We start from the raw sequence: 139572 nt of genomic DNA, 5'->3' as shown, positions 1-139572 counted from the left end.
AAGCCATTAATAAAACTGCTATTACAGCCAAAAGAAGGAGCACTTCCTGAGGAAGTGGGAATACACAGCATGAGAACACGCGAGTGGAGGAGGCAGGGACTTACCGGTAAAAACACCAGCTGCCTCCTGCCTCTTTGGGGGCTAACACCGACTAATCCCCTTCTGCTGCTCCCTTCCCTTTCACTAGGTCAAAACAAAGAGTTTCTGACTCTGTGCCAACATACACCCCTCTAACAAGGGCAAACACCTCCCCAAGTCATCAATCAAAAAACAGGACGGACTCAGGCTGATGCCTCATTCACACTCTTTTTGGCCAATTCTGGGTATGATCGAGGGTTTGGGGTTTTCTTGCTCTGAAATATGCCGTTATTACCTTCAAGAGCTGGGAATGCCAGCAGAAGCAGCACCATATTTCTCAAAACCCTTCTCTGATAGCAGCCTTGCAGCTTTTCAGACAAAACATGCCTGTACTCAAAAACCTAGAGCAGTTTTCAAAGTCCACCCACCTTCTCTGACCATGGCCGTAGTTTCACAAGCAGCGTCAGCAGCAACACCTAAGCCACTTGTTTTGGAGCATTATTTTTAGCCTGGGTCAGTTCCCTGCTCCATTTTACTCCTGGCCCCACAAACTGGTGGTGTGAATAAACAGGGAGGCAGGAACATGGAGCATTGCTTAAGCCCATATTGCTGCAAAGAGAAACATTTGGTAAATGTTTCCCAAAAAGCTTCTTTTGTTTGAGCAGGGAGAAGATGGGTATTCCTGAACAGCATCAGGAAAAAGGCTGGAAATTAAACCTCGTCAAGCAGACCCTGGCAGAAGTTACTGGTACCTTAACTCCCAGGGACATAAGGAAGGATGCTTCCCTTTGCTCCAGAGCGATGCAGTAAGAGTGCTCTCCCCAACATCAGTGCCAGAGCAGCCATCCTGCTTGGGATGCTTGACATGCTCCAGGCTGCTGCAAGGGTGGTACTACAGTCCACATACCAGTCTGTTTCAAGCCAGCTTCGTCCGAGGACTGCAATGCAGCTGTGCCCTTAAGGTGCATGTTACAACTTCTCCAGTGATTGCAGCAGTTTAGAGATCAAGAAATTAGGCTAGTTACTTTCACTGTGCTTGGCTTGTCTCCCCATCTTTCTCCCTTTTAGCACCTCAGAGTGGGATCAGTAGACCACCCCAGTTCAAAAACTATCAGACGCTTTTTGGTATGGTAGAACAAGGTACATCTGGGTTTTTGATGACGGAGGATCCATCAGGAGCAAAGAGGGCTTTAAGCCAGAGCAGATCCCTCGTCCAATCCACTGTACAGCTACTGATGGGGTGAGGCTGGGCAGAAATCATGTGGGTGACAACCTTCATGCTGTGGAACCAAAACATGGACGATGGAGGGGAGGGTGGTATTCAGCCAAGCAAGGCCCCCCAAGAAGTTAAGGCTGCCAAGATCCCAGAGGGAGCCTCAAATCAGAGCCCTGCTGCCTCCCTTCGCTCCACGCAGCAACAGAAACCCGCCCGTCACACTGGTAGTGGACAGGAAAGCAGCGTGTTGTGGATCCCAGAGGGGCTGCGGCTCTGCAGGAGTGCCAGCGAGGGATGCCTGCCTGCCTGTCCTGCCCACTGGGCAATGGGGCTACTGCAGACCCATGGCAAGTCTTAGACAAAAGAAACAGTAAATCTGTAACCACTGGAAATGGTTGACTCAGGAAAGTGTTAAAAGATGAGAGATTAGACACGTCGTTAGCTTACGAGGAGCCCTGTTCTCTGTAGCAGTTTACAAACACCACCGGTGCTTCAAGCCGAAAGCACCTCTCGTTTTGCAGGCAGTTGCTAGATAAGCTCAGTGCCCCATAAATCCCCAGATGAACATTGCTGAGACCATGCCCCTCAGCAGCATTACACAGCAGACTGAAACATCACTGCTTCCTCCACTTTGCTATGCCACAGTCCCACCAAGAAGCCCTCCTACACAGCTCCCGTGAACTGGCTGCCCAGAAAATTGGTTCTTCAAACATCTGTTACCTTCTCCCTGTACAAATACCAGGCTGCTGATGGACGAGGGAAGGATACAAATATTTACAGACAAGGTGGAGGTGGGAGCTCTGCCACGCATTGTGCTTGCGGGTGCTGCTGGGCAGCAAATGGAGCTGCCAGAGTGCCTGCGGCATGTGCCCGCTGCACAGACAGACCCAGCAAATCCCAGATTCAGCAGCAAAGTGTTTTTTCTTGGGCTAATTTCAAGGCATTTGGTTTAAAGCTGAGATGCTGATCTGGACACAGCTGAGGGTGGGGCAAGCAAGCCCACTAACCTGGCCAAGCAATCACATGCCCTGGTTAGATCAGCAAGGTTCTCCAGCACACCAGCCTCTCCACAGGCCAGCCAGCTCACCGCAACAGAGGCATCGGTGCTACAAAAAGTCGGCTGCCCAGCAGGAAAGGCTGGCACCATTGCAAGAGAAATGAGCAGCCACAAGAACCTTCTATCACCACCTCAACTATCACAACCCAGAACACCCTTCTTTAGATATGTCCAGTCTCTTCCTCACCCAGCAAGCCCCGCAGCTGGAATATCCCTCTGCCTTCACACAGACCAAAGACAAACCAGCCTCCCACTGCATCAAAGGAAGGAGGCAGCAGTTTCGAGGTTGGCTGGGAACTGGAACTGTGACTGTTAGGATGGTGCCTTGTGTGGCTTCAGCCCATGCAGGGTAGCTTCATTCTGCAGGTATCCCAGATTTGGGAGGCAGAATGGGCCAGACTGCACTTCCAGCAGGCAGCGTGGACATGGCTACGCTGTTCTGGAGGTAACTGAATAACACACAGACTCAGCCAAATACAGCCACAAAACACTCCCACATACCTTCGTCTTCTTTATGGCAATATAGCCCCCTGCATGCTCACTTCTCCATTTCCGGACCTAAGAACAAGCACCCTGGGGAGGGTAGACTCTCTTTCATTCCAGCTTTTGCAGGCTCGTTCATGAATTCCTCTTTGATCTGACCTTTGCAGCCATCCAAAGCATCAGGCCAGGTTCCTGGGGTTTCTCCTTTTTCCAAAGCTGGAAAGCAGGTTGTGGTAACAAGGGGAACAGCCTGCCTTTGATGCTTAACAGGGAGAATTTCACCCAGCCTTGCCTCAGCAAAGGAGCATATTCCTCCCAAATTTACAGCAAGATCCCATAGTATGGAAATACATGTATTAGAAAAAACTGTCTTACTTGCTGCGGTGTCCTCGCCACAGCTGATCACCCTCCACTTACTGCTTTTCACTCCCTAGCCTAGTGCTACGCTACAAGAAGCGCCTCACTGAAACATGCCAAGTAATTTTTCCAATTCCTGTCCTTACCAGCCCCAGGAAATCAGCCGTGATATTGTTTTCACATATCAGATTTCTGGCCTCACTCATTCACAGCAACACAAACCATATGACGAGAACACAACCTGCATAGCCCAACGGGGAGGCACAGGAGGCCTACCTGCATGGCCAGGCAGGGATACAGGCCACAGAGGAGCCCACGGGGAGGTTCAGGGCAGAGCAAAGGTTTTCTTTACCCTGTCCTCCCACCAAGCAACACAAGCTTGTCCTCCATATGGGCACCGAGAGGCTGGCACATGTACACTCCTCATCAGCAAACATGACCGTCACGGATATAGAGACGTTCACTCTATGTGCTTTGGCGGGAGGGCTTAAGACACATTATTCCAGCAGCCGGTGATTCCACCGTTGTATGCAGCGTTAGCTGTCTCTTCCTTCCATTTCCCCCCTTTCAGTCTGTACTCATTTGCTGTAGCACTGCAACTCTTCTCCTTTAAGCATCCCTGCAATTCCAGGCCAAGGGGATAAACCTGTTTTCTCTGGCCCAGCTCTGCAAAAGCCTCTCCCATAACTACCACGGAGACTGTCTGCAGGCAGCTGAAACCCTGGCAAAGCCTCCTCCTTTCTTTACCACTCAGCACATAACTGGCTACAGAGCCCTGCAGAGCGAAGAGTCCCAAAGGTTCAGAGGGCTTAAAAAGCACCCACTCCCAGGGCGATCGCTTAGAGCTGGGATCAGGACAACTCCTCTGCACAAGATGTTACGCAAACACTAGCAAAGGCCGTCGCCTGTCTCGAGTGACTTTGCAGCTGAGATTGCTGAGCAAGAAAGAGAGCTTTTTGTCAAACCAGTGCACTTGTGATGTATCCATACTATGCAGTAACATCCAGGCTGAGGTTACAGGGACAGAAAATGCCTCTTCCATAGAACTCAGCAGGCTTCAACCTGCTCCAAACCTACTGATCTGCCCAGGGCATTTCCCTCTGCACAGCCTGGGTGAAGTAGCTCAACCTTTGCCTGCACATCAGTGTGTCCACACAACACAGCACCCTCCTCGCCTCCTTGGGAAACCATCTCTCATCACTGAAAAGTCACATTACTATGCTGCTGGGGAGCACTATTACACTTCTGGCCAAATTTGTGAGGAACCAGCACCCCATGTCACGCACTGGCATGCTGCCCCCCACCACTGCACCCATCTGGGGGACAGCCACTTGGCCCCTTTTACCCTGCCTGCTTTGTTATGCCTTTTTACAGAGCTGCACGACGGCTGCTTAAACAAGTACTGTGTAATTTCAGCACAGAGTCACTCAGCAAACATCTCCTCGCAGGACTGCCTTATCTTGTGGCTTCAGTAGGCACAGGGTATGCACACACTGGCATACTGGGGCAAGGACGGCAGTGGGTGCCCTCAACCTTTCCTTCTCTCTTATGCTTTCAAAAGCATTAGTCCCTTTTCATACCTCCTGCAGTGTCCCCAAAAGTGCTCTACCTGTCCAGCCCACAGAGCAGCTGCCAGAAGACCCCAGACCCATTGCTCCAGCAGCAAGGAGGAGACAGGCTATCTGCTTTGCCTGCTCCTCAAGCCGCGCTGCAGGCCCCTTATCTGCACAAGCCACCTTACAGCAGGTTACCAAACACCAAGCAGGAATATTCAATAGCACAATGTTAACACGCGATAACACAATTCCTACATCCTTCCTGCCATGGGTGAAGCTGGGGGAGGAAAGGGGGGGAGGAAGCTGTCACCACCTCTGTCTTTCACCAAAGCAATCCATTTCTCATCAGCTATCAGTCAAGACGCCTGTCCTCCTAAGTGCCCTTTTTTTTTAGCTCCTCTGTACCAAACAGAGCCAGGTGGTTTATTTACAAAGGTTTCTCCACCAAGACACAGGGATGTTTGTCTTCCACAGAGGACTCCCTGTTTGCATTGTACCACCCACTGGTCGTGTGCACCAAGGAAGCTTTGGCAGCTGAAGGCTTGCACAAACTCACACACCACACAGCTTCTAGACTAAATTACCCTGCCTGAGGAAAAGTTTTTCAGCCAGGCATCATCTTTCTTCCTTCAGCACACATCCTCCAGCTTGAAATTTCACTCAAGCAAGCAAATATTACATGCACAGTTCCAAGGACAGCACATAAATGTTGCTTTCTCCCCTCTTCCCCAGGTCAACCCACATGCAGGATCCAGGTGCCACATTACATTTTGCACTTGGTTTAATTGAGTCCAAAGGATTTTCTGAGTCACCCTCTCCAGAGCCCCTCAAAGGGTCTGACAACGGAGGGCTCATAGGTGTGTGCATCCGCATTGCGAAAGATGGGCAGACACACACCCATCAGTCCTTTTTCGGGGGCATTGACTCCCACTGTCCTGGGGTCTAATGGGAAAGATGATTCATTCGCTCCCCTGTGAGCCATGTTCCTCAGCCTGTTCTTTTAACAAAAGGATGGCCTGGTCCCTCTAGAAAATAAAAAGACAGACTCCATACTGTGCACAGTTGCCAGAACAGTTGTCACTGACAACCAAACTGAAGATCAGCAAGACCATCTCTGTTTTCATTTGTTGCCTTTAATTCTTCCCTTTTGTTTCTCCCTTTGCACACACATAAAGGACAGGCAGGCCTTTTCTTTTTCACATTGTCTTGTTGACATCAGCGAGTGGTTTCTGTGTCACCTTGCACGTTTTACAGGCTCTAGGACTAGAAATACTGCAAGGTTTAGGCAGTCTTAAAGAAACCCAGCCAGGCCCTACAACAATGGGCCAAATGGTGCCAGCCCAGACCCAGAACACCAGCCCCAGGGTTGAAGCAGGCTTTCTGCAACAGATGGATGCAAAGCCTAAAAAAACCCAGTCTCACATCAGGGCAGAGGAACTATGTCATGTCAAGGTGAAGATATCTAACACACACACACTGTCAGCTATTGACAGGAAAATAAAGCAGCACTGAGGGTGAGACTGACTTGGGCAAATATACCTAGGGCTGGTATAGAAAGGAGGAGGTGGCACTTTGTGGTCGGTCATAAAAAGATGATGTGAGTCAGGTCACTACATGCTGACTCCAGACAGACGTCATAACCCGCCACACTCAGGGCTAGACAAACACAGCCAGAGTGCCCTATCGGTGTAAATCAGCCCTGCGTACAGGCAAGCCAACACAATGATGCCAGGTTACATCAGAAGACACTCTCCCAACATTAGAGGAAACGGTGCAAGAGGGTTGTTTGAGCTAGGATTGCATCATTCTACACTGCACAAAAGCTGGGCTGTGGAAAGTCTGGGAACAGCTGCCAGGGAAATCCTGGAGTAGCTGCAGGGAAGATCCAGGAGTTTAACCCCCACAATCACAGTGCTGGGATTTTCACGCTGTTCCTATCACAGTGGGTGCCGAAGATGCCTCAAATTCACCCACACCATCCCTATGAGCAATTCCCCAGAGGCATCCCCAGAGGTCTCACTGCCAATTTAACAGCACGCAGCATCAGGAACAACACAGCTCAGTTAAACGTAGAGGACGGACCACACCATGTTAAAAGCAGCAACGACTGGTGTACAGTGAGAAGTTGAAGAGAACAGATCCTTTCTCTCTCCAGCCAGGACAGCTCCCATAACATCATGGTCTACGTGCAGAAGCCTTGAAACAGCAAGTTCAGCTTCATGAGAGTCAGTACAAAAACCTGGCCCAGAAAACATTGGCAAGCAGAGGTTAAAGCTCACCGAGTTGGAAACGGCTCTCTGTTTCTGTTCAACACCCAACACAACTCAGGACTGCAACAGTGTGGACAGACAGGACAGCAATGGGACAGAACTAGACCTGAACTAGGTAACTGACAAGCTTGTCTCTGGAGGAAGGAAAAGTCCTGATCCAGTGGTCCATCTACAGCTGATCAATAACCACTGGTGTACATCAGTGGTGATCTGCTCATCTGGCCTCTGAAGCAGACCATAGGGAAGAAGGACAAGCACTGGTGATGGGTTAGATATTCATGCCTAGCAACATCCAAGCAGCTCAACCTTTATACAACCTGATGTTGACAGTGATGCCTCAACAAACCTGATTAACCCACCACAGGCTTGTCTGGTCTCAGCTCACAAAGGAACTGGGGCCTCTCACAGAGCCTGCAGTGGAAAGAGGGTGCCAACACGTCCTGAAAGATCTTCCTCAAATCTCACCTCTTCGCCATCTCATAAGGGTAGGCCAGCTCTAAGCATCTAGGTATTTGCAGGAACAGATGGCCAGCTGCTAGAGCTGCACACACAGCCCAAACTCATGTTCTCACCTCCAGCAATAGCAGCCAGGATACACCTCAGGCTGCCAGGTGGAGAACAGAGACCCACCACAGCAGAGATGCCTCCTGCCCTCAGAGGTCCAAGGGAAGAAAAGGCAGAGACCTTCCTCTGCAACCAGTAGAGGGAAACAGGAATAAGAGGAGCTACAGTGTTAAAAGGAGAGGCAAATAGTGTAAATTTGCTAAATATCTTACTCCCAAGCGAAAATCCCTCCTGCTTCTCACATTAATCAGGGCACTTAAAACTAGTCCTAACCAGCTGCTCCCACTTCCTTTGTCCAGCTCTTCTTCAAACGCCCAAGCAGCCCACTAAGAAACAGAGCAAATATGTGCAAAGATTTGCAGACAAAACCCGAGACCTTTGGAAAACACCCCGCAGAAGCAAGCACCCCTCTCCCAGCACAGAGGCAGCTGTGCTTTACAGTAGGACAGTTTCCAATGTTTTCCTTCTCTGTGCAGACGAGGGATTTCCTGTCCTCCATGGCAACAACCTTGCATTTACTGAAGGAGGCTGTGCCAATAATCTCCACAGCAGAATGAAAAATTTTAAAGTGGCACTGCCTGTTAGCTCAAGGCTTCAACTTGCCGATGTTTTCCACACCCATGGTCCAAAACCACTCTGCTGCCCTCCTTAAACGGTTTGTGAGTGGGGCTGCCTCCAGTGCTGCACTGCCCACACAAGGGGAGTTACTAGTTTCTCAAGCACTAGTGATGGAAATCTTTCTGAGGACGTCACCAGCCACCACCACCTCCCAGCAAGAGCTGTCTATGCACCTTCCAAAGGGCAAGCTTTTTCTAACAAGTTACAGTTCCCAGTTCAAAGGTGGTCCCCACCACGCAGACAGCCCTGTATTTAAATAGCCCAGGTCTTCCTGCTGCAGGTTTAGAAGTAATGACCACCACACTCTCCTGAAAGGAAGCACTTACTGGACCAGCGCCGGTCCAACAGTTTCAAAACACAGCTGAGCTAAGCCAAGCCTCCCCAGCAAGGTCTCCCCTCTCCACCGCCTCTTAGTCACCCTTGCACAGGCCTGCGTGCTTCTCTGCTCCAGGAACACAGATTCAGTACACTGACTTGGCAAAAAGCCCATCTTCGTTTTGGCCCATCTCCATTTTGGCCCATCTCATGCCATTTTAGCAAGTTACATCAGCTTGGCACGAGGCCACACGAACATCAGGACCAGCCCAAGGGATGCAATAGGAACAAAACAGGAGGGGAAGTGAGGCCATTCCCTTTCAGTGGCAGCAGGCTTGTGACAAAGCTACATCTATCACTGCCTCAAATTTAACTAGAAAAGTTAACTTCACTAGAACATCTCTGCTAACCTGCTCATTAACCTCTTATGCCTAAAGATGTTTTGTTTAGCAAGACCTTCAAGGAAGAGCAGTTCAAGAAAGTGCTGGAAGCCCCTGACTAAATTATACCAAGCCTGAGGTATATTTCTGGGCTGAGCCACAGGTGCAGCCTAAATCTGTGCTGTTTCACAGTCAGGCACTCTTTTTTTCTTTTTTGTCCCCCCTTTTAAAGTCCCCCAGAGAGGGAGCAGAACAAACTTGATCCAAACTCAACCAGACACAACAGAGCAAAATGTTGTTTTCAAAGCAGACAGTAAGCTAGCATTAAACAAGAACATTAAACTTTTTTTTACCCTTATTTTATACCAGAAAAATTAGACTCAGGGGTGTTTTCCCCACACAGAACAGGCTTAGGAAAGAAAATAGCAAAGCAACATTAAACACAAGAAACAGAAAGGAAATGAGAATCCCTTAACTGATAGGGAAGATTTCTACAGCCTTACCTAAAAGAAGTTAAGGTGCTGCAAGCAGTAAGTGCACAGGATCCAGCCACTGCACCCTACCCTTGAGTACCAACAAGAAGCTGAAGTGTCAGCAGAGAAGCACTCACAATGCATTTCCACCAGCCTAGGACTCCACCACCCTCTCCTGCAGAAAGTGACCTTGCAATTCCTCTGCCAAGTAAAACAGACCCACAGAAGAGAGCACTAGAAGTCATTTAAACCGACGCATTTCATTACATTGGAATGGAGGCAGAACAGTCACACTAGCAGTTACCACGTCTCTACAGAAGAGCACTAAACCGCAGCCAAGGGACAGACAAACTAAAATCACAAGGACTCATTTGACTGCTTCCAAGAGCAGCAGATCGAGACAGCAGGAGCCCTGGAGTAGAATTTCAGATCCAAGTTAAATTTCTGGCTCTGACAAAAACTTGCCATGGAACAACAGGCAAGTCACCTTTTCCACACTCTACGTGAATTCCCTTCCCTGTAAAATAGGCACCATTCTTGTTCGTCTGTTCAAGTTACAAAGCAGTCCTAGCAGGGATTATTTTTAGCATGCAAGCACGAAAACCCAGCTGAGCTGGACTCCAACCTCAGCTGGGCCTTCTCATTGGCTTTGTAATATAAAATGTAAATAAAAAGCAAGGCTGAGCCCACACCAGAGCTCAGTCACTGGACAGCATTTTGATGGCACACGAACCACAATTTTCAGAAAACAGCAAGCTGCAGGTCCAAAGCTAGAGCCAGACAACAATCTGAGGGATTAAATGGATCACTGGCGCCTGCATTCATTCACTGGTGATCAGTGAGCTGCAAATGGACAGATTTCAAATCCATTTCAGATATTCCACTGTCACCAAGCAACGATGCAGGTGTTTAGGAGCACAAGTTGAAATAACTCATAACTGCGCTCTCAGACGTATGAGCAAGTGCTAGGATAGCAGGAAAGTACTGAAAGCTACATCTAAGAATGGGAACTCTGCAGAGCTCTTTGTTTCACAGCGTAAACAAGCAGCTCCTCCCAATCTTTTGAGAGCACCTGCAAGTGCCAGCAACTATTTAATACCTGCTGAGAAAACCTTCCCAGCTCCATGTTTTGAGAAATTCACATCTGCTGCTATCAGAAGCTTATCACAAGCCTACAAAACTGCTAGATGTCAGGGCCTCAGATCAGAGCTCTCCTACATAGTGTGCAGTCAAGAAGAAACAGAATGGAATGGAGAGGAGCCGAATAAATTGGGAGTGTGTTAAAAAAAATAGTCATGATGACGCTCCAATTAAAACATCAGTAATCATGCCAAGATAAGTCAGACTGCAGCTGAATTTTTGCCCCAGTCAGGGCAGGGTGTTTAGCAGTTTCTCAAGCTTGTAAAGCCAGTCATAGCTGCAGAACCACTGTGGGAAGCACAGACTCAGTAACAACTAACAGAGCCCATGCTCACAGCTCTTCCAGGATTCCTGTATCCCAAAGGCACAGGAACCCTTCTTTGCTTGGTTTACCAGCCTCAGCACCAGCTATGTGCCTTCCTAGAACCACAAGTACTTCCATAAACCAGGGCAAACCATCTCTTTCTTGACATACATTTGACACTTGATCATTCCCTTTCTATGGCTACAAACCCGTTTTATTGCAGCACCTGGAATCACAATCTTTTGCAACAGGACACATTTATGAGCCTCTCTTATGCGACCAGGTTGGTTCCCATCTGCAGTTTTCTACTATCAGGATACTGCCAGCTCCCTACATACAATCACCACCTGTTTCACCCACCCCCAAAGACGCTCTCATTTTAGTATGCCTGACCTGCTGCAAGCACCGTATCGAGCCTGCAGCCTTTTGCATCCAGCTGTCCTACTGCTAGTCTCTTCTGGGTTTGCACTGTGATCCATATCCATTGCTCAGTGCCCATCTTAACTGTCAGCTCTGCTCCATTGGAATCAGCTGTCCAGACACCTGCAGCACCCAAGGACTTGGTTCTAGCCCACCTTGCCTGCACCATCCCAACAGTCACCATGGATTCTCTGTAAGCAGAAACGTGCTCCTGCTGTCCAAGGACCCAAATCACCTCAACGCTGTGCACACAGCTGGATCCCTCATGAACTACACTTTTGTTGGGAAGACAAAAAACATCTGCTCCTCCCCAAGATGGAAAAGAAAAAGCTAAACTCCAAACTTACCAAGTGGAGAAGGGAGCACTGTCCTACAACACCCTACACAGCCCAGCAGCTGCATGCCAGCAGAAACACCCTCCCTTGGAAGGCAGTTTCTCTATGCCATCTCCCATAACACAGGTCACAAGCACAGCACCAAGGTACAAGGGGATGCACCTCTGCTACCAGTTGTGTTAAGAGAATGTCCTTCACTCCAGGCTGGAGATGGGTATCTGCTGAGCTCCTCCTGGGAGAACCCTTAGCCCATTTCAGGCAAGGAAAGCTGGATTAGAAGAGATCTGCTATTTAAACTCTTTGCGGGAACATGTCTGGAAGAGATTGCATAGAACTAGCCTAAGCACTTGTGCTGCAGCCCAGTGGCATGCTTACCTCCAGGTAGAAGCAGCATCTGCCTTCATCAACACCACTACAGCTGGATGTCTAACAAGCCTTAGTAAACTTGACCAAACGTTAGCTTTCCTTCTGACCCCACTCAAGTGGGCAAAGAACTGACATCTGTTGTGTGCAGCTCTTCACATCAGTTACCATCACAGTGAAAAAGCTTGTGCCTGTTCTCAAAAGCAAATTTTCAAGCCATAAATCAGAGCAATGAGCTTGTAAAGGTAAACTGCTTTACAGATGTGGTCAGTGAATGTACACTAGAGTCAAATCTTGTTTGGAACATCTGTGAAACTCTGCTCTCATCCCACTCCCACAACCAGCCTTTTAAATTAAGTCTCAGCAATATTTCTAAAAGAAAACCCTTTATTTTCATATTGATGATAACTTGCCTTATCACTCTGACTTGCCTATGCTGATCATTGCTCTGCTAAGGCTTTGTTCGAGGCCCTGCTACAAGCAAAGTCAGGTTCAGTCATATTACATTAAAGACTTCTGCCGTTCCTTATGAGCAGACTGCCCACACACAGAGCTAATTTCTCTTATATATCAACGTATGTCCAACTGCCAGGTAAGAAAGTGGGGTATGTAGCAGCCTTTCCAGTACATCGTTACAACTCTGAGGGTTAATGCCGTGCAGACATTTACCAGCAGCTGTCCCAGCCTGCCACCTACTGGCCTCCAAGAACATGATCTGTGCTGTGGCTTCCAAGTCAACGCGTTTCAGACAGTAAAGCTGACTGCAATGCACTCTACCGGCACAGCTGACAAAACAGCTTCCTTCAGACCGACAGTGTCATTGGCAGAGGCTGCTTTATAGCTACTGTTTCTTGCAGGTACTGTAAATTAACTGCTATAACCACAATAACTACAACATCAGTATAAAACCATAGTTACATCCATTCAGTCATATATACATTTTTAATCTGATCAGTTTAATATTTTAATCCAAGTCAAGATACACCAAGAATTCAGAGTAGAAACATCTCATGAAAAAGCTCTAAAAGAATATCAAAAAAAGGGCACCCCATTTAGCTTCAAACACACTGTCACTGACAGTACATGAAGCCCACAACAATCTAGACTGCTTCTGGATTAGGGACACAAAGTGTTGTTTGTCCTGTCAGTACAAGCTGCAGCCTTTCTCCGGTGAAAATAAGAAAGGCCTTTGAACTGAGAAGTAGTTTAGTATAAATAGTCAGAGCTCAACTTGTTCAGATTCAGCCCAAAGGTAGTTAGGTATATAGGCTGCAAGTTCCTTGCTACCAACTCTGATTGGCAAAGACCACCCAACTACTGGAGCTAGGTTCAGAAAGACCCAGCACACAGGATGTTACCATAAAACAAGATGCTACTTATGACATAGGCAATATGTGCAAGAGGGCATGAAGCAAATCACAGCTCCTGAGAGCCCAAGCACACTAGAAGAATCTCATCCTAACACAGCTGGCACACCAGCAGAGCCTAGGATGAAGCAGCCAGAAGTGACGGCAAGAGGCACACTGTGCATTTTTAGGAAAAGCCAAAGCTTTGCCAGCATGAATTGTCCAGCTTGGAAGAGTAAACTATTGGACAAGCCTTGGGTGGCTCAGCAGCAGTATCCATTCTCAGAGCTTCTCTGGTTGAAGCTGCTTCAGGCAGCCTGCCCAGAGCATAGCCACATAGCCTACTTCAAGCATGATTAGAAGTTTAGTCACAAGAAATTAAGCAGTACTCAGACACTCATCTTACTCAGAAAGCTGCCTTTAGAAGGGTACGGCTCACTGACCTGTAGCCACATAGGCCAAATGATAGCCAACCCCTAGAAAGGTGACCCTGGGGGTTACAGGCTGAGTTGCCTCAGCTAGGGCAGTGCACACCCAGTTAGCCGTACAAAGTTTAAAGAAGTTTATCTTACAGAAGACTACCTGGGGCTATGCTGCCAGAAGCCCTGAAGTTTTAAACAGCCTCCTGCTGCTAGCAGGTGGTGTAAAGATTGACAAAATACAAAGCATTGTAAAGTAGTCCAAAGAAGTTCAAGCCATCTACACCTATCAGTGCTTTTGAAAGGCTTGGTTTCCTTTGTGCAGCATACAGGAAGTAAAAAGGTTTGAGAGCTACTGAAACAGTAACATGACCTGAAGCCCCCATATTTCATGTCAACACCCATTCCAAGAACAATCCCACTCAGTCAAATAGTTCTCTAGTGCTCTGAATGAAGAGCTCCAGGTGATGAGTAATCTGTGATAGTTCTGTGCCTGAAACTTGTTTGTCATTCCACACAAAGCCTTGCCATACAACAGCTTGTTGTATCAGACATCTTTATTATTTTCTCTATTGCCCAAGTGTACAAATACTGAATGTAGTTATAGAAATTCAAAATATATTGTAGTAGAAATCTGTCTGGGAAGTGGAATGTTAAGATATTTACTTTATAAAATTACTACACTTAAGTCACTCCCACTTGCAAGTTTTAAATATATCAGGGCTATGAGAGACAGATTACTTTATGATCTTGCAAAAAAGGAGTTCTTTTCAGAAAAGATTTTCTGCTAGATTAAGTCAGTTAACAGCAAGTTGATTTCTTACATTTGACTCATTTTGAGTTAACAGCCAACAGAATGCTAGCTCCATCCAGACAATTCATACACAATTCAGGACTCATTTATACCAAGAAAGTCAATGTATCACTATCAACATACTTAAGTATTAGTCAAACAGAATCTCAGTGATAATTTTTATTTTAAGCTAATGAAGTCAAACCAGTAAGTTGCCCCTGGCCATTGAGTGCAATTGATGCTTTTTTCACATTTTCAGAATAAGGCGCCTTAGTTCTTGAACAAGTCAATGCAGCTTTGCAGGAGAGACACATTGTTCTGGAAAGGAAAAGAATTAAAGTTTCAGATGAGTATGACCGATAATTTAAATCCTGCCTTCCACAATGAAGTAGCTTCCAAAACAGTACATCCATCCCAGAATTGTGTAGCCTGTGACAATGCTGAAGAGCTTGTACTGCAAAAATAGGCAGTAAAGCAGTAAAGCATCAAAGCCAGATCATACAGTCTGCAATCTGCCTCTTCCTGAAGGCCTGCAACCATGACTCAGTTTGTGGGAAGGAGGGGCAAGAGATAGAGTAGTAAGTTTAAGTGGGACAAACTGAGCAGTATTGTCAAGCCTTTTATGTGTCACATTCAAGCTCAGCACTGAGTAGCTACCTGGGATGAAGTCCAGGATTCTCAGAGAGGGAAAAACTAGACTTTTCTTCAAAAGAACCTGAGGATGCACAGTTACCTCTTCCTGAGCCTTTCTGCTTTGTTCTCTACACTAAATTAACAGACCCTGTAACACATGCACTTTCCTGGATTAAGCTGACAGTACATGGTGTGGTCTCTGCAGCCTACTTCAAGGCTGCTCAGTAAAGCTTGGTACAGACTGCTACAAAGCCAGTGTCCCCCTTCACTGACCAGGCAAGTGAGAACACTGGAAGCAGCAACTGCCTCTAGATGAAGGAAGGGGGTCAGACCCCACAGATGAGGCTGCCTGATAGGAAGTTAGGTGAGCTGTTGTGTACTACCTGGAAAATTGAGACTTCTCACTTGCAGTGCAACAGGCTGGTGTCCTAGAAGTGACAGGTTGAAAACAGGCTTTCTGCATGGGACAGGTAAGACTGTCTGCATCTAGTCTCTGTATGCCCCTACAGCTTTTCAATTCCTTTCCTTCCCCTCTTCTGATCTCAGCTGAAGAGCCCAGCTGCTCTATTTTACACTGCCTAGTTTTAAAGTGAATCCAGCAAATCCTTCAAGTTACACAATACTTGCTTCTCTCAAGGTATGCTGGTTAAATTCCAATAATTACACACCTTTGCATGTTTTATTTCCAGTTCTGCCATTTCAATAAGGTTTTTGCGGAATGCTGCTATTCTCTTCTGTTTGAAGCTCATCAGCTCTGTAGGGAAGAAAGAGCAAACAGAGATTAAGACAGATGTAGAAAGTGACTGAAGTTTCAGTAATGTCCCTTGTGATTCATGAGTTCTTTGTACAGCACTAGTTACAGTGTTTGACCACAAAAAGGCTCAGAGTTAGTCTTGCTGTTGCCAGCCAGAGGTGCATTCCTCACATGACACTGACATCTTGGTGAAGAAAACAGACAGCTTAGACAGAAAGGTTTTGTAGGAAGACAACTGGAATAAAACAGAACTAAGCCACTAGTGAGAAGTGAAAACACAGAACACTTGAAAACCATTAAGAACCTAAAAGGAATAGTCTGCGTACCATAAAAGCATGTTTCCTGTTTTATATTGTCCAAAGGCATCTACTAAAACCAGGATCTGAAACTGTTAGGCACTTGGCTGTACTGGGACAGGGCAAAAGCCTGTTTGCACAGTTCTAATTGAGGTAATCAGAAGCCTGAGTAGTTACCTTCGGGTGGAGGCTGAGAGCAAGAGTTCAGTCTGGAAGGCAAATACTAGAGGCTGATAATTAAGGTTGCTCTAGTACTGACATTGCTCTGCTTCAGACAGTCATTCTTAAAAATATTTAGCTGCATTAATATTAGAGGCATCTATACTGCCCTTGGGACATCCAGACTACTTGCTTCAGGAGAGTGATCAGAAGCTTTCAGTAGCTGAAGGTCAGTTGGAAACCTGGACTGTGTGAAGATCTCCCTTCAGCATAAATACAGCAATGCCTGTTTTACCTTGTTTTGCAGATTCTGAAATCTTTTCAAACTTCTGACAACAATCCTGTTGATGTGCCTCAGCCAGCCTGACGTCCTTGCTCTTTAGTCTGGCTTTATCTAGAGCTTTGTTCGAGTTTTCATAGTCAACAAGAGCCCTTGTACGTCTATACAGAAGATCCTGAAAGTAAACAGAAACAGTGCATCAAACCCTTAAGAGGACTACTTCCCAAACTGAGGTTACGACTACCTTAGCAGCAGGATGTTTCGCTTCTTTCAGCACCAGATCTGCTTCTTCCAACAAGCTACTATAACCTGCTGTGCTCTTAGCATAGCAACAGCAGCCTTTCACCAGTGCAGTGTCACACTTCCAGGACAGCCACTTGTGCCTTAGTCAAAGAAGTCCAAGGGCTACTGTAAGCATCATTTCTTCCTTTAAAGTAGCTTTATCCTTCTGTAAGTAGGCCTCTCCACTAAGGAGGAATAGCACTTTCTGAATTCCCTCAGTCTGCTTCCAGTAAGGGATACGCTATCATTTAATTCATTAGAGCTCTGACAGTTTGACTGAAGCACTATGCTAACCTAGACATGAGAAGCAGTACAGGTCTCTACACAAATTCCTTTCTCATCTAGCAGCAGTAGTCTTGATATCTAAATAGCAGTAAACCACACAGAGGGAACCTGTAGTGAATGTTCCAGGGTATGTGACATTTGAGGTACGACACCAGATGAAGAGGCCCATCAGTTATACCTAGACAACATTTCTCAGCACAGTCACCCCCATGCCAAGCCAAAAAAAAGAGTTGCTGGAAAGGCTTTTGCAGTCACATCAAATCTACCAAACCCCTCTTGGAAGTCCAGACTCCAATAACCTTCACATGTTACCACATATTCACAATAAAGTACTTTAGTGGTTGGGATTTACTTCAGGATTTTTAATTAGTCATCAGGTTGTACTGTCAAGTCATGAGTACTCAGTCAGAGGAAGGGTTAGAACACTGCTGCAGACTAACTTACAGAAATTTAGGGAGTTGTTCTTCTCTACAGGCCAAAGAAAAACTAGTCAGAGATCTTAAACACCCCTTCTGTAAGTGGGCTGGACTGTACCTAGCCAATATATAGTTTCTATATTCTGATGTGGTTTATGAGTGCCAGATTTTAGGCAAAATAAGGGTCCACCTTCCTGTCTTCTTAAAGCACAAAGAATATCATGATCAGTCATGATGGCCATAAAACTAAGCTTCAAAAAGAAAACTGTTCTCACCTTAGCAGCTTCTATATTGAGCATGTAGTATCTCAACAATTCAGAGAGCTTCAAGTCTTCATCAGATGAAACTCTACTCTCTACCTTCTGCAGAAGAGATCAGATAGTTGGTATGTGACAGACAACAGCAACATCCAGATTCAGAGATTCTTTATTCCCCACCTCAAGCTTCTCTTACCCTAAGTTTCTCAAAGAGCTCAGCAACTTTCAACAAGTACCTGGGGGGGAAAAGCATAAGTTTTAGATCCTACTTAAGTCTGATAAATGCCAGGATTGATTGGCAGAAAACAAAAAACCTGAAGGCTGGAGTTTACTCCTGCATACAGACCCAGACAAGGGCTTGAAAAGAACTCAGGTCTAGGGAAAGACCTGGACAAAAGGCTCGATGCAAGAGGTGCTGGATTCCAGCCTAACAGACTAGTACAGCTGAGCAGCTAGACACGATTTAAAGTAACAACACTGATCTCTAGAGCATAAAGGTCTTGTGGAGAATTTCCTCACTGCCACCCTCCAAGAGGTATGAACTGTCTTCTTTATTCAGCTCTATGTTCTGTTTTAACAAGGTCTTGGTAACTTGATCCAAAGTTTAGATAAGTGGAAGAATTCACCTCAGGAAAAGTGACTAGGTTTCCATAGCTTTAAAAACTCTACTATTCTGGAACTTCAAAGGTCCAGAAGATAATATAGGCCTAGTGTAAGCTGTGGTTGTATTTAACAGCACACTAGAAGACAGCTGCATAACCCCTTTCTTCCACAATCTCTGTGAGTGTATGACCTGAAAAAAACCTTAAGGAGACTTCTGCTTAGAAGAAGCTTTGATGACCAGCACAATTCAGCTGTAGGGCACAACTGGCAAAAGATCAGCTAGTTAAAACTAACAACAGCATCTGGCTCTGAAGTCTGCTGCATCAGGAGTACCAGAGGACAGAAAGTTTCAATTCCACTTGCTTGCAATTCAAGAAACTTAAACCAGCTATGACTCAATCCCCTGGGTTTTACAGAAGGAACCTGATATTCCCAGCCCCAGGATATGTTTATGAACAGTTAGCATTGCTTACTTTTTGATAACTGTAGGTTCTTCTAATGCCAGGCTGTTCAAGCAAGCTGAAGTATAAATATAGTCATCTGCAACATCTGCAAGAACAAGACAAGGTTTTCAGGCTGAAATCAGCAAGACTGCAAGGTCTTTAGAAAGGTCTTTGAAAAGATTCACTTTTATGAGATCTTGTCATCTTATCTGCTTTTGCACATGCATCCTTGATTCTGTTGCAGTAGTTTACAAGAAAAGTCTTCTCTTGCTCAAAAAAGTCTTCTACTTCCTGAAAGAGAGTGTGACCTGTTAAGTCAGTTACATTACTGCAGAATACAAGCTCTTCCCTATTTTGGGAAGAGCCAAAGAAATAACTATAGCCACCTGAACATTATGCCCATCAATCTCTTTTGAAGAATAACATTCGAGACAATATCCTGAGCAAGGGATTGACAGACCAAGCTGGTTTGCAAGTTTCTTTCTTTTTCATGATGAAATGAAGACAGACTTGACTCTCAACTACTAAATGCTGAGGGTGCTCTGAAGTTGGTACTGGACAGCCCTTAGGGCTACCAACTGTTGGAACTGTATTTGCCAGGCCTGCTGAAACACAGTAACTAAGCAGAAAGCAGTTTACAAGCTTGCTTCACATTCACACCAAACATTATATGTACTGTAATGTTTCACAACATTGTGTTTAGGACAGCAAATCTATTAGAAAGAGCTACCATGGCAACATGATAGAAAAGCTGAAGCTGAACCAGTTACAGGAGTCATTGGTATTTGATCTCATCTAGTGCAAGGAAAAAACCCATAAGTCATGTCTGTTCAGAGCTCCAAAGTAGACAAAAGCCACAAGGACAGTTACTCAAGGTGTAATTCCTACCTCGCCACCAGTATCAGGTGTTAAGGCAACTCCTGTGCATCCACCAGAAACTTTAAATATACACTTAAATTTTTAACAGCCTATGGCTTCAACGTCTTATTTCTACAGAAGTTAAAATGAATACAGGCTACTCCACCCAACTTGGGACAGCAGTAACAGGGAAGGTTAGCATTAGTAACTGAGCCTCACGCACACCAAGCCTGAAGCAGACATAATTAGTTTTCCTGAAGCAGGAAGCAAGAAACAACCAAGATTAGGTAAGTAAGAGGTAAAACAGCTATTTCACCTTGACTCCAGAGAAAAGGACTTCATCAGCACTCTTTACCACACTCTTTAAAAAGCCACCAAACATCTCTTTCGTGTTTTTCCTCCGAACACTCAGCTGCAACAGAGAGACCAAGACAGCTTTAAAGTTATCCCCAAGGGGGGAAAACATGACTATTTTGACACTTGCAGTGTAGTAACATCACTTATATCTAACATACATGACAGAGCAGGCTGATTTCCAAGCTCTCCATAATAGAAGCTGTATAAAGATGGCCCATGTACCAAATGGCTTGACTAGAAGTTGTTCAACTACTCTGTGCCAGATTTTTCCCATTGCCAGAAACAGCTCAGTTTCTCCTTATATATCTCAGATCAGCATCACGCAATTAGGTGTGACAAAACAGATATAGCACTAACTTTAATACATCTCCATTCTTCCATTTTAGGACCATGCAACACATTGCACAGGTACACTTAAACCATACTGGTTCCTAAGATAAAGACATAAGAAGTTGGGTCCTAACCATCTCAACCAGGACTAAGGAACACTGAGATTTATAGCACAAAAAGGTCTAAAGGTCAGACTTCCATCCTTTAATGATCTCACAGAAGTACTGGCAATATCTGCTTGCTGATGCTGCACGTAGATTTACATAACATTCTGACTGTGTCCAGGAAAAGTGACAGCACTCCTAACATTTTGCCTCACTCAGAAACGTGGTTAAAAAAACAAAGTGTCTTACATCCTGGTCATACTCCAGGAAAACATGAAAGTTGCGATCTTTGCTGAGCACGGGATGAGAAGAAATCCGCTGAAGGAAGATTTCATGTGATGATACAGTCTTCTTGAAGACAGCGAGGTATTCACTGAAAGGAAAGAACAGACTGAGATCCTCTCTTGTACTGCCTTCACTATACAAAGAACTGCTTTAAGTTTATCCAGTGAAAATACTCAACAGCATGCTTCTGAAATAGCTGGCTCGTGATAGGGAAGCTATTTTCAATCTCTTTAGCTAGGAGGTTTTCCAGTTTGAGAAAAATTTCTGGCAACTCCCCAGCTCCAGGATTTTAAGGATTATGCAACAGCAGACACCGTTCAAAACGGTTACACAAGATCAGTTATCACCAGGTAAGTTGCTCTCCCAGGAGGCAGCTTTTGGCAGTAGACTCATTCTACTTACGCTTCTAGCTCTTGCTTCATTTTGGCAAACTCTTCTTTTGTCATAGACACCTCTCCTTCCCCTAGCTTCTGCATCTTCTCTCTGGGACCATCAAAGTCAGGCTTTGAAGGTGCTGGAGGTATCTAGCCAAGGAATTGGTTAGTGATAGATGCTAGGAAACAAAGTTTTCCAAAATTACTTCTAGCCTTCTGTGGAAGGAGGCCTTTTTGCCTGGTCATGGCAAGCCAGCAAGGTTCTGCACACAGGAATTCTAAAGGCCTGTTGATGTCTAGGTCCCTGTCTGCCCCTCCCAGTTCTATGCTACCCCCACCCCAGGAGGGAAACCAACCAAGAGGAACAGCCTCTATAATCCACCACAGAAACAGCCATCTTCTGTAGCCCACAGGACCTCCTAAAGAATCATGATAGCAAAGAAAGGCTATATTTAATAGAGTATTTCACCATGTCACCTTCAGGCAGATATTAATACCACCACAGAGTTGGGGACTATCAGAGCATCAAGGGGGTTTTGCTGCTGTAAGCTATCTGGAAAGTTAACAGAGCTACACCACTCAAGCTGTTTGGGAATTAAGGCAAAAGGAAGCATAGGGAATAGCAGAGTCACGAAACACTAGTAACACTGGTAAAGCAGGCTTCATGCCCTTACTAGTACACACTTTAAAATCGCCATAGTCTTTTGTTTAAAATTACATTTTTAAAGGAAGTACTTACAATGAGTCCTGCATACTCTTCAGTTTCAGTGAGTGTATCATGCAGCCACACAAAGTCTTCATGCTGCCTTGTAACTGAAAACTCAGGGCTTTGAAAAGCTGGCAGCGTAGTCTGGAAAAGAAGATATAGAAGCCCTTCTGTTTTGTAAATTAGTGCTTTTAGAAACAGTTCTGTCTGTTTCCGAAGGAAGCTATTTTGCCTAGTAAGAGCCTCGCCTACTCCCTTTTAGCTGAGCTGGCACTCATTCGAGAGCCTTACTACTATTTAAAGAAAAAGCACTGTTGTGGAACAGCATTACTGCAGTTTATTTTGTGAAGTTTCACAGTAGCTGGTTTCCCCACCCCTACCACTCAGCGGGCTGGTGTCAAGCTAGATTCCTTAGCAGAGCAAATCCAGTGTATCAGCTATCTTAAGAGTGTTCAAGTCTTAGGAAATCTCAGTTTCTGCATATATATACACACACACCCCCTCAGGTCACTAAGTCGGAAACCTCCATCTAATTAGATTTCCTTCATTGACACAGCTTACTTGCATTTATGAAGACCTCCTTTTATCCCATGATCTTACCTTAGTATGTACAGTGAACTTCACTCTGTCCTTTTCGCTTAGGGCATCTGGTATATCAATTTGGAGAGAAGGATCAACATTCAGGTCTACAGATACAGACCTCAGCTGCAACAGAATTCACAGTAAAGCCTTGGTCAAGCATCAAGTAGGTTTAGTGAAGCTAGAGTCATCATCAGCTATCAACAAGAACCACATTGCACTAAAACACTGCCTGCAGGAACAGCACATACAGACAAGCATGACAGCCTTGACACTACCTGTACATGACTGTGACAAGCCTTCCCTTCCAAACACAGGAAAGGAAAAGGCTTGTTAGCTTAAAGTCTGAAGAACTGATTGTGAGAGTTCACACTAGAGGTATCTAGGAAGTCTTCTCTTGAAAGAAGCCTCCTCCTTCCCATACTTCTCCAGCTTGTTTACTTGGAGCACATGAAGCCAAAGCCTATTATACCACTTGGAAGATAGCAACAACCCCAACAGTTCTGTCTTCATTATACTGCGCCTCCACAACGTGTGACAGAACAGCTTTTAAGAGCCTAGCCTTGTGATCTGTTTCCGCATGCTTAGATCAGAGAGCAGCTTTAATCTAAGGCAAGAAGAATTAAGTGCTTTTATCTATCACAAGTAGCAAGCCATAGGCAAGAGCCTGATGCTTCCTCACCAGACCCAGATTAGTCACCACTGCCATTCTGATCTTCCAAACTACCACACACGTTCCAGTAGCTGTTCTGGCAACTCCTAAGGCTAGATTCTCTCTGGTCTTGGGGAGAAGTAGGGCACAAAACTTCTTTAGGCTCCCATAAAGTCTAAGAGCCAACTGTTTGCCAGAAACAGGACCAAAGCCCAAGAACACTGTAGCAGTATCACGGTTTAACCTTATTTTCAGGTTATCTGGCATCCTATTATTCATTGCTGCTAGAATGCACAGTTGCTGTTAAAGAAAGCCCCAATAACCTGGTACAAGAACTAGCCTCAAAGATATGAGCTTTACGAAGAGCTATTTATTGCTTGTAACTGCAAGTCTCTTCCTCTTCTAAATTCAGGTTGTGTCTTACCCTTTTTAAGCAGAGCTTTGTGTCTGGCAACATTTTAATGCTATTTGTTTCCACTCAGATCAACTCAGAAGAGGTTTCTGAGCATGCTATGTGAGGCGCCCTTTACAGGAGACCTCAGAGCCTACTAGGTTCAATAAAGACCAGACTTGCCTTCCCAGTGTTTCAGACAGGCCTTAAACAGAGCCAGCATCCTCCTTCAGGGACTTATTTCTCCATTCCAACAGCCTACACCCAGAGTATAGTTTCAACTATACTTATACTTTCTAGAGCAGTGGAATAGCCTTCTCAGTTGAAGATGCTCTAGGTTACACACCACTAACATCCTCAAGTCATAGTCTTACTGAAATTCCTAACAAGGATAGAGCTTTTTGACTCAGAGCTGACGAGGCCTTTATGCTCAGCGTGCCACCCTGTTCTGGGAAGCCAGGGAAGCAGCCAGGCTGACTCACGAGCAGTAAGATTCAGCATAGCCACTAGCCCATTTCTCCCTCTGGTTTACAGTTTGAACTTCCTTTATCAAATCATACTTCACTGCTTCTACCCAGCCACTGAAGACAAATGGCTTCAATTCCCTACATAACCTCATAAGCAAGCAAAAAAAGCATATCCAACACAATTACTAAGATTAATGCATACATCCAATTCTTACATCAAGTAGAGTCATGTACTTAGATACCATCACAGGTTAGGGAACAGACTTTTATTAGACAGTAGTCATCATGAGCTTCAGTCATCTGTATTCCAGAAGCATGCAGGAACCTTAGCCTACCACATTATGGCAGTTCTTGTGCTATGAAAACTGGCTTCTAAGAAGCCTTCCCTTCAGTAATGAAGCCTAACAAATCATTCTTATTTTCTGCATAAAGGGAGAAACTGCCATAGATCAAGGTCACAACACAGGAAGTTTGCTGAAGAGTGACTGTCAGAGCTAAGCTGAATCCCAAGGTTATCCTTCAGAGATAATTCTGAATGCCTTCCCAGGAAAGCAAGCTAAAGAACTGGGCCACAACTGACACTATTTCACCACCCTGCAGCATACTAGTGCATAGACCCCACCAGCCAGGAGCTTGCCCCTGCCACCTGCTAAGCACAAGTTTTGCACTGAAGCCCACAAGCAAAGGGTGTCAAACAGCATCTGGGCAATCCTCTCATATCACAGATAGCTTGAATGCTGCCTGAAGCTTCTGTAAAGCTGCGTAAGAACTGTTGAAAGGCTGCCCTTTATAAGGTAAAGCTTTGCTTCCAAAAGCTTTGGGAACTCCCTCCCCCCAGTCTGGCCATCTGTGTACTGCAGTCATCTACCAGATCTGGACAAGTCCCTCCGGCTGCCTGCAGAGGACACAGCTGCCAGGCCAGCATGCATTTGCCTCGATCCAGCCTGCCCCTGCCTAGACTCCCACTGATGGTTACTGCTGTCCTCTATCATCAGGCTCTCACACATAAGCAAGGGATACCCCAGTCACTGTACCCTCATCCTTCCAGCCACACTAAAAAGGCTTCAATCTGCTGCATACTAGCTGTTAGCTAGAGTTAGAAGAAGGTAGGCAAGAGATACACCTTTTTATGCTGTACAACTATGGAAAGACCCTGTATGCAGCACACTGAGCTTCCCATTCAGACTTCTGTAGGACAAAAGGCTTTTATCCCATCCTGGGTATTGCCTTGGCAACAAGCAAGGATGTTGAGCTTACAGTGTGCGCCCTGGAACACAGTTCCCAGCAGTCCCAGCACTGCTCACAGGTGAATGGATGTAGTGGGACTCCAACAGCACAGTCACTTCTCTCCGGTCACCCCATGGGACAGATTATGACATTCCCCTACAGGCATGCAATTCTGGTACTTGCCAGGAAGGCATGGACCAAACAGCACAAAGGTGCATGGTTCAGAGGTCACTGACAGGGGTTTAGGCAGAAACTGCCCCATTCAAGCACTAGAGGAAGGATAGGTAGAAGGCCACCATTCAGACACTAGTTTCACTGGAAGCACAGCTTGCTGTCTGTTGCCAACTGAATGAAACACGAGTTGGTCAGTGTTTCCCAGCCAGATAACACTCACAGCCAAACCAGTGAGATGCAGACACCAGTGTTTTGCATCCTGCTTACTTATCTCTACGGTCCAAACAGGATCAGCAGCGCTAACAATATGAACTGCTGAGTCTGGAAAGCACGATAAGCCAAAGGAAACTGCCTCCTCTCAGCTAAAGAAAAGGATTACACAAATCAGCCAGTCCTGAATTTGTGAACTTTCTTATTAAGTCTTGTGGAGAAAGTAACCCGTGATTTCGATGCTGTCCACACACCCCTCCATGCCTAGTAGTTGCCTGCACAAGAGATGGGCAGGCATCGACACAAGATGGTACTGCTTTCTCAGCTTAAAGCAGTTCACATGTCACAGGCTTTTCTCCACTGCACTAGTCCTGTAAACTGCAGAGGCAATGGGGCAGGAACACGTTAACAACAATCCACAGGAATGCTACTGCAGGCGAGCTTATTGCCCCGGCAGGGCCTTATTTATGCAGAAGCAAATGGAATCAGCAGCAGTGCTCAGCTGTGCACTCCAGAGCAGTGTACACTATACATACAGCCCAAAGTGTGACACCAGCCCAGAAACAGGACAAAAGTCAAGAACACCCCTATATACAGTGGTGGGATTCTGCCCCTCAGGACTCCATGAGGTCACTTGCTAAAAAAAAAACCCACCAAACAAAACCAAAGGACAACTTTGTACCTCTCCTACACTAAAGATCTGCTGTAGACATACATGACCCAGCCTATACTTAAAGGGCACATCACTGTTTGAAAACAGCAGAGGATTATCACCTCTGCCCTTCGGGAGTCTGGTCTTCAGTGAAGGAACTAGAGCCATGTAAAACAGAGGATCATAAAACCACTGGTTTGCTCTAGTCCAGTGAAGGTCACTATAGGCTCCTAACTCCAGGCCAGAGACCTTTAGGATTACAGTCATGCCAGCAAGGCTCATACTACAAAGAGAGCATTCACACTGTCTGACTTCAGGAGGACCAAGTGCTTTGTTTCCCTACAGAAAGTGCTAGAGCAGCATTTCTCCACTGAGCTGGAAGCAAGAAGCTCCCCTCGTTACCACAGCTCTACAGATCACTAGCCCAGTGAGCACCTAAAGCAGATGTTCCACACCAACCCTTGATCAGCACAAGCACCTGCTCCTGCAGCATTAGCAGCTCATCATTCAGGACCTTTCATTCCACCATCACTCCTGCAAGCAGGAACAAGGACCAACTTGCTTATGGTCACATGAAGGCTGTGCAGACCAAAGGAATTAAACGTTCATATCCAGGCCCCAGGCTTGTTGCTTTATCACAGCAGGCACCCAGCCCAAGGCCTTCCCAGGAAACCACTCCATCTTAGCTCTCTGGACTGTCATGCCTGGCAGCTCCTTCATATCTGGAGGCATTTCTCTGCTAGGACATCATCGCTTCTTCCCTGTACTCCAGGCAGCCGGCAAGAGAACTGAAGTTTCCCCATCCCAGTTACCAGAAACCAGTCTGTTGCCCCACAGCCCCTCAAGGGGATGTAATCCAAGCTTAGCAGCTGATAAGAAATTATTCCTTACTGCAGCACATGCCCAAAGAGGTACAGAGGATGGCGACTCCTGGGAGCAGCACAGTGGGGAAACAGCTGGGTTGGGCTGCAAACTGAAACACTCACCCAAACCCAGTACAGTGCCCCAACTTTCACCTCTCATTTCCCCTTCTCAGAAATGGCTTAGAGGCTTCTGGTGTGCAATGACTACAACAGCAGCTACATGCCATTCACTTCTAGACTCATGCCTCTTTAGCTACTTGTATTGGGATCCCCAGGGTTTCTTGAGAATTCAAGAAAAACTTCTTTCTGTTCCATAAAGATACTGTCCACCACAACAGTCTGACCTGGAAATTAGAACAAGACATCAAGCAGTGCCCTCCAGAATAACAGCTAGTCATCATTTTGACTAATGTTTCTAGGCTTTGGGACCAGAAGACTAAAAATAGATATTACGGTACCAATGAGGACACTATGATAATCACCTGATCTGGAAGCACAAGAGAAGAGACAGCAGAGAGCATTACTGTGACCAATCCAGATAGAGTTTTAAAGCACTTGCTTTTCTCTATTACTTAGAGATATTAAAAAGAATAACAAAAGAGTTGGATCATTTAAGTGCAATCCAGTGACGACCATGAGCTATCCAGGCTTCAGCTTGATAGACATAAGCTTCTGATCAGGCCTCACCCAGTGCAAACACATCTTCATACTTGCAGGCATCCAGTGCAAGGAAATGCCCTCAGCTGAAGCCTCGTAGTTCTGAGTGGCCTGAACTGCTGCTTTTAAAATTACACCCTTTGCAGTTTTAGCATCAGTTCTAGATGACTCCATGTTACTTCTGCATTCTAACAAAAGAATCTGCCAGTGCAAGCAACTGTGTACAACATCCAACTGCTAGCAAAATAAGAATCAGTATTCGTTCTCAGTCAGATTAATCCCAGTGTTTTCTACCTAGAAGGGCTTCCAGAAGGAGCAAGGAGCCCTTCCACGAGGGTCTACATGTCACAGAGCTTTCTGCTTATTGTCAGCTACCTTATAAAAAACCCAACACTCTTACTGATCACCTCCCTGCTGTCATTCAAGCAACAGCCACAAACAAGACTTCAGTAGTAATTACATCGCCACTACCCAGAATCGATTACTTTAGAGTAGTGTTTCTAATTAAGCCAGTTTAAGTGCTCTCTGGAGAGCACTAAGAGATCATGATGTTTTCTGGCAGTTTATACAGTCCTCAGTTCCAGAGGGCCTTGTTTCAACATCCAAGAGTTAATCAGCAGACTTTCAGAGTATCTGGCCAGCAGATATTAGTGGCATTAGTTGCTGGAACTACATTTCAGTCATATTCAGCACAAGCAGCTTAAGTTTCCCTTTAATCAAGATATTAAAAATATATCTGAAAGTACACTGCACACATGCAGCAGTAAAGAGCCAATACAGCAGACACAAAGCTTTGATTCTGCAGCTTTCATGAGAGACTTGCTGTTAGCTCTCTGACATTCAGCTGAAACAGTCCTGAAGTAGTCCTCCAAGTTACACATAACCAGGAAAATTGAACCCATCTTCTTGCATGAAGCCTTCACATTGCTACTTATGCTACAGAAAATGCTTTCCCAAATTTGTGACCTTGGACTGTAGAACTCCAGTGATGCAATGGTTTAATTATTTTGCTTATAACAAAGATAAAGAGGGAATAACAGCTCAATTTAGTCACATTGAAGTTGCATCCCTCACTACGTGCAGTGCTTGCCAAGTAAGCAGAAGGCAGCCTCTATAGCCAGAGCACCTGTTGCCACTGGCTGTGCAATAAGCTGGCTTGATCACTCAGCTCTCCCTCAGAGGGATCTCTGCATAAACCAAACAGTCACACCCCTTCTTACAGGAGGAAGGAGCTGTGGGAAGAGTCACTGTCAAGATTCAAGGATCCCATATTCCAAACAAAAGCCTCTCTAGCCCACCTTACTCCACCTAGCAGCACACCTCCACCCAACCCACTGCTTCCTCAGCTCAAGGGATCAAGCAACGGCTTTTGGCAGTGCAGGCCAAATCCACCCTGCTGCAGCAGGCTGCCTGCAGAGCACAGCCTATGGCTAAGCACTTTTAGCCCATATGCCATCAGTAACACAAAGCACGCCCAGCTAAAATGGAAGTTGTGCAATGGAAGCACACCTCTAAGCTACAGTCAGCATCTCCAAGAATGTTTTGCTGACCTCCTGCAGCAAGGCCAGAGCTGGTGGTAGGGAGTCTCAGCAATACAGCCTCACCATGCTCTCTTCACCTCCCATGGATTTGAAGTTGTGTCACTAGCTCAAACTGCTGGGCCAGCTTCACAGAGGCTGTGTATGTCCTTGTCAGTACATTATCCTTATCCAGTAGCTTTCCCCTTGCTAGCCGTTCATCTCCCTACTTGCTTTTGGGCCCAGCAGCCTGCAGAGGCAGTTTTCTTGCCAAGCATAAGCAAGATCTAGTAGGCCCTCGTTCTTTCCAGAGCACATAGCAGAAGTTGTCCAGCAGGGAGAACCACTGTTCAGGAGTGGTAACAGCAAGCCCCAGGCTATGACATACCATTTGTCTTCCACTGACTTCTGAGACAGAGGGGCTACAGTAATCACCCTCAGTATTTTGATCTAGAACACTTTACCTGCAGACTGCAGCCTTTAAAATAGTATCAAGCCACTGACATTAAGAAATACCAGGGTGTTTGCACATGCTTAGCTTGGCAGTCCCACTACTGCTTCACATTCTGAAGTGCCTTTTCCTCCCCATGACAGATTACACCATCTTTCCCACTGCACTTCTAATCACCCTTGTCCTACCCTCCCTTCCTCTTCCTACATATCCTGATCCTCTTCTACTTTGCCACCTCAGGGTCAGTTTTTAGTTTATATTTACCAATGATTCCTATTCAAGGTCCATACCTAATGAAGCTTCCTTTATAGGCATAGGCTTTATCTACTGGCCACACACCAGTTCCATGTTTCTGTTTCCTTACCTAAACAGGAACAGACAAGATAGGAGTATTTCTCTGCTCCCCTCTGCTGCTGGAATACCAAGACAGCACTACTACCTAGAACAACCTAGTTAATCTTTGGCCATTGAGCATTAGAGAGTAAAGCTACTCCAGCCCTCACCATGCAAATATTTACCCCTCCCCCCAATATTCCCACCTTTTAAGTTAGAGAGGGCACATAAACACTCAAAGTTACCAATTGCTGCAAGACAGTTGATATTTTACCTTCCCCTCCACCCATCAACTGCAGATCCAGCAAGCCTATAAAGACTTGCACTCAGCATTCTCAAGTGGCAGATACTTTAATACTAATAGTTTCACAGCAGCACAAAAAGGTTGAAGCACTGGCCAGTTCACAGCTCAAAGCAAATAACTAGAAAACCCTTATTCAATAAACTTTTGCTTGTCCTACCAGATCAAGATTTTTTTTGGTAAAGATTCATATGCAAGAGAAGCAGATGAAAGGAAGTTACCTTAAGTTAAAGGCAGGTGCATTTTTAGCCCTCAAGTCAGCTAATACACATCTTCCAAAAAGCTGGAGAAAACACGGACTGAAAAGACTTAAACACCCTTAACAGCTTACAAGGTAAGTCATTTTCCTGCAAGCAAGTTAAGCTTAGTCACAATACAAAACTATATTCAAATGCAACAGTACGAAAGTCAAACAGGCAGCTCACACACTGTTACAGGGCTGTCTTATCTTCTATTCAGGGCATATTGGGGGTAGTTATTAAACCAGGTAGACAAAGTAGACTAAGCCAGACAGCTTGTCCAGTATGAGAAAGTTCCAAGCACTGTCTACATACATACCCATTAATTCACAAAGTTCCTGTTTCAGCATTTAATTTGCATTTCCTCTGAGAAGTTGAGAGTCCTAACAAATCAGCAACACCCCATGCTCCTTCAAAGACAAGTCATAAGCCTCCTCGGCACTTAAAGCTTCAACACTACTACAGAGAAAGGAAAACCAAGTCAGCTACCAATGTGACAACCAAAGAAAAGAGGCATCACAGCTGAAGTGACAGCTGACAGCCTAATTAACAGAGGCCACACAACCAGGAAGGCTGGTCACAGACACACAAGGCAGCTGACCCACTGAGGAAGAGCAAGTTTAAACGCCTCCAGCACTTCATCGCTAGCGCCCAGCCACAGGTCCTGACAAAAAGGTCCAGCTCCTGCATCACCCCGGCAGGCCCAGCTCCTGCTGCTCCAAGGCCCTACTTGTCACCTTGCGCCCGCCACAAACCAGGTGCTCTGCTCACAGCCTGCGCTGCTTTATGGCAGCTGCAGAGCCCTTCCCTTCTCCTCCTTCCCACTCTGTTTCTCCCTTCTTTTCAACACCCTTTTTATCTTTATCTCGAGGCACCTCTCTCTTCAGAGGCAGGACCCCATGCTAACCCTGGGCAGCTGCATCCCGATCATCCACCCTCGGAGGACCTTGGGTGCAGGGACTGAGAAAACTATAACTTAAAAACAAAACCCTAAACCGAACAAAAATAAAAACCTGTCACTGCCCCGGTGCTGCCGGAGGGAAAAGAGAGGGCGGAGAGCTCCCTCACACCCCGCGGGGCCAGCCCGGGGCTAAGCGTGGCCCTCAGCCCAGCGGACACGGCCCAACCCCACAGCTCGCCTCAGCCGGACCCGGACCTGGACCTGGACCCGAACCGCCCTCCTCACCTTGCTCTGTGCGTCTTCCCGGAGCAGAGCCATGTCGCCGAAGCACGACCAGCCGCTCACCACCCTCCCCGTCCCCGCTGCCGCCGCCTCATATAGCCCGGGGCGGAGCCGCGGCCCCCTCACGCCGCCAGCGACACACCCCCGCCCTCCCGGCGGCCCCCGCGCGGGCCCGGCTCCCCAGGGAGGCCGCGGCGCCCGCCCCCCGCAGGGCGGCGGCCATCTTGGGTGAGGGCAGGAGACGGTAGCGTGATGTTGGTTTTATTTTTTTCCCTTTTTCCTTGCTTTTAAAGGCTTGTGTTGTTCTCTTTAGAGGCTTTCGAAGAACAAAGCGGAAAGGGAGAAGGCACGCTCCCATCACCACCGCTCTCGGGGCTCCGTCTCCAGCGCCGGGCGGAACAGAACTACAAATCCCGGGCGGCCGCGGGGCGCGCGCGCGCAGTGAGGGCACTGGCGGCGGCCCGAGCGCGCCTGCGCAGAGATGTCCGTGGCGGTGGCGGGAAGCGCGGTGCCGAGGTAATGGTCGCCCTGGGTTTCGTTCTCTGGGGCTGCTCTTCGTGAGGGGGGCTGGGGCCGGGCTGGCGGAGGCGATGGCCGCCTCGGTGGGCACCTGCAGCGCTGCGTGGCGTGGGGAGGGGAAGGGAGGGTGGGCTGGGGCTGTCCGGCCGCTGGTAGCTGTGATGCTGAGGCGAAAGGGCGCTCCCTCAGCGCCGGCCTCTCCCTCCACCACGCCTGGGTGTTAGCGAAGGGAGACCAGCAGCCTGCCCCGGCTGCTGGGCCTGCAGCTCCCTCCTCCCGTGGCCTGCCCCTGCACCCCAACCGCACGCCTGGCAAGCGTGTGCCCACCCCTGCCCCCGTGTCTGTCACCGAAGGGTGCCCATGGCGGGGCTGCCCAGGGCTGGGTGGGCATGCCCGCTGGGCAGTGGCGCAGACCGGTGTCGAGCAGGGCTTCTTGTCCAGAATGACTTGTCCCTGAGGGAGTGAGAGGGAAGCCCTGCACAAGCGTAGGCTATCTAGCACTGTCTGGGATTTTCAGGCACCTGGTACCTGTGCAGAAAGGTTGTCTGCCTGCTGGAGGGCACTTGCTGGTCATCAATATTAAGCCAGCTCTTTCACACATTGCTTTGCCGAAAACACTGTCTTTGTGTTACAACCCTATTTCCCACTAATTCCCTTCCCAGGGCTGAAACTTGTTGTCCTTTTGGTCCAGTATAGCTTTGCGGGCTTGTGCTTTAAACAGGGTTGCTAAATTTAAATCTCCTTTTTCCCCCCATGCTCTTAACTTCCCAAAAGAGTGAGGTGTATTTTTAACCTGGATAGGTTTAGGGATTTAGCTTACAAACTGGAAGGAACCAAGGAAGAGTGGTTGGGGGAGGGAGTGGGCAAGTGTTCTAAGGCCTAACAATTATATTGATGCTGTTAAAGCCCTGCATTATTAAGCTGTAACCAGTGAAAACAGAAAGTGGTCATTGCGACCAAGAAGATAGGTTACTGTTGCCTTTCTACATCAAATAGTAATACTTCTTCCCAGAGAAAAGCCTGTGATACTAACTTAAAATTATACCTTCGTCAGTGGCTTTGCTCTCCTCGAATTAGGGACACAGGGCAACAGATCTGTTTAGTGTTGCTCACTCTTATCTCTGAAGTAAATTAGTACTTTTGTTTGCTCAATAGGTGACAGTGGAGAAAAAGCTATACTGATTATTGTCTGAAACCATAGCTGAAGGAAGGTATATATAGATGTGAACATTTTCTTAAGTAGCCCTTTTTGTTTTCCTCGCTTAGGACACTCATTCCTATCCTGGAAAAACTTCCTCCGTTGTGTTAGTGCAGTTTTTGTTAGAGGTACCAAGTGAACTAGCTTAGGAAACTTAAGAGAAGTCCTCCTTTCTTGTTTGGTTTTGATTTGGTTTTTTGCCCAGGTTATTTTATTTGTGTTCAGTTCTCCAGTGTGGCCTATCATGCAATACTTGAAGCAATTCTACCACTCTTCAAACACCAACCATTTCAGAGAGAAGGGAGACACTTCCCCAGAGAGAAATACCAAGTAATTCTGCTCTTTATGTACAAGGGTGGATCCAAACCACTCCAACTCGTACATATAAGTTATTTGCACAGAAATGTCACTGTGATTTATTGAAAAACGCATGATTCTTTATTCCGCTAGACACAAGCGTTCTTTATTTCTTAGCAATCCTGTAACCTCTTTCTTTTTGTAGAACAGCACAGCAGCTGACAAACTCTCCCTTTCCTGGTGGTTCAGTTCATAGACTGCACAAACATTTCCACAGATATTACTCGAGAACAATATAGGCTGTTAATTTAAAATTCATACTGGACATTACTGAAACACTGCATCAGTGTCATAGTAAATTAGCTCTAGGGCTTGTAATATTGCATATTTTAATAGTCCCATGGTTCAAAACACTGTTCTGGTATAAATTTATTCCTTAAAAGATGGGAGGGGGGAGCAGCGGCGGCTTGCTGCAAATGAACTTTATGCTGAATGGGATATCATCTTGCTTCCTGCAGCTGACACAAGCCAGAATAAACTTTTTCTTTTGTACTCTGGCTAATATAACAAATACATAGTCACTGACCCAGCGTTTATTCTGCTCTGATTAATACACTTGGGTGAGCGTGTTAATGGTCATCAGACAACAGCCTGAGAAACTACATGCGTGGATACTATTACATTGGAATAAGAGGTGGGGATTTTCCCTGTTTTATTTTAAGTCACAGCTTCATCAGCTCTATTTAGAGGTAAACCCCAAGAGAGGAGAGATTCATTTATCTGCACTGCTTTTTATGATGATGCAATTTGCTTGTGGTATTAAAGCCTGACCTTTACATATCCCTTTGCTGCTTTTACTGTTTTTTTGTTACCTCCTGCAGCAAGCTGACACCTGTTGTAATGTGCTAACATTGTTCGTTGTTTCTTTTTCAGCAAGGGGCAGATTCTGTCAGGTAACCGATCCCATTCCAACACCGAAAAATCTATTAAAAATTGTTATAGTCTTCTGAGAAGAATGAGTTGCTGTAAATCCTGGCATAGCAGCTTTGCAGAAGTGAGCTGCTTTATGAGAGTCAAATGACAAAACATGGGGAGCTTCTTAAAAATAATTTTATTAGAACAATTTTTAGTGATAGTGAAGACATACAAAATTCACCGAGTGAAAACCCAAGGAGAACTGAAAAATTGAAATGTGTATACCTCATAAAAAATACCTCTTTATGCTGTTAGAAATTTCTAGCAAGCTGTAGAAACAGATTTTTGACATCATGTAAGAAATGAGAGGTAACATAAAATTTGGTTGCATTTCACCTCAATTTGTAAAACTTTCTCGTATGTCCATGAAATGAAGCGGGGCAGAACTTAAGTTACAGAACACAGATGGTCCAGTTTCTTGCTGCTGTGTAACCTGTCTGAAGCAGGTTGTTCTGTTTTTTGGCAGAGCTTGCATGCTTTTGTGGCAATAAAATGGTTGAAATTGTCTGGCTTATCCTTTCGTAATGCGCCTGACTGCATGTTTCTCATGTGCAGGCAGGAGAATAGTTTTGACAGCTGAGGACGCTGACAGGGTCATGTCCGTTCTTGCTGCGAATACTGGAAAATGAGAAAAGAAGTGCAACTGTACCTAGCCCAGTTCTACTGGGTAAGGAAAGCAGATTTAAATTTGCTTTGATATTAAGTATGATGTAATGATTAAGAAAGGGCAGTGACACATTCAAAGTATCTTAAATGGTAAGTTTTCCCTTGTAAGGTAGCTTGCTGTATCTCTCATCAGACTGTAAAAAGTAAGTAGCAGAATTAAGCAGTTAGTACTTTGGTTATTTTCCTCTATTACTCTTATGGACCATGAAGCTGTTTTAAAATCATTAACTATTTTGATGTTATGTGTTGTAATTTTAGGAAACCCTCACCAAAGACTGAGTGAGACCATCTGACAACAGTATGGCAAATCTGACTGTAGGGCATGTGGTACTGGGTCAGAAATGTCATTGTAAAGTTCTGATCCCACCTAATGGTGTTTTCCTCGTTCAGATTTGCTTTTGACAGGTTAGTTTTGTGGCAGGTTACATGCCATCAGGTTACAGAACAGTTAATTATTTGCCCAAGCCATACAAAGTGTGAAAATGTAAACCCAGTAAAGAAAAAAGCAGTTTATCTGCCTGCTTCTGATTAAACTTGTACAGCTGGATGGTTTTGTCCTTCACAGATGAGGAGCAATATTTACGGAACCCACGTCCAAGGTTTCAGCCCCTTATTACAAGATGCCTTGATCTAATCAGCTGCAGCCGATACAGCCCCATTTTTGCAAACTGTTCTGTGTGACAGGTGCCTGCACCCACACGTCGGTGTCACTGCAGTTCTGCAGGAGCGCAGGATCTGCCCATACAAAATAACTCCTCCTCCTCCGTTTTTGTTTTCTGTGGCGCCTACGGCTTGGGCAGTGTATGAAGTGCTCTGTAAGAAGCGTGGGGAAAGGAAAGAGTAACGTTAAAGTGTTGTCAGGAACAAAATGCTGATGTTAGCTGGCAGTGCGCGTTGCCTGTGTTCTTTGTTTGCAGTGGATGGAAGGGAACTTTGTAATGGTAAGCAGATAACTTTCAGTAGGAGAATAGGGCCTCAATTCTGCAAGTATTTAGTGTTGACTTAAATGCCACTGTTCAAGTGTTGACTTTTTACCCGTGTGCGTAAGCTTTCCTAGGACTTAGGGCTGCAGTTACGCTGCAGTTTTGAAAGCTGTGCTGTGAACTGAACTGTCTTTGTTGTATACTAGTTTTGTTGTTAAACTTCCTAAGTGTCTTAGAACACAACTATGTTTGAAACCCAGTTTAGAAAAATACTTCTATGTTTTACTCTGATCTTTAAAAGATTTATTTGAGTCTGAAGATACTTGCTGTACATCTGGTTTCTCTTTGGCTTTCCCAGTCTTGGGTCTCCCGGTTTCAGAATTCATATATTGGTGCTGTCTGCTTTCTCTTAGGTATACAAAAACATGTTTTCATACTCCACAGGTGCTCCGTCCCCACAATTGCCTTAAGTTGGGCATCCACTATAAACTTGCATGTTTTTAATACCTCACACAATGGATTTGCTTTGTTCTCTTCTGCATAGCCTTTTTTTTTTTCATTCCCCCCTCTCTCTTTTGGGGAGTTGGTGCAGGTCAGCTTTTTGTGTCTGTTTCATGACAGTTTTGATACTGGTGCTGTAAGAGCAGCCTCTGCTGCAGCTTTTGCTACTTGCAATGTCTTTGAGTTTTCCCTGTTTCAGATTTTGCAGACCAGCACCTTTCAGGATAATTTACTCTTTTCATTGCTTATTGGTTCTTATTGTATTACTTGTCTAAAGGAGTTTTGGTGGCATAAAGTGTATGAAGACACTATGACCATAGCAGTTCTTTGTTTGGCAAAGGGCAAAAATACGTTGGTGGTAGCTTTATGTCTCTGGAAATCACAAATTTCTTTTTCCACAGGGTGAAAATATGGTAACCTACAGACTGTTCCTAACAGAAGAAAGAAAACTCTAACTGCTAACAAATGGTGCTTGTCAGAATGAAATTCCTACAACTACTGTCCAGGAAACCAGGGAAACTGGGAATGCTTTTTGAAATACCTTTTTGCCAAAAGCAATTCCCGTGTATGTGTCTGGCTACCTCCACATGTCTTTATAGTAAGAAGAAAAAAGTGAACGGTTATGAACAAGTTGACCAAGAAAAATACAAGAACTTGGTCTACTCTGTTACATCTTACAAAACCAGCGCCCAAACCCCAGAGACAATATTTGAAGAAGACAATATGTTATATGGGCCACCAGATAAACACAGACCTGGAGTTAAAGCTGAAACAAAAACTCCCAAGAACTGGGTTCCTTTAATAAACCCCAACAAGAGAATACCCCTTCTCAACAGTGATTCAAACCTCCCCATGAAAATCACTTTACAAAAGACAAAAATGCCCAGCGTTACCCATATTCTTCAGCAGACTGTTTCTCCACAGCAAGCCTTTTATCTAGAAAGATGGAAGCAGAAAATGATACTGGAACTTGGAAAAGATGGTTTTGCAGAGTATACTAAAAGTAAGTCTGACCATGGTGTGATTGCAAAGTAGAAGCGATAGTCTGGATAGCTGGCTGGGGCGTGCTAGCGCCGCTGCAGTGTCTGGCCCTACAGGTCAAGTGTTTTGGAAATCCGTAAAGTTATTTCCATTTCAAGGGGTGAGAGCCTATTATGAGCACACCTGTTATCAATGAATCTAAGCTCTGATCTTTGTTCTAGGACCGCTGAAATGGATTCAGAAACACGTGGGAAACTAGAATAAGGCCGTAGACATTCTTTGCTGTACCCTGTCTGCCTCTCCCTTGTTTCTCTGTTTGCTAATATCTATTTACAAGTAGATATTTTCCAGCTGATGTTATTGAGTCTGTTTGCAGATACACAGCTACTTCGTAACAAGATAGAAATAAGCATCCTGAAGTCGTATCATCTCAAGTGTTTAAAAACCTGTGTGTCTTGCTGTTCATGTTGAAGTTTATTCAGTATATATAGCCTCTCCTATGAAATTGCCATGCATTTAGAGGTTTTAATTTCATAAAACCTGTGAAGGTGACTTCCTTCAAGCTGTAGGACTGAAGGCGACCTGGGAGAACTGGAGGACAGTAGGTAGCCTCTTGTAGCAAGGCTGATAAATACCCAAGCGCTCCTTACTTGAATTATTATGTATTTTAAAACTGAATATCCTGTGTTTATGCTTTTTGAGTTACTAAGTGCTTCATTGAATAAGGTGGCCTAACACACCTTACATAACTATTTAAAATTTGTCTGTCTTGGAATCATGTCTGAGATAAGCCCTTACTCCTAGAACTATGCCCACCCACCCATTTCAGGAGGAGATTAGTTCCATTCAAATGAACCAATACAGCAGAAGAAGCAAATGCATCGAAAGCAGCTTACAATAATATTTTTAATTCATAGAAATTCACAAATACCTTTGAATAAACAATAAATTCAAAATCATATCTTGTTTCTGAGTCATTAGCAAGACCACAAAAGTAAACATTAATATAAGAGATACTAATTTCACTGTTAACACTCAATTTATTTTTGTCTCATTCCCTTCTCCCCACATTCTCAAGCTGTCAGTACAAAACACAGGACTGGTTTAAGAGCTATGGTGTGTAATATCTAGAATACAAGTCCATTGGGTGTTATGAGTACTGTCTAAAATGTGGTGGTTTTTTCACATTTTTCTTAGATCTTTTCTTCCAAGGAGAGCTCTTTCATACAGCTTTGGAATCTATATTCCTGTCTGAAGAGGTGGCAACTAAGGAGCAGAGAGAAGATGTTGCTATTTCTGGCTACTTATCGAGCGTGCAACATGTCTTAAAAGATATCAGTGCAGTGAAAGCTCTGGAAAGTGCAGTTCAGCATGAGACTCTTCAGTATCTGGGCCTGGTAGACTGCGTGGCTAAGTATCGGTGAGGTACTGGTTCTCTAAGACGCCTGATAATGCCAGTGGTGCGTGGTGCTCTGTGGCACGTGGGAGGCTGTGTCCCAGGCTGGAGCAAGTGTGTTGGTGGGCTGTTGGGGGGGAAGCTGAACAGATGTCTAAGACCAGCAAAACGGATGAACTCACCTGGATGAACTTGATGACAGAAGTGATCTTGTTTCCTGTGGAGAATTTCTTACTGGAGCACGGTATGAGCAGGGCAGGGTTCAGTGATCTTCAGCAGTTGCCAGGAACTGCAGCAGGTATTAGTTGAGTCTTGATTTTTGAGATCTGACTACCAGTGTGGAAAAGACTTGCTTAGACGTAATAATGAGCAACATGACATCAGGGTGAAAGAGGCTGAGAGTGGTATGACTTCCTTTGCTGTCTCATCCCTTAAGTCTTACTTAAGACTAAACTTAAGTTCAAAACATTGTCCTATCTTGTTCTTTTATGCAGAGGCCAGTTGTGTGTGATTGACTGGAAAACTTCAGAGAAACCAAAGCCGTCCCTGAAGAATACTTTTGACAACCCATTACAGGTTGCAGCGTATATGGGAGCCATAAATCATGATGCCAATTATGACTTCCAGGTCAGTAGGCCTGCTACCTGCCAAGACAAGCAGCAGCGCCCACATTATTTTTATTTCTCCCCACCTTTATCACCTGCTGTCCATCTTGGAACCGTCGGTAGGATTTGTAACAAAGCAGCCCAATCTTAGATCAGGTTAAGCTGACGTGCTGTGAAATAAATCCACTACTCTTGCTACACCTGCTGCCTTTGCCTGTCAGCAGGTTTTAAGGAACTGCTCGGTGGGGCCAAGGGATGCTCAGCATCTTAGGAGGTCAGACGAACTCACAGTGACTTGGCATCTGGGCAACCCTCAGTGCTTTGTTCTGTGTGGTTTTTGCTTGTGTCAAGAGTAGGAAGGGGGAGGAGAAGTAGTAAAGCAAAAGAGCCTGCAAACAAGGAAACGAGGTGGGAGGGCTTTGTCGTATCCTGTGTTGCTATATCCCACTACCAAATGAGAGACTAAACGATTTACTTAGCATGGTTGGAAGCTGTACGGTGTTTCCTCAGAGGAAAGCAGTGTGTTGTCAATCACTTAATCAGAAGACAGTGGAATCGTGTTTTTAAAGACTCCAAACATAATTCTAGCCAGGCCTGCTTGGCCTGAAGGATTGTTATTTCAATATAAAGCATTGAAGGGAGGAAATGCAAAGCAGAAGAGAGCAGAGTGATTCATAGGCTGTGCAGAGGACTTTCTAGAATACCAGTAAACACAAGCACTTAACAGACATGGTCCTTACAAAGCGAAATATATGCAGTAGTTCTAGAATTCTGCTGTTAGCATCCTGTCCCCTGCCATTTTCTCTTCACACCAGTGGCTGTTTGGGGGTTGGATTAGATGTTTGTCGAGCATGAAAGATGACAGAACATGCCAAAGTAACCGTTTCCGTTCAGACCAATGCTGGAGAATGGCCAGGCGAATGAGAATGAGAATGACCCCAGGCAAAACCTCATCAGTCACTGGGAATTCTACCAGAATTTACAAGGTTCAAATAGACCCTATTGCTCTGATACTCAGAGTTCGAGTCCTCTGGTTTTCACCACAGTCAGTCAGAGCTTTGACCCTGACTGGGTCTTTGGAGTGTTTGAATGTCAGTCTCCAAGTATTTTGTGGTGAATTATTGCTCTTTTTTTTTTTTTTCCCCGTTTCTTACTTAAGGTACTTATATGTTAAGAAGACATTTTGCAGTGAAGTTCAGTTTTCAGAATGGCTGATTGAAGTTGCATATTAATGTTGAATTTCTGACTGCCTTCTGTTTTTAACTGTAGGTTAGTTGTGGACTCATTGTGGTTGCCTACAAGAACGGCTCCCCTGCGCATCCGCATTTCATGGATCCTGATCTGTGCTCGCGGTACTGGAATAAGTGGCTTTTGCGCCTTGAAGAGTACATGGACAGAAACTGACCCAAACCGAGCTATGCAGAGGCAAGTGGTCTGAGCACCAAGCCCAAGCAAGAATCCTTTGTTTAAATCTGCCATTGTAATGCATATTCTTTTTTGAGTAACTTTGGCTAATTTCTTTATATCAGGGGGGTTTTTTCCCCTAAGAAAACAGCTAGGAAATTTGCAATGAGGAATGTGTATTTGCTTACTTTGTAGGTGACTTAAGTGGACCAAGTGAACTTAATTAATCTCTCTTTTTCCCCACGCAGTTTATACAACCTGAGGTTGATAGGAAAGTTTCTATTATGAAGTAAAACAGCTCAATCAAATCATCCTTCTTTTGTCGTTTTTGAGGAAAAAACAGCTGCAGAACTGAGGCTTTGAAAATGAAGTCGGTGAACTAAAGCAAACGACATCTGTGTTGTCTGAGCTGAGAAATGCAAACGATAAACAAATTAATATAGCAGGCCAGGTTTCAGTCAGCTTAGTTCTTGCTCATCTCAAAGGTATCTCTTAACAGGCTTGCTACTATTGGTGGTTTTTCTTACGGCAACAACTGGAAAAACTGCGCTAAAAATTATAACCAAAGTTCTTACAAGCACCCCTTTAAAATACTAAGGCAAAGTAATCATTTAACAGAAGTGACTTAGCCAAAGAGCAGCAGAATTGTAACCATGCACTTAGAAATTTCCAGCAAGTGCTCTGAAAGGTAGGAGGTTTGACTACTAGTGGCTCCTCCTGCAGGCTTGTTAACGGGCTGTGCGTCCCACAGAGCAGAACTGTGAGAGCGTGGGCGGGCTTTGTGCCTGAGGTTGTGGGGCTCTGTGCAGGCCGAGTCTGCAAGTGCCTTGAGCTCTCCTGAGTGCTGTGGGGCTGAGCCAACAAGGAGCCTGCCCATGTGGAACGATCTCCAGTGTCAGGTTATAGTGTTCGCCAGTGCGAGTAAGTTTCTTTATAAAAGCAGACTTGTGATTGGAAGCCAGGCCTTCTGAGGAATCAAGAGCTGCTGATTGTTTCTGGGGGGAGTTGTGGGGTTTTTGGGGGGACAGGGGGGGCTGTTTACCTAAGTTTGTGAATAAATGTTCTGAAACTTTTGAAGCTTGTTTTGTAAAATCCAGTCTGTAAGACACAGCATAAGCCTTGATGATGTCAGGTGGTACCGCTCTGGGTGTTACATACCTAGAAGGCTTTTTTCCTCCTTCTCTTTCTTTTCTCTGAATTGTATGTGTGAGTTTTCATAATACCACTGCAGATTACAAATAAAATACCAACCTATAAGCTTCAAGAAAATCAGCCAGAACCACACCTAAAAAACCCAATGGGCAGTCTTGCTGCTGCTGACTTTAAACCTCTGTAGTGTTTAGTCTTCTGCTCCTGCAGAGTACTGAGCTGTGGAAACCTGTTATAGTGGTACTTGCTTATTCAAACTTGGTCTGGTGATGTTACGATGACTCTGTGCTTAATTAGATTTCTATCTAAAAAGACAAGCCATGGAGACTGAGAAACTGGGTTCAGAGATGACTAACCACGACGACGCTGTGTGAGCGCTCAGAAGTTTTACCTGTTTCACAAGTATCTTCCCACATCACAGAATTTTAGCAAGTGGGTGGTTCGATGTCACTGAACAGGGTCAATTTTCTCTGAAAGATAGCTCTGTGGATACAAAGAGGGTGGGCATAAGCAAGAGGTAAGAATGCCCTGGGCAGAAGCAGGTGATAAAACAAGCTGAATTCCCTGGGGTGGCTGGGTTTGGATAAATCAAGAGAGTGTGGAAGCGTTGGGCAATGTTTGGGTGCGATTGCCTTCATCAGTGCATCGTACAGCCATTGGATGTCTCTGAGCCATTTAGGATTTCGGCCTCATCCTGCCTCATAGTAAATAAGGGCAGGTCTGGAGCCTGGGCAGCGCAGGCACCTGTTGGCCTCACCTGTGTTCATTTGTTTAACAAAAGCCTTGTGTCTGAGGAAGGCTGCCAGCTTCACTGGCAATGTCAGTTTGTAAACCTCTCTTTAAGTCTGGGCTGAGTCTGTGCCATGGGGAAGGCAGGAGAAGGCAGACAGCCTTCAAAGACGGTAGTGGTGGCAGTTACTGGTGTCTAGCGCTTCTGAAAGTCCAGCCGCCTCGGGCGTCCCTGAGTGAGCTCTGGAACGTTTCTGTAGAGGCACAAGCTAGTGCCAGTTTTATCCCATAACAGAACTGGCAGATGGCTGTCACCAGCGTCATGCAGACTCAAACCCACTTTGTGACCAGTTTAAACTAACTTGCCAGACTGTTAAATTGACATGCCCAAGGCTCCTGCTACAGGCAGTATCTGTTCCTCTGCAGAAAAACGAGCCAGACAAACAGGGCAGTTGCTCCAGCTACAACGTCCAGCTTGTCAGAGCTTTGCTCTCCATCCAGAGTGGGTTTTCATCTGTGTACTGTTAACCTGCTGCTTTTCTCCGTTGCTGTGAACGCTTTGACTGAGATCATGTAGATGGACCACCTTGCTGTGTCTGTAGCTCCTGCGGCAGGGACGTGCTTTGGCAATGACACGGGAGGGAAATCAAGAGCAACATGTGCTACAGGAGTTGGGGGAAAAACCCCACGCGTGCACACACGTACACGCACAAAATGTGTCTCCAGCCAGATAGGGAGGGTTTCAGCCGTACCTCCGCTGCTCCTGGGTAAGGGCTGAGGTTTCAGCAGAGCTAAGCACGCAAATCCTTTGCAGTTAGGCAAACCGTAGTCACTGTGCTGAGATGGGCTGTGCTGAACAGTCCCACCTGGGAGCTGAACTCAACAGTTTCACTGGGCGGGTTACAGGGGAGTGTTGCCAGCACAATGGGCTGAACCAGCTGTTAAGTGAGCAACCTTCCATTTATACTGTTCAGTTATAAAGGCACGATCTCAAATAAACTGGGGATCAGTGCGTAAGCTTTAGCTCCTTTTCCAAAGTAAGGATCTTCTAATTTACCTCAGATGCTTTTTTTCCATGGACTTTCCATTTATTGAAGTATTCCGTGACCTTTCCCGTGACATAGGATGACAAGTTTGTTCTTTACACAGTAGCATCACTTTATTATCCTCATTTTCAAGGTCCCAAGCACCAAAAGTTGTGCTGAATAAAGTATTAATGTCATCAGAAATGCTTTAAAACCCCTAGAAGCTTTTCCCCACAAAAACCCAAGCAGATGCCTGTACAAAACTGAGGCAAATTGAGATTTTTATGATTCTTGCAGAGATGCTCAAAATATGTCATTTTAGTAGTAATGACTACGAAGGTCCTGGTTATGAGACTGTATTTTAGCTGGGTTGCTTTTCAGCTCTTGTTTCAACATACACAGAATACAGCATATCCTCCCCAAATGTACAGCTTTATTTTGAGCACGAAATGGATTTTTGGAGTGTACAAACAAAATCCATTAGTTGTTATGCATTAAAATTGATGTAAAACCTGTTTAGCAGCCGTGTCCATTAAGTTAAGAGACAGATGACTGTCATGGGCTTGGACCAGAGTGCCTGTGGTTGCTGAGGAAGTTACCACCCCACCCTGTCACTCCTCATACAGACACCCAACTGCCCAGTAAGGCTGCAGCAGCTTCCCAAGAGTCTTAAAGTGCCAGGTGGTTTCAGCAACGCGAGTTTTATGGGCACACCTCTCCCCTTGTTTTTAAAATCCCTAAATTCACACTCAGTAGGCCCTGTAGGCTGCCCTCTCGGTTATCCAGGGTCAACAGGAGCTGGAGCACGACTACAGGGGAAATCCAGAAGCAGAGGGATGTAGTACTAGTCTCTCATCAGCAGCGCTACCTCCTTCCCTTGTAGCAATCAGTCTCACTAGGAGCCTTCTAAATGGACAGGGGTTACAGGTGAGAGGCCAGATTCTTGCCTGATCCCTCGAGGCACAGAGGCAAAGTCTCCCTTTTCACTGCATTACACTGCTCTGTTGTGTTAGTGAACAGGCACTTGGTCATTAAAAAAGAAAAAAGTCCCCAAACAAACACACACACACCATAAAGTACACACAAAATTGCATTTCATCATGACAGAAAATACATATCTTCAAGTCATTAAAGTGTTTTCTTTGGGTTTCTGGGTTGATATTGATGTATGTTAAAAGGACGTGGTAATAATCCCCAAAGTGAGCGTGACAAGTCCAGGAACATCAGAGTTAAGGTTACACTTAAATCTAAACATGATAAAAGTAAGTTCACAGCTTCAAGTACCTAAAACATGACCATAAGTCTGCCCTGGAATAATGTCATTGGCTAGTAGAGAAGGTTTGGGAGGAAAAAGTTCTGCATCCTTTAAAAAAATTTCAGCTCACCTTGGATCACGCTTCGGTAAATTGTTAGTGCACTTCACAGGGAGCAGAGTTAAGAGTATTTGCGCATTTTAACTTATTTACCAATACAATGTACTCCTGTTCTTAAGACCATTTTAATTCATTTTGCATAGAACAATGTACTAGTAGCTGCTCTTACATGGCACTTTTCACCCAAACCTCTCTAAAGTAGTTCGTGTGGGAGGTAACGGTTATTGTCTCTACAAAATACACTGGGGAAAGGTGAACTTCTTTGTCAGCGGCCACTCGGAGGTATGGTAGAGCTGAAACAGAAAACAGGTTGTCTGAACGTCCGTTCAGTAAACGCTCCATCCAAGAGGTGACAGCCTCTTCCAGGCTTTCCTTTTTTTTTTTTTTTTTGGCCAGATGAAAAAGTCCAATGTTTGCATCGTGTATGGAAATATTTCTTTCAAGTTGAGGTTCTACCAACATCAAGCGAGTCCCATTAACAAAAGCATCCCTTTCATTTCAGGGATTTCTTTCAAAATTGTTTTTAAAAAAAATAATATATATATATATATATATATATGGTCCTACATGTAAACTTCTTTCCTTTAGACCACTGTAATCCACCGTGTTACTCATCTTTGTCGTCATCTTTGGAGTTCCTCTGCAGGACAGGGCTCAGTTTGTTTTGCAAAACCGCTGCAAGTTTTTTTGAGGTTTTTTTCAGGAAAGCGCTTCCGGGGTGAACATTGCTAACGTGCAGGTACAGGTCCTCCTGCGTGGGGCCTGTGTAGCCGCAGTCTTCGCACACGTACAGTTTATCTCGCCTCTGTTTGTAGGCGTATTGCTGCTGCACGCCGTGAATCTTCTTGAGGTGGGACTCCAGGGAGCAGCGCTGGGTGAAGGCTTTGTTGCAAACCTCGCATTTGTAAGGGCGAATTCCTGCAACGTTAAAGGCAGCAATTACCAATCTGATTTATGTTTCTTACAGCCCACTGAGGCACCGGCTAAGAGCAAGGCTCTGGCTTACCAGCTATTGAGCAAATACCTAGCAGCAGGGAGCTACTAGCCTGAGGAACTATCTGTCTAAATGAAACATCTTACTTTCGGGCTAAAATTTTCAGTAATGTGTTGACATATTTAGGCATAGAAAACCTAGAAACATCTTGAGAAGATGTAAGCAGACGCTGAGGATAATGGGTGCCCATCGGCGCTTTCATCCTAGAGAAGAAGCCGTTAGCAACTCTGGCAAAACTTACTCCGTTAGACCCCGGACTTTTTGAAGTCCTGCGATGAGGTCAAACGATTGGTTTCCGCTAAGCTTTCATTTTGGCTTTTATAATGAATGAAATCTTGTATCTCGGTAAGATGTTAATTTTTCTCTTTCAGTGAGAAAACCTAACGAGGCTTCAGTGAAGAGCAGCCCAACGTGAACACAGGACGATCACAGTACTCAAAGGAGTGAGAGGATTTTTGTAGAATATAGATTGGATGATTGAGATCACAAGCTCAAGTTCTAGAAGAGCAGTGCAGTAAGGTGAAAGAAAGACGTGTGTATGCTTCAGACATTAAACTGCTTTTGGGAGAGAAACTCCAGATCGTCGTTAGAATTCACACGCAAAAACGTATCTTTTACAAGCAGTGTTTTGGGTGCACTTTCCTGCTCATCTGAAGGCAAGTTAAACCTTCACAGTCCTGGGTTCCTGCTGCCGACAGTGCTCCACAGGCATGAATACACACATGAGGGGGGTAGTGCCAGGACGGCACAGCCACCTCTTCATTGCTTAGGAATCATTTAAAAATGGTATTTTACTGTGTATATTAGTTTCTTTTTAATGTTTTAAGTCTGCTTATACCATGAAACTAGACCGGGACATTTGGCTTTCACTCTCTTTGGCACCACCCTGCTGTTGCAGGGCCTGGTTACAAGCACTGCACGACAATTTCCACTGGAGCACTGACATTCAGTAAAGCACATGTAGGTGAGCACCCGTAGGTACAAAATAAAGCCCACGCTACCGCTTCCAGCCTGTTTGTCTTCTTTTTAACATTCAGATATAGTCCAGCTTTCCTGAACAGCAATCAGCTTTGACATAAAAAAGGCGATGGCTTTCAGAGATGCTGCAGCCAGCCTTCATCCCTGCCATGACCCGAGGCACCACGCAAATACAATGCATGTGAGTGTGCACTGGAGAGGAGAAAGAACGATGCCAGATTTCGTCTAGTAAATTTTGGGGACAATCTAACCATAAGATTCACATTTCCAGGGCAGTGGGTTTTCACTCCTGTCCAGAACAAAGATCCTTCTTCCCTTCCAGAGTTTCACAAAATTGGCTCCACTCCTGCATAGTGAGTTTAACCGCACCTGCTACAGCATGTATATATATATATACACACACATATATATATTTAGCTGCCGAACAGAGACCCTCTTGGATTTAGTTTCTGAATGTCAAAGAATGAGGAGACAGGTTGAAAAATCCTTTCTTTCAGAAGCACCGACTGCACTTCAGCCATACCCCAGCAGCAGCTCCCTGCTCACAGCCAGCAGCTTTCCTTTCCACATGAAAGCTTTGCAAACAAACCAAAACAGCCAAAACATTGGCTCTGGCCAATGCTTTCCCAGCGAAACGGGTGGCATTGTTTTCGTGAGCTCTCCTGCTAAGGAACACCTCCTACCTACCAACATACTTGTGTCACCTCTAGCAGTTCGCCTGGTTAATGGTGCCTAAGCCAAAAAAGGGGCATTGGCAGAGCGAGCCAAATAATTGGCAGGTAACCACAAATCTGGGAAGCTGGAACATGCCTGGGAGATGGGGTGGATGCATCTTCCGGGTGCCCTGCGGTGCAAAGTCAAAGCTTCCTGAGCAAAGCCAGCTTGGCCTGGCAGAAAGCACCTCCCTTGGTGAGGATGGGGTTGATGTATATTGAAGCCATCGCTTCCACTAAGAAAGAGAAACAAAAAGGCGGCCTTCTCCCTGCTCCAGGTTAGGACAGGCACTTCTGTGACCGGTGAGCTGGGTTTGAAGCAACCGATCCGTTTCAAAGAAACACAACCACCACTATTTGGGGTGGGCTCCGGAACCAATTTCACTGCAGAACGGCCGCAGAAAGTGCATCCCTCCAGCCCGGGGGAGCGATACGGGAGCAAGAATGAGCAGAGCAGGGAAAGGGATGATTTTTGTTTCTTCCAGTGCCATCATGGGCTTAAATCACAGCACCCTCAGTGGTGCCTGTACACCTGGTGCAGATGCAAGCAGGGAGGAGGGAACTAGCCCAGATTAAAGGCAACATCTTTAACCCCTGCCCCCAATCCAGAGGAGGAACCACTGTCAGATTTTCAACCCACTGCTCCTGATTTCCAACCGGTGCTGTGACCCCCACAGCAAGTGAGTAGAGATGGTTTAGGCCAAACTGATCTGCATGGCCGGACTTAGAGGAAAAGGGCTCCGAGAGGGTACTGGAGGACCTGGCAGCCCAAAGCAGGCAGGGATGCAGCGCACAGGGTTAGCAGAAGTCAGATATGTTGCCTGGTTTCCCTAAATAAGCTGGAGGCACAGCATGAACCACACTCTGGGTTCTCCATAAGGTGCCAAAATCGATCCATAACCCCAGCCCACGGGATGGCCAGCGGCGAAGCTTTGCAACAGCAAAAAAACCCAAGAAACTGCTGCTCATTGCCTCTAGAGGGCAAAGCATTTTCATCCACCGCCTGCCTCCGCTCACCGGTACACACTGGACTTGCAATAACATGCGGCGAGTTATCCCGAGTGGGTTATCCCAGGTGGGTTATCCTGGTCTCGCTGACCCTGGCACAGCAGCACACAGCTACATCTACATTGGATCTGGATGGCAGCTCATGCACCCGCACTGCTTCACACGGATTTCATTAGTTCTCCTCAGACTTCATGGGTCCCAGGGCTTTTACCTGTCCACACTCACGTCTTTCCTCCACTGCATCCCCGCTATTTTTTGCGGATGTTGTTGACGTGGGTTTTGCATCATTGTCTTGCCGGGTTACCCTCACCCTCTCCTCATCCTTGTCCCACCTCACCCCTTCTCCCACCTCCCGCTACCCAGAGCCGCCCGTGAGCCCTCGGGGAACGTGTTCTCACCGGTATGGGTCCGGACATGTCTTTTTAAATCAAAGGTGTCATTGAAGCCTTTTCCACAGAAGGTGCACAAGTGTCTCTTCACCTGGCTGTGACACTTGATGTGACGGTTGAGCATCCGCTGCAAGCGAAAGCCTTTCCCGCACAGCTCGCAGCTATGCACCGTAGCATCGTTACAGGTGCCAGTGGTGAACTAAGGAATGGAAGAGGACTGGGTGAATAGGGTTCGAGATGACAAAAAACAACAGAAAACAAGCAAAATAAGGAGGGATGGCTTAATATGGCATTAAAAAATTCTTAGGCTATATTCAAAATGAAAAGTGAAAGCATTCGGGAGATTCTTGCTGGGTGAAACCTTCATGCTTCCCTTGCAATCAAGTGGGTGACTTAAGGTGCATGGTTTGAGGCTGATGCAACGCTGGCCAGCTTGACTTCAGGGGTAAAACAAAGCACAGCGTGTGTAGTGGTTACCTTCCAGAGGCAGCGACAACCCTCGTCCAGCTACATCTGTAAGCACACGGGCTTAAGCTATGAGCACCTCTCTGTGGGGCACCGTGTGTCTTTGCTCCTGCACTCTACTAGTAGCCTGGATGGAGACGGGAGGTGCTCCTTGGCATGAGAAAGTCATACCCATGCGGTGCCTCTGCTAATCACGCTTCCAGCTGCTATGGGTCCCTCAAAAACCAGCTGGCGGTGAAAAAAAAGGGTAGGTTTGGTGAGATAAACCAAAGGCACATTGTGCTGACTCAGCAGAGACTGAAACAATGGCACTAATCTCCTCCCGTTGGTCTCCTTGGCTTATTAATTAATGGCAGAGTGTCATTAAGGGTTAATCTCCTCATCCCTGCTCCTAACACCAAAAATATTGTGCCAACACCATGACCTAACTTGACTAAGGGAGACACTGATGATTCAGCTCTTGAGAAGAGCATTCCTGAGAGGGAAGGCTTAATGTCTGGAAGATGCAAATACTTTGTTATTAGTTTAATTATTTACGGGGGAGTGGACGTGCACACCACTAGCCGCTCGGGACGGGGGAAAGCCAGCAAAAGTGGGTGGCACTGTGCGGATACATCCATCGGCTCTCGTGGCGCTTTTGGGGAGTTCCTGTGGCATGCTGAGAAAACCCAACTCTACCGAAACAAGGTTTCACTGCTAATAACCCAGGTTAAATTATACAAAGTAGGTTAAAGTCAAACAGCAGTGGGGCAAGCCCTTCACAAACAGAGGAATATGTTTGGGATTTCTTTTTCCTGAAGAGCCAGTTATTTGTCCTGATCCTCCCCCTTCGCTTATTACTGAAGCAATGCTACCTGAAATTGTAAAGAAAGATTTAAAAAAAAAAAAGCAGCTATGAAACCACGAGGTGTGAAACTAGAGGGGGAGCTGGCTGGGAAGTATCTGTTGGGCAACAGGTAGGATACCTCACGCGGCCACATATAACCAGGACGAAAATCTAGTGTTAATCAACAGGTTAATAACATGGTGGCTGAAAGGCTGCCGTCCCAGCAGAGACAGTGGGAATTTTTACAGCTCCATCCAGCAAAGCAGCAGCCAGGGTTTAATGAGGTGTTAACTAGCCACCGATAAACACTTCTCCTCCTTCCTAGCACTGGGGTGGCCTGACTCCACCTCTGATGAAGGGAACCCTGAATGTTCAGAGATGGACGTGGTCCTCCCACCTCATCTGCATTACCACTGGGCTTTGGGAGCTCGGTCTTGGGTTCTTGGGTACCACAAGGAGCCCGTGACCAATTTGCCTTCTCAGCCTTGGGAGGGAAATCACCGCTCTGCTCTGGTTAGCTCTGCCTGGGGGACACCCAGACAGCAAGAGCTCCTGCCCGTGCAGCAGAGAAGCTCTTCAGCAAAGTTAATGGCTTCATTTCACCCAAGCCTGTGGGTCCATCTCAAGGTGGCAATGGCCTTTCACAGCTTTGGAGGAGGATCTTTTCCTAGCTGCTATCTCGATAAGTCAAGAGGGTAGGGGGGGCAGCAGGAAGATTCACCACAGCCCCCCTTGGCGAAGGCTTGATTACAATCTAGGAGGCAGCCTTTTAAGGAGGCCCCTCGTTAAGGAACGAGATCCACCCACACACCATGGGGCATGACTCCCAGCTGCCAGGGCTGGTCCTTCCTGGCTAGGTTCTGAGCTCCTGCGGGACCCGAGCCAAGCAGGTCAGGGGCAGCATGTCCCAGGCAGGGATAAGGGAAGGCAAAGGGCAATGGAAGATTACGGTACATCGCTTACGAGGCTTGCCCTGCCACCACCATCCTCCGGCCAGCCGCTCTCAAGGGCCTCCATCACGGGCTGTGGGACGGATGCTGTCACCTCTAGCAGAGGGAGCCCCAGGGATCATTGTCACCTGGTGTCCCTGGCCGGCAGCCGGGCCCTGCCCTTGCAGTGGGGTCACCCCATCACCGGGGAAGCAGATGGCGGGGCAGCGGGCGGTTACCTTGATTTTCGACCTGACCACGGGGCGCTTGACGGCCAGGTCCAGCAGCATCCCCCCGGCCGTGCCCAAGTCGCCGGGGGCGGGCTGGGGCGTCGGGGGGTCGCTGGGCTCCGCGTCCCGGGTGCCGCTGCTCCCGCTGCTCTCCAGGCTGCAGCTGTCCTCGTAGCCCAGCAGCACGCAGCCGATCCCGCCTGCAGCGGCAGGAGGAGGAGGAGGTGGGATGCGATAAAGACGGGGACCACGGAGCCGCGGCCAGGGGAGGAGAGGCGGACGGGGGGCAGCGGGCGGGAGCCGCCGAGCCCCGGTGTTTAACCTGCGGGCGGGCCGCGGGCGGCGGGGGAGGATCCCCGGCTCACGCTGCAATCGGAAACTCAAACACGAACGGTCCCAAAGTTCAAACAAGCCCCAGCTTCGCCGCCTTCCCGTTATACCCCGGGCAAGGGCAGGAGGAGGAGGAGAAGGAGGAGGGGAGGGGGAGGCCAGGAGTACATCACACCCCCCCCCCGCCCCAGGCCCTTTCTTCTCCTCCTCCCGCCACCTTTCTCATGCAAACGAGGTTTCCCACCTTCCCGGACACACGCACACCCCCCGCCATGCCCGGGGGCTCCCCGGGGTGGGAGATGGTGCCAGGCATGGGAGCGGCATGGCTCGCCGGGGCCGGTACCCGGCACCCCCGCCGCTGGGCGGGGAGGGTCGCCTCGAGCACCCCCCCGGTTTAGCACAGCCCCCCCACACTTTTAGCACAGCCCACCCGGGCGCGCCGCCCGCCCGCCCCCTCGGGGCTCCCCCGGCCCGGCAAAGCCCCCTCCCCAACCCACTCCCTCCGCAGCCTGCGGGGACCGGGGCGAGGGCTGGGGTCTGGAGGGGACCCCCCCCTCCCTCCCGGCCGCGAGCGGTGCCGGGGGAGGGAGCCCATCGGCGCCGTACCTGGGATGTAGGTGTCGGCTCTCTCCTCGTCGGGCAGCCCATCCCAGCTGCGCACCGCCGGCTGCGGGCTCCGGCGCTTCACCAGGAAGGCTCTGGGCATGGCGAGGGCAGGGGGGCACGGTTTGGCACGGCTCGGCGCGGCGCGGCGCGGCACGGCACGGCACGGCTGGGCAGGGAGCGGAGCGGAGCGGAGCGGCTGAGCCCGCCGCCCGCCCGCAGCCCGGCGGGGCGCGGGCGCTGCGCTGCCGTCCGCGGGGAGCGGGACCGCACGCACCGGGCAGAGCCGCTGAGGCGCGGGGAGGGGAAGGGGAGGGGAGGGGAATGGGGGGGGAGGAAAGTTTCATAAGGTGGAATAGAAAAATGCACCAGGAAACTTGGGAAGGAGCATGCGTGCTGCAAACATAACGGTGTCAACAAGTCTGCTTACCTGTCCGACCGGTTGGAGCAGCTGAGCTTTGTTCCAGCCCTTCCTAAGGCATGAATGTTTGCAAAAGAATTTAACGTCTGAAAATTATAAAAAAAAAAAAAAAAAAAAAAAAAAAAAGCGCAAGCGGAGGGGAGCCCTGCCGCTGCTGCCTGCCCGCCGCCCCGCTGCCGGGGACCCCGGCGGGGCCGGACCCGCTGCCCGCCCGCCGCCGCAGCGGGATGCCGGGGGTGCTCCCCGCCCGCGGGTGCCGGTCCCGCCGCCCCCTCCCCGGGGGGGCTGCGCTGAGGGTGTCCCCCCCCACGCCCCGGGGCAGCCCGCGGAGGGGAGGGATCCCCAGGGCGCCGAGGAAGAGGCTGAGCTGTCCTCGGGGCAGCAGCGGGCAGAGAAAGTTGTTATTATTTTTCTTCATGACAAGCCTTTCTTCTGTTAAAAAAGGGCTTTATTCTGTTTCAGTCATTGATTTAAAATGAAAAACGTGTCACGGCCTCAGCCTTTTCTCCCCCCCTCTTTTTTTTTTTTTTTTTAATTTGCCTCTTGTCCTCTCCCCCTCTTCCCGAAGTGGAAATGAAACAAAAGACAAGAGGACGGGGTGGGGGGAAGGAAGCAAAAGAAACAGAAGAAAACCCACAAAACTGCACTGAAAAGCTGAGCACAGCGAAGCCCGGGCATGGCGTGTCCCCGGGTATTTAACAGCATTCAGGGGTGCATTCTCCTGCCTCACGCCTACTATTCAATTTGCTTTTTTATTAAATGCAGTGGAAACACACTTGGTGCCTTCCTCCCTGAGCACATCCTCACAGCAGAGCCAGCCCTGGGCTGGAGCGGTTGTGCAGGCTGGTGGGACTGAGCTGTTTCCCCACCTGAAGAGGCCTTTCAAACGGCATTACTCTTCTTTAAGGTTGCTGCTTTCCTCCGAAAGAGCAAAGCGCAGGCCAGGCGGTATCAATAGGAGCTTCACTTTCAGCTTCATCAAGACGAAGATTTAACTTCAGGGGTTGGATCTGGACCTTTGGGAAAGGACGTGCCTCCAAGTGTGGTGGCCAAATGAAAGAGCTCTGCTTAACACATGTCCCCAGTTACTCTTCCGGGCAAGGACCACCGGTGTGGGGCTGTTGGGGACTTTATCCAGGGGCAAACTGGTGTGAGCTCTTGCATGGGTCTGAGACCTGGGGCCATGGATTGGCTGGAGCCCCAGGGATGGAGGAGCCCCAGCCCCAGCCCCAGCCCTGCACCAGGTGCCACACCACCAGAGATGTCCTCCAGGCTGGGCATCCCAAAGCGATCCGTGTTTCCAGCCGGGAGCTGCAGCAGCCCTACCTGCCATGCCCCATTTCAGCAGGGTCTACTGAAGCGGTGCGCAGGTGCAGACATCTTCACCCCAGCAGAGGAGTTACCCACCAGCCAGCGCTTCGTCCTCCAGGAAGGCGTTTAAGCCCTGACCGCTGACCCGCAGGACAGGCCCCGGGAGCAATGGCGAGGGCTGAGGGCACCTACTCGCTCCCCCTGTTCCTGCTTGGAGTTTACAGTCTCTGCAGGTACCAGGTGAGAAGCCACCTCAGCACACCTTCGGGCAATACCTTGGCGATACCACACGTAAAACCTTCTCTTTCTTTCTTTCTTTTTAAGGCTATGTAATTTCTCTGTTATGTCTGAGATTTTGCTCCAGGACAAAATGCAGCTACATGGGTTTTAATTGATTTTTTGCAATGCTTTCAACTTGAGGTTTCTTTTATTTTAACCACTCCTTGTCTTTTAAGCCAAAAGAGGTAGCAAAGGACATTAATCGCAACACTCCTGAACGAAGAGCTTGCTGTGACTGCTTTAATGTCGTCTGGGCTTTTTCAAATCCTGCTTTGAGGTTCCCATTTAGCAAGGTCCTGGAGCACACACTTCACTTTAATTGGGTGCTCCAAGTCAGACGTGCACTTACAAGTACGGCTGAATCAGGAACTAAATTATTATTATTATTATCAGCTCTGGAGCCCCGACACTAGTGGTCAGGGCTGTGGTGTGCCCAGCACTGTCAGAGGCACAGGGTGGACAGAAAGTCCTGCAGCCTCTGGCAAGGCAAGAAGAGCTGGATGGAGAGGCACCACCTACCCGAAGCAGGGCATCTCAGCGGTGGTGGGCTGCCTTCCCCTTGCGCTACCGGCTGGAAATACAAACTGTTGACCAAGCCTTGGCGTTGCTTGTCCACAGCCCAGAAGAAAGCTGTGCTGCCTTTTTTAAAAAATAACATTCCTTGGTATTTTTTAACCCAGAGGAGCCTGGGGAGCACCCTCACAGCATGGCCCCACCAACACCATTGCGGGGAGCCACACACGGCACCACGGAGTGGCACTCTCGGGGCCACCTTCAGTGAGGCAGCCCACGGTCACGTCACCGGCCAGCCGGCGTCCTTCTCCATACGCCCACTGCAGCAATGTTGCACGTACAGCCCAAGCGCTGTAATTACTCAATAAATAACAACGCTAAAGAGATAATGGCACACAAACCTTTCTGTAGGATCTTGTTTAATTTTCAGCATTAGTTGGGTGTGGGAGAAAATACAGTACATTAAATTAACATTTTGGGTGTAAATCAAATTAAATGTACAAAATGCCCTGTAGGGTCAAAGCACAATGGGACCCACCCTTACAGATTTGACTACTAAAATGTGTTTCATTTGACTCGAACCATTTGGGAGCGAGGAGAGAGAAACTGGATCAAACAATGAATCAGCCACGTGTCGCTGTTGCAATCGCACCCCGCTCCTTCCCAAACTATCCTCGGGTGGGAGGCAGATCAATGGCCACACATGAGGGGCACAGGGGACTCGTCCGTTCTGGAGGACTCTCTCTCACTGCCAGCCTCACCTTGGTTGATATAGCACCTAGAAGGGAGTGGGGAAAGTGTGCTTGGGGGCAAGGACCTGGGTGTAGGGAGTGAGGGAAGGAGCTGGGCTTGAGAAGAGCAGAGCGAGAGATGCTCAGTAAAGGTGTAAGCAAAGGCACGTGTCCACTGCTCAGGGGATGACAACTCGGTTTTATCTGTGAACAGAGAATATTTTTGCTGTGACCCCAGCGAGCTGTGTCCTTTCTTCTTCTTGTCTGGGCTACTTTTCACCATGATCAGCACCACAGAGCTGCAGAAGCAGGTGTATGCCTGCATGGTGGAGGGACACAGCCTGGGCAGGGATGAGGGTTTGTTCACAAAGCCAGGCAGAGCTGAACACTGCCAAAAGGCCCAGTCCCTCAGCGGTGCCACAGCAATCTCTTTGAGCTGGGCCTTTAGCACAGAGTTCAGCAAAAGGACTTCCATGCTTGGCCCCTGGTGAAATCTTGCCCCCAACCATCACCCCTCCTGCACAGAAGTGGAAGGACACCAGCAGGTACACCTGCAGGGGCTGTGCTGGGGACACTCTGCTCACGAGGCTGAGAGCGCAGTCACACAGTGCCCTTTTTTGGTGATTTTTCATGATTTTGAGCCAAACTAGGCTGGATGGGGATGAGACCCTGGCTGGTACAGGAGCCTGGCAGTGCAACAGTGCAGGCTTTGGTCTCTGGCTCCCAGCAGAGCTCAGATGGGGGGATTTATGCAAGTTTACTGACCATGCAAGAGAGGCCACAGCTTCATATCCTTGGGAAGACAAACCTCGATCTTCTGGGGGCTGTGGTGTGCCTGAAACACCAGGGCTGGGACATCTGAGCTGCTGCAAGTCACCCAAACACCCGGCTGACAGCCCCACAGCTGGTGAACCCCCACACTGCTCCCAGAGGCATTTTGGGAGAAATGGGGAGGAGGTTGGGTGTCAAAATGTTATCCAGTCCTCTGCAAGAGGCACTCTGGTGTGACACCCCTTCCTTGAAACACTCCATGTTTCTCCACATGAGGTGGGATGGTGAGCATGGAGCCCGTACCAGCACCCAGGAATGGGAGCCAGGAGTCCACTGGGAGCCCTGGGCTCGCATCCCAGGCCATGTTACAGTGAGAGGGTTCACAGAAGGGAGACGCTCCCGTTGCAGCCAAGGCAAGATGAGAACAAGGGAGGGTATCTCCTCCGCAGCCTTTCCCAACCTGCTGCCTCCCTGGGTTATCCAGTGGAGGTTCAGCATGCCATGGGGTCTTCCCAGAAGGATCGCGGGGACCTCTGAGGACTGCAGTTTGAAAGCCTGCGGAAGAGCACAGAGGAAAGGTCCCCCTGCTCTAACAGAAACCCTCGCCTGGGGCACACGCTGTTTCCAGCCCCAACTTTCCTTCCACCTGGATGTCTGCCCTCGGTCTCGCAGCTCAGCATCTGCCTGTGAAGAACCGACGTGCTCTCGGGGGATGCTCCCCCCACCCCGCCCCACGCCCCATCGCACACCTGCAGCACCAGGGGTGACTCAGCTGGGTTTCAGCAGCCGCCTGCACGCACACACTGTGCGTTGCCAGAGGGGTTGCCTTTGCCTCCGAGGGCAGGTTCTCATCCAAAGTGTGGCATCTCCAGTGCCAACATTTGCGTGAATACTGGCCTGAGGTCCCCCGGAGGTGAGGGGGATGTGAGCATTGCTGGGGACAGCACAGAACACAGCTACTGCCCTGGCCACGCCTGCGCAACACCCCCCTGTGCCTCCAGCCATGGGGCCAAGCCTGACTGCCGGAAAGCTCTGCTTCCAAGCCAGATTTTGGCAGCTTCCCTGGTTAGATGAGGAACCACTTCACGGGAGCGGATGGAGCCAGGGTGGCTCTGTGCCAGCGTTATCGCAGAAGGAGAGAGCCGTGGCTCCGCAAGCTGCCCCAGTTTGGAGGGCGATCTGCTTTCCTTGGCTGAGAAGGGAAGGAGGGATGGAGAAGGTGCCAGCCAGGAGAACATGGCTCCCCAGGCTGCGGCAGAACCTGCCCTGCCTGTGCTTCCCCGCCGGGTTTCAAAGCACCCCACCAGGCTGACTCACCAGGCTCCTGTCTCCCTGCCTCCCACGGCCCCTGCCACTCCCAGCGTCTCCCTGTCTTTCTCCACCGATACCTCCGCTTCCTTCCCACTCTCCCCCGCCGGCTCGGCGCTGTCTCTCCGGCCGCCCACTCACTGCGGCTCCGCTCCCTCGGGGCACCCAGCGTCACCCCAGGTTGCCCGGCCACTCCCTGCCAAGCCTCCGAGTCCCGCTCCCTGTGGAAATGGCACCCAGCTGCCCCTGTGAAACCTCTGTGGGGTGTTGGACCTCAGCAGCATCCCCCGAGCATCCTCCTCAGTGGCACCTGCATCTGGGAGGCTTGGGGGAAGAGGCTGCCAGAGGACCCGTGCCCCCCCACATCCCCCACACAAGGTCCAGCACTGCTCTGGGAGGGCAGGGTGACCCCCTTGGAGAGGTGTCCGCTCTCACACAGCAGTCAGCAGGGCCCCGAGTTCACAGACTCTGCTGTAGGAACATGACTGAATGAGCATCTGTCTCTGGAGGCCCTTTGAAGCCCCTTCCCCAGCTTTGCCTGCACTGCCTAACTTTTTGTTGTTGCTGCAGTCCCACTGTCTGCCCAGTGTTTCCTCCCCAGGTGTGTTCCTACCAAGCCTGATACAGCAGCAGAGGCTGCAAAGGCAGTGAAATCCTAGGATTTTCCTGCAAATCAGTAGCTAAATACTACTACTCCCTCTTAATGTTCCTGCTGTGCTTAAAAATACATCACACAGACAACTTTTATTAGACACCAGCAAATCCACACGGGCTCTGATCTCCAAAAGCCACATCCACACAAGTCAGAGCCCCTCCAGCTCCTCCAGCAACCAGCCACTGGCGGTGGTCCTCCTCAGTCCCCAGGGTTTCTCTAATGTTTGCATAAGAGACATCTCTCCACACCAAACCCAACAGCGAAGAAATGGGGCAGCAGCCACTTGTCCTTTTTTGTTCAGTGGTTTGGATTGTGATTTCTCTCTGACAGGAGGTCATGGAAAGCTTTGGCCAGGTGGGTCCGGCCAGAGCGCAGGTTGATACCCATGAAGATGAGCAGCTCCCTGTCTGAGCCCAATTCCATCTCCCAAGGGAGCCCCACCTACTGCTTGAATGCAGAGGGAAGGCTACCACGGGCGGTCTGCCAAAACCCCACGTCCTGGCTTTATCCTTGACAGAGATGTTTTCCCTCCCTGCATTGCGCTCGACTCTCAGCATCATCACATCTCCATGTTCCCATCTCGCTGCCCAGCTGGTGCCTACTTCAGGAGGGTGACCCATGCGAATGGGAGGCATTGCCTCGGAAAAGACATTTTCCCTGCCAGCGGGACACGCTGCACGTCGGGGTGTGCTGCTGTCGGGATGCGCTGCTGCTGTCGGGATGCGCTGCTGCTGTCAGGACGTGCCGTACATTGGGATGTGCTGCTGTCGGGATGCACTGCACATTGGGATGCGCTGCATATGCTCACAGAGGCTGTGAATTCAAGCAAGGAGTGCGAAGCCCGGCTGCTGGGCAAGGCCAGCTGGTCCCGTTAGCGGACTGGACTGGCACCACAACCTTTTGTCGGAGGTCAGGGTGTCGACAGTCACTCAGCTCACTTGGGAAAGCTCTTCCTGAAAAGGTGGGTGTCAGCTCACGCTGGCAGAAAAAGCTGGATGAGCCACAAGTGGGGTCTGACCCACTTTTTTCAGTCCCTTCTCAGGTTCCTAAAAATAAGGAGACCACTTTCGAAACGCCTTTAAAATCTCCACTTCCCACAGCTGGCGTAGGCTGATAAGTTGCTGCACAGCCCGGGAGGCTGCGCTTCCCCCCTCCCGCAAGCCCTGCCAGCTCTGTCATCCCCCTCCAAGCTCAAACCTCGGTGGCAGAAAATCCCCTGTCCCTTCCTCAAGGACAAATGGCACCTCTGAGGCCCCCAAGGCTTCCTCATTCCTGACAGATGACAGCCGCCATAAACCCCATTGTATGCGTAGGGGCTTTAGGCATTTCTTTACCATTTCAAAAACCTCCGAGAGGGGCCGGCTGGGCAGTAGGTGCTGTCCCTGCCATCCCTCTCCTTTTGGGAGGGAATGGGAAGATTAATAGCCTGCTGGAGCAGTGACAAGGGCATAGAGGGTCAGTGATGAGCTGGAGGAAGGAATAACTCTCTCGGGTCAGGTGGTCAGGGACAGTCCCACCGCTGCCACCTCTGGCCAAGCACCCTTGCAGTGCAGCTCCCTGGGGGTTTTGGCAGCAGTAGAAAGAGAAGATGAGGTCCACTTGGACTCCTCTCAGCAATTCTCCAACAGGGAGGACTGCCAGGACAGCCTTGGCCATTGGCACCACTGACGCCAGCCCGAGCACAAGTCTGCTCCAAGCTGGGCCAGGGGATGGGTTGGGATGTCCCAACCCGTTCAAACGCTGCCAATTTAGAGATGGACCTTTCCCGCTCCCCGTCCTGGTGCCATGGGTGCACGGAGAGGGCTGGCTCCCAGCGGGCACCCAGTGCTGCTGCCGGAGAGTCCCTGCCTGTCCCGCCTGCACTAAGGTAGAGCACGTGCTCCAACACGCCCAGGATGACTTAAGCATCAGGATACGAACCCGCTGCCTACGAAATCGCCCAGGGAGCTCAGCGGTGCTGCTTCCAGCCCGGCTCCTTTCCCTACAGCTGCGGTTCGACAGCTGGGGGTGGGGGGGTGTTGGTGCCAGCTGCAACACCCGTGGGTGCCTCTGCCCCCTCCTCACCCACCCAGCTGAGGCCAAACCCAGCCCTCCTCTCCCTGCTCCCCACACGGCTGCACTGCCACAGCCCAAGAAACACTCCTCCTCCTGGGGGAGTCCCGGGAGGGTGGGAGCCGGTGAGTGCAGCACCCTGCACCCCGCATGGCTTACCCTACTTTGGGGGCTGGGGCCCCACACACCTCCCTGCCTTGTGGCAGCCCCGGTGCTGGGGCAGGGTTACTTTTGCCGTTCAAGCTGTGAGGCGACTGCTTGCAGAATTACTCCACCAACTTTTCCTATTTTTTTTTTTTTTTTTTTTTGCACGAGGGGTTTTATCTCCCGGTGCCTTTTACAATGTTTGCCAGGAGAAAAAAAACCCAACAAACCACTAAACCCCAGCCCCACGCCCATAAACGTCTCTGCCCTCAACTCCCAACAGCTCTGCCGCAATACCTGCCTCCCGCCGTCCGCGGGCAAGGGTCTGCGCGATTGCCACCAATATAATTATAAAGCGCTGGTTCACACCCGCCCCTCGCTGCCGCGCGGGTAGACTTTGGCCTCCGCCTGCATTTCAACCGCCCGGCCCTGCTCGGGGGAAGTGTGTGCAGGAGGGAGCTGGGGTGCAGCTCCCTGGGTCGGGTACTCGCTGCTGCACCCCAAAACAAAGGGCATGGACAAAGCCACGCCGTGGGAAAAGCTGGGTGAGATGCGGGTAGGGAGGTAGCATCCACATTGCCCTCCTCGCTTCCCCCATCCCAGGGATGCCAGGGAAGGAGCCCAGGGTGGCTGGGGCCACGGGGAGGCCCCTTCGCACCCTCCGGATGGGGCAAAATGAGGCCGCTGCCGGGCGAGCAGCAGAGGCGCAGCCCACACCTTAGTTTATTTACCTGGAGGTGACCTGCTGGCACGGTCACCCCCGGGGCTGGCTGGCTAACGTGTAACCACACATCGCCCGGCTATAAAACCGGCGGGGCTCACGTAGCGGCTGCCCTGGGCTTCTGCCCTCCCCGCTGGAAGGAGGAAGTGCACGAGGAAATTAAAATCAAAAGTAACTGTTCTGCAGGTTGCCCTGCAAAGGGAAAGAAAGCTTCGATGCTCCCTTGTTCGCAAGGGAGCAAAAGAAGGGGGGGTGACCCCCCCAGTTTTCTCTTTTCTCGATCATTAAAATCTCAGGACGATCAGACTTGCTTCCCTCCAGCTCCTTGGGAAGATCTGTCAGAGTCCGCAGCTTTGTCCGCATGGGAGGCGTAACAAAATTCATTCAAATTGCTGGTGAGAGCGGGTCAGAGGCTCATGGAGCCCCGTACAGATGCTGAGGGGATGAGTTAGGGTGGCTTTCACTTCATTCATGCCCATCAGAAAATGAAACTCACCTAGGCCAGGCATACCTCCACCTGCCTGGAGAGGAGGCTAAGTTGGTCATACTAAGGCATTTTTAATACATACATTTCATTAATTTAAATTATTTTTCAAGTCTCTACGCACAGAAACCCCCAGTGACCCAACATCTTAATTACAGAGGAAGGATACAAAAACTAGAACACATTTCCATTTTTCCCACTGCATTTTTCAAGGTTTTGAATACCAACACAAACTGCCCACACCCAGCAAATCCCATATAGAAACATTTACTGCGGGGCTAGGGTGGCTACACCTGGACTATGGATGCCTATGCTGCCACAACCATGTCTGCCATTGTTGGGGCGGGGAGGGGGAGGGGGGGGAACAATCCCATTTCTCAAACTGGAAAAGGCAGCATGGTGAGAAAAAAAGTGCCTACAACACAGCAGCTACGTTTTTTCACTGCTGTTACTAGCGCTGCCCTAAGAAGAAAATCAATGCTAAGAGCAGCAGGCACAGCGTGCTCCCCTCCTCGGCAGGCTCAGCTCCATATCTATCCGGCCGGCAGCGTGCAGGCACACGCACGCACACCCACCCCCACCCACTCAGAGCCCCCCTGGCCTGGGCCCAGGCATGCGAGAGAGGGTGGCTGGGGGCCAGGGGCAGCTCCCCTCACTGCGCCCGGGGAGGGCTGGGCTGGGCTTTCCCGGGCGGCAAATTCCTAACGGCAGCGTCGGCAACCTCCTCCAGCGGCTTCACGGAGCAGGTGGGAACTTGGTTCAGGTTGGGTTCTGGCTTTTTTTTGGGTCTTCTTTCCAACCGAGGTTAGCTGAGCCATTGTGTCTCAACCGAGCGCTTCAGGTGCGTGCAAACTCACCCGCGTGAGCACACACGCCTGCACGTGCATGCCCACCCGGCAGGGAGGAAGAGCTGGCTCTGCAAAGAGGGAAGGACAGCTAGCTCACCAAAACCCCTGGGAAAAAACCCTGAACGCTTTATGAAACCACACCTTTGGGATTTCTTTTATTATTATTATTTGTTTGTTTGCAGTTTGATAAGAGAGATCAGTTGCTCATGTTACACGGAAGAAATGGAGCGGGAGAGGGGCTGTGGTTCAGGCCGTGAACGTGGAAACAGGCTCAGTTCAAACTTTCTCTCCATCCCCTGCTGTATTTTGCAGGGTTTTCCTTAGGCTTTAGTGCTAGCAATGACATGCTAAGGCAGGCCACAACTGAGCTCCCTGTTTTGTGGATTCTCTGGTGGCTAATATAGGGTTGAGCTGACACTGCCACCCCTTCCCTTCATGGGATGCTCCCCTGCTTGGCATAACCACCCGTCATACAAACCTTAGCCAGAACTCTCCTATGTCCATCAAAACGGCTGGAACCAGCAAACAAACGTGGAAGTCTTACTGAGACAGGAACTGCCACACAGCCTTACCAAGGAGGCTGGCAGGCACCGTGTAAGGGCACGGAGGGGAGGGAGTGGGTGGATGAGGCACAGAGGTTGCACAAGCTTCATTTTCTTTGTAAACCGGGATAAAAATGCCCCCTAAGTGTTGACTTCAGACACGTTATCCAAGATCACCGTAGAGATCTGAGCTGTTTGCCCACAGGAAAAATGGCCTTCAGCTTTTTGCAGCCTCCTTCACTTGCGAGTCACCCCTTCCCTGACTGCTGCTCAACCCCGTCTCCACTGCTGCTACGCCCAGGCCAGCAAAGGAGGAACCAAGGCACAGGGAAGAGGGCATCAGAGAAAGGTACGGGCATCACCACCAGCCACCAGCTACTGGCACCCAAGGCATATGTTTGAGGAAACCTCACATGGAGAGCAACCAGCAGAGCCAGCAAAGAAAGAGGCCCTCCTGAGCCACGTTTCCCTCAGCCCAAGCTCACTCTCTGCCTTACTCTCTGTTTGAGAGCGTCAGCAATGCAGCCTGTCTCCTTGCAGAGCTACCATTGCTTTGCTGGTCACACCCGCCCGTCAGCCTCGGGAGATGTCCCTGCAAGGGGCCTGGGGCAGCCAAGTTGTGTTCGTTGGGGGGAACTCTGAAATTTCCTTCTCTCGTGTCCTTCCACCAACCACCAGCTAAAAAGGCTTTCCCTGGTGGTATCACTGCTGGATGCTCCTGCCTCCCTCCTCTGCCATCCCTACTTCTCTGCCTCTGCAGCATCTCACCCAACCCAGGTGGAAAACTGTCTCAGAAAAAGGAAAAATGGGCTTTTCCACATTGTTGCTCCTGGACAGGTTTTAAGCCAGACCCAGGTGCTAATCTGGCCCATGGCTGGGCTTTCCAGAAGGTTGCATCCCTGAACAAGCTTCCCCCGAGCATGGGAAGGGGGCAACCACCCAATGCAGAAGAGCAGGGCCACAGCAGGGAAGGCGAGCACTCCAGCAAGACCTAGCCCTTGGGAGGGAACGGAGGAGAGTGGGGACACATGAACTACCATGGAAGAAACTCAGGCTGTGAAAGCATAGCCTGAACTTTCCCCACCCGGGCTTTTAGCCCCTCGAGTGAATAATGCCAGGCTCAGGTAGAGGCACTCAGCTTCCAGCCGGGCCAAGCTGCACCCTTCCATGGTGCCAAGGGCGCTGCGCTGGCTCACATCCACCGTGCATCTGGCTCGACCCTGTTCTTGGCACTCCAGTGGCCTTGGACGCGTTACAGGCACTTATGCATAAGTCTTAATAACAGTAAACACACCTATGTGAGCAAAACTATTAGACTCAATTGAAATATTATCATTCCCACTAATTTTGCCTTTCATTTTAATCACTTCCATTCAGCAGACAGATGAAAAAGATTATAACAAGGAGGGATCAGCTTCACACGTTTAGTTTTCCTTTTCCACTCCAGATGGGGCTAGCGATGTGACCCCACCACCCCCCTGCAGAAACTGCTCTGTCACTCTTCTGACCTCTGCCAGGAAATACCTGAGCCTGGTTTTGAGACAGGGATTGTGGTACCTGCCGAGGTTGAGATTCCTTGTGCCCCACCATCCTGCCTGGCAGTAAGCTGTGGCAGATGCTTGGAGAAAAAAGTACAGGAAAGAGTCAAGAATAAGGCTACACCTCTCACAACAAACCCCCCACCTTCCTGTTCATTTGTGGTCTAAGGAGTTAATGAGACAAAAGCAGCATCCAGACATCAAGGGTGCTCCAGGAATTTGTAGTTCCTTTCAGAATCTGCAGGTAGGTTCAGTTCTGTAGTACCAGGGGCAACAACTTCCACAACTTGCTCGCACATGGCACGACCTTCTTTTTGCTTGGCTTAAGCTTGCGACCCACACATCCACTGGTTACCCCTGGACTGTGGGAAATGGTGAATGGTTGTTCCCTGACCTCCTTCGGGGTTTTATTGACCTCATGGTATATGCCACCTCCCCACTAGACATCCTTTTGTTTGATACAGTCACTTGTGGGGATTTTTTTGTTTCACAAATGTTTGATACAGCACTTTTCTGCACCTCTGATGTGCTCATTTGGGTAGTAACGCAGCGGATAGCAACTGCTGACAAGTTCCCTGCTTTTTGGGAGCATGGCCTGAGCCTCTATCTGCTCCACAGTAGCCAGCAGGAAGTTTGCTTTAAAGTGTTAGGGGGTGAAAGTGCCCTGAAAAGCTGAAGTCCTCCAGCTGAAGCCTGAAGCACATCTGAACATGGTGAATCAAAGTCATTCATGATACCCATCTGTTGCCCTCACACGGGAGCACTGGGAACATAAATTTTTCTCTGTCTGTAAAACACTCGGATATGCTAGCAAGGAGATGCCAGGGAAAAGCCCCCAGGGAGAGGAATAATGCTGTCTTCAGAGCACGGAAAACTACCAAACACGAGGCCTAAGGCCACACACTGAACAATGAGAAGAAACCAAACAATTGAAGATCTGCTTTCTCCAGCTGCTTGTCCTATGCAATCTGGGTTTTCTGGGCAAGGAAAGTGCAGAACTGGAGGTCTTAATGCAATAGAAACAAACATCTTTCTTGAACTCCGAAGAAATCTCCTTTTGTTTGTTTTTCAGAGCTGCAACCGCACTGGAAATGCAACCGCACGCCGGCAGGAAGCTCCAGAAAACACCCGCTCCGGAAAGGCACCAGGAGGCACCGGGCCAGCTGGCTGCCCTCCCTTCTGCGGGGGATCTCCCCAGTAGCAGTGTCAATGGGGCAAAGGCCCTTTTTTACCCGCCTACATCGGCGTTTCTGGTCAGACGGCTGCAAGCACGCAGCCACGGCAGGGGGACGGCCCTCCCGCAAGAGCTCAGCCCGCGGCGCTGGGGGGGAGCAGGCAGTAGGGGTTCGGTTAGGCGAGCGCTGGCTGCAGGACACCCTTCCCGCTGTCGTCCGACCGCAACGGAGACGAGGAGCCGCACCCCAGCCCTCAGGCGCACGGCACAAGGCCGCGGCCTGCTCCCTGCCGCAGGCCCGGAGCTGGCCCGTGAGGCGCCAGGGCACCGCAAACCCCGCCAGGGAAGCCGGGGAGCCCCGGGGGGGGACAGCTCCACGTGTGAGGGTGGCAGTGGGGGGATAGGTGGCGGGTGGGCAGGCGCTTCAGCCGCCTTCCCCTCTCCCACGGCCCCGGGGCGCGGCTGGGGCCTTCCCCACCCGCCCCGCGGGACGGGGCGTCGCTCGGCCCAGTCCCGCATCGGCGGTCCGTTGCTCTGGCCTGGCTCGACGCGCTCGGCGCTCGGCTGAGGGCGGGGCGCGCCTCCCCTTCCCCCCCTCCACCCCCCCCTCCACCTCCCGCCCGGCCCTTCCCCCCGCGGCGAGCAGGCGGCTCCGGCACGCGCCGCCCGCCCCGCCGCCAGCGGCGGCGATGTCGAGGAGCTCCCGGGCGGTGCTGGCCGTCTCCGCGCTGCTCTCCGCCGCCACCGTGGTGGCCGTGCACGTCCAGCAGCGGCGGGAGCGGGAGGTGAGTGGCCCGCCGCGGGGGGGCGGGGGGGGAGGGGGCGAGCGAGGCCCAGCCCCGCCCCTACGGCGGCCCCTGCTCCCGCGGCCGCGCCCACCGGCGGGACAGGCCCCGCCCCTGCGCCCGCGGCCCCGCCCCCTCACCTGGAGGCCTGACCCGAGGTGTCTGGCTAAAGCCCCGCCCCTCACCTGTCGGCTCGGGCCGAGGTCTCAGGGTAGAGCCCCGCCCCATTCCTGGCGCCCCGCCCCTGCCCGCGTCAAGCTCCGCCCCTTGTCCCCACACCCACCCCGGACCCCGCAGCCTCCCCACGTGTCTGCCTCCCGCCCCCCGCCCGCCGCGCCCAGCCCCTGCCAGCACCCGAAGACGGGCCTCGTCACCCCCCAGCGCCCCGCCGCCTTCTGTGACCCTGCCTGAAACCGGGGCCTCGGGCCCTCGCGTGCGCCCCGCCCGGAGCCCAGAGGCTGTGCCCTGCCTGCGCTGCCTGCCCTGCTCCGCCCCCGACGTCTCCGTCTCCGCCTCCGCGAACTGCCCCTTCCCCACCTTCCTGCCTCGGCATCTGCCCTGTCCATGCCCACGTAGCTGCACCCGCTCCCTTCTCCCGCCCTGTCAGGGGCGAGTGGCAGCCCGGAGCTCCGGGGTGAGGCACCGCGACGGGCTCGGCGGAGGCGGTTTCCTCACCCTCTGCAGCGGCCGGGCGTGCTACACTGCGGGCAGGATGTAATCCTGCACCCGCTAGGCCCAAAGGCACCTCCCTGGCAGCATTCCCAGGGCTCTCCCCTCGCCAGCCGTGCTGTCCCGCTGGGGCTTGTCCCTCTGGTGATGAGTGTGCTCTGCTTTCCCTGAGCTCCGCAAATGCCTCCCGCTGAAGGGCAAACAGTGCAGCCTGCCCCACCTTCCTTCCTCAGCAACAGCCAGGCGATAGTACAACAGGGACGTTTTCTATCCTACATTTACAAAAATCGGGTGCTTCCTGGCAGGCACCCCGTGTGCAAGAGAGCCCCACAGCCAGAAAGGTCAGGTCAGATGACGGTGAGTCCCTGTACAAAGAAATCCTGCCCAGGACTAAAGGCCGTGTGATTACAGAATGGGTATGTTGTGTGTGACAGAAGTGTGGGCAATGAGCATGCAGGTTTAGACCCTGCTGATGACCCGAATGGGTGCTGATAGGAGGGCACACATCTGATTCCCCGCCCCCCCACCTTATTTACAAAAAAACCCAGAAAATGCACACCAAAAAAAGCCTGTGTTAAATGACTGTTGTTAAAGGTCTGAAGCAGTCAGAAGTTACAGAACACTGGAGTTCAAGTTGCTAGGCCATACCCCAGCTCAGTTGCCTGTTGCATGGGTTTTATGACGCAGTCTGTAATTACAGGATTTACATTTTCTTCCCTCAAGAGATTGTCTCTGTAAGTGCTTGAGATTGATGGATCTTGGAGGATGAGACTGATCTGGGTAAGGAGAGAGGCAGGTTAATTTGCTGCAGCGGTTGGAAAGCACTGAACGGCACAGGCAGTAGCAAGAAGAGGAAGGCTGGTCTCTTGGAGTGGCAATGGGTAATGGCGCTGCATTTGCCAGAGCTGACGTACATGCTGGGTAGGTCACTTAAGCTCAGGTTTTTGTAGGTGGTTGCTAGCTAATTCAGGGTGCCTGCCTCGAGCCACCAAAGTTCTGGCAGGAATATGTGCTACATGCTCCTAAACTGCAGCTGAAATAAGTGGGAGCTGTGCTTTGTGCTGCAGGTCAACACGTGCTTGTAAAAAAATCACCCTTGGGTATTTTTGAGTCAGACACCTAAACTTAATGGATGTTTTTGACCTTAATCTTGGGCTAACATCTCTCTTTAGAATCTCATAGAGAAACTGTGAAAATAACATTTGTTCATGTTCTATAGGGGTGTCAGGCATAAAACAGTCTGCAGGTAAATGAGTAATGCCACGGTTAGAGCAAGATCTGTATATCATGAAGTAACGCCTCGAGCAACAGGCTGGGCAAGGAATGTGAAACTAAACACTGAGCACCTGCTCAGGATCCGTGCTGAGCACTGAGCAAGGCAGCGGTCCCCTGGTAGGTAGAGGCCGCATTGTAACTCACGTGCAAAACACGGGTGGGTTAAGGGCACAACTGCAAGTTCACAGTGTGCGTTCTACCAGTGCACGAAATAGGTCTCTAGTGAAAGGTGTGGTGGGCCAGCAATGGGTTGGTACACTTAATGCCCTCTGGTTGCTTCGTGTATTTCTAATGATACCAGGAAGAAAACGGGGACTTGCTGCCCTTTTTCTGTTCCTGTTGCTCTATGCTGTAGCTGTTGCTTGGTTTGCCAAAATAACATTAAATGGCTTTGGTTGTTACACCCAAGGTCGCTGCTGCAAGCCTCTGCCTGGGGAGATCCTCCATTTCCCAGATGAGACAATGGTGGGCAGCTTTCTCCCCATGGATCTGTTTTAACTTATTTTTCCACAGCTGGAAGCAACCACTGCTGATATTGGAGTCACTGCTGTCAGGCTGCCGGCAGATAGGCAGTTTTGCTGAGTGTCCTAGAGATGGAGGGGTCAAAGGATCCAGTTGGTCAGGGGCAAAACCTTTTGGGGGAGGGATCTAGTGTCTCTTCTTTGCTATCCTTCCTAACCCCCAGGCATGGGCACAGGCTGTGAACTCTGTGTAGGGATCTCATGACTTCAGAGGTGCCTGACCTGTACATATGGGGATGGGTTCGCAATCCAGTCCTCTAGAATTAGAAGTGATCTCCCAAAAGTTGAATTTGATGCTAATCTGTGTATGTTGCAGGGATGTTAGCATTCCTCAAGATGCTGCTGCTGCGGAAGTGAAGCCAAAAATGCTCAATTCTTTTTTCCCAGCAATCAGTTTAACTTGATTTTAAATTTTAAATCACTATTCAGAAGTGCTAAGGCTCAAAGCTTGTCTTTTATAAATGAAATCTGGTATTTTCTCTGTATAATTCTTCATGTTCAAGTCAGGGTAATGGCTTCAGGTTTAAGGCACCCAGTTATTTAGATAATGTAATGGAAATAAGTAATGTGGATATTCTGCAGTCCCAGTGTAGGGATTATTTCAGTTTTATTTTTATGCATATTTATAAACTTTTTACTTTTATAAATTGATATGCCAGGCACAAAGTGATTCGAGCCTGGCCACATTTGTCTAAACTGATGCAGAAGATAAGCAGGCCTAACTTCTGAGAATAGAGGAAGATGAGAAGATTAACCTTTTCATAGTTCTTTATCACTCATGATACTCAAATTATAAAGGTGTCTTTTGCAAACTGCACATTTTCAAAGTAAATTCATTCACCATCTGAAAGATTGCAGAATAGCTGTGTTTCATGAAGGAAAAAGAATTACATTCTTCATGTAATTGTTCAATTACCTTGTATCTCCTCATGTATTTTCTTTATTTTTATTAACTAACCGTAATGAAGTAATAAGTTTGTGAGCTTTGTCTTTAGCGATTACTAATTTGTAACCTGGGTTCAGTTGATGGAAGCTGATGGGAAGGAACTGGTTTGATTAGGTTAATTTCCAGAGAGAGTTTTGATTATTGGCTGACGTGTCTGTGCTTTTTCTTAACAAAATAAAATATTTCTTAAACAAAACCTTTCTATTTTAATCTTGACAGGAGAAATAATTGCCTTTGAAATGTGCAGTTACTGGCATTCTAGATGAGGAATAAAACCCTGTGAGAACTTGTCAAATAATAATCACAAACATCTAAAATGACTTCAAGGTCAGCTTTCAAAGAAATTATTTGCAGGTGCATTTTGGCATCATTCACATAGGTCAAATAAATTATTCATGGGGTTTTTTTGCCATTAGGTTAAATAATTTATTTGTGTCTCCAGTATCCAGTGGCTAACTTGGTGAAACTCTCTCATTCCTGAGTCCAAGCCGAGCACAAGTTAGTAAAGTAGGCAGGTGGATAATGCTTTTAACTGAACTTTACTTCAGTAAAGAGTCTCATTGTTAGTTGGGCTAAAACATGACTCGATCACACAGCTTGATTTAGATGTGAGGCCAGGGTTGGCTCTCCACAATAATTTTGTGAGTTTATTCATTTATAATATTTCTGTCCTCATGTATTGTATTTTCTGATAAGCTTATGACTATTGCTTTTAAATGTAGTGAGTGTCTGAATATCTAAAATCGTATTGCCTGCCCAAGGAGTTCAAGCCAAACCACCAAAGTGGATGGGGCATCCCATGTTCTCCTTTGTACTGGCACTTGTCTTTGGTTAGCCAGCTCAGGGAGTTAAATCAGTAGAGTATGACTTGCTTTGCAAAGAAAAAAAAAAAAAAAAAAAAAAAGAAAGAGAATTGTTTTCTGCTAGCTGTCTGACCCTGGGATGGGATGAGCAGTGCCGGGAGCGTGGGGCTGAAAGAACGGCAGCAGCACCAGCTTTGTTCCGTTGAGGTTGCTGGGGAACGAGATCTCAGCTGTATGTCATGTGCACAACCAAATAAATGCCTCACACGGTTCCCGTTTCCTTCCAGAGTTAGCGTCAGCCTTGCCATCTCCTCCATCCCGTGTCTGATCTCGTCACCGCTCTGCTGCCTCACTTGTCCCCAGAGGTGCACATCTGGAGTAGAGCAGCTGCTTCCCAGCTAGTCCCTCCCCTCCTTTTCCCCACCCCAATCCACATCACCAGTTTTGGTTTCACTTATTTTGTATTCCCCTGGTGAGAGGCAAAGGTTAAGTGTTTCACCTAATTATCAGAGTGAAAAAAAAAGCTTTCAGGTAGCAGAGACAGAGAGAAAAGCACATGGAAGAAACAAAAAGCAGCTGGGATTTTCTTAGGGCTTTTTACACCTCTTGGGGGGCTTACTCATCACCTTGAAAACTGCTAGTCTGTGTTGCACGTGTTATTTATAATGATCATTTTAAGTAAAAGGAATTTTTTTTTAATGAAGTGCCTTGTTTTTTCAAGAGCTTGGCATAAACAGGGTGTGGGACTTTTATCAGCCTTGCAGCAAGAGTTCACAAGGTATTTTTTTAAGAGTAAGACATGAGTAGAAAAAGCAGATGAAGACATGTGGCAGTTTTCCTTAAAATAATTTCTATTTTGCCACCAAATTCTTTCCAAGCAGAGGAGAAGTTTAGTGGAGATTAGTTCAGTTTGGTAAAGATTTAGGGCAGAGGTAGCAGGATTTTATAGATCATGTCCATCCTGCATGGCATGGGAATTATGAGTGCATAGCATTTATTTTCTGCCACTTTGTAAACCTACCCATCTGAAGTGAGTACAAGTAAAGCACTTCTTGGTGCAGTACCATTAGTGTATTGATGTCAGGTATCAGCTCCTCTAGTTTTAGATTCAAACCACGGTTAAGTGGCTGTGGCTACAGGCAGTGGCAGAGGACTTGCAAAGGCGGCGTGGTGAACAGCCCTGCAGCAGGGGTTAGAGCCTGGGTGGGGGTTAATCGCGTTCAGCGTCCATCAGGCTGTGATAAACCCTGTCTCTTGTGTTTTCAGCGGCTGCACAGTGGAGTTCTCAGGGATCTCGAGCGTCAAAGTCAGAAAAAGGAGAATATTCGCCTGCTAGAAGAGCAGATTGCTTTGACAAAGCAGCTTATGGAAGAAAGAGACAAGGCGCTAATGGAAAAAGGGTCCCAGCAGTCCTAGGCACAGTTCTGAGTCGTTAGAGGTTTGATTAAAGTCGTTTGGAGATCGTTGGTACCTAACTACTTGCAAGTGTTTCAGCAGACAGAGGTAATCTGTGAAAGACTTTTTTTCTTCCTATACCTTGTAATCCAGTCCCAAAAGCTATAGGGCAGACACAAAACATTTGCTCTGTCACCGGTGCTTTGTGGGGACTTGGCTGGCACATCCAGTGTGGATGGACTTGTCAATGTGGGGAGGAGTAGCTCCTTGTTATGCAAACACCATCTAGGATGGCTAATAACGTTCACATGAGTGGGCTGCTGAGCCGCCACGATGACGAAGCCACCAGGACCTCCACCTCAGAGGGCCTGGAGGAGGGTGAGGTGGAAGGAGAGACCCTCCTGATAGTCGAGTCTGAGGACCAGGCTTCGGTGGATTTATCGCACGACCAGAGCGGGGACTCTCTGAACAGCGACGAGGGTGACGCGTCCTGGATGGAGGAGATGTCCTACTACTGCGAGAAGTGCCAGAAATGGATTCCAGCAAGTAAGTCTGCCGGCTGTGTTGTCTCGCTTGCATTGCTGTGGTGGTTGTTTGCAAGGCGGTTACGCTGTCCTGCATACCTGTTTTACCGGGCAGCCCTTGTTTCGCTGTATCCTATCCGATGTCGGAGGAGAAAGGCTGTCTTGGCATTGCATGGAGCTCCGCAGCCTGATGCCAGTGGTGTGCGTTAGGCACTTCGATCCATGAAATGTAGGGGTGTCCAAAGCTGGCATTCCCTGTAAAGAAATGGGACTGTCTTCTTAAATTAGTAGAGAACAAGCGTATGCCTTCAAATCAAGCACATCCTCCTGAGTCTTCCTGCTGGTGTGTTTAGGGGACTTTGGCCAAGCAACTTGGCCTCTCTGCTCACTCAGATGAAGATAATGATTCTTGCTGTAAAGTTTTCTGGAGGAAAAGGGCTTTGTGATGGTGTTAGACTTGATTTTTTTTTTTTTTTTTCTGGTCAGTTTGTCGCACATTTGGAGCATATGGCTAAGCCTCAACCTTAATGGTTTCCCAGTAATGTGAATTTAAGTTAGCTTTCACAGAAGCACGTCCAGCCTGTAGCGCTAGCTTTGGGAGGCGTTTGGAGCAAACTGCAGAACTTGATCCCTCTGCTACTGCTGCCTGACATAAAATATATGCTGTTAGCCATGTAACAGATTAGACTTTACTTCCTAAATTCTGGATTATCAGAACTTATTAGATCCAAAGGCTAGATATTGCTAAGCACTGGTTGGTTTTTGTTTTGTTTTGTTTTAAACTCTTTTAAAAATTATTTGGTTGTGGGTTGGATTTTTTTTTTTTTTTTTTGCGGCTAGAAATAGGGAACTCTTCAGGTGGTACCTGCCTTGCAGATATGTCAGAGCTGCCCTTTTTGCCGTCTTAGAACTTGCCAAAAGTTACAATGTAGAAATCTCTCAAGATGTGTTAGTGAGTGTTTTGATGTTAATGTAATGGAACCAGCATTGTCCTATTAAGGTAGTATGCAGTTAAAGGGACACACTAACTTGAAATGTTCTAATGAAAAAAAAAAAGGGAGCAGAGTTAAAGATGGCATGAGATATCTTAAAGCACTTGATTTAATACCCATTTTATTTTACAAAGATGTTCCTCTCTCTCGTTGCTGCGGGAGAAATCCAAAGAGCAGAAAAAGCCAATCACAGAGCAACAGTAACTAGATACAAAAGTGCAAAGTAAACGAGCTGGAAAAGGGAAATACTGTTCTCTTTGCTAATTGTTCAGTAAGAGGGATGTAGCAGCTGTCACTTGTGAAAGCCACCAACATGCTTAGACAAATTATCACTTTTTACATTGAATTGCCATGTAGAAACTGTTCATCTACTAAGTGAGGGTTTTTTTCCCCCCATCAGACATAGGTGCAACTTTAATAGATTCTCCAATTCATTATGGAAGCAGAGCATCCACATATTAGAAATGCTTGATCTGGTGCTGTTACACAGTAAAAGAGATGTCATACTTTTAGAGGAAGACCGTTTGTGTGTGAATTTTCAGAAATGTTGTAATCTTAACTGTTTCCCTGTGCTGTGATTTTGGTTTTTAATTTTTCGTGTTTGTGTAAATTAATCCCTGGTGAGTTTAGAACTCGGCTGAGATTCATATGATGTTTTTTTTTCTCTCTGCTGCAGAAACCTAGAATTAGAGCGTATAACTTCGGATGTGTGGGGTTTTACATGTGGCTCTATCCCAGCAGATCGCTTTTGTTCATATGAACTTCTATGCAGGTTTAGCTTTACACAGCTAGGTATATGCTGAAGTGCTTTGCTGATTTGGGATCCAATGCATCAACTGCAGTAAAGAAAAAGTGTTTCCTGATTAATGCCAGGCCGTTCTTTTGGCTCTGAGTCTCAAGGAAAGAAGATCTTCCCCTGACAGGAGAAATAAATACCTTAAAGCTTCACGCCATGTCTGCTGCAGTGCATCCTGGAGGCTGCTGTCAACAGGGACCGGCAACGTTACTTTAGTAACAATTTGTGGACAGGGAAAGAGAGAGCTGCAAAGACATAGCAGCGAGTGGAAAGATGACATGGAAGAGAATGCTTGTATATTCTGATAGCCTTTGCAGTAGCATACCTTTTTTAACAGGTCAGCTTTTTTTTTTTTTTAAGTAGAGTGGGAAAACAGTTATTAATTGAAGTATATGGGTTATCCTGGGGAAGCAAAAAGGAATGAGAAACGCAGCAGAACCAAGGAAATCCTTGGCTTTGTACCTGCATTCAGATGTTAAGTAGAACGCCCCTTCTTTATGCCTGTGCTTTTCAGTTGGTCACTGCTGTCTGCTGCAACTGTGAAACGAATCTGCGCCTTCCATCGAATCTGCGCCTTCCATCGCAGCGAGTTCTGACGCTTCCTGGGAATCGTCTGGGTCTCTGGTCTAAGAAAAATGCAAAAACTACTTTTCTGCCTGATGTTGTAGGAAATCCAAATCTCCTTTGCAGCACTTTTTCCCATAAAAGGACCAAGAAACTGATTTTTGTCTATTCGTTTTAGGTCAACTTAGAGAACAGCTCAGCTACCTCAAAGGAGATAACTTTTTCAGATTTACTTGCTCCGATTGCTCAGAAGATGGGAAGGAGCAATTTGAACGGCTGAGATTAACATGGCAACAAGTAAGTAAAATGTTTGTGCCAGCAGAACAACCACAGGAGTTTCTAAAATTGTTGTTTGTTGTGTATGTGCTACCTAGAAAAGGAGGATCAGGTATAGGTAACAAAGAAACACATGCATGAACTTCAGAAATTAATTAGCTAAGGATTGCCTGCATATTAGAATTGGGCATTTGGCAGGTAAATGGAAAGATAATCATACAAACCACATTCCTTTTTTTTTTTTTTTTTTTTTTCCCTTTCCCCTTATGGTTGCTCGTGAATTCGTGGCTTCAGGCAGGTTTGGAAAAGCAAAATGAATGCAGTTTGGCTGCTAGGCATGAACAGTTTTTTGTGTATATGAGCAAATGTAAAACTAGTGAGGTGGCAACACACAAACAGAAAGCGTGCCAGCTCCCTGAACGCAAAGCTCCAACCCGGCTGCTTACTCACTAGCAACAGGCCTTGCTGGAATTTGCTATTTCAGCCACTTGCACACCTGAGCAATGAAAATAACTTGCATTATACAGCAACCACTGTATGGGCGGACTGATGCACATCATCTTGCTCTAAGCAGGAGGGGCAGGCAGGCAGTGCTGGCTGCCTCTGCACAAAATGAATTTGATCAGGCAGTAGCTGTTGCTCAGCGTTAAGTGTTTCCGCATGGTGAGCACCAGGCAGTATTTGTGAGACATCTGTTTGCATCCTTTGGGATAGTCGTGGTGTGTTGTCTCATAGCAGATCATTTAAAACATCAGTTGTAACTCCTGCAGTGCTTTCTCATGGTGCCCCATGCAGGGCTGTGCAGGGACAAAAGCTGGCAAAACAGTCTGTGGCTAGCAGACCGCAGCATTTCTGCAAGTTACAGATCTGGAGAGTGAAGGCTGCTAGCATTACACCCAGATCTCTTCAGAGTGGCGTGGGGAAGGGACAGACAAAATCAAAACAAGTCAGGAAGAAAGTTGACTAGTGAAGAGACTATCACCCTAGGCTTCCAGCAGCCAGAGCTGCTTCTGGGTAAGTGGAATTGAGGGAAGTGGTCAAATCAACTTACCTGAAGTAGGAAAAATGGGGATGCTGATTTCTGGATTTTTTTCAGAGTATGCGGCCTCAACAGATCCTTCTCTTTAGCCAGTTGAAAAAAGAATTGTGGGACACTGTCCCACCTGACTTAAAAACCACAAAATCCTAGATAAATAGTTATCAAACTAAGAGAGGTTGTGAGGCAGAAATAGGATAGAGGGGACATTAAAGCTGTCTATTTCCTCATTTTGGCATCTTCAGCAATGCATTCGAGAAACCCATGGCCCACTTTGAGGAGACCCATCTCCCCAAGAAAAACATTCTTGAAACTTCTGTGACAGTGAAGAGTAAGTCTCTATTGGAAGTAGTATCCAACTGAGACTCTGTGATTGTTGAAAGATGGTCCCAGCCCAGCTGATTTTAGTTGTATTCAGATGAATTGGGTAAATGTAATTAACAGTTCCTCACCTAGGATTTACTTACAAAGAGGTGTGATGTCTTTCAAACCTGCCCTTCAGTTTAATTATGTAATAGGTCAGACTGAATTTGGTTGTGGAGTACGTGAATGAGCTGTAAATGGATTGTGTTTAATGAAGATCACCTGGAGACAAACCTAATCCTTGCACACCCAGAGCAATTAGTAGATACATAACTTTACAGAGTTTCCAATGTGTTCAGTCTGAAATGCAAGTACCTAGAAAGACCATTGTCACTACCTTTCTGATGGATTGGATAGTGGGATTACCTGTGACCCTTTTTTTTATTAAAGACTTTTTCACTACCTCCACACTACATTCAGACCCCACTTGTGATATAATTTATTTATACAACCACTGCAAAAGCCTGTATCTCAGCATAAACCTGCAGAACTAGGCAGCTGTTAGTCCCCTGGGACAGAGAAATCTCTGGGAGAATGTACATCTAACAGTGGAATGACAAAAATGGGCAGCATGAAAGCAGGAAGAAGATGGATTGCAGAAATTGCCTATGTGATGTTGCAAAAATTAAGATATTTATGAGGAAGCAAAGATTTCTCTGTGTGTGGCAGTTCAGCAGATGAAGCAGAAAAGATTCACTTGTATCCAACACTTTCTGTTCCAGGTTGTCATGCTGGCAATGTACAATTTGTCTCTGGAAGGAACGGGCCGTCAGGGGTACTTCAGATGGAAAGAAGATATTTGTGCTTTTATTGAGAAACACTGGACTTTCTTATTAGGGAACAGGTAAAGATGTGATGTTTCCCTGAAGGTCTGGTTGGAGAGCCAAAGCAATTAAAACCTGTTGCACAGATGGACAAGAATCCTGTTTAATCTGGTGATATCTTTGTTGAGCCTCACTAGTGAGAAAATTGGGAGATTTAATACCGAGAACCTCAATGTAGGCATGAGGGGTGCTCCTGAGAAAGAATAAGCATTTCTTGGTGTGGAAAAACAAAACCAAGAATGTCACACAAAAGCAATGTAAATGCATATATTTTGATTTATTTCTTGTCTTCCTTTAGCATATGAACCTGCAACGCCTTTGAGTGTTTCTAAATCTAATGGGTAGGCTAGTCCTGATGTCACTGGGCTTTAAAGGAAAAAAAAAAAAAAAGAGGTCCAGCAAAGTACCCAGTTACTTGGCTATAAAGCTTGTATGGACCAAGTTCTTCAAAAAGGCAAATTTGGCTTCATCTTTTGGATTGTTTTGGAACTTAATAAAATAGCTTTTACATAGCAGGCATTACAAACCACTGAAATGTTTTTCAGTGTGTGTAAAGAAAGAAGCTGTAAGAGGAAGAACCCTTCTCATAAAGGGCAGCCTTCGCAGCACAGTGAGTTTTGTGCTGTATAGGCAAACAGCACATTTTTTCTGAGCACGCTGAAGCTGTCAAACTGAAGTCTCACTGTTACTGCATGTTACTGAGGCAGGAAAGAAACTGAGCGAGCCTTCCAAGTTGTAGATTTGATTGACTTTGCAGCTTCTTTTCTTCCCCAGGGATTTATCTGTTGTAAGATCTCCCTTTCTCCCTAACCAGATTTGCTCTTTGGCTTTGCTTTCATTGCTTGTCTGTGCCTCCTTGCTCTGTTCTCAGAAATGTTAGTGTTTGTCCCCTCTGGAAACCACAGGGAACCTGACAGGAAGGCAGCTGATGGCCCATTGTCCCTTGCTCAGGGAGCCATCACCTCCCAGGGTTTGCTGCTGCCTTTTGAGACCTGCCCTGGGAACTGGGCACTCCTTGCTCTGATGAAGTGATTACTGGCCTCAGACTTACTCTTTCCACTTGCCTGGACAAGCCACTGGTGGAGCAGGGACGGCTGAACCGTATGTGTAGCGGTTCCAGGCATGCAATGCTTTACTTCCTCAGCATGTTAAAGTACACCTTATTCAGACTCACTGTCACGCTCTGGACTCTGATCTGGGGCCCCTGAGTTTAATCCCTCACATTGAGGATCAGCACCCCAAAGTGTGTAATCGCAGCGCTCAGACAGCAGTGAATACCTGCTTGGCCAAGCCTAGCCTGAGTACTGAAGTTTTTGCTAGTGCAGGTGTGCAAAGGCGAGAAGGAATCCCGAGATCCTGTGCAAATACGGGTGTAGACCCTACACTGTGAGCCTGATTCTCTGGTATCCAAGGGAGCACCTCAGTTATGGGCTACAGGGGCAACTTTTTAATATTTCTTCTCATTTTTTTCCCCTAAACATCATGTTAGCCCTGTGAGCAGTTCTTAGAAGAACAAAAAGTTCTCTGATGCCCAGTAGAGTACACTGCCCTGCAGAGTGAAAGGCTTAAATGCAGCTCCCTGACTCCAAGGGGCCAAAAAGGTGCTTCAAAATAGTTCAGTGAGTGTGGCCGACTGGTTTATTGGCTAGTAGGGATCCTCCTCCCCACACTGCAGGAGAGGTTTTATGGCAGAAATCCCCAAGCAGAGATAGGGCTCCAGTATATATTGTATACATGTGTCTGTGGGACAAGCATCATACTCTGTTACCTTGCTGCTTCCTGCAGCTCTGTTGTCCTCAGGGATTTAGTTTCCAGGCCCCTAACTCTGCTTCTCTGCAGTGTCTGACAAGGCTGCAGCTATGGAGGGCAGGGTGGTCAGATCCCAACTCCCTCAAAGTAGTCAAGGCAGACATTTAAATTAAGTTTGTCTTTCCTTCTGTGTGAAGTGACACCTTTCCCTTGCTTCTCCCATCCTGTACACCCAGAGTCCTGTTTGCCCTCTTCGCTAATGGACTATGGCTCTGCAGTGTCAGATCAACACAGCTATCACGAGGATCCTGTTTCCGTTCATGTGTCGTCAGATTGTTAGCAAAGGTAGCAACGTCAGCATTTGAAAGCTGGGGGTTCCAGTGGCAGGGTAGAGCTCTCATCTGTAGGCTCAGCATATGGCAGCTCATTGACAAAATAAAAATTGTGTCTCACCATGCTGCATTTGCATGGCGTTTATGGAGCACATGTACACAGCACTTTGTGCACCAGAGCCCGCCAGTACATTGTAGCTTGCCCTTCAGAGTGGTTCTCTCTTTGAGAATGTAACAAATAGCTTTAGCCTCTTTGAGGATGGGGGTACAGGGACTAAGTCATCCCCCTGCATCAGTGCCAGTAGCACTCTGCCCTTTCCATCTTGGCAGAGGGAGGAGGCTTCAGGATGAAAGCAGAGCTGGCGAGTGGGGACCTAACGCTTGTTTTCCCCTCTCCCACCGAAGGAAAAAGACCTCAACATGGTGGAGCACAGTCGCTGGCTGTCTCTCTGTGGGGAGCCCCTTGTTTTTCCGCTCAGGGGCACAGGAATTTGGTGAACCGGGATGGTGGAAACTGGTTCATAATAAACCCCCAACAATGAAACCTGAAGGAGAGAAGCTGTCTGCGTCTGCACTAAAGGCAAAAGGTAACTCTTTCTCTGATGGTGTGTAGGTTCTTGGCTGGGCCAGAGCTGACAGAGCTGGAAGACATGAGAAAAGTTTACTTGAAGCCATGTGTTTGTGTGCATGGACAGTTTCTTTGTTTTGCTCTGCTCTAATGGTTGACGTAAGAGGACTATGGTGCATATACTGTAGTGTGTGAAGCCTGTTATATTTTATTACCTTTTTGCATTGTGCTAACTGATTTAAAAGCTTTTGGGATTTGTGCAGGTTTGGGGTTTTTTTTAGCTGAAATCTACAATTTTTCTGCTCCTCTTTAAGCTGGGGAGGGTTTTTTTTATCTTTTGTCACTAGATGCAAATGCCCTTCTGTGCAGAGGAGCAGGACTGGGGCTTTAATGAGGCTTCAGTGGTGCATTGGCTTTATGCTACATGTCCTGGAGTGAATTTCTTGTATATATTGAAAATACATCTTCTAAGATTTGTAGTCATTGTGTTTTTCTGACCGTATAGTATGTATCCAGTGACTGCAGGAGCTTAGTGTCTGTTAGAATAAGCAAACTACTTCTTTAGCAGCTTCAAAGCCACCTCTGGATCCCATTATTACCGTGGAAGGACTCAGGAAGCGTGTAAGCCGCAATCCAGTTGAATCAGCTATGGAGCTGAAGGAGAAGAGGTCTCGTACTCAGGAAGCCAAGGATATTCGGAGAGCCCAGAAGGAGGCAGCTGGCTTCCTGGACCGGAGTACTTCCTCCACTCCCGTTAAATTCACCAGTCGAGGCCGTCGTCCCGATATCGTCCTTGAGAAAGGAGAGGTGATTGACTTCTCCTCCTTGAGCTCTTCAGATCGCACTCCTCTGACAAGCCCTTCTCCTTCCCCATCTCTGGACTTCTCTGCTCCTGGCACCCCAGCCTCGCATTCAGCTACTCCCAGCCTTCTCTCAGAAGCAGATCTCATCCCAGATGTCATGCCACCACAGGCTCTGTTTCATGGTAAGAGATGCCGTGGTTTTGGTTTACCTATGAGCCACACGTAGTTGTCTAGGAAGATGCTATTAAAAAAAAAAAAAGAAACTCTCAATGAAGCTGCAGGATCTTTTCAAGGTAAGATGGAAGGTAACCGGTAATACTATGTTTGTCTTAGTTGCATATAAGCCTAAAACTAATCCAGTTGTCCATAGTTGTATCGCCAGCTTTTAAGGCCAGAAGAAACCACTGTTATCGTCTTCTGAGGGATCCTGAAAACAGTGGGTAGAAGACTTCACCTAGCAATTGCTGCACCACTCACCATAAGCATTTCACTGCATCACAGATTACACTGTTAGATAGCAACTCCAATTTTCTCTCAAATGTTTTTAAATGAGAGAAATTTTATTCTCATGGTAATGTTCCAGTAGCTTCATGAGTTTGAACATTCCAATTAACAGATGCTACATTTCAGTCAGGTTGCAAAGCAGTGATGCAGGCTGAATGCTGTTAGTTCCTTAAGAAGCCAGACCTCAATCTAATCAGTAAAGTGGAGAATAAATCACTTTTTGATGGAAGGAAGAACAGTCAGGTTCTGTAGAGGGACAAATCCTGTGCTTCTGTAACTCCTAATTGTTCCTTCAGATTAAACAGAACTTCTCCAGGGTATGCTAGCTGAAGGTATAGCTCAGCAGCTTGACCGTTTGATCCCCTGTCTTCAGGAATTTTCAACAATTTAACATTTGTCAAAGAGCACAAGCTTGCAGCTCAGGAGAGCTGTGTTTTCAGATGCCAAACTGCAAGACACCTTAGGAGCAGGATTGATTTTGTGTCCTGAGATCGGACTCCTTACAGTGTCTCCTGTCCAAAATGAGGAGGTCCAGAAGTATATAGAAAATGGAGTGTGTTGGGTAGACTCACCTTATTTATCCTTAGCAGAAAAGTCCTGTGACAACCCTTTGTGAATTGGGGCTTTGACGTTTACATTTTTTCCTGGATTATTTTGATCTGTTGAACAGATGATGAGGAGATGGAAGGAGATGGAGTCATAGACCCAGGAATAGAGTACGTGCCCCCTCCCAGTGGGACAGCTGGTGCTGGCGCTGTGATAGCCAGTAGAAAAAAAGTGAAGACAGCTGAGCAGATCAAGCAAGAGGTGGAGAGTGAAGAAGAAAAAACAGAAAGGATGGAAGGTGACAGTGGTGAAGATCCTGAAGAGTCAAATGCGTTGCTGCAGGTGAGGGGGCGAGACAAGAGGAAGCCACAGCTGGAGAAGGATGCTAAACCCAGAGCTCCCAAGCATACCTCTGTTAGCATCTATGAGGAAAAGCTGCTGCTGAAGAGACTGGAAGCCTGTCCCAATGCCATGAGCATGACCCCAGAGGCCCGGAGACTGAGACGCAAGCTGATAGTCAGGCAGGCCAAGAGGGAAAGAGGACTTCCACTCTTTGACTTGGACCAGGTTGTGAATGCTGCACTGCTCTTGGTTGATGGGATTTATGGAGCCAAAGAAGGAGGTGTTTCCAGATCCCCAGTAGGGCAAGCAACGTACAGAACTACTAGCCAGGACTTCAGGATCTTGGACAGATACCAGGTGAGTGTTTCCAAATCTAAGTGAGCTTTTGGCACTGATTATTTTAGAGCTTTTGCTGCAGACAGCAGTGTCACCTTGAGGTTATCTGACGCCCAAAGTGAAAAGGATTATGTGAATAAGACTCATTTTGACTTGGGGCTGTGTCCCCACCAATGTTTTTACAAGCCCCTTTCTTCTTGGACGTGCTCGTACAGCACAGCTGTCTATCAGTGTTGACACCACAAATGTCTATGTATTTGTACTCCAGCCCTGCCCAGACACTGATGGTGGAGGCCTGGAAGTACCCAAATAGGCGGTTGCTCTTTCATGCTATGTAGAAGGGAGATCACTTGCAGCGCTTTTCTGAGTCGTGTGTGCGGCTCATAGGTTTGGGTGCTACATCTGAGAGTGCGCAGCAGAGTCCTCTGAGGTGGGACCATTATGCTGTGGGTCCAGTGCATCCTGAAAGGCCCTTATTCTCCCTTTGTTGGTATGATTCCTCTGTGTTAAGTCATTGAGTAATCTTCCTGAAATGTGCTGCATTTTTTTTGTACATATAGACAATGCTGCCTGCCATGAAGGGATATCGACAGCAGACCACAAAGTTTCTGTATCGACTGGTAGGCTCAGAAGACCTGCTGACAGACCACAGTATTGTCAGTCCTTACACATCCCGTGTCCTGAAACCTTACATCAGGTACAGGTGGTCAGAGGTTGAATTTGCTCTGTGGGCTTGTGAACCGACAGCCCACGGAGAGGACACCTTTCTGGGGCAGTGCTCCTCACTTATCCTTGAAGTACAACCCAGTATACTGTGGTAACCCTGAAAGGACAGTGTTTCATTTAGCTGAGTAGTTAAACTGTCTTTGTGTTGGGAAGGGGAATCTCCAAGAGAGGGCAGGGCAGAGAGGGAATCACCATAGTCATTCAAGGCAAGTTGCACCTGCTTTTGGGTCAGAACCATGATTTTCTTGCTCCTGCTGTAAGGAGAGGCTGGCTTGGCATGCTGTGGATCCAGGAAGTGTCCTGGCCTCTGGCACAAGGGTGTTTCTGTTTAGCTGGGTGCTGTTTTCCCTCGTGAATGGAAGACTGTTCTTTTGTTCCAAGTTGAACATGTCAGAAAATATTTTATGGGCAGTACCCATTCAGCTGCAGTGGCAATTATTGTTGCTCACTCACTTTTTGTGTTTGCTTTTCATGTTACTGGCAGGCGTGATTATGAGACAAAGCCCCCAAAACTCAGGCTGCTAGCAGAAATCCGGGCGTATCCACACAGGAATGATCTCAAGTGGAAGGCTGAGCCAGAAGCACCCATTGATTACTGCTATGTTCGCCCTAATCACATCCCCACTATAAACTCCATGTGCCATGAATTCTTCTGGCCTGGTAAGATTCCTTCAACACTTGGTTTTCTAAGAAGGAAGTGGTTTTATTCAGAAAAAAATATTATTGGGCCAAATCTTTCTTCAGTTAGTGTTTGGCTCTGTTCTTAGAAAACCATTATCTGATGTCATAGGAATGCTGTTGAGATGGTGATATGGGTTTGGTGTCTTTGTCTTTTGGGATCATTTAGAACTGGGCAATTAGTCCCTAAGTAGCACAGCACTTAAACAAATTGGTTGTTTTGGATAACACCATTGCTGCCAATATGGGTAGTCAGTTACTGAAATTAAGCATCCAGTGAAACTTTTTGCAGAATCAGGGGCTGAAGTAAATAGTTTTATACCAGAGGTCTACTGCTCATTAGCTTCATGAGACAGTTTCTTCCTAGCAGCCTTAAGCTGGATATGTTGGAGTGAAATTTGGGAATTGCACTTAAAACTGCAAGCTTCACTGTTATATCCTTTATTTCTTCAAGCTTCAGTATTTGCAAGGTATGGGAAAGCTTGGGTATTGATTTTTATATTTCATTTCTTGAACTGTAGGCTCTTCGGGGACAGTGGCTGCCCTTTATGGGGGCAGTTATGAGGCTGTAGTCTTCAGTTCTTCTGAAATAGTAATAGTGATGTTCATCTACTGCATGGATCAGCTTTTGATCAGCAAACAACACGGCAGACTAATTTAGAAAAGCCCAGTACAAACAGTACACACCTTTATTCCAAGTAACTGTTTGCCTTATGTTTTGATTTGCAGATAGTGATTCAACAGGGTTTGCAGTTCAGCAGTGCTTATGCTGCAGTCAGGATCAGAGCTCTTTGTGCTACTCATTGTCCAAATTGTACAATTCGGGGGCGGGGGGGGGGGGGGGGGGGGGGCGGCGCGGTGAGGGGAGATACGGTGGCGTACCTTCCCTTTAACAAGCTGTTTTGGAGCTAATCAGAGACACTTGCAATCCGAACAGGGGCTGAACCCCTTTGTCATAGTCTCTCCTTTTCTGATAAAGCATTTGAAGTTCTGGCCAAGTTGGATCCCACTTTCATTAAGTTCTTCAGGACTCACCCTGTTTTATTTAACATAAGGAGCGTGGGTGTGTTCTACCCGACTGTGAACTGTTCATTAAATCAGAAAGCTGACACACCCATCAGCCTCCAAACAGGAATCAAAATCTCTTCCGTGGTGAAAATTTTCTGAGGCTGGCATTGTATGATTTATTGCACCTTGGTTCTGTTTTAGCAGGAGAGGCAAGCAAAGAGGTGATACCTCAGGAGATAAAGCATGGTGTCTTTGTGGATGGGAAGGATTTAGCTTCACAATGGGCTGGTACAACTGAGGAGGGGGGTGGGATATACAGCTGGGAGGGCATCATGAAGCTGGCACTGTTGTTAAGAGAAATAGTTGTAATTTTGCCTAAGTTTAGGCGTCCGAAGCGTGTGCACTTGGAGGTGCTGTTGTCAGTAAATGACATCTTAGATGTGTTTAGTTGCCCTCTAATAGCAATGCTCTCATTGGCTGAATTCTTAAGTTTTAGGCACTTCTCCAGGTGGGGTGAGCCCAGGCCTTAGTTCTTCTGCCTCTCCAAATCCTTCCTGTCAGAGCTCTTCTAGTTTCTCACAAGGCAGAAACAAGTTTGCAGGTAGTTACTGCAAATGAGCTGATGCGAAGCAAGATTCCCCGTTGTTGTCTCTCACGGTATCTTGCACCTTCATGCCCTAACGGGAAACATCTCCAGAGCAGACAAGTGGTAAACCATACTAAGCTAAGCATCTTCCTACAGGAATAACTGCGTGCTGAGGGGACGGCACTATTTCATAGACGCCAGTGTGCTCAGGGCGATGTAGCGTTCTTGTACAGACATGCTGTAAGGCACTTTGCAGTCAATTGCAGCCTTGAGATAATTAACGTGGCTCCCTATTGCCAATCGATTCCTCCCACGTCTTACTCCACCCAGCTTACTCTGTCTAGTCTTACTCTTACACGCAGCAAGAAAATAATTCACCCACTTATTTGTGCCTGGTGCTTTATCAAGTCTTGTGTCTCATCAAGAGTGATAAACATTACTGGAAAACATACTCTGGTATTTTGTTATCCCACGTTCCAAATATATGTGCAATTGCCAATTTGAGGCTGAAACTAACATTTATGGCACAGCTCCGCTATGTCTCGCACCTCATTTAGGGCTTGTCCACAAAAATTACCAAGCAGTCTTCTGTGCCTTGAACTGCACTGCTTGGCCCTAACATGCTGTGTGGATGCTCTTAGGCTGCAGCAGCAAAGTGATTAGGCAAGCTAACAAACTCCACTCAGAAATCACCAGCTTCAGGTGTTTCTGTCCAGCTTCTGACTCACATGAGCACCACTGCCTGAGAGGCTGCTTCACGCCCCAGATTAGGGAATTTGCATGCTAAGAGAGAATGGTTTGATAGCTTCGGTCAGGTTCACAGTGCAGCTCCACAAACAGCTGAGTATGCAGAAGAGGAAGCAGCAGGAGCTCAAGGCTAGGTGGAGAAAAGAGATAGGAACCTTAGGCAGGTAATGCTACCAAAGCTGAAGCCCAGTTTCATGTCTGCTGCATCTGGAGAGAGTTTGCAGGAAGAACAGGATGGTTCACCCAGGCTGATACACTCTAAACTGCCCCCCTTTGCTTGTCAGCAGGCAGGTCCTTGGCATTTCCCAACTGGAATAGGAATGACGTACACTGATGTGGTACTGGCCCAGCCCAGGTGAAATGAAGAAGCTAACACTTATCCATTAATGTTACTGCAGCTCTTGGGAGCCCCAGGCAAGGGGCACAAACTTACTAGGACCCAATCCAGCGAACATTTGCACATGGAAGGATCTTTATCCACACGCATATTTAGAACTGGGTCCCTAGCAGAGTCTGCTGATACAGCTCAGAATACAAACCAAGGAAAGGTTAGCTGGCTGCTGAGATCGTGTGATTGTTTTCTTTTTTCCAAACCATCCTGTTTGAGAGAACATGCTTTTTTAGTTTTAGTTTCATCCTCGAGTCATTTGGGAGGAAATCAGCTTTGTTAATTTCTCCATGCAAGAATCCCCACCAGTAAGCAGGTCTAATTTTGTCTGTGTTTTGTTGAAACATCTCTCAATATCAAAGCTTTGAAATAAAGATAAAAGGAAGGGATCAAGGCAGGGTTTCTAAAAGGCCTTAAACCCCTGAATTTCTGTGCAAGTGTGACACTTTTCTTCTGGTTTGCCATGCTTTCAACTGCTGTTTCTCTCTTTCTCCGTAGGAATTGATTTGTCAGAATGCCTGCAGTATCCAGACTTCAGCGTTGTCGTCCTCTACAAGAAAGTTATTATTGCCTTTGGCTTTATGGTGCCAGATGTGAAATACAATGAAGCTTACATCTCTTTTCTGTTAGTTCACCCTGAGTGGAGGAGAGCTGGGATTGCAACCTTCATGATTTACCATCTTATCCAGGTAATGAAAAAAATCCCATGTCTCTGCTAAAGACCTAGCTCTCCCTTCTGGTGTGCACAAATGCAAATACTAGAATGTAAGTAGTCTTGTGTTCCTCCTTTCTGTCTCTTTCACCTAGCCCTTTCTTTGCTTACAGACTTGCACAGATTGTCAGCAGCCCGTGTGAATATTATGGGAGGAAATCGCTTCAAAAGCAGAAACTAAAATGTATTTAGAAGAATAACCATATTGGTTAGGCCCTCAGAATTAGTGAGATGCTGTAGACTTAGACTGTCTTGGGATTAACTTTGTGTTCTTCAGTGGCCAATAGTTCACATAACAGTAATACTGTAAATTTGGGGTTTAAAGGAGAAAATGAGATAATACTGGGAAAGTTCAGTAAGAATCTACTACAGCATTTCTTGGCTACAGCTGGAGGTTTACTCTGTGACCAGGGCCATTGCATTACATCACTTGCTGATCTTAATCGTTCTCTTTCACTTCTAATATGCTGGTTCAGATCCAGCTGAACTGAAGATAAAGAGTAAGTGTTTGCAACCTCATTCAAATTTGTTCAAACTAGCTTGTACTGGGCTTCGTTCCACAGGGACAGTTGGGAAAATTAATCTAAGCTAACTAAAGCCCACCACTAAAGGGGTGGTATTAAAGTAGGTAAACTTCAGTAAATCTCTGAATGAATACTGTTATACAGGTGGCCCTAATTCCATTCACTTCAATTAAACTGCAGGAAAGTCAGGTTAATTTTGAGTGAGGATGCAGACAGATGGCATTTTTAGAGCCCAACTGTGCCTCTTCAGCAGGGCCCACAGTTTTACTGCTCCCTGAACTCTCTTGGCAGAGTTGCTGATGTGAAACATTCCTTAACTTGTTTTAGTCGAGATGAGCTGCACTAGCAAAAACTCGACATTGAAACTGTTTCTCCTCGTACTCATTTGGCTGAAGAGAGGTAGGGAGTGCTGGCAGAGCCTTGGGAATGGTGATCTGTCCCTTGGAAAAGCAGTTTCCACTGAGAGTAGCACTTCTGGGCCACCCGAGGCTAACTTTTCTACCTACACAGCTCTCTGCAGCGTCCACCTCTCTCTGCTCTACATGTTGACACAGGCCACTAACCAATCTACTCTATATTCAGCCCTTACATTTCCTGTGCATCTCTGTATAAAGTGCTTTTAAGTAAATTGCCTTCAACTGTAGTCTGTTGACATGGGATGTCAACGCCTAGTGAGAACAGGCACGAGCAATGAGCCAGTTTGCTGGGATCCAGCAGCTGGACTCATGTCTCTCCAGCAGAGTTGGGATGTGTTGGCAAGTCAGCTGTAGAAAATCATCACAGCTTTTTCTAGGACGTATCACCTAATCCTGCTTGCAGGTAGACTAGCATAAAATGGTCATGTTAAGGAGAGCCAGGCAGGTTTGAGACTGATTAGGCTCACTAGCAATGAGAGATCACCATTGTATGTTCAGCTCACGTTAGATTTATTATTTCATTGCTGATTATTTGTCAGTGGTAGAAAGCATTTAGTCATGTAGGAGAAGAACTGATGGTTGTGACCTGTTCCTCAGTCAACAGATTGTATGTGTTGCTTTGCAGCCTGTGTAGGCTGACACAGGGGTCTGCTCTCTGTAGCTAGAGCCTCTTTTGTACATTTTTTGGATTAAGGGTAATTCTCTGTCTCTTGGACCAGTGTGCTCAGTTTGGGGATGAATCCTTGGAAACAGCATAATCTAACAGAAAGTGTGTTGATGCAAATGGTGCCTTGGTGATGGGTTTGTTGTCAGAAGTTATCCCCTAATGCATCCAGCCCCGAGGACCAAGCTGCATGTTCCTAATGATCTCATTCCAACTTCCTGTTCCTAAAAATGGCCCTTGATTATATTTTTTTCCCTTTTCTTCCCCCTTTAAATCCCTGTGAGAGTTTTCCCTTTGAATGATCTACCTTGGAAATTTCCTAAAGGATATTTGTTACTGTTCCCACTTACAGTATGTTCAATACCATAGAATACTATTAAAAGACTAGATGAAAGCAGGAAAAAAATTATTATATCGGCATCTTTATCAGAGAGCTGTTGGTTAGAGTAATCTGGCAACTAAGGTATAAGGAATAAGGTAACTTCAGCCATGCCATTTGCTGTCTGAAGTGAATTCCCTGCCTTCTCAGGAGGCGAGTGCTGTGCCCTGAAGGGTGGGAGAGGAGCTGGGTGGGATAGACAGGAATTCCAGCATGACAGCCCAGAGGTGTGCTGGGGCTGCTCCCGCGGTCCCAGAGAGCTCAGCTCTGTTTGCTGACAGGGAGGAGCATAGCGCCTGATCCACTGGCATGTTTTATCTTTTCTTCAGGCCATTGCTAATAAGTAGAGATTGGTGCTGTACACCGAGATTATTTTTAATTAACAATTACTTAGCAATTGACAATGGAAAACTGACAAATTGTAATCCAAAACCTGTTTTCATTGTCAGAGAGTCCATGTTTCCCAGGAACAAAGGCTCAGAGGAACAGCAGCGTTCCCTTCGCCTTTCAGCTGTTGCTATGTGTGGTAACTTCTGTGTTGAGGCCTGATTTTCTCACATTTCCTGGGTAACTTGAATACCTGAACTGATGAATCTCTTCACCTCCGCATTCCCCCAGAGGCTGTCTCATTCTCTTGCTATGATTCTTTTTTTCTTTTTCCCCCCTCCCTTGGCAGACCTGCATGGGCAAAGATGTAACCCTTCACGTCTCTGCAAGCAACCCTGCTATGCTGCTCTACCAAAAATTTGGATTCAAGACTGAAGAATACATTTTGGATTTTTACGACAAATACTATCCCTTGGACAGCAAGGAGTGCAAGCATGCGTTCTTTCTCAGGCTGCGGCGCTGATCCATTGGAGCTGTCTGAGGGTCTCTGAAAAGCCCAGTCTGTCAAGCAAGGAGCTACCGCTGCTTTCAGTGGAGGACATTGGCTGCCACATGAGAGCTAGAATGCACCAATGCCTTTATCCTTGGGACTCTGAATGTCAACAGTGCTATGTTGTGTGCTGAAACTGCAATCCAAGAGGATTGATTCCTACGCTGTAAGGGGAGAGGGCTGGAAATGCCAACTGGGACATGCTGAAACCACTGGAAGACTGAAATTCTTTATGGGGAGTTTTCCTGCCACTGTTACTTTGGAGAGCCTCATTGATGCACAAACAAACAAACAAAAAAACCCAAACAAAATAATACTTCACTGCAGAGGGGCCCCAGGGATTTCAAATTTTGAAACCTGTCCAAAAAATGTCACAGTTTTTTTGTTTATGGGAAATGAACATCTAAACTTAAATCATCCACAGTGCTTCTGTGATTTGATTGCTTTGTTAGGAACCATGTCTGGAATCCATGAAGGGAAATAAGATATTGGTGCATCTAGCTGGATGCTAACTTCAGGAAAGCTCTACAGAGGCCAGAACAGCAATACTGGAACCATGTTTTAGGAATAATGAAGAGCCTGCGAACTCATGTGATCCTGAATGCAAGGCTCAGAGGAGATGTCTTTCTCCTGCTCCTTCCCTACTGCCTCCCTTTCCCCTTGTTGACCCTGTGCTCAATGTGAAGTTCTTGTAGTACGCAGTGTTTCGTGTTCGGGAACAAGATGTCAAGCGGGTTTGTAGCTAGGCGAGGTAGGACGCAACAGCTGCCAAATCAGCTCTTTGAATTTGTACAACCTGTCTGCCAGTTGTTGATGCTGCAGATCAGCCCATTGGGCACACCTCTAAGCACAGAGCCAGCCTTGCAGGCTCCAGCATCCACCTCCCCCTGCTACAGACGGTCTGGCTAGAAGAAACCCAGAACAGAAGTCAGTGGTGAAGTTTGAGATTCAGGCTGTAGTTTGTAGAAGCAATCTGTCAGCAGCTTGGAAGGAGGAAAGGGTAGAGGTGGGCCAGTCCCAGTTCTTGGAAGCATCTAGGCTGTGATTTCATGGCTTTAAGTGTAAGTAAAGAGGAGAGCAAAGAATAAATAGAAATAACCAAGAATTAAAAAAATACAAACCCCGAGCAGTTTCTCTGGCAGTGGGGTCTAGTCCTTTCACACAGTTTATCAGCTTCTCTCTCTCCCTGACTTTTATTGCAGACGAACAGTAAGCTGGCAGTTGGCTCTGCTGCCTGACCAAAGGTCAGTCTGTGCATTTTAAATATACATCACATCGACTGTGCTGTTCCTTTCACATCAAGCCCCACAGAAAACTACACAACAAATGTGACTTCTTTGTTCTTAATCCACTGTGTATAGCCGTTGGGTGCCTGGCTATAGTAGTAGTTGCCTTAATGGAGTCTTCATTTTGGTAACAGCAGAGGGAGGGACACGAATTTATGTTTTTTTGTAGCCAGTGTACATCGTCACTAAAACAAAAACGGTGTTAGTAGGAGGGAAAACCCAAGCGTTGTGTGCCCTGCCATCTGTGCACATTTCTGCCTGCTTTATGACTATGTGAAAATTTTTGATGTTACTGATGTTATGAGTAAGCTGTACTTGGAAAGAAAAAAGTATCTGTCTTTATGAATGGAATTAAAGCCCTTCCCTTGGAAAGCCTACCTGTAGTTGTACTGGTTGTTAAGCTGTCTCTCCATCATCTTACTTCATTGAAATCTAGCAAACTGAAGTCTGGCCAATAGAGGATGCAAAGCATCTCTGTGGGCAGCAGAGCAAGGCAAGAAACTCTGTATTTCTCTACTGGGTGTCCACATGGAAGTGACACACATGCAGGCCCTAGCAGGCTGTTTCCTTGCCAGCCAGCATTAGGATATAAAAGATAGTCTGAAGAAGATGACCAGTTCTGCATCATGTTCTAAGGTGGCCATGAAGATTTTGAGGAGCTTCTTGTTCTGTGCTTACTCCTCTGTGGCTTTGTCCCTCAGAGGGAGGATGCCAAGTGATGAAGGTGTTAGAATAGCCCTGGGATTCCTGCTGTGCTGAAAACCTCATTCTATCCAGGTGGTTCATTTATCCCCAGATCCTCAAAGGCAATGAAGTGATTAAATGCCTTTGAGCCTTTGCACCTCAACCATTTTGGATCTGTCTTTCTCTGGAGAAGTAGAAATACTGACATTTTCCTTCTTTAGGAAGACTGATAAGAATTAAAGACTCATTAAAGTTCACAGGGGATGGCGATCAATATTGCTGTTCTGCAGGCTCCAGAAATAAGAAATTGCTTTGCGGCTCTGCAGATCTGCCAGCGTTTATGTGGACATGGCTTGTTTCTTGCTAATTTGTCCATATTTCTTGGAAAATCAGCTAGTTAATGGCTATACTTATTATATCCCACACTCCTAGAACTGTGGGCTTAAATTTTGATCCCTTGGTGTTATTTTATGTGATTTTTGTAAACTCCCCACCCTGTTCCTTAGTGCTGCCAGTGAAAATGTAGCATGCCTTTGAATTGCTCGCATGAGATCCTTCCTTGTTGATCCTAATGGCTTTGGTGGGTGAAAGCATGGCTGACTCAAGGACTGCTTTGCTAATACTATGGGCGAAGAAGCTGTGACCCAAAATGACCTTCCTGACTTGCAAAGGGATCCCAGCAAACCTGATATGAAGGACACTGGTGAAGTCTGCAGTATCTGTGTATTATTTTTTCTTGGCAACTCAAGCTGTCTGTGTGAGCACGAAGGCACTGTTTGGTGAGCAGGAGTTCACCCCCTACTTTCAGCAAGAGTCTTCTAAGGCCAGGAAGTTGAGGCCAGCCTCCTAACAGGCACTATGTGAAGTCAGGTGTGCAATCTGATCAGGGCTGGCAGTCTGCCCCGGGGAAACACGCTGGGGTTGCCAGGGAGCTCTGCCTGCCCTCACTAGGCCAGCACCAGAATTAGGCAGCCTTTGAAGCAGCTATAAAATAGCTGCTGCAGCTCCATCTCTTTTTTTTTGGTGGCTGCACAGGGACCACTTTAGTGTCGTCTCAAGAGAACATTTCCTCCCCAAAATGTTGAATAACAAGAAGCCCAAATGGCCCGTAACAGCTCAAGGATACTGCTTGAATGGTCACACAGAGCTGGCTTTCTCTGCAACAGATGAAGCTCTTCCAAGGCACGCAGTGAAACAAACTGAGTGCTCTTAGCCCTCTATTTCCCTCCTCTTTGTGCCTTGGAGACCAGCATGATGAGTTACATTAGCTGTCGTTAAAAAACCAGCATCCACCCCGCTTAATGACATGATTACTCCATGCTTCCCTGAGCTGCGCAGTGACTGCAGTTGCTAAACGCAGCTCAGTTTAATAGAACGAAATTTTCTTGAAGAATAAAGGTGGAACCTCACCCTTCCTAATAGGGTAGCAAAGCCCAAACCTTTCCACATGCTTGTCTGAGCTTTGATACTTCACACCCAGGAAGCTGCCCACTGTGGTCAACATATCATGCCCCATGATCTACTGTAGCTGAGCTGAGTAAATACTGGAATCATTCTGCATAGTCGTCAGTAATTTTGTAGAAGTAACGCTTTGCAGTTTACTTTGAAAGAGAAGTCTCCTACCTGAGAGTCCTGATGTTGCACATGTATGTGCCAAATGCTTCTATTCAGGTTTCAGATCCAGTCTGGGGGAAGCAGCAAAAGTCTGCTTGGTCCGTTCGTTGCCACCTGGGGTGTGAGGATGTGCTTCTTTGCAAACCCACCTGCTTGTGATGATAAGCTCTTAGCAAGTGGTTGAGCTAAATCGTCTTTATCCCTTGTCTCTGACTACTTTGCTTACATCAGCTTGCTCCAGGAGGTAACCTGGTTCACAGGGTTGCTTCCCTCTAGCCCTTGTTGGTTTTTTTTCTGGAGGAGACTCTGACCAAACACTGCCTGCCACATCAGATTGTGCAGGAAACTGAGCCCCTGCCGCTGTGACAGATGAGTAGCCAGTTCTTCCCTGCAAAACCAGCTACCTCCTGCCCCTGCAGCAGCAAGCCAGAGTGCCGGTTCCGCTTCCTTCACCAGGCAGGCGGCGTTAGTCAGGCAGAGACAGTGAGTTCAGCTGCTCCAGCTGCCTGCGGGAGGGGAAGGGCAGCTCCCTGTGGCAAGAACAGACAGCCACTGCCACAGAGCAGTGGGAGCATCTCTGTGCGGGCCCTGCCTCAACAGGACCCTTCTCACTGTGCTTCTCTACCAGCTCTGTCAACACAGAAACCCACGGCAGCTTCTTATGGTTGTACATTTAAAAAAAAATAAAAAAGGTCAAACTGGCAAACTTGTCCTCCTTCCCCTTGGATTTGTGCTGGAGGCTTTAAAAAAGCATCCTTTTTCCTGCTGGCTCACACCGTATCTCTGGCTCCTCGGGATTTACAAGGGTGCTTCTTGCCTGCCCTTGCCAGCACTGCTGTGGGGGCTGTGCCCCGGCCAAAGCCGCTTCGTGTGGGGTGGCGTGCGGCGGCGGGGCTCGGCCCCCGCTTCGCAGGGAGGGAAGGGGAGCCCAGGGATGCCGAGAGCACGGCTCACACGTCAGCCGGAGGCCTAAGGCCCAGAGGGAGGTTTGGGCTGGCGTGGTTCGTCTCACGGGGGGCGAGAGCGTGCGGCTCGGGATGGTTGGGGATGGCTGACGCCGCGCCGGCCCAACGGCTCCCGTGGCGGCCCTGCCCTCACCCAGCCGCGGCACCGGCCGCCGGGGCCTTCCCGAAGCCCCCGTTCCCCAGGACCGGGAGGGCAGGGCCGGCAGCGCCCGGGACTACAGCTCCCACCCTGCCCCGCGCGGCCGCCCCGCTCCCGCCCTGCCCCGCGCGCCCAACCGCCGCTGTTTGAACCGAGCCATGGCGGCTAATGTGTGGGAGGCAGCTGCGAAGCTGGCCGAGGAATGGCGGCTCTACCTTGTCCCCACCCGCACCACCACCTTCCGCAACTGGCCCTTTACCGAGGGCTGCGCCTGCACGCCCGAGCGGGTGAGCCCGGCGGGGGAGCGGCACCTGGGGGAGCGGGGCTGGGCCCGGGGGGAGCGCGGTGGGCGCTGACGGGCCCTCCCGCCCTCCCTCTGCCCGCAGATGGCGGCGGCGGGTTTCGTGCACTATCCCAGCGAGAACGGCCCCGACGTGGCCCAGTGCTTCTTCTGCTTCAAGGAGCTGGAGGGCTGGGAGCCCGACGATGACCCGCTGTGAGTAGGAGAGGGGTTCTCCCGGCCCTCTACCCCGATCGGCGCCCGGGCGGGAGCGCAGCGCCGCGGCCGGTGGCAGCTCCGCTCCAGTTCTGGGGTGAACAGGGCTGGGCGATAGCGGTAGCGGTGGAACCGCTGCTGGCGACCGAGATGCTCGGCGGGGAAGAATGACTGCGTGTGTCTTGTTGTGAGCTGCCTCTTTTTTTTTTTTTTTTTTTTTCTTTCTTTCTTTCCCCTCTTTTCAGGGAGGAACACAAAAAACACTCTGCGGGCTGTGCTTTTATTTCCCTTAAGAAAGACCCTACTCACCTGACGCTGCAGGAATTCCTGAAGCTGGACAAGGAACGAATGAAAAACATAATTGTACGTACACATCGGTATCGTGATGTTTTTCTACGCCTCCGTGACGCTGGAAGAGTTATTTAGTTTCTAGTCTTGGGATTGTTCAGCTGACCTCTTGGTTCCTTACCACAGTGCTTCCAAAGTGGTTTGTTGCTTTCTGACTTGTGCTGGATCAGATAGCGTGACCTTTCCTGGTTCTCAGCCTTTGCCTTATGGGAGATGTAGCCCGCTTTCCCCTTGAAGCTGAACGATGCTGAATTTGGCGGTAGACAGTAATGTATTATTTTTATTCTTTGCAGAAAAAAGGAATTTCTCAGAAGGTGACGGAGGTTGAAGATGCAGCCAAGAGCGTGCGTCATGAAATAGAGAATCTGGCCTCTTAGGCTACTGTAGCCTCTCACTTGCCAGTGATGTCTGTCTTGTGTGTGTGCTTTGGTACTGCTGCTTTGACTGAATGGCTGTGTTTCTTGAGACTGCTTTCAGAATGGCCGTCTCTGTGAGAAGCAGACTGAATTGTCCTTCCCTCACCTGAGTCTGTCTGAGAAGTATCTGCGGTTTGATGCACTGCATACATAATCTTTTTCTGCAGGGATTCTCATATTCTTCCTGTTGTTTTAATTAGGAATTACTACATGTGGTTTTACCTGTTCTTTTATTTGTTTGTTTTTTTAAATACAGCTGTTTCCATTTTAGAGATGGTGGTAGCTCTGATGCAAAAATTTGTGTCTCTTGTGTGCGTTGTCAGGCTCTTCTATTTTTATACTGAATATACCAATGCTTTTGGATATTTTTGGAAATAAAACAGGGAAGGAGTTTTAAAACTCCTTCGGGGATTTAGGATTGTGGCTAATAACATCTAATTATACCAAACCTTAGGGTGCCTGGTATCCTTGTAAACTTCTATTTGTAGTTGGCTGCTGCCTAATGTTGATACTTTTATAAAAAGTTGAAAGCAAAACAGTGAAGCAATTTTACTCAGTTTTCTGGAATAGAAGAATCTGACCTTTAATGCAAGGAGCTGCACTGAATACAATTTTTACTTCTAAATGGAAAACAAGCTAATCAAAGTACAGCTTGTTGTGCTATTGTTCAAGTGTCAAACCATCTTAAGCAGTGTTCAACAGGTCTCCTTAAAATGTCCTTGTGCCTTGGAAGGTTTGTGTGGTCCCTCTCCTTGCACAACTTCGGAAAGGAAAAGAAATCTTGCAGAACAGAGCACAGTTAGTGAAGAACTGTGCTCTGAACTGCTGGGAAGGAATTGGGGAATCTCGTACAAAATAGCTGGCTGTTACGGGGCCCAAATTGATCGTACAGGGTTGTGAAGTCTGCAGACAGAACTGGACACATGCCCTTAGGTGCTCCCAAACTCAGAGAACCTCCAGCTCCACCTTGGGGAAAGGGCAGTTGCAATCACACACTGACAAGACCAACGTTCCTGGGTTTCGTAAGTTTGTCCAACGTTCCCTGTCCAAGCTTACTTGCGAACAATGAAGTAGCTTCATTATTTCCAGCTGAAACAGCCAAATCATATGCCGATTGCCCATTTGCGTTCTTCTTTTTTATACTTGCGTTGCAACTGTAAATAAAGAACAGGTTGTTTTAAGCTACTTAAATTCATTCCAAGTTACTGGAATTAGTGAAGTGGCTTGTAGGTAAATGTTGATGTGGAGTAGCTTCAGAATTTCTGGATGCCTCTTCCTGCAGGGACACAACTGAGAGGTAAGAGCACTGCACCTCGAGTGGGCTCTGGCCCTTCAGTATTGCCAACCAGATTGTGCAAGCAGATGTGGGTGCCTTGCAGCCGTGCTGGAGGCCCAGCTGCAGTACTCACCGTAACAGGGCTCGGATGCACTCCTCTCCCTCCGATCCGAGCAGGACTGCCTCATGGAGAGCAGTGTTGTTGTGCCTGCGTACGAGGAATGAGCAATGTACTTGTTACCCATGGAAGCTGCCCGGGTCCGTGGAGAAGTGGTCTAGCAAATTAAACTAAGGAAAATTAATAGGAGGATATAGAATACACTAGGAGTTGCGGTGATTTTTTTTTTTTTGGTAGGCTTTAGTGTGGTTTGTTGTATTTAAGTCGAAGTGGATGGGGGCAGGAGTTGAATAGAACAGCAGCTTTCCTAACAGAAATTATGAGAAGTCTTCAAAGCTGGCGACTGAAAGAAGGGCTGTGAATACTATTCTCTTTGCTCAGTTGCAGGTTTGTTTTTTGGAGTGTGTGTGGGTTTTTTGTGTGTGTGTTTGTTTTTTGGGGTGGTTTTTTTTTTAAATTTGGCATTGAAAGGAGCTCCTCAACTACAGATTTGTGGAGGAGGAGCAGGAAGTTAAGCCTCTCTAAAACTGGAGCACAAGTGCTTTTTTAGTAAAACTTCAAGACACCTAAGGCAGAGAATCCATGCTTACTTACAGCCCTGACTGCTGGTCAATGTCCGCACCTTTCTGCACGAGAAGGGAGATTGCTTCCATGTGCTTGTTAAGGACAGCAACTGCGAGAGCAGGTCGGCCCTCGTCACTGATGCAGTTTGGGTCAGCCCCCTAAACGCACAGGAGAGGGAAGGTGAACTGTTAAAAGCTATAAATATTCTTCAACTTCCACCTTGCTTTAATATTATGCCAATTTAAGTTTGCAAATGGGCTTCATGCTCAAGACAGAGAAATGTTCAAATTGTGTGGTATTGTTTCCTCATGCTTCTGAAAATGTTTGTCGTCCTCTAGCTCAAAGCCAGAGTAAATGTATATAACAAGAGCAGTCAAACTAGATCCCACAGTCAGGATGCAGCTTGCCACACAGTAAAAAGGTAGAGGTTATGCTTGCTTTTGCTATACAGAGGACTTGACCCTAAACTATAGAATTAATACATTTTTCTTTCTGTATGGCCTTGACAAACCCAGAGGAGAATGCCTTGCGCACCAGCCAAATAAAAATCTGGGGAGAACATACATAAATGTAAAATAGGCTGGTTTTTTCTCTAAAATACTCTCAATCTGAAGACAAGTCAGTTGTATTGCAATGATGCTGCTTCCTAAGCATACGGATGAAGTAGCATACCAGGCTGACATTCATGCAGTAGATGGTCAGAGTTGGAAAGGGAAACTTCAGCAACTTCAACTTACTTCACTGAGCAATTGTTCTACCAAGGTGATTCTTCCTTTCCCATTTGGACCCAGTTCATCCAGTAGCTGTCTGGACTCTGTCTGTGGAAACACAGAAAGCAACCAGTGACGTTTCACACAGTCAAAATGTGAGCAGGTGGGCCATGATCTGCCTTTGAATAATGGTAGAAAATGCACACCGTGGCATGAACGCAGTGTAGCTGAGCCTCAATCCATTACTCATCTTTAGGAATGTCTTTCTGAATCTGAGCAAGTGTTGGATAACGCAGGCTAGTATCTCATTTGAGGTCTTGATTCAGCAAATCTATCTGTAAATGATTAGCTTTACATCTACAGCTCACCAGGGCTGTACAAAGATCTGCTCACCACAGTAACATTAAACATGGGCACAAGGTCTTTGCTATAGGATTAAAGTCTGAAGCTTCCAGAACTCATGGAAGTATATTATATACAAAATTAATATGTTTTGCCTCACAGGAGTTTACTAAATCTTCAAGCAACAACCAACCAACAAAACCTAAAACCTTTTCCTTTTATTTCTTCCCACCCTTCCACCTCTTCCTTTCCCCTTTTGAAAGCCCAATCACTTGACGAAGCACTTTTATCTCTGGACTCATATCACAAAGCTCTGTATCTTCTTTCTCCTGTTGAGTTGGCTAACTTGTCCAAGCTTAGATTAATGTACATTTCCCTTTTGAAGCTTTCCATGCCATTACTGACAGTCTATTTAGTAGGCAGTGCTTCCAGGATATTTGGTCTCTAGTGGAAGCCAAGCCTTGCTTCTTGCATTAAAGTAGCCCTCAGTTGTGCTGCATCTCAGCTTGATGGGAAAACTGAGTTAAGTTAAACGCTCATTGCACAGATCAGATCACGTCTGGTTCACAGTCTGTGCGAACAGTAGTTCTAGCACAGCCAAGGGTATGTCCTATGGAGTCAAGCTAAGTAGTAAGGTCAAGGGAAGACAATAATGCCTCCATCTGATGTTTCCTCTGAGAAAAACCTGTAGCAAAACCAGTCTGCAACAGTCTTTAGGCCTAGTGCTGTGTCAGTGAAACAACGGGTCCAAAAATGAAAGCAACAATCTAATTAAGCTCTTGGTAGGAACAAAGTTTAGTTATTTCCAGTTCTGTAATAAAGTCAGTTACCAATGGTCAGGTTTTATATTATGTTGGACTTTTGTCCCCTTTCCTCGCCCCCTATCAGTGTAAAAGCTGTCTGTTTTTACCCTTGGATGCTCTCCTTCATATTAGTGCTGCTTTATAGGTAGTTTTTCCTGTACTGGCAGAAGATACGTACGGGGAGCTTATCTTCTTTTTCTGTAAGTGTTCTTGACTTTGTTTTCTTTATTTTGCCTCTTGAATGGAAAAGATTATGATCATCTTTGCCTACAGAAAGGGAAACAAGTGTGAATTCAAAGCAAAGTCATTATCCCAACAAGAACTTGGGGGAGAGATCTGGAAATAATTTATCCACAATAATATTTTATTTTGTGTTGAAGTCAAAGCAATATTTATCAGTTTTCTGGAAGAGAAAGTGATGAAATATTTGTTGCAGATCAGACTGGTTTTAACAAAAGGTTTACACTCAGGCAGTCTTAAAAACTTGCTATTTTGAAACAAAGATTCAATGAAATGCAGAGTTTGGGAGATTTGAGTCTTTTTTTAACTAGCTGCAGCTATTCAACAGGCTTGACTCGGATTCATGAATTGTTTTGACTAAAAGCCTTACAATTTTTCCATGCTGTTTGGTTCCCAAATACTTAAGACTAAGACTAGAGGACCTTGAGTAGATATGTATGTCCATTATTTTGAAGAGATGTAATCTACTGATGTGCAGGAGTGTTGATAAGGGAATTATGCAGCATGTGGGGACCCTTTGAGCTGTGCTACTAGACTGCCTGGAATCACAGTGACACTATTGACACTCCAAAAAAAACAGCTCCTGGTGCCGTGGCTGCCTCTTGCCAAGTCTCAGACTGGAAGCACAAAGTGGACAAAACTTATACGTGAATTGAAGCATGTCAAATTAATTTCTGAATTCTAATGCTGACTTTACAACTAGTTGATTTAATGAAAACATAAGTCCAATACGAGATGCTTAAAATGCTGTTACTGACAGCAATGGGAGATGCAAGTTAATCTGATATCAGGCTTCTATGATGGCATGACTGGCTGGGTGGACGAGGAGAACGCAGCGGATATTGTCTATCTCGACTTCAGCAAGGCTTTTGACACTGTCTCCCATCACATCCTCATAGGGAAGCTTAGGAAGTGTGGGATAAATGAGTGGACAGTGAGGTGGATTGAGAACTGGCTGAAGGACAGAGCTCAGAGGGTTGTGATCAATGGCATTGAGTCCAGCTGGAGGCCTGTAACTAGCGGTGTTCCCCAGGGGTCAGTATTGGGTCCAGTCTTATTCAATATATTCATCAGTGACCTGGATGAAGGGACAGAGCGCACCCTCAGCAAGTTTGCTGATGACACAAAACTGGGAGGAGTGGCTGACACACCAGAAGGCTGTGCTGCCATTCAGCAAGACCTGGCCAGGCTGGAGAGCTGGGCAGAGAGGAACCTAATGAGGTTCAACAAAGGCAAGTCCTGCACTTGGGGAAGAATAACCCCATGCTCCAGCACAGGCTGGGGGTCAACCTGCTGGAGAGCAGCTCTGTGGAGAAGGACCTGGGTGTCCTGGTGGGCAGCAAGTTACCCATGAGCCAGTAATGTGCCCTTGTGGCCAAGAAGGCCAATGGTGTCCTGGGGTGCATTAAGAAGAGTGTGGCCAGCAGGTCCAGGGAGGTTATCTTCCCCCTCTGCCCTGGTGAGGCCACATCTGGAGTACTGTGTCCAGTTCTGGGCTCTCCAGTTCAAGAGGGACAGGGAACTACTGGAGAGAGTCCAGCAGAGGGCTACAAAGATGATTAGGGGGCTGGAGCATCTCTCTTAATGAGGGAAGGCTCAGAGAACTGGGTCTGTTTAGCCTAAAGAAGACTGAGAGGGGACCTTATCAATGCTCATAAATATCTAAAGGGTGGGTGTCAAGAGGATGGGGCCAGGCTCTTTTCAGTGGTGCCCAGTGTCAGGACAAGATGCAACGAACACAAACTGGAGCACAGGAAGTTCCACCTGAACATGAGGAAAAAGTTCTTTGCTCTGAGGGTGGCAGAGCACTGGAACAGGCTGCCCAGGGAGGCTGTGGAGTCTCCTTCCCTGGAGACATTCAAAACCCGCCTGGATGCAGTCCTGTGCGACATGCTCCAGGTGAACCTGCTTTGGCAGAGGGGTTGGTCTAGATGATCTCCAGAGGTCCCTTCCAACTCCTAACATTCTTTGATTCTGCGACCTCTGAAAACTAGGTCTAGAATTAATGTATTTCATAATTTCTTATATTTGCCAAATGTGCCAAAGCTGAAGTCCCTGGACAGCTCAAAAGTCAAGATAATATTGACATGACTCCAATTGTAAAAGAACCTGGAAAGCATCTGAAGTTTTATCACTATAATAAAAGCACTGCTATGAGCTGTGGCTGCAGTTTACTGGCCTCTTCAACTGTCCTCTAGGGATGAAGCATTCCCATGAGTTTTTGACAGAGTCTGTAACATTGCTTAAATCTCAACTCAGCCACATTCTGAGACTTAAAGATCAACTTAAGTAGGTGCAGAATGTGCCAATACGTTAGTTTGCCTCTCTCAGTGTCTAACCTTCCAAGCACTACTTCTGTATTCTCAACCTCTGTATTTATGGTCTGTTGTAAAGACAGGGAGGAAAAAAAAAAAAAGATATCTCACCGAAACTAGTCTGAATGCCGTCTTGTCCATCTCTAACTTCTGTTACAGTATTCGGGTAATGACTGCTGAACTCTACCGGTTTATTAGTATGGATATCCTGTAGAATTATCAAATGCAGGCAGTTAATAAGATTATCTTGTAATGCTGTTATAACCTTAGTAGCACAAAACAGTGGTGCTACTATAGGCTTTTAATAGCAGTCTCAAATTAGAAGACAAATTATTATATGTAATTGAACTCTTTTGATGCAAAATAATGTGGCATTTTTTTTTAAAACCTTGTTTAGGTATTTGTTTTGATTTAGGAAAAAAATTGTCACAACCTCACTTAATGAAATGAAATTTCTCATCCAAATGAAGGTGTTTCTACCACTTGAGAGATCTGATTAACTCCTCACTTGTGAAATAACCGTGATACACATTTTCAGGCACCACATGGCAAGGTAAGCTTGTTAAGATTCTACACAAGAGATACAGTCTGAATTTTGGATCTTTGAAATGGTAGATTTTCATCTTTGAAAAGCTGGAAATGAATACATGGGTGGTTTTTGGAACATGGTAATTCTGGAGGTAGGGATTTCAAGTATGAATATGGTTAACAGGAGCTCTGGCAAACATTATTTCCAAACTATTGAAAATTACTAAGCTTGTTTCTTAAGAGCACAATTTGCAGACTGAAGAAAAGGAGGCTCTAAGATCAAGAGCTAAGGGGTGCTAGAATCATCGAAAAACATCAGCTGAAAGAAGAATGTTAATTAATAGCAAACTAATGAAATGCAAGATGATAGCAACATAACCATGAAATCTGGCTTAATCAGATGAAAATACCTGTTCAGCTAGCTCCAACAGAAAAAGAAAAAGATTCCTTTCTCTGAAGTGATGAGTTAACACCCTCTGAACAGAAGAATTTCTTGTTTAGACCTGAATTTAAAATATATCAGCATTATACTGACTGGTCTAGTGAGAGCTTTAGACCAGCTGCCTAATAACGGGCCTCATCCCCCGAACTGACCTTGTTAATAGCAAGGGCGTAATTCAATGTAATAGTGACTTCATAGTCATCCTCATAGATGGTAGCAGAATTAATCTAGAGGGAAAGAGCAGCCGTTAGCATCTCTTACAAAAAGTACACAGAAATAGTTTTAGGAATAAGCCTTGCTGATGATGTTTATTACGGAGCCAACACACAGAGTCACAGATATGCTGTTTTCCTACTTGTGATATTCTACCAACACCTCCCATCTAACTGAGAAAGGGGCAGGTGGTATTCTGAATAACTGGAAATATCAGAATAACTGAAATGCCAAATGAATACAAAAGATGTAATAATGCTACATTTCATGCAAGTTCAGTCATTCTCCACATTTTGCAGCTGCATGAAAGGCTTAGTACTCCCTGCTCCAGGAGGACTGGTTGCTGCTTTAGTTGTACCAGTCTGTAGAAGCACAGTCTGTAGTAAAACATGGGCAACTTTCTATATCAAGTCATTTAGACAGTACTGCTGGCAACATGACAATTGAAGTAATACAAAAATCAGTGCACAGGGCATTATAAAGAAGTGAAAAGAAGCTGACATGGTTATATTGCAGCTGGTTGAGAATTTTGAGATAAGGTTGATTATATTTCTAATCCACATAAAAACTGAAAAAGTAGCATTAAACCCACATAGTTGGCATGTAATTAGAATCACTTCTGTTACTTTGGGGGCAGTGATTTAAAAACAATAGGATGACAAAAGGCCAAGAAGCAGCAGGAATAGCCTTCTCTAGGCAATTTAATATTTTTCAGGCATATACCTTTGAATCCTCTAGCAAAGGCAACAAGTTGCAGTGACCTAAACTTCAGCTCCAACCAAGCAGATATCTCTTACATTTATACTTGTACTACAGCTTCTGAGCATATTGGTGGACCCAATAGGTCTCAGTGGGTACAGAAATCAGATGCAGAGTATCCGATGGAGTATTGTACCTCCCAAAAGTGTAATCTGCCAAATTACAATTGGCTTTCTGACCCCTGGTACTCAAACTTTTCAGTAGCTGTTTCGAAGTGCTAAAATTGTTTCTTTTGACTGGTGTGTCTCATCAGTCAGGACAGGCTAAGAAATGGTGAGCTTGAACTGTAACAAGGGCTATTTGTAGCCTGGGTCAGTCACTGACCCAGTCCACAGGACATTGCCAAAAGCAGTTGTGCTGGCAGCACCTAGGAAGCAGTGTGAGGGGATGCAACTCCGTAACCCAGCAGAGCTGCCAAAGAAAGCAATACAGTACTGCAGCTGAACAGCAAGGATAATTGAGCACAGAAATGGACTGCCTGGGGCAATTGTGAAATCTCCATTGTTGGTGAGTTTGAAAAGCTTCAAGACAAACATCTGTCACGAATAGTTTAGGCAGAGCTGATCCTCCCTCAGGACAGCAACCAAATCATCTCTCAGTCATACCAGCCCTAACTTCTAGGACTCTTCAGGAAGAATCTCCAGTTTCCACCTTCTTGCTATCACCCCTTTAATCATTTTAATGCAGTTTGGTGACAGCCTGAAGACTTCATCTCCAGTAAGAAAAGCAATACCCCGTTCCTGTAATACTGGTATAGTTTACACTAGAAGTAGACTATATAGCCAAAGAGAATTGCTGCTATCTGCTGGTATAATCCAGCCCAGAGCAGAGGAAATCATATAATCTAAATCCAATTTCTAGTAGGGCTTATTTAACTGACCAACTACATAGCTGTCAGCGATCTCTTCTGTTTCTTGATTGCCTGCTGTGGGACACTATAACAGCAGCTAAGCGAGGGCTTTCTCGCTTCTATCAGTTCTCTTACAGCTGTAAGCTAAGAGAGGAATAGAAACTGCCATAGGAAAGAAAGCTGAAAAAAATCTTCAGTAAAAGACTGAGCAAAAAATGGAACAAGAAAACTAGACAAATTACACACACAAACAGGTCAAGGTCTAAAGAAAAGGAAGACATTTATTTTTCCAATGTTCATCTAGCAGGAACAATAATCTTTTCATGGCACTCCATAGGAAGATACTACTCACGAACTCCTTCCTACCTTTCCCATTCGAGGTTCTCCAATCAGTGTTCTGAATTCAAGATTGTTCTGGGCATAGCTTCTAAGGTGAGCACAGACATGATCCAGCTGTTTTCTCCAGTAACCTGATCAGAGAGAGTTAAGAAAGAGAAAAATCCCTAAAATTGTGAGTAACGTTTCTTCTACTCCTGTGATGGAGGATTTAAAAGTAGTACATTTTTACTGAGACAAAAAAAAACCAAATTGAATTCTTCTTTAGAAAATTCATCTGACCAAGAAAATGAGAAACAAGTTATACTCTAAAATAAGGTGAAATACTGTCTTATCCATAGGTTATAATTCATTCTTAGGACACCTCTATTCACAACAAAACCGTATCTCCTTGGGAATCAAAACCAGCCCCATGTGAAGGAGAATCTCACACTATTCCAGATCATAAATTAAAAAAGTACAAAATTGCAACTAAGCAATTGTGCATTATTGGACTGATTTTTGGTTGATTTGAGATTATGGACAGGTAACAGTAGGCCAAATCTGAAAACTTCAGACATAGTAACACAACCTGTACAGCATTCTGGTCTGTATAAATGATGCCCCCAAAAATGCCTTTCCATTATATATGTAAGAGCATATTAAGAGCTTAAGCATTCCTGCTCTTTTGCCTGTTGAGATCTCTGGGAGAGAGTCAGCATTCCTTTATGCTGGTACAGGGCATGGAACATGAGGGGCTGAATGTGCCTGGGTTAAAACCTCATCTTAATCCATTTAGAGCTTTTGCAGCTCCTGTCCAAGTACCTCTGAAGCAATGTTCTGTTTTCATCAGAGAAAGAAACATCATTCTTAAGTGATTGTTATCGGGATCTGGCTAATTTTATTTTTGAGCATACTTATGGAAAGTACAGAGCGTGATTTTATTTTGTTGTAAATAAATTGCGTAGGCTTGGTAACCTTGTTTAACTTACAGAAGGAAGTTGCTCTGACCTTATCCTTCCCTTTGTGTTAAGTGAAGCTCAAAACAGTGAAAAGAAGCCAAGTCAGAAAAGAAGTGCTGCTCTGCCTTTTACAAGAGAAGGCAAGTGCGTGAGGATTTTTGTGCTTGGAGGACTCTTCCAAGATCAAACTGGCAGAAACTATGCAAACTGAAACAGCCTTATTTGTTAAGCAGCTTTAAAGAAATATAAAAAGAAGGATCCACAGAAAAACATAAATTGTTCCCTTCCATGGTGTCTCATGCCAAAACTAATACAAGTTGAAAACAGTAATTAAAAAAAAAAAATCTAAGCTAGACTACTACTTGGTGAGTGATCCCTCCAGAGAAGTCAGCATTATTTGCAACAAACTTGTTGATAACTAGCCTAGATCCCCAGATTTTATTTCAAAAAATCCAGATGGCCAGGAACACATTCTTGCATGTTTGATGTTTTATGATATATGAAAGGATTTTTGGCAGCACTGATGGAATACTTGAATTCATGCTGTCAATAGTTGATTACACCTATATCACACTGATTTACTGTTTGTTACAGCAGAAAAGGGGAGGCTTTTTTTGTAAAGTTTACCTCGTAAATTACTTGACTGCTGTTCAAAACAGTCTGAAAGTACAGCAAGAAAAACAAATACAGTACACATCAGAGGATTAGTGTTTTGGTACTGCTGTTATTTCCCCCTGTCCTAACTGGTTGGGTTTTGGTTGGGTTTTTTTTGCTTGTTTTTAATCTTCACAAAATAAAAGAACGTTAGTTAATGGCTGCTACAGTCAAGAAATAATAATAACACCCCACCACCACCTTATTTAATCACTTGTATTTGAAAACTTTAATATCAAATGTTTGATACTATTTGAATTGAAGAAATAATGGACATATTTGGCATATATAAACAAGATTTTCTTGGTGATAGCTTATGATCTTGTTGATACACGTAGTTTCAAGCCATGTATACAGCTTAGCATCAAGGAAAGGGAACAGCATGAAAGACCTGACTGTAACAGACATTTATTGATTTATAGAATGAAATAGTTTCCTCAGCTCTTGGCAGGGTCTCATGGAGAATACATTACCCAGTGCAACTTCAACAAAGTTACCTCTGCTAAATGGATAAAAATTAACATGGTTCAAAAGCACTTTAGAATTTCTTCCCAACCTTTCCCAGTGAAACGAGTTCTCACTCACAAGTCCAGAGTCATACTTCTGATAGAGATATATGAATGTTCAGTATTATTTTTTTTTTGTCAGCACTATTATGGGCCAATCCTTTATTACCTCTGACTAAATTAAGCTCCCTGACATGTTGAGTCAAGTGTTGTGTTTCCTACAGTCATGTCTAAGAGACAGCCACATTTCAGAGCAAGGGAGTAGGAAAACAGATTTCCCCAGTGATAATTTTAAAAATAAGAGTGCATCATCTAGATAGTTATACACAGAGTCAGAAGAGGAATTCCTGACATTCATTAGCAACTTTTTCTACCCAATAGATAAATAATTCTGATAAGGGCTTGAGGGGTTGATCCTCTGGTTATAGAAAAGAGCTAGAGATGGGAAAGTGGATCAAAAAAAGTAACTGCTCCTCCAACCCATGGTTTGATGCTGTAATGATTTAAAATTAACTCATTCTCTGGGCTGCGCAGTTGGACTGCCCTGTGAGATTAAAGACAGTTTTGCAAATTTGGCCATTTATTAGGTAACTATGGACTGTCTTCAAGGGTTTGGGATCCAGAAAGCTCAAGCTGAAATTTTCCCAGGATGGTAAAATTAAAATCTCTAAAAATTGTAAACATTTCATGTCAGGAAACAATTAAGTGATTCCACAAAGAACTAAATGACCAAACCTGTATGTGGGACTGTGAAACAAAGTTGTCTGCAGTACTGATAACAGCAATCTGTGCATGGACAGTCTCTGCAATGAGCAATGTAGATATACTGATACCTTTGGGGGGCTGGAAGGTGGGGCATGCAAGAGCTCTCAAAGTTTCTACCAACCCTATTTTTTGTAATCCTGTTAAGAATCCCTTTCTCTAGTTTAGTTTATTTTGCTTCTGAAATGTCTGTAACTTGTTCCACAACAGCACCCCAAACAAGTTCTTCACATAGACAAGCCTCATCGTATTTTTCAAGAGCTACGATCCTCTGTGTCTCAGAGTCTTGTTTAACAATACTCCCAGCAGGTGCTATCTCAATTCTAACTGAACTTCACACTGGGGGGCGTGGGGAGGGTGCTGGGAGGTGAGGTGGTTGGTCTGTGGTTTCCAATTCGAATACAGGACACCTGCCCCTGATCTTATAGGATCTGAGGAAAGCAAACTACTAGCAAATTAGTAAGGCTGCACAGGGATCAGTAACTGTAATTTTGACATTGCTGATAGGCTTTATTTCAGCTATTGATGGAGATCAGTGATTGAATTCTAAGGCACTGCATTTACAAGTGACTGGTGGGAAGACAGACTTGTAATTGTTAATCAGTGTCCTACTGATGGCACATCCCATAGACTATAAGCTTTTCAAGAAAAAGCAAGGTCATGTATTACATCTTTGTTTAGAAAACATAAAATCAGAACTTCTAACCTTTTCCAGGACTAATAGCTGTCAGGAGAGGCTTATGATCACTCATCTTTCCCAGCTTTTCTTTTTGTGAAATCAGCTCGAGCTCCTTCTTTTCCAACAGTTTGCTAGATGGGTAAAAAAGTCCAATGGTTTGGGTTCCTTTATCTTCTCTTTCTTTTAGTTCTGCCCTTGATTTGGGCAAGGAAATAGGAACAGGCTGCCAGGCAACTTGAGCTTGAAATCGTTTAGCCTGTGGGGGGTGGAAAGGAAGGAAAAGTGTAAGTAATATAATTAGATATAATTAAATGGCTTACAAGCAGAAATTATCTGGAACAGTACACAAAAGTGCAAAGGAATGAAAAAGCTAGCAGGAAGAATCATTAATAATTCTTCGTTTTAATTACCAGTCTGTAACAATGATGCAACTTATCACAAATATTCAAGCAAAAGCAAAACTCTTCATGATTGTGAGCAGAATGACACATATGCTTTTGTAGGACAAAAGCTGGCCTTGCTAAGTATCATGGCCTTTCTTAAAACACAGTTTTAAAAACTGTTACATATGTATGAAAGAATACTGTGTATCAGCAGGACACAAATAATTCACACATAATAAGATAAAAGTACTTAAAGAGCTAAGACTTTTGAAAAGCTGATTGTTTCTCACTTTGCCATTTAGAATAAGGCTGGATTAAGGCCTTTGGCTAAGGCTACTTTTCAGCAGAAAGCAGTTCTCAGAATAAACATATCCTTGCTTTTGCCTTCAGTATGCTCACAGGCCCCAAGGTTGTCTCAAAGAGGAAATGAATGGAGTTGTGCCAGTCCATACCTGCAGTGGGTGAGCCTTTTAGCTGTGTCCAAATCTGGCTTTGTAGTACTATGTGTCTTACCTCAGAAAACCCCAGCGAGTCCCCAGCATCCAGGAGACTGCCGTTCTGAGAACCCACCCTTGATGGGGGCTCTATGTAAACACCACAGGACCCACAGAAGTGAGCGTATGGATGGTTGCTTGTACCACACTTGAGACAAGTAAAGTAGGATGGAGGAGGTCCAGGCTGCAAAGTTCAGTGAAACATTTGTCACTACAGAGACACAGGATGCATGGGTGAGGAATGATAAAAGCAGTGACATGAATTAAAAGGACGCAAAGTAGCACTACCTAAAGCTATTAGATTTGAAATATTAACCAGGATACCAGATTGCTAACACACTGTGGCAGACGAAAGACAGTAAATCTTCAGATATCTCAGCACTATGCTTTCAGACAGATCTAGCACTATGGTATGTTATTTTTTTTTAACATACACTTTCAAAAATACTTATTTTCTTTGGCAAAGCCCCGTAATTACTAATCTGGTGCTCTGATACTGAACATTGACTGCAATTATTTCCAGTTCAATTCTAACACCACCCCCCCACACCTAAGCCCCCCCCCCCCCAGTACAGTAAAGGACCAGTGGTTCTGTATGCATATAGGGGAGTGTTTCAAATTTTATGTGGACTCAGCTCACAGAAAAAAAAAAATTCTCCTCAAGTGTGATCTCAGATTGAAACAGTATACCTATACAAATATACGCCAGGGGAAATTGTTTACATTGACTCTACCAAAAGCTGTACTGAGCAGTAGTTAAGTATTTGTCTTCACTGAAGTTAATGAGGCCTTCAGCCAAAGATATTGCATGCACCATCTCATCTTTGGTAATTGCCTGTATAGGTGATCACATCTCAGAGTAGATATGGGAAAACTTGCATTAGGTAAGCCTGTACTAACCTTTGATAAATAAGTTACTTTGGCAGAATACATAGCTATTGCATCTCAGCTGATTCAATGAGCTGATGCTCATTGGCCCATGGTAATTTGTTTACATCTGTAAACCCTTAAGTCACTGACTGATGTGGGGTCAGGATGTCATCTAAGCCTCCATTTTTCTTTACATAATCCTGCGTGCTCTAAGCAAGTATTTTGCTAATAATAAGCTGTGTACCAACTGACAAGAGTTTTGCAAAGAGAAGTTTGAAATTGCTGCAAGTCACAGATGAGTAAGAACAGATTTGTCCACACAAACAGTAAGAGCACGTGCCTTGGCTCCACACCAGTCACAGAAACGGGCATCACATTGGTTAACACGGTTGCATTTTGAGCACGAAATTGTCTTTCTTTGCTGGTTGTGGTAAGGTGGGGGTGTGTCTCCTCCAAACATGGGCTAAAAAACCAAAACAAACATTAGGGAGAAAATTCTTCTTATGAAGAAAGGTACACAAGCCAAATAAGGGCAATAGGAAAGCAAGCTACTTTAGTAACATATAGTAACGTTCAGCCTAAAAGAATTATTTCAACTTAGAATAAGCAACAGACTGACTTGGATTTAAGCTGTAATTTTTTAAATTACAAAAACCACAGTAAAATGTGGTGTTGATTGTTTTTTAATTAATTTTTAGCAGAGCTAGCAAAAAAATATTCCGTATCAATATTTCCTTTCATTTTACACTGAATATTTACTATGGCCCCATGTATAAGTACACTCAAAGTTAAGAGGGAGGATTCTCTGCTGATAAACTCGTATTTTCAAATCCCAAACCCAACAGCTGTTTTTCTTTGTACCTTTTTTTGTACTAGTATGGCAGGGAGAGTGTGTTCAGACAATGAGTTTTTTCTCAGTTTGGTGTTTGCTACATAAATATATTTTTGCACTCTTTTACCTCATGCAAGTTATATATTACCTCGCTTTCCTACTACAATTAACTTATATGGGTATGAAAAAGAAATGAGATATTTCAGCTAAAACTTCTAGAGTTTGAGTATAGATCCTAGTTAGGACAAATATGTCTTAAAAATGTTTTGTTAGGTTTTGCCTCAGGGCTTATGCAGTTTATTTTCTTTACAAGTCAGAAATATGGATAAGGTTGCAGAAACTGAGGAAAATTATTTAGATTACAGACACCAAAACAGCAAGTAAGCAAACATGAAATACCCGTGTTTTCATCTGTGGGCTGCATTGCAATTTTAACAATGTAATTTTGGGGGTTGTTTGGAAGATAAAATTTACAAGAGCACAAGTCTAAATATATTTTAAATTATTCAATACCCATTGATAGTAATATCAGCATTACTGATAATTATTAATTATTCATTAATTACTTTTGGTTATCACTAATTAATCACTATTATTAGTAAAAACTCTCATTACTATTAAGTAGTAAGCATTTCACTTTCTTAGCTACTACAGGTCTCCCCATTCAAGTCATATGCCTAACTACCTATGCAGCTACATATTAGTATCTACACTCAGTGAAGCAGCTAAACGTATGTTTATCTTAGGTAAGTACCGATTCATACTGAAATTCACTTTGAAATGACACCTCAGTGTCTTATCAAGACACCTTTGCCTTTACTGACAGTTTTAGAGCTCAGGATGTTGCCATTACAATTGGAAGATTTTAAGTAACAAATCATTATTCTTCTCTCATTTCTGTATTTGTCACAACCTGGAGAAATGAAATGTACCATAAGGTTTTCATACAAGACCTTTCAGAAGTGAAAGTAAAATTCTTCTAAGGGACCAAATCGTCAGGCTAAATGGGGAGTTGAAACACACAACAATTTTAGGGGGAACATTTATTGTTGCTTTTCTCACCTCTGTGCAGAGTCACAGTCAAATACAAGCATAGTAGCTGTATGCACGTAGGGGAGGCAGCAAATGGAGATAAGAAAAATAATGTAAAAGAATATTTTATTTTCACAAAATAATTGAAATCAATGAGAATGATCTTCCTGATATGTATACTCAAGTTTTCTATTGCAATTGAAAATAATCTGAACACAAACACATTAACTGGACATTTGTGACGGAGCATCTGTGGGAGTACTGGGCTTGAATATGGCTTGGGGGAGGGATTCTCTGCTTTTGTAACATAGGCACAAAGGGATATGACTTCAGTTTTCCGAAGAAAAAGAATGTTAGGCTTTGATTTGATTTGATTTGATTTAACCCTAGCGTGATTGATGCAAGAAGCCTTACCGTCTGCATTTCAGGCAGTTTGCTTTCACAAGTCACACAGTGTTTATGGTGAAGAGGATTTCCTGTGCCACACGCCTGACAAATTACTTTACCCTTTTAAATAGAGAAAGAATATATTTCACATGGTATTTGAAAACTGTGAACAACAATAAGAGGAAGAGGACTGGTTCTTACAAGTGCTGTGGTTATTCAGCCCTATACCCACTGCCCTAGTCCTGCCAGGCCATCTGTGCTAAGCACTCACAATCAAATGAGGTAAGCAGAGTAGTAAGGACATGTTTAATATAAACTTCAAATGCTTAGTAATACTAAAGCCATAAATCATAGAATCATCAAATATCTCTCTACTGAACACAAGTGCATGCATTCCTGTCATTGACACTGCTACCTCATGTGCTCTTCAGCACGCCTTCCTAGGCTTATGTGGTTTACCTTTAAAGTTTACTTCTATTCAAGGTGGTTTTAATCCTACTGACTCTTAAAGCTGTCTTAATGTAATTACATAAACCCATGTTGGATCAAAATATTTGTAATGAAGTCATCTGTTAGAAAAATGCATGGCAGGAGGTAAATTGCTATTTTGTTATATTTATTCTCAATTACCTTTATGCAGATGTTGGTTTGGGGCTGCAGCTGTGGAGCTATTGGCGACTCACATACAATGCAAGTGGGTGTATTCATTGGCACAAGATGTCTGCATTCAAGACATGGTGCCATCTGAAGAAAAAGCCACATCACAGCATGTTAAGGACCATAATGAGATCATTAAGGTTATAATGAGGTTTTCAATATTTTCCTCGTTAGAGCCTACATCATCAGCAAAGTCACTGGAAACATAGCAACTGACATCAACAGATTTAAAGGTCAAAGGCTACTGAGAAAACATGAAGACAGCTGGAAAAAAGAACGCTTTACTGACTACTAAAAATATGCCAGAAAGGTACTAAGCTAATTTTCAGTAGAATTAAAATGCTGCTATAAAATGTGCGCAGGTAGTTGAAAGTCTCCTAATCTAAAGAAGTGGTGAATATTCTCAGTCATCACTTGAAACTACAGCATTGCCCCAGACAAGATATCTTACTGATGATATAGGAAAAAAAAACCCCACATCATTGACTTGTTAGATCAGGCTATTCTCTCTTGGAAAGAGCTTAGAGAAGACAGTTACTGTATCACTGTAAAAACTAAGTACTCTTACATATGCCCACACATGCCACTGTTTAAGGTTTCAGGCATATTAGATAGATATTCTACAGCCATGACATAAGCACTAGTTACTAACTAACTAACTGCATGATTTAGCACTGGCAAGTTCTGAAGACCACAGAATCACAGAAAGGTTTGGGTTGGAAGGGACCTTAAAGACCATCTCGTTCCAACCCCCCTGCCATAGGCAGGGACACCTTCCACCAGACCAGGTTGCTCCAAGCCCCATCTAGCCTGGCCTTGAGCACCGCCAGGGAGGGGGCAGCCACAGCTTCTCTGGGCAACCTGTGCCAGTGCCTCACCACCCTCACAGTAAAGGGCTTCTTCCTAATATCTGATCTAAATCTCCCCTCTTTCAGTTTAAAACCGTTACCCCTTGTCCTATCACTACCCTCCCTGATCAAGAGTCCCTCCCCATCTTTCCTGCGGGCCCCCTTTAAGTACTGGAAGGCCACTACAAGGTCTCCCTGGAGCTTTCTCTTCTCCAGGCTGAACAACCCCAACTCTCTCAGCCTGTCCTTGTAGGGGAGATGCTCCAGCCCCCTGATCATCTTCATGGCCCTTCTCCAGACCTGCTCCAAGATGTCCACATCTTTCTTATGCTGGGGGCCCCAGCGCTGCACACAGTACTGCAGGTGCGGTCTCATGGGAGTGGAAGTGGAGAATCACTTCCCTCGACCTACTAACCTCGATGCCAAGATGCTGTGGTTGTTGTTGCAGGATGAGGAGGAATCTGAATTTAGTAATGTTTCCTGACACAAGCAAATAAAACACAGTTTACTTTTTCATTGTTATCCTTATTAAAATGTATGGCACTTGAAGCAATCTATGGTTAATTTTGCTCATCATTTAAGAATTACATTGGGTCCACTGCTAAAGGTATTGAACAAAATAGGCCAGTCAGAATTGAACTTCCCAAATGAAAGTGTGACTAATGTCAGCATTGAATGTAATTTGCTGAGGAAGTTGTTTTCTCTGATTTGTTGATTGCTATGATGTTTTGCTGACCTGCGCTCCTTCAGGAGGTGGGAAGCGATGTACTGGCACAGGTGGGATAGGAGATCCACATTCCTGACAGAAGTGAGCCAGGGGGTCAGACAGGCGAGGTGCAGAACAGCGTGCACATCTGAAAATAAGAGCAAGTTTACTGCAACTCAGCAAAACTGTCTGATCTTGTTTTGGTATTGTACTGCTGCATAACAATCAATAATCTGGAACTTGTTGTGACAGGACTTGGGCCACTGATTTCTCAGTTGTGGTTTCCAAGCTATGGTGGTCCATTAGACCGTGCCTCAGCGTTCTGAACTCTAAACAGCTTTGCAAGGTAGAAAGCTCTCTGGCTGCAATGGAGTTTCATACTTTCTTCCTCACCATGTGAGGTAAACAAGTCTCCTGACATGCCACCTATATCAGGCCTCACTGCTGCACCGTGGGGAGCTGCTCGTGTAGATCACATAACCTTTTCAGTACAGATATGCATTAGCATTCTGTGAGGCTACTTCAGTGAGCAGTTTTCACCTACAGCAGTAGGGGTTGTACTGTAATACGAAAAGACAGATTTTCCTCTGATCCTACAGGCGTTATGAAATTTTTTTTTAAAGGATGATAAGATTATTGATAACTATGTATGGGGAAATATAAATAAAACTGCATGTAAGAGAAAGAATTTTCAAAGCCCTACCTAGATCATATCTCTAGTTATGAGCCAGTGTCTGTCTTTGCTTTCCTCATTTTTATAGATCCCCACAGTATTATCAACTCAGCTGCAAAAGGCAATTGCTCAGTTACTTTCCAAGGACAAAAATGTTAAGAGGAGAAGTCACTTACCTGAGGAAATATGTTTCCCTCCTGATCCTTGATATCTGTGTGCTTGCTAAGCTTTTCCGGCTAGTCACTGCAGAAGAACTAGCCAACTAAAAGAAAGGTAATTCTTTAGCCTTAATAAGTGAATATTTGCAAAATACATATAAAAGTAGCAAAATCAGCTAAAGGTGTTATTTGAGACAAACTGCATTGAAATGCATTGCTTTAAGGAATATCTACTACACTTGATTCCCCCATTAGCTGCATTAAGGACCCACAACTTCTTCCAGTAAAAATAAATCAATTTCTTGCTATTTACTGCCAAGACAGCATTACTGAATATTAAGTTTTAAATATCAACTTGCCACCATATATCAACAATTATTTGCTAATTGCAGATTCAGTAATGTGTTAGAAAAGATTTAGTAGGTATTCAGGCATTGTTAATTTGCTCTGCCTGGTTTTGTGCTTACTGATAACTGTGTACTGCTGTGGGCATTCCTATTCCAGTGTGTCATTACCAGTAAATTTAAATTAGTACTGTATAATACAGCCAAAGGCATTAATTTCTGAGAGATTATATGAGAATGATCACAAATCTTCACACCTTAATTTTTTTAGAGCTCAGTTCTGATGACAGCCTTTTATAGCTTTCCGCAACACCCCTTTGCTTACCTGTAACCACTCTATTGGTAGTGCTGAGGTGGATTCCTCCCCATACTTTCTTGTTTCCAAATGACTGGCAAGGAGCTGTGGTCCTTGGAGGGACCTGTGAGAAGTCTTTCTTTCTGTTTCCAAGTCTAAAATTACAATCCTGTTATTCCACTGTCATTCACTTCATGCAATTAACACACATATTAACACAAATATTACATACTCACACTTTAGATTCCAAAAGTTAAGCATATGTAAAAATGTATTTGACATCCAGATTTTGGGTTCAAATAAACTGCATGGAATTACAGGAATTAAACTAGAAGAAACCTCATTCCTCTCTGAAAGATCTTACTCTTGTATTTTTTCTCTGTTTATTGTTTTCTTCCTTCCTGCATGCTAAAAAAAACCCCAGCTCCTAAGAGTAAATTAATGAGTAAACACTAATACGATTCGCTGCTCTTAAACAGTCCCATTGCCGTTACCATGGAATAACAGGCTTTATCTATAGAGAAAATCTGGGTCAAGCTTTCATTTCTGCTTTGTGTATTTAGCTTGGAATCTTACTGCAAGCAAATATCAGTAAAAGACTCTGTAAAGGATTTGCAATCCCATCAATTTAACAGCATTTTCTGGCACAAAGGGAAACATAGACTCGGCCTTGTTGTGTTGCTGAGAAATGAATGACATTTTAATATGTTTTTAACAGGTAATGTGAAATGTATGGAAGGTAATTTTTGTTCTCTATTTGCAGTGTTGAGCAATGGAAATTGGAATTCCCAGAGGATGTTCTGTCTTCTGAGATCATTTTAAAATTACCCATATTTTGCCAGTGATATAAGAGGAAAACTTTACATTATTTTCAGCTAAGACAGAAGTCTATTTCAGTTTTATGAAGTAGTATTACACCTTGAAAATCTTGGGGTGCTTCACTCCAGGCAGGCTTGATTTCCATATTCACTCCATTCTTCTTTGGTTTTGTAGTAAACATTCCACCTTCCCTCTCCTAAAAAGTAATTTAATTTTAATTCTAAATTAAACTTTTGGTTTTGCTCTAATCCTCTCTTGCTATAGTTTTTTGTTATGATTTTAAAAGTACATGGTTGAGGTATTTAGTTTTGATGCAAGCATTTGAAAACCTTAAATCATAAATACATTTTTAAAATATTTGATCTGAATTGGTCATAAAAAAACAGTGAAAATAATAATTTAAAAAAAAAGTGTCCCTTTGAAATTTTAATATTACAAAAAGGACCAAGGCAGCAAAATGGGCAACAGAGAAATAAAATATATTGAAAGGATAGTCAGTCAAGGTTTGATGTCATAAGAAATGTCATACATACAGCATTTTATATTCACACAAGGGGTTACAGTTGCTAAAAGTTACCTGTGTGGCAATATCTTTTAGGAAATTCTTGTCATCGTCTTCAAGAGAGAAAAGGATGTTTGGTTGCTTGTACTCTACCAGAAACACCTTTGTTACAACTGTACTCTCCCTGCAGTCCCTGAAAATCAATGTTCACAGAGCTATATACATGCCACAAACCCATGCGCAGCAACAAGTCAATCACTGATGAACATGGCTCATTTGCTGGAACATCTCTTCCAAGCTTGCAAATCATCATTTTGGTTGATAAATATAATCCTGGGCAATACTCTCAGGAACCACTGCTTTCGTTTGGTTTTTGGGTTTTGGTTTGGTTTGGGTTTTTTAAGTTTAAAATGTGCACGATAAGAAGTTCCCAATAAAATTTATGGATACTTTAGTCACTCAACATCTTTTACATGTAAAACTCTTGATGCTCTTGTGTCTGCTTTCTGGGGCAACTAGAGTATGCCAGTGTTGCAGAAAATAGAGGAGAGCAAGATTTTTCTTCCATTCATAATACCATATTCATTTTCCTAGTCAAGCAGCAGGTAGCACACTATTTATTTGATAAAACAACTGTCATTCTTTACTATCTATTCAATTACAGCTGAACACTGAAATTGTTGTAAAGTCCAAACCATTCATTTAGGATTTATTGTCATTCTAGAGCACCTATTTATCACACCTGAAAACGTCCTAATAAAAACATACTGGAAACAAGTGTTAATCTAGGTAGCGACATCAGAAAATACATATAGGCCTAGGTTTTACATGTTCCTGCACAGACACAAGCAAAGGCTACCTGCAGGTGCTGATAGCAGGGAACAGCAAGCACAAATTCCCAACCAGAGTGGAAGTTTCTGCTCCCTTGGAAAGAAAACATAATGCAACAGGGTAGGGACAGAGAATTCATGTGTCCTCTCTGTGTCTAAGCATGAAGGTAGTTTGGGGAAAGTCAGTGGCTGTTCAGCAAAATCCAGTTTTCTTTCTATATATATTGTATTTTTACTTTACCCTTGTGCATATAACATTGTACTTAAGCTGTGAGGTTTAGCATTCTATACTCCTTTGGGAGAAACAAAGCAAATTCCTGGGAAGACCAGCTTCTATAAATCTGCTGAATCACTGGATGACCCCAGCAAACACCATACTAGTTTCTCTGGTATTTCTGATCATCACGTTCAAAAGGATGAGCTCTAAGTATAGCATATTCTGTTAGTGTCTCACCCACAGCCTCTACAGATCACCTGTCTACATCCACAGCCCAGGAGACAGACTTCCAAAAGGTAATCCAACCACACAAACACTTGATGGGTAAAAAGCATTATGAGAAAGTGAAGTCAATGCAACCCATAAAGATCCCTTAGATTGCAAACTGGATGGGGAAACGGGCGTCTCTCATTCACGAGGTACGGAGCACTTTAAACAACATGGCTCCAAGCCGTGACTGGGATACCTGTCCGTTGCCAAAATATGACTAGAGTAAAACAGGATACTTACTTTGTAACTGCCAGTGCCTTGATCGTTATTTTCCCAACAGGTAATATGATAGGACCCTTATACTTAAAGGTGTTATGCTCTCCATAGCCAGGTTTCCTAATGAGTTCTGGTTTACTTCCATCTAAAGTGTAATAAATAGAGACCTCAGGTGTATCTGAAAGACACAGAGGAAGTAATTAGCCAAACTGTATTCACCCTGTGAAAAACAAGTTCTACACTTCAAAGTACTCACTACTGTCCTTAATTTTTCTCACATAAACAAAACAAAGTAGTTCCATAAATGGCTGAATGTTTGGGACCAAAACTGTTTCTTCCATGAAAAATTAGTTGCTCAACAAACGGAATTTCACTATAAGCAATATTTCTCTTCATATAGTAGCTGTGCAATGGTTTTGTATGGAAATATTGAACAGGTTGTCCATTCCAATGACAGAAAAGATATTTTCTCCCATGGTGAAATGTGATATTTCAAAAATTGTAAGGAAAACCTTTGGGGTGGTTCTGGCACATGATACTTTCAAGCACTGTTTCTTCAGTCAAAGTGAAATGCAACAGCTCAAGAGCTTCATCTTGGAAGTAATTAAGACTGCTAACATATATGAAATAACTCATATGTCAATAATACTTTTTGAATGCATAAAACTAAGTGCAAGTATATTGAGTGTATTAAAACATGTTGGTTAATTTTATAAGTACCTTAATTAAATGTGCACTCATAAAAATCATAATCAAATGCAAACAGAACTATAGAGGCTAAAAGATTGAAACAAACACATGAGAAAAAGTTTTACAGAGTCAAAGCTCTTACTCATACCTGATTTTATTTCTACGAGAGTGTTTGTGTCTATTTCATGTTTAGCCTTCCCAGGAAGAGGGATTCGAAGTGGTATGACCTGAGGGACTGAGACAGAGCCAGCTGTCATTCTTCTCAGCAGCAATCTTTAAAAAAAGAAAAACAAAACAGCAGACAATGTTTTTTCTAAAAAGAAGAATGCATTGAGAAACATGGTCTTCTAATATGATTTCTTGTCTCCATTTGTTTCTCTCAAAAGAAAGAACACTATATTCTTTAAATTGTTAGTTCTCATTAATATTTGCGTGATTTTCACATTGAAAAGGAGCAAGATCCTAACAACCATCGCACTTCTGACTTATTCTCTCTCCTGTTTCAGAACTGTGAACAAAGCTTGAGATGAGCACTGTTGCTTTCAGTTCACTTTGGCCTTCTTTGCTCAAATGTGATTTCCACATATTCAAGTGAACCAGCTTTAGCATCACACATCAGTGATACATGGTAGGAGCAAGTAACGGGGAAGAATCTCCACCCTAATGACAGCAGACATGGAACCAGCCTCTTGTTTCATTGTGGCCATCTGAATATATACAACATGTCCTGAAAAGGACTAAAGCAAGACAGCTATTGCTTAAGCTTATCTCAGCTATCGTATGCATTAAGGATATACCTATAAAACAGGTGCCAAACATGATTTATCATCATTTACATAGTCATTATCATGTCACACAACTCAAGAATAAAAATTGCATTTGGATACGATAGTATTTTACAATACAAATAGATGTGCTCCAGATCTTGGGAATTGATACCCAGGGCCAGGAAACATGTCTACACTAGAAGGATTTGGTTTTGTAACCAACCCTTCTATCCTCCATAAACGTCTCTTACGCTACTCATCAATGCAGACAGTAATGATTCAGCATGGGAAGTGTTCGTTAGTCCGCACTCTCACTGGGGCTGTGCTGAGGTAAGCCACAGTGCTGCCTCCAGCTGTCCATCTCCCTGGCTGGGTTTCCCGAAACAGCAATTAAGGAGCGTGGGCAGGTCTCAGTCAAACTCTCTTGGGCTGCACAGCAGCACGGGAGATGCAACGATGGGTGGATCAGATCTGTACCTGACACGAGGGAGCAGAGAGTATTTTTCCTCAAGGACCCGCCTGCTCCTGGCGCACCTGGACCCAAAGCACAGTGCCCCGTTTCAGCTTCCTGGGAGCCCATCACTGATGGGACACAACCAGTCCTGCCAGCATCCCCAGCCTGCCCGGTTCCTGCCCCAGCGTGGGCTCTGAACCTCCTTGCACTTGCCTTGCCAGGGCAGGCCCCGACCCACTCCATCCCTGCTATGCAGCCCCTGCTACCCTGCTCGGTTCTGTCCCACGGCCTTGCCCACCCCACTTGATCCCTGCTAGTGAGCCCATTTCCCACCCGACTCGACCCCAGCTCATAGCCATGCCCTTGCTCATCCCACTTGATCCCAGCCCACAGCCCTGCCCTCTATACTCGATCGCTGCTGCTGAGGCCCTTGCTTACCCCACTCAATCCCAGCCCACAGCCATGCCCTCCCCACTCGATCCCTGCTATCGAGCCCTGCCCACCCCACTCAATCCCTGCCCTCCTCACTCCATCCCTGCTATAGAGTCTCTCCCCTTCCACCCCACTCTATCTTAGCCCATAGGCGTGCCCACCCAGCTCGATCCCCGCTCGATCCGCGCTCGATCCCCGCCCTCCCGTTACCACAGACGCCGCGCGCCCGGCCGCGCCCCAGCCCCCCCTCCTTCCCTCCCTTGGCCCCGCCGGCGCGGCCGCCCATTGGTCCGCGTCCCGCTGCTAAGCAACCGACCCCATCCCCCTCCGCGGCGCGGCTCTGACGTCATCTCGCCGCGCCGGGGCCGCCGCGGTGTGGGCCGGCCGCGCCATGGCGGAGGTGAAGGTGAAGCCGGAGGTCCCCGACCCCATGGATATCGAGAACAGGTGCGGGGCGGGTGGTGCCGGGGGGCGCCCCGGTGGGAGGCGGGGGGGCTGCCGGGCGGTGAGGGCCCGGCGGCGCGGGGAGGAGGGCCGTGGAGGGCCAGGACGCGCTGGGGGGGCGTGGGGGCTGGCAGGGAGGTGAGGGAGGTGTCCTGGGGGGGTGGAGGCGGCAGGTACAGGGCGTGCCGGTGCCGTGGGCGTGTTGGTCAGGAAAGGGGTCGTGAAGGAGAGGCTCGCTGCTGTTGGGGGCACTGCGTGTTCTGTGCTGGCGCTGGGAGTGCTTAGGTGGCCCTGAGGGATGGGGTCGGGTTCCCTTCGGCTGCCCTGGTGCCTTTCCCTTCTTGGAAAAGGGAATTGTGTCTTTTCGCCGGTATTTGCATTCTCCGGTTCACTAGCAACTCCTTCCCCTCAGAACCTTTTGTATAATGAAACTGTGCAGGTAGCTCTAAATCCATGTTATTAATAATGAGAGCAACAAAAAAGTACAATGGAGCTCCGTATTCCCTGTTGTCATGAATAATAAAGGTCGTTTGTCCAGCAGTTGCAGCAGCATATTTGTCAGCACAGGGAGTAGATGCTAAGTTCCCTCAATAGATATGACCAAGAAGTAGTTCGTGGGTACTTCTCCCTGGGTTGTTCTTTTCCCTCTCTTCCATTCTGACTCTAATACTGTTTGGATTTGGTTTTGGATGCAACAGAACATGATTTTTGATTTGCTTTTCTCCTCCCCCAGGATTATTGAGCTGTGTCATCAGTTCCCTCACGGTATCACTGACCAGGTCATTCAAAATGATATGCCTCACATGGAAGCCCAGCAGCGAGCCATGGCGATCAACAGGCTGCTCTCGATGGTAGGGTGATCTCGCCTTCCTCATGTTACCTCAGCCAACACGGAGCGCCCTTTGAACACACAGTCTGCATGGTAGCAACCTGTTGGGCAGGGCTAGCAAATTAATCCCTTTGGATTTAGCAGCTTTTGCCATAGTGTACAGTTACCATCACTTACTTTTGGTTGCTATAAGCACTTACGATTGCCAAAGCCAATTAAAACAGCTCAACTTACTCTTTCCATTCTGTAATAGGAAGTTAACATGAACGTGTGTACGCACATGGATTTCGAGGTGAGGAAGCTACCACTGAGAAGTACCACCTTTGTGGTTTTGATGTGTCTAGAGCTCTTTGGTGGTCTTTTCCCTGTGTGCTACTTTGTAAAGCAGAGTGTGATACAGTGGTCTAATGCAGCCGTTGGGTGCAAGTGTAGTTGCAGTGGTTCAGCAGGTGGAAAGATGGCCGCAGGTGATAGCCACAAGGCCCATTAATGATGGGGAATGAATTAGCCAGAGGTAAAAGAATGGATGTTAGCCCATGCTCTTACCTGTGAAGGTGGTCTTTGAATCCCTCACAAAATCCCAAGGTTGTGGATTACTGTGATAATAAGCAAGTGAAACACATCTCCAGGGATTTTTTTTCTCATCTTCTGTAAATTTGTCCTGGTTTGAGCTAAAACGGAAGCAATGCTGTTCAGTGATTTTACTTTTCAGTTAAGTATCTTCTAAGTAACTGCACTTTCTGAAATCAACAGCGTGTTTTTCCAGACAGTGACTGCTTCTAGCAGTGGTAATGCTCCATGTTTGTAGTTCATACCAAGGAATGGTGTGCAGAGAGGCCCTTGCTCATACGTGTTCTTATAACGACCAAGGTCACTGCAAAATTCTGTGTCCCATATTGAGGTGCCGGAGGTGAAAAAGGGTCAGAGCAAAGTGAAAGGTCGCACCTGCAGGGAGGAGCGAGCTGGGTAGATGACCCAAAACTGACCAACAGAGTACTCCATCCCATACACATCATATCCAATATAAAGATGAGAGATCATGAGGGTTAACTTCTTCTTTGATGGCTGACATCCGAGGAGAACTGTGTCTGTTCTGCTGTCTGCGATCCCGATCTGTGCATTCCTGAATTCAGCTCCTGCATCCTGTCTGCTGCCGAGTGCAGGCTGGGACTGCCCCAGTGCCAGCCCTGCAGCGTCAGTGGCGATGTATTGTCATTTGGGGGGGGGGGGTTGGGTTCATATTGCATCTGTGTATATTTGTATATATTTTCTTATTATTTTTTCTTATTATTGTTTCATTAAAGCTGTTTTAGTTTTCTTTTCCAAACTGTAAAGTCTCTCTCCCTTATTGTCTCTCCCTTCCCCTTCTGGGGAGGGAGAGGGGTCAATTGAGAGTGTCTTGGGAGAGGGTCATTCGTTAGTGGCTGGCCCAGCCTCAACCTGTGACAAAATTTCCCACTCTCACAGGGCATTTCCCCTGACTGTACAAGGAGTCAGCCTAAGACAGGAGTGAGGATAACAGTCAGCTACTTCTGCCACACATTCAGGAACAGATATTGGCTGTTTAGTCACGTTGGTTCAGTGTGGTGTAAACTTAAGTATCAGCTAAATGTGCAAGGTCTTTAAAGATCAAGATTCCTTTTGGTCCCATAGCTAGCTGCTTCGTGAGTGTGTGAAGTCAGGAAATAAAGTAGACTGAGTGGTGCAGTCAAGAGAGTACTGTTGAAAAGAGGGGCACTTGTTTTCTCAGAAAGAGGGGTGTTGGAGTGTATCCAAACTGAGCATGGTGTAGTGGTTTGGGTGGTTTTTTTGTTTTTTTTTTTGTTTTTTAATAACCAAAACTTCTTAGCTTGGACCATATTAGGTGGCACTGGAAGTAATCTAATCTCCCTGGTTTTGGTCTTTCTGTTACAGATGTGAGCTTTATCGATACATTGGATGTGACTTTGCATGTTCAATAACTTTTGAAAGGGCTGGGCAGGTTTCAAATGAGGCTTCAAGGATAGTTAAGTCTCTATAATTTGTTTAAAATAGATACCTTGGGGAGTGTGTGGGGAGATCTAGTAAGTACTTCAAATATGGAGAGAAACTGCAGTGAGAGCTCAGCCTTAATAAGCTTCAAGTACTTCACTTGAGTTAAGCTGCAAGTACTTAATCCGTAGAAAAGCAAGGAAGGGGGTCATCTTGTGTGAGCTTCAATCAGCCCCATAATGCAAATCTGTAAGAAGCAAGGCGGTAACTGTGGGGAAAGGATTTGCTATGGATGAAAGAGTGAATGTTAGTTAATGCCGTTATACACAGTTACAGTCTCGGGCTTGCCTAATTGCTTGCCTCTTTAAAATAGGAAATAAGAATTTGCCTGGTCTAGGCACAAGTATCAAGGGCAGAACAGGTGTTTTGTGTGTGAGAGATGCTAGTACTTATCAATCCTGGCTGGCAGTTTTCCAGCGATGTCTACTTTGTGAAGTTAGAACTTTGCTACTGGGACACAGAATTGTTCAAAACTTGTGCAGCAGAGCACCCATGTGATTTCTGGGTAGCCATGCAAATGAGTGTTTTGGTGGAAAGGGATGGAAAAGTATACAAGAACTTGATGTCTCTGGTGCAATGTGAAAGTTAGGAGAAATAACAGGATGTGTAGAGATGTTGCGGGAAGGGTCGAGAACTATTTGTCATTTCTGATAGCTGATGATAAGCGGATGTTTGTCGGGGGCGAAAAAATATCCTCAAGGGTATTATTGTTTCCAGTGGTTAGACATGTTAGTTTTCCCTTTTGTTTGTGCAGTTGACATGAAATAATGTTTTGTCTTAGAAGTTTAGAAGATTCTTGCCCTGTTCTGAAACCAGCTATTTGAAGGAAAGTAACTGCATTGTGCCCATCTCTCCTAGGGGCAACTGGACCTTCTTAGGAGCAATGCAGGTCTCCTGTATAGAATCAAAGAGTCTCAAAATGCAAGGTAAGACTGCTGTTTGCTGGATAAATACCTTTGGAACACAATTCTGCAACTCATGTGCAGCATTGCTGAGAAGACACTCAGTAATACGGGTTCTGTAACGTGGATGTTACAGGACATAACTGCTTGTTTCTGGAGGGTACACTTAACTCCCCTGAGCTGATCCTGCAAACTGTTTTGGGTATAGTGGTTTCTACTGAACAGAGGGTGCCGCGGGACAGCAATTCTAACTTGCTAGCAGAGCTCCTGATCCAGATGATGACAAAGTGGTCTGTGCAAAGGTATGTATGTGCTCAGGTGAAATCCAGCTGAAGCCCGACCATACCATCTGCAAGCTGTGGTTCTGTGGTCTTCCTCACTCCTCATGTTACAGGGTCAGCACTTGTATTTACAGCTGTTTCGGGAGGCCACTTGAACTCAGGCCCTTTGGTTTATTAAAAGGTACCTTTAAACCATGTCTTGTGATGCCTATGTAAATCTGAGTAAGGGATGCCTAGACATACTCGTGGAAAGAAATATCCTTCGAAATTATCCCCAGTGCAGACATGTCACCCTCTTTTTCAAATGCATTCAAAAAAAGATTGCCGAGTTCAGGCTTTCCCAGACCAGTGAGAAGGCATGTTTCAGCATTGGGAGCATGCCACCATCCCTTTGTAGATGTTCTGTCTAGAGACAGATTATCCTAATTATGCTCTGTGCTGTGTTTGACCTTCCACAGTTGTGTTAATACATGACTCCGAATTCCCCATTGTTGTGACAAGTTGAGTGACTCCTGCTTAGTCACTTTTTTTTCATACTGTGCTCTTTTCTCTTTACTGTGGCTTCTCACTGGCAAGCTTGGTTTGATCTAGAGAGGTTTAGTGTCATGTATTACATTTGCCAATGGCTAGCTTATTGTGTAGAGTTTGTTTTTTTTCCTTTGTGCATTGTTTTTTTTTCATAGTACTTGTTTTGAGAGAAGTTGGATTTGTTTTAAACTGAAATTTTGGACATTTTGAAAAATTCTGATGTCTGTCTTATTTTACAGTAAAATGAAAGGCTCTGACAACCAAGAGAAGCTGGTTTACCAAATTATAGAAGATGCAGGCAACAAAGGTAGTTTAAATAAATTACTAACTCTGTTTACTTATGGAACTGTTCCTGTCCCAACTTTTAAATGCTTGTCCAGACAATACAAATATAAAATCTAGAGTGCCCCTGCCAGGTCTGTAGCGAATGTTCCATGCGTCCGGTTTTTAAAAACAAAAGAGAAGATGACATATTTCTCTGTTACAACAACAACATGTCCTGGCTGACTTTTGGGGAGGGCTCTTTCAGAATATTTGGAATATGAATTACAAATTATCTATGGGACTGTCAAGCTGAGGAACCCACAGAACACTCCCTACTTAAAATTTGATCTCTATATCAGATTTAACAGCTGTACTGCCAGCAGAAACCGCTAGTGACTAGGCTTTCTCAGCAGTCGTTGCACACTATGGTTGAGAGATGGCAGGTAGAACTGCCTGTCACAGTTTTGTTGAAGCAAACACAAGTTACCTAAAAATGAAAGAACATTTGTGTGATGTATTCCTGTTGGCAGTGAAATGGGGTCCACTTGTAAGAGCTGTCAGAGAGAGGTAAAGTGCAGAAGGACAGTCTGGTGGTTGTGGTATGCATTTCTTGGATTTGTCAGTTTTCTTTGTTCCACCCCCTTCTGTCCCTTCCCTCCTGTTTGCCAGGAGTGGTGGGATTGAGGACACATCCTATAGTTGGTAAGCGAGTCAGGCAATGTTGTGATGTGACTTTTGGTTTGTGAGTATGTACAGAAACAAATGGTTTCTCCTATTGATTTCTGTTCACTTCTCTGATTTTAAACAGGTATTTGGAGCAGGGACATTAGATACAAAAGTAATTTGCCTTTAACAGAGATCAACAAGATACTAAAAAACTTGGAAAGCAAGAAACTAATTAAAGCAGTTAAATCTGTGGCAGTGAGTATTTTGTAACTTTTTTTTTTTCACATTTTCAAACATTTGCTGCATGCTGTGTATGTTGGAACAGGGGACTGGGAGCAGAGAAACCTTGTCCTGCCTGCAGCTTTCTCACTGAGTATGCACCAGTGTTTGACTCTGCCTTTAGTATGCAGCTTTGAGGTGCAACAGATATGAGAGGTTATAATGTTTATTAAATAATCAACACACTGATTAATAATGTAATTAATAAACACATCACTATTAATATATGGTTCTGTCACTCTTCCCACCACTACTAATTACACACCATTACTATCAAATTGGAGTTTTGGGTCTCTTAATTGCACACAACTTGTTATAGTTGTTACCCTTCACAAACCTCTTGGCATGCTTACTACTAATCTGCAGTTCTGTCACCGTTTTCTCTGCGCTTCCGTACCTGGTCTTTAGGACCTAAACCTAGGGAAGAGTCTGGTGGGTTTCCCTCCAGCATCCCGATGGGCTTGGGTCTGCAGGCCAGCTTCTCTGCTGTCTATAGGCATCCACACTCCTGCTGTCTGCAAATCCTGCCCTCTCTTATTCTCTTAATTTTTATACCTTACTCTCCTTTTTTTGTTTCTTATCTTTTCTACCACCCTTTTCTCCTTTCTCCACTCAAATAAGCAACCTGCCTGTAATTACTTTTTCTCCATTGGTCCCAGTGTCGCTGTACTGCAATTTGATATTTCAGACACTGAAGCAATCTCAGCCTTTTGTATGGGATTGTTCTGGTTTGAGCTAAAACACATTTGGTGATATGGTTGCCTAGTTGCAAGTGGCCTTGCAAGGTTCCTCTCCGCTGGAGATCCTGAAACTCCCTTCAGTTATCTGGTTCGTATGGGATTTGTATTGTTTAGTTTAAACAATTTCTAAGACATTTGATTCTGTTTTAGTGTTGGTTCCTCTACTTTGTTCCGATTTCTGAAATACTTTCTTACCTTATGTGCAAACAGTCCATGTACCAGAGTAGGGCTTAACCTTTTGCATGTTTTTTTCTCACACTGTTACAATGCTTACGCAGCATCCTGGTCTCCCTTGCCTGCTTAGTTACAGATCATTAGTATTAGCATGTTCTTCGGACATTCTTGTGGTTTCCAGCAGAGATTCTGTCTTGTTGCAGGGCCTGGTACACCAGGAAGACCACTTGTTTGTGAACTCTTGCAAGTTTTATGTTGTGTGCCTTTTCTATGCGCCAGTCGCGTCTGTGCCATGGAGGCAATATCTTGGCTTGCATGCGTGCATTTTTTGGAAGGGCAGTGAGGGGAGTGAGAGGTGAGGGTAACTTCCTAAATAAAAATAAAATTGAGATAAAGAAGTTGGACATAGAGAAGCAGTAGCTTTTTCGTGTTCCTGTGAGAGATGCTGGCTTCATCTAGTCATCCAGGCGACTTAATGCTGCTCAAATTTCTTCAGCAGTTGCTGAGTAGTCCTTTGGACAACCGTTGTCCTTTAACTGACTGCTAACACCAGGGCTGAAGCAGCATTCCCATTCACCCGGTCTAGGGGTGACAGTGAGGAGTGGGCTTGCAAGGGCTGACTTTAGCTGCAGGGTTTAATCATGTGAGGGTCCTCCTGTCATCAGTGTGCGAGTTGAATCCTGCAGAAACAGCTGAAAGCTTTTTCATTAACTTTGCCTTTGCTGTCTTCTAAAGATGCTTTCCTGCCCTCCTCTGACTGTGGAGGGGGATTAGAGTCAATAGGCTGAAATTAAACTCTGAGATCTTCTTCAGCGAGGTTTGTGTTGTATGCATGTTGTTAGTAGGATTGTCTAACACTATATTATAAAATTACTAGGAATCTTAAATGTATTGATCTTCCCTTTATCGCCATGTTACCTGAGGGTCAAACATGTTAAGGATAGCTCAAGTCAGCTGGGTTGCTGTGTCCTTGGTTTTAGTAGTAATGAACTATCTTTTTTGCGGGTATCTTCTTAAATCTTCCTTTCTTAAGGAAGACCTTCAGCTGTTAATGAATTTTCTGTAACAGGCATCCAAGAAGAAGGTGTATATGCTGTATAACCTGCAGCCTGACCGGTCAGTGACTGGTGGAGCTTGGTACAGTGACCAAGACTTTGAGTCTGAATTTGTGGAGGTGTTAAATCAACAGTGTTTTAAATTTCTACAGGGCAAGGTGAGTGCCATGGCTGAAATCACCTTCCGTTTGTTTTGTGCAAGTAATTATTGTCTTTATAAAACCAGTGACAGGCAAGGCTTAAGTTTTCCATAGTGTTTTCCGTAAGTGTTGGCCACTGTTATAACTGGATTGGCAAGTCTGTACTGGACTATTATTTTTGTCACAGCAAGTGTGATGGTGTTGCGTTCTAAAAATGCATATTTTCATACTCCGTGAAGGGAGTGAAGCCTTCCATCTCCAAGGGCCAATGACAAGCTAGGCAGCAAAGAACCCAGGACAAAAAACTCTAGCAAAAGTCACTGTGTTCCCTGCAGAGCTCTTCATTTCTGAGAGGGCAGAAGGCAGTAGTCAGTCAGCTCTGCCTAGAGGGCTTTTCTCTAGTTTAACTGCAGGAGAAGCCTGCTTTCCATTAAATAAGTCCTATGCAGATTGCAGCATTTCTCTATTTCATTAAAATATATTTTAACTGGCGCTAGGTACAGCAAGAACCTTTTTTTTTTGTCAACAAAATGCCAAATGCTGATATTCCTTCATATTAATCTAAATCACTGTGTAAATTTTGTCATATTTAGTATAAAATTATGTTTGGTTGTGCACTGCATTGTCTTGCATACATCAGTCTTAAGGACATAGCTTTAAATGCTAAATAAAAAACATGTCCCAGAAACAATTTGGAAATCAACTTTTATACTTTGCCTGAAACTGAACCACAACGGGAGCTCTTGGCAGTGAGTACTGTAACTTAACTTTGCTTTTTTCTCAGGCAGAGGCAGCTCGAGAGAGCAAACAAAACCCCATGATACAGAGGAACAGCTCATTTGCCTCATCCCATGAGGTGTGGAAATACATCTGTGAACTCGGTATCAGTAAGGTGAGAATAGATGAATCTTACTACTGTCAAAGTTGTCAGTGTGTGACTCACTATAGGAGTTGGGTCCTTCAGATTTGGTGAGGGTCTGGTAAGTGCTTTAGTACCCTACAGTTCCTGTAGTGGAGGTGGGCTTTGCTGCTTTATTGCTTTTTGAGGAGGGTCATTGGTGCTGCATGGGATTCCAGGATAGTTTGTACATGTGGGTTTTCAAAGATGTATAAAAGAATTAGCATTCACATCTATGTTGATGCTAAAGGAAAACTTACTCCAAGTAAGCTTTACTCCGGTCTCAACTGGTTTATATTTTATAATTTCTCTCAAGTTTGCCTATATAAAACTGCCTAAAGCAGTTTTAGGGGAAGGGGGAAAAAAAGAGGAAAAAACCCCTGCCAATTATCGGTCACCATCAAAAGGTGTATCTTCAGCAGTCTTGTCTTTTTCTTCTTCCACGATTGTTTTTCTGTAAAACTGGCAATGTATTGTGCTAGGATGATGGATACACTTGAGGTGCATAGGGAAGTTCTTTTTGGTAAGCCAAGGCTAACGTAATCCAAAAGTGCTTGGGAGGTAGGAGGTATTGGTATTTGCTTTTCATTTTGTATCTGCACAGCCCCATAAAGTGCCCAGCGAGAGCGGTGCCTTTATCTGGGTTGGGTTAGAACTCTAAGGATTTGTTACGCATGGTGTTTGTTCGTTTCCTCCTTGCAGGACTTACCAGCATGTGTCTTTCCTAATATTTGTTTTACAAATTGTTTCTTAGGTAGAGTTGTCAATGGAAGATATTGAAACCATTTTAAATACACTAATATATGATGGAAAAGTGGAGATGACTATTATTGCTGCAAAGGAAGGGACGGTAGGCAGTGTGGATGGACAGATGAAGCTGTACAGAGCTGTTAGTCCTCTCATACAACCCACTGGATTAGTCAGGACACCCTGTGGACTCTGCCCTGTAAGTAACCAATTCTGTATGTGAGTAGGTGGGTGCAGGCAAATTTTGAATGCAGTCCTGCGACTGGCCAGCAGGCATGTTGCAAGGTTATGCCCATGAGTGATCCTCATGGCTTTCCAAGCCAGCTATGCTTTCAAGTGTTATCAGTGATGCCTTAGCTGTGGTGTAAGAGGCAGGTTCTTCTGTTTAGACCAGGGTGTTTCCCACTTATATCCTGTCTCTTTACTGGACTGTATGTGAAAGGGTGCTGTCAAGTGTAGCCCATTCCAAGTTGGTTTATTCTATTTTCTGATCCCGAGCTTGCCTATTCATGTTTTTTAACAAGATAACTTATTTCTGTCTAGCTTTTGGTCTCTCCTGCTTGGATTGTGAACTGATCTGTAGGTAAAACTTGGCAGTGCGTCTGTTTGTTTACTACAGTGGGGTCTGTTTTGCTTTTCTTACTCAGAGCTGGCATAGGACTTCCCAGACTTTGGCCTCTGTTGGACTGCTGCTTTTCTACTGGGGAAGGAGCAGAAAACATGCAAGCATGTTACTTCCGATTAGGTTGTGCTTGCTGTATATAATTACTCTGCTGACACAGGACTTTCTCTTGCAGGTTTTCGATGATTGCCATGAAGGTGGTGAGATTTCTCCATCAAACTGTATTTATATGACAGAGTGGCTGGAATTTTAAAGTGAAAGGAGACTGTAAACTGGATTTATGCCTCACAGACAAGGTGACTTGGCTTGCTTTTTTAGAAGTGAACTCTTAAATTTGTGAGCAACTTCAGGATATGGAGTGACTTTGTTTTTAATGAAACATAAAACAGAGGCATATCAGTTACGTGAGCAGTCCCATGAGTGGACTGGAAATCAAGTCAGCGGTGAAGCGGAAACGTAAATCCATTCTTGTACCAAAAATTGGTTTTGTGACTTGAAAAGTGCCATAGAACAGCTGGGTGGTGATGCATCGCTTCCAAGGATTGTGTCAAGTACTCCACAGATGCTTATTCTGTATGAGAGAAAGTAAGTCATTAGCTGATCAGAAAAACTTGCTAATGAGTGTTGCCAAGAATGGGATCCCAAACTTTGCTCTCAGACTAATGCTACTGGTGGGTGCATAAGTCCTAAAGATGACACTTTTTCTCCCATGATAGTGACCATCTAATTGAAAACTAAGAATCTGATGTGGGAAAGATCCTAAATATGTCAAACAGAACTCACTGATTATTACCTTTCTTACTTGCTAATTTATCATTAAAACACTGTTTTTTCTCATGTACATCTGTGCTTCATTTCATCTGCTGCTGCCATTGCCTGGTGATGCATCTGTTGTATTTATCCCTTTGTCTGACAGCTACAAGAGCCTCATCAAATCTGTGTTGGTGTGTTGTGGCAGCTGCATCATGTACATGGATATGTCAGCTGAAATGTTGAGCAGAAGTATTCTGGGAAGATGTGTTTTCCAGAAGGGAAAATGATTTCCTTTGGCCTTATGGTACAGGGAAAATTTTTATAAATTATCTGAATACCCTCAGGGTTGAAAAAAATGCAAACGGCAGTTGTTTGTGCACAAATACGGCCTTTGGCCCTGATGTGTGATCTGAGAAAGGCATGGTACCAGTACATCATCAAAAAGCACAGTCTTCCTTTTCTGTGATGTGGAGCCAATTTGTGTTTCTCTTAAGTGACTCTGTACTGATGTATTGGCAGTAGTTTATAGACAGTATGACTTACTGTCGTAAGCCTTGTGCCCAGGGTGTGCCAGGCCACGGGCCTCTTGAGAGAGCTGTCTAGCTTCCTCTGGCTTATCGCTGCCCGTTTGGCAGTATTAGAGGGGTGATGCTGCCTTTGGAAGACATAGGTTCCAATCCCACTTGGGAAGTAACCAGATTTTTGTACTGACTATGTTGCGCTAATTAGTTACTGCACCTCTTCCTTAGCCTATAATCAAGCAGCCTCTGGGGGCAGGGGGGAAAGGTCGTCTCCTTTTTCATAAATGAGAGTATTGTGTCTATGTGGCACAGCCAGCTCTTCCATCAGCCAGAATAACAGAGGGCTGGAACAACATACTAGCAGGCAGGGCAGTGTAGACACATGAACTGGGCGGAGACAGTCTGGTCCCAGTACAACTTGCTACCTGTGGCTGAGTCTTGCTGCATCCACAGCTCTACACAACTACTCAGTATCTTCACGATAGCCTCCCAGCACTGGGAAACAATTAGTGGGTCGAGCACAACGCTGCACCTGTTGCATCTGGCGGTTTTCAAAATTCCCTGTCTGAAAATAAACCCTCCTGGACACTGTGTTGGGAGGGCAATGGTCAAGCACCTCTACAACTGAGTTACCAGCGTGGCAGGTAATCTGACCACGAGTAGTAAACAGTGGGCTAACATGGACAGATCTTGGAAGATGGTTTACCTAATAAGGGTAGGAGTCTTTACATCAGCTATTTCAACACTGTTCAGGAATTTGCACCTTCTAAAAGCAGTCTGGATCCCATGTAAAAGTGTTCAAATCTTGCTTAATTCCCATTTTTCTACTTACAGTGTGGCCTGTGGACCGAAAGCTAATGGCGGTGCGTGCTGAACAAAGAATAAAAAAAATATGGTTCCTGTCTCATGCAGGGAGGATATCGATACAGAGGCAAAGGTTCCTTGTTTGCGAGCAGCTAGGCATGCTGTCTTGGCTGGAGCAAACAACCAGTACTGATAAGCTGGTACGTCCATGGAAGGAGTTTGATTGTATTAGCTAGTGTGAGCACCCACAGACGGCTCTTTCTTTTGTTGCAGTGTTGTCTCCAGATGACAGGGTTGCATATCTCTACAGAGGTGGAAGAGCTCTTGCAAAAGAGATGTGGGGTGAAATGATCAGATGTTTGCTCTTTCTCTGCCCCCTTTAACCACGCAGCACACTGAAGCCTGAGGCTCACTTCACCAGAGGGAGCCTTAATCTCAGCTTCAGACATCCGTTATGTGGCCAAAGGTGATTTCATTGAGGTGTGGGGCTGCATTCGCCTTTTGTCTTGCTGCGTTCAAAGAGGACCTAACACAATGGGGTCCTTAATCCTGCTGCTGCTGCAGAGATAACACATTGTTTGTGCTCTACTGCAGCTAAAAGATAGCTTTCAGGGAAACAGCAGGTCTTTATCATGCAAGTATGTCACTTTATGCAGTATAACCATATTCACTGGCAATAAGACTGAGGAGAGAGAGCTTGTCTTCAGTGAACAGCTTTAGGAAGTGGACAGCTGGTTTATTAAGCTCTTTAAATTCTGGCTCATTTGTATTGGGTTTATCTGGTTTAGATGACCCTTGTTGTTTCTGAAGCTTCCTAGTGTTGCAGCTGTAACAAGACTTCTCAAATTTAGAAAAAACCATGCCTATGGAAATGGTAAAACAATTTCATTTTCCTATCTGTAAAATACAAATGTGTCTGATGTATTTCTAAATGAATTAGAAGAATGATCTTTCTGTCCCTCTGGTTCTTCATAAACCTGGCTAATCTATCAGCTTGTAATTTTTTTTTTTAAAATTTTTTTAAAAGGGAGTAAATGCTAAAAGGTAACATTAATAGTCTAGTCTTTTTTTTCCTCCCTGAGTTTCTTCAGTCTTCTCTTCTACCTGGCAAAGCTGTCCGTTTTATAAACTGGTATGAAATGTAACATTTTGAGGAAGCTACAATACTAGCTCCAGTACTGAATATGAACACACGAGAGCTAAAGTTAACTCTCAAAACATGGATGACCACGTGGAAGCCTGATCTGCTCATTTCTTTATGCAAGCCTCATACAAGAGGTCACAATTCAGCGGCTGCAGGACCACTAGGTACCTCCTGGGTGGAAGAGGTCAGACCTTGCTGTGACCTACCAGGCTGTTCTGAGCAGTTTCCTGCCCAGTGGTAACCAGCCGCCAAAGGCAAGTTGGAGGGTGGTCGCACCCAAATGCCATTGTCACGTGGAATCAAGTGCAAGATTGCTTTTTATTTCCAAGAAAAACATCAACTACAGTACCAGGCTGTATTGTGAACTGGGGGAGAGTACAGCTAGCAGGTACTGTTTGACGTGTCTAGCCTTTACAGTCCAAAGTTTAAAACATTAACATTAATGGCAAACTTGAAGCTTTGATAGTGAAAACATTTACCCCCTGCCCGAGTGGCTGTTCGGTTTTTCCCGGTTTTGGTTTTTTAATTTACTCTGATTGTAACTCTCGCCCCTGTTGGAGGCGTTAAGCGTGGTGGTTGTTCATCTGGTGATGTTCGAGTGCCACCTTCTGTCTCGTCCTGGTATGGCTACTTAGGGCTCAGGAAAGAAGAGAGAACGCTCTTAAGCCCTGCTCTGGTTTCTTTTCCTCCACGTGCAGAGCAGTTTTTGGGAAGAAACAACAGCGAGTGGCGACAGCTGGGTCTCCTATTGCTGTCAAACATTTCACGCTTTGAAGCAGGGTAAAGACACCTTAAACAGGGCTGTTCTCCACCACACACAGACCACCTTCCCCTCTGGCTTTACGGGGCTGGGACTTGGGCAGCCGGGCCCTCAGCCGGGATGAGCCCAGCTTAGCGTGCAGCCTGGAGGGAACAGAACGTACTGTGCGAAGCTCCACGGGCGGTGTCCAAGTTCTTGTTGAAAATGTTCACTTCTTCCCTGAGAAAGTTAATTATTGCACTTTGTGCACTCCCCAGGAGATCTTGAGGGAGGAGGGGAAGCAGAGCTCAAAGCATTCCCTTTCAGTTGTTAAAACACAAAACAAGTTGGGGCTTATGTAGGTAGCCTGTGTTTTTTCCCTCTCTCACTTTTTGAGCAAGCTTGTGATTCTTCCAGGAAAACAGAAGAATGGGAAAGTTTTTACTTTAGTTATTTGGCCTAGAAATACAGGGCTTGAGGAGTCTGCTCCTTTTGCAAGCTCACAATAGTTGCTCAATGTTGTAGCTACTCTAATGCTAGCAGGGTGGTACAGCGTGGCACTGAAGCCCTGGGTCCCAGTAAGGTGCTGTGCTCTGCTTTTGAGATATGGCAATGTGAAGAAGATGTAAAATCGAAGGATAAACTAATGACTCCAGAAGAATAGAATTGCTTTGTATCTTACTGATATTGCTTGGAGAGGAAGTCCTGCATCTGAGGATGTTAACAACAGTAGCAATTTGAATTTTATGGACTCTAGTGTATAAGCATAGGTAGCATTCTTCTACATTTTCATTCCCACTGAATTTGTGATCTTTCTGCTCGTATTCAGATTTTACACAAGCAAATTTAACCCCTGCAGAGCACATAACTTGCCTTATGTTAGGAAGCTGGGAAGGCAATATTAAATTCAGCTCAGACAGCATCTCATTTTGCTTTGTTTTGGACCTGGAACATTGCTCTCCGCTGTTAGATGCTTCAGTAGAAAATACACCTTTTCTGCCATGGGAAGAAGGAATGAATGGTTTTTTGTTAAAGCAGTTTACTCAAGCATTCCCTGGACAATGCCAGTCTCCCTGCAGAATTCAGTGTTCTGAAAATGGCCCCTATCTGTGTACTTGCCCAGTTCTGCTCCATATCTGCCAGCCAATTCCTTCTGTCTTTTCTGGGGAAGGGAAGAAGTACTGCTGATGGATCCAAACTCTGCAATAGCCCAATGGTACTTTCATTGGATCTTCTTCCACTGCCAGGGTCTCTTGAAGTATCTTGAGGGGCACAGAGAACACAGCTGAAAACGTTGCGCTTCTCTCCTTGATTGTTTAACTTCTTGCTATTTCTAGTGTAAATAAACTCTTAGCACAGACTGCAAACTAGGAGCAGTCACAGATTTTTACAGGTACTTGAAGGCTGAGAAGAGATTGCCTATTTTTTTTTTTATATAGCCAAGCATTCCATTGTAGATTGTGCAGTAACATTTAAAACATATTTATTCCTAATTGCTTATTATGTGTCAAAGTTGGCTGCATTTCCTATGCTTGGTTTTACCAAGCTATTTTAGCTAAGAAATATCTAAGATGTGCCCCACATAGCTCATAGAGTAGAAGGAAAGAACATCACCCTGGTGACAACAGAGAGCCTCTACAGGCAATCTAAGCTCTGCAATTTAGCCAGCTTTTGTGTTTCTTGTCCTAGTTAACTGTTAGGAGGCAATGCCACCTGTATCAGTAGATTTCTGTACCACTGGTTGTCTTTGTTTTTTTCATCTGCCATATCACAGGTATAGGCAGATAGCAACATAACTGGGTGAGTTCTGATGTACCTGAGAAAAATGGGAGCCTGGTGATCAAACCTCCAGGGAGGACCACACTGCTGCACAGCATTTTCACACATGTTGCTCCTGTTGTTTTAAGCTGAGTGTTACCAAGCAACTTGAGAACGAACTTTAGTCTTTCTTCTAATCAATGACTTAAAAAAAAAAAAAAAAAAAAAAAAAAA

General features: G+C 45.9%; 8 protein-coding genes across 14 annotated transcripts; 5 read left to right on the top strand and 3 right to left on the bottom strand.

Annotated features, from left to right (window-relative positions):
• Window positions 1–14233: 14233 nt before the first annotated feature.
• Window positions 14234–31886, bottom strand: SNX5 (sorting nexin 5). Of its 2 annotated transcripts, none has more exons than XM_086460727.1 (13): window positions 31809–31886; window positions 22510–22614; window positions 21943–22053; window positions 21232–21353; window positions 20794–20917; window positions 20070–20165; window positions 19081–19186; window positions 18926–19001; window positions 18046–18085; window positions 17868–17954; window positions 16625–16784; window positions 15789–15874; window positions 14234–14805 (listed from the first exon to the last, which is right to left on the bottom strand). In XM_086460727.1, the coding sequence occupies exons 1-13, from the start codon at window positions 31839–31841 to the stop codon at window positions 14758–14760; spliced, it is 1194 nt and encodes a 397-aa protein (XP_086316853.1). In that variant the 5' UTR covers window positions 31842–31886; the 3' UTR covers window positions 14234–14757. The 2 variants fall into 2 exon arrangements, with proteins under 2 accessions (XP_086316853.1, XP_086316854.1); XM_086460728.1 differs by lacking the exon at window positions 31809–31886 and adding an exon at window positions 31260–31312 and having other exon boundaries at window positions 22510–22609.
• A 5434-nt stretch (window positions 31887–37320) lies between these two features.
• Window positions 37321–41285, top strand: MGME1 (mitochondrial genome maintenance exonuclease 1). Its single transcript, XM_009953866.2, has 4 exons — window positions 37321–37887; window positions 39063–39285; window positions 39756–39888; window positions 41136–41285. Exons 1-4 carry the CDS (start codon window positions 37350–37352, stop codon window positions 41268–41270), a joined length of 1029 nt encoding a protein of 342 aa, XP_009952168.2. The 5' UTR covers window positions 37321–37349; the 3' UTR covers window positions 41271–41285.
• Window positions 41286–46153: 4868 nt separating this feature from the next.
• OVOL2 (ovo like zinc finger 2) lies at window positions 46154–53114 on the bottom strand. Its single transcript, XM_086460725.1, has 4 exons — window positions 53015–53114; window positions 52088–52278; window positions 49638–49827; window positions 46154–46464 (listed from the first exon to the last, which is right to left on the bottom strand). The coding sequence occupies exons 1-4, from the start codon at window positions 53112–53114 to the stop codon at window positions 46154–46156; spliced, it is 792 nt and encodes a 263-aa protein (XP_086316851.1).
• Window positions 53115–67192: 14078 nt separating this feature from the next.
• Window positions 67193–72918, top strand: PET117 (PET117 cytochrome c oxidase chaperone). The gene is made up of 2 exons (XM_086460724.1): window positions 67193–67288; window positions 72769–72918. Exons 1-2 carry the CDS (start codon window positions 67193–67195, stop codon window positions 72916–72918), a joined length of 246 nt encoding a protein of 81 aa, XP_086316850.1.
• Window positions 72919–73073: 155 nt separating this feature from the next.
• KAT14 (lysine acetyltransferase 14) lies at window positions 73074–92820 on the top strand. Of its 5 annotated transcripts, none has more exons than XM_086460722.1 (10): window positions 73074–73443; window positions 75952–76070; window positions 78171–78292; window positions 80759–80940; window positions 81490–81906; window positions 82899–83473; window positions 84013–84149; window positions 84729–84838; window positions 88084–88274; window positions 90957–92820. In XM_086460722.1, exons 1-10 carry the CDS (start codon window positions 73170–73172, stop codon window positions 91128–91130), a joined length of 2301 nt encoding a protein of 766 aa, XP_086316848.1. In that variant the 5' UTR covers window positions 73074–73169; the 3' UTR covers window positions 91131–92820. The 5 variants fall into 5 exon arrangements, with proteins under 5 accessions (XP_086316848.1, XP_086316846.1, XP_086316849.1 ...); XM_086460720.1 differs by having other exon boundaries at window positions 84663–84838; XM_086460723.1 differs by having other exon boundaries at window positions 81487–81906; window positions 84013–84062; window positions 84663–84838.
• Window positions 92821–96003: 3183 nt separating this feature from the next.
• On the top strand, window positions 96004–97066 carry BIRC5 (baculoviral IAP repeat containing 5). The gene is made up of 4 exons (XM_086460370.1): window positions 96004–96132; window positions 96232–96341; window positions 96587–96704; window positions 96983–97066. Exons 1-4 carry the CDS (start codon window positions 96004–96006, stop codon window positions 97064–97066), a joined length of 441 nt encoding a protein of 146 aa, XP_086316496.1.
• A 1027-nt stretch (window positions 97067–98093) lies between these two features.
• DZANK1 (double zinc ribbon and ankyrin repeat domains 1) lies at window positions 98094–121623 on the bottom strand. Its single transcript, XM_086460718.1, has 20 exons — window positions 121515–121623; window positions 120701–120821; window positions 119219–119336; window positions 118741–118837; window positions 117853–117977; window positions 117202–117287; window positions 116383–116500; window positions 114772–114885; window positions 114169–114261; window positions 112231–112353; window positions 111040–111204; window positions 110171–110399; window positions 106632–106735; window positions 104596–104670; window positions 103585–103681; window positions 101097–101185; window positions 99801–99881; window positions 99094–99221; window positions 98515–98589; window positions 98094–98259 (listed from the first exon to the last, which is right to left on the bottom strand). Exons 1-20 carry the CDS (start codon window positions 121621–121623, stop codon window positions 98094–98096), a joined length of 2313 nt encoding a protein of 770 aa, XP_086316844.1.
• Window positions 121624–123405: 1782 nt separating this feature from the next.
• Window positions 123406–134460, top strand: POLR3F (RNA polymerase III subunit F). Of its 2 annotated transcripts, XM_086460716.1 has the most exons (9): window positions 123406–123466; window positions 124197–124314; window positions 127182–127249; window positions 128274–128341; window positions 129107–129219; window positions 131227–131370; window positions 132137–132244; window positions 133005–133196; window positions 133795–134460. In XM_086460716.1, the coding sequence occupies exons 1-9, from the start codon at window positions 123411–123413 to the stop codon at window positions 133870–133872; spliced, it is 945 nt and encodes a 314-aa protein (XP_086316842.1). In that variant the 5' UTR covers window positions 123406–123410; the 3' UTR covers window positions 133873–134460. The 2 variants fall into 2 exon arrangements, with proteins under 2 accessions (XP_086316842.1, XP_086316843.1); XM_086460717.1 differs by lacking the exon at window positions 131227–131370.
• Window positions 134461–139572: the final 5112 nt, after the last annotated feature.

The sequence above is a fragment of the Leptosomus discolor genome, chromosome 2 (assembly GCF_034619465.1).
Source record: "Leptosomus discolor isolate bLepDis1 chromosome 2, bLepDis1.hap2, whole genome shotgun sequence".
Classification (NCBI taxonomy): domain Eukaryota; kingdom Metazoa; phylum Chordata; class Aves; order Leptosomiformes; family Leptosomidae; genus Leptosomus; species Leptosomus discolor.
This window is presented reverse-complemented; position numbering and strand designations above follow the sequence as displayed.

Excerpts from the sequence above, each read along its gene's own strand:
- MGME1 (XM_009953866.2), top strand. The coding sequence starts at position 37,350 with ATGGTGCTTGTCAGAATGAAATTCCTACAACTACTGTCCAGGAAACCA. Across the intron at positions 37,888-39,062 it reads TTTTGCAGAGTATACTAAAA|ATCTTTTCTTCCAAGGAGAG; the intron begins GTAAGTCTGACC and ends CATTTTTCTTAG. Across the intron at positions 39,286-39,755 it reads GACTGCGTGGCTAAGTATCG|AGGCCAGTTGTGTGTGATTG; the intron begins GTGAGGTACTGG and ends TCTTTTATGCAG.
- PET117 (XM_086460724.1), top strand. The coding sequence starts at position 67,193 with ATGTCGAGGAGCTCCCGGGCGGTGCTGGCCGTCTCCGCGCTGCTCTCC. Across the intron at positions 67,289-72,768 it reads AGCAGCGGCGGGAGCGGGAG|CGGCTGCACAGTGGAGTTCT; the intron begins GTGAGTGGCCCG and ends TTGTGTTTTCAG.
- OVOL2 (XM_086460725.1), bottom strand. The coding sequence starts at position 53,114 with ATGCCCAGAGCCTTCCTGGTGAAGCGCCGGAGCCCGCAGCCGGCGGTG. Across the intron at positions 52,279-53,014 it reads AGCCGACACCTACATCCCAG|GCGGGATCGGCTGCGTGCTG; the intron begins GTACGGCGCCGA and ends CTGCCGCTGCAG. Across the intron at positions 46,465-49,637 it reads ACATGTCCGGACCCATACCG|GAATTCGCCCTTACAAATGC; the intron begins GTGAGAACACGT and ends TTAACGTTGCAG.
- KAT14 (XM_009958077.2), top strand. The coding sequence starts at position 73,170 with ATGCAAACACCATCTAGGATGGCTAATAACGTTCACATGAGTGGGCTG. Across the intron at positions 73,444-75,951 it reads CCAGAAATGGATTCCAGCAA|GTCAACTTAGAGAACAGCTC; the intron begins GTAAGTCTGCCG and ends TATTCGTTTTAG. Across the intron at positions 78,293-80,758 it reads ACTTTCTTATTAGGGAACAG|GAAAAAGACCTCAACATGGT; the intron begins GTAAAGATGTGA and ends CTCCCACCGAAG.
- SNX5 (XM_086460728.1), bottom strand. The coding sequence starts at position 31,312 with ATGCAGGAGCTGGACCTTTTTGTCAGGACCTGTGGCTGGGCGCTAGCG. Across the intron at positions 22,054-22,509 it reads AGTTCACTGTACATACTAAG|ACTACGCTGCCAGCTTTTCA; the intron begins GTAAGATCATGG and ends CTTCTTTTCCAG. Across the intron at positions 16,785-17,867 it reads TCAATATAGAAGCTGCTAAG|GATCTTCTGTATAGACGTAC; the intron begins GTGAGAACAGTT and ends GTTTACTTTCAG.
- DZANK1 (XM_086460718.1), bottom strand. The coding sequence starts at position 121,623 with ATGACAGCTGGCTCTGTCTCAGTCCCTCAGGTCATACCACTTCGAATC. Across the intron at positions 111,205-112,230 it reads GTGACTGGTGTGGAGCCAAG|CCTGGACCTCCTCCATCCTA; the intron begins GCACGTGCTCTT and ends TGAACTTTGCAG. Across the intron at positions 99,882-101,096 it reads AAAAAGAAGATAAGCTCCCC|ACAGAGTCCAGACAGCTACT; the intron begins GTACGTATCTTC and ends GTGTTTCCACAG.
- POLR3F (XM_086460716.1), top strand. The coding sequence starts at position 123,411 with ATGGCGGAGGTGAAGGTGAAGCCGGAGGTCCCCGACCCCATGGATATC. Across the intron at positions 128,342-129,106 it reads AGAAGATGCAGGCAACAAAG|GTATTTGGAGCAGGGACATT; the intron begins GTAGTTTAAATA and ends GATTTTAAACAG. Across the intron at positions 131,371-132,136 it reads TTAAATTTCTACAGGGCAAG|GCAGAGGCAGCTCGAGAGAG; the intron begins GTGAGTGCCATG and ends CTTTTTTCTCAG.
- BIRC5 (XM_086460370.1), top strand. The coding sequence starts at position 96,004 with ATGGCGGCTAATGTGTGGGAGGCAGCTGCGAAGCTGGCCGAGGAATGG. Across the intron at positions 96,342-96,586 it reads GAGCCCGACGATGACCCGCT|GGAGGAACACAAAAAACACT; the intron begins GTGAGTAGGAGA and ends CCCTCTTTTCAG. Across the intron at positions 96,705-96,982 it reads AACGAATGAAAAACATAATT|AAAAAAGGAATTTCTCAGAA; the intron begins GTACGTACACAT and ends TATTCTTTGCAG.